A 144,179-nucleotide genomic window follows, 5' to 3' on the forward strand; every position below is an offset into this window, starting at 1 on the left:
GGTCGTTGGGAAGCCTAGTATTGTGTATCGCCCATTAATCTAACTATTTACGGACTTAATCTTATTGCATTCTCTTTTGGAAAATTATATCGACCATGAGTAATATAATAAGAAAAAGCTAAAATATAATTTACTAAAAATAAACTGACATAATAATAATTTATTAAACAACTTAGGAATAAATAGAGAAATTTATAGAGTACCCCTTTTGTAAATCTATATTAGTAGGCAATTAGGCAGGATGTAGTAGTCTAGTAGAACTACTTAATTACCACTTAAAAATAAATGCAAAAAGGTGAGCAATATTCAACTCTTATGGTGTGAATGTGATACTTGACAAACATCCATATTTGACGACAGAGGTCAGACCGTCAGATCTACACGATTACACACCAAACTTCAAACATTTTTTTAAAAAGTTTATTTTATTATCATTTATTTATATATTTCGGGGGGTTGAATAAATAAAGATGAGTATTGAATAATAAAAGGAGGTATGGAATATCCCGCAGACCATGGCATTAGCATCGGTAACGCAAGGATCTTCGCTAGCTTTTCAGTGAATCTTTGTTTTATTTTATTTTATAGTACTTTCATAATTTATTACTTGAACGCCAGACCATACATGTCAACAAACTTGGTAAAAGTTTTTTAACAGAACATAAAAATCTTGTCTATAACGGTCAAAACCTTCAAATTTTTCAAAAATCTTGGATAATAAACCTTCAATCAATCAATCAATCAATCAAAGCCTTAATCCCAAAAGTGGGGTCGGCTAACATGAACCAAATTTGATTATTCCGTGTAGTCATCAACATAAATCTTTCTCCTCCATCCCTTACGATCCAAAACTTCATCCTCACGTAAATCCATGCACTTCATATCCTTCCTCACTCCTTCCAACCAAGTCATCTTTGGTCTCCCTCTTCCTCGTTTAATCCCTCCATGGTCCCACTCTTCCACTCTTCGCACCGGTGCACCCTCGGGTCTCCGTCTTACATGTCCAAACCAACGCAGACGATTTTCCCTTAATTTATCTACAATGCCCGCCACACCTACTTTCTTGCGAATAACCTCATTTCTGATTCTATCTCTTAAAGTGTTTCCACACATCCACCTTAACATGCGCATTTCCGTAACCTCCATCTTTTTAATATGCTCTTTCTTAGAAGCCCAACATTCTGTACCATAGAGCAACACTGGTCTTATGGCAGTCCTGTAGAATTTTCCCTTCAACTTTAAGGGAATGTTGCGGTCGCATAACACTCCCGTGGCCGCTCTCCATTTAAGCCACCCTGACTTAATCCTGTGGGTCACGTCTTGATCAATGTCACCATTCTTCTGGATGATCGACCCTAGGTACTTAAAACATTCACTCATGGTCAAATCCTTTCCATCCAAACTCACCACTTCATTGCTTGTCCCCCTCTGAGTGCCAAAACGACATACCAAATATTCAGTCTTACTCCGACTTAGCTTAAACCCTCTAGATTCCAACCTTTGCCTCCATTGCTCCAACTTGACATTAACCCCATCCTTAGTCTCATCCACCAAAACGATATCATCTGCGAACAGCATACACCATGGAACCTCATCTTGAATTGGTCTAGTTAATTCATCTAGAACCGTTGCAAAAAGAAAAGGGCTTAATGCAGACCCTTGATGCAATCCGATTGTAATAGGGAAATCTTTTGTCAACCCTCCGCATGTCCTCACATTTGTTGACACATCCCGATACATATCCTTAACTAGGTCTACATACCTTCGTGGGATACCTTTCTTCAACATTGCCCACCAAAGTATCTCTCTTGGCACCTTGTCATATGCCTTCTCTAAATCAATAAAGACCATATGAAGATCTTTCTTCTTTACCCTATAAAACTCCATCATTTGTCTTATCAAATGGATTGCCTCCATAGTAGATCTCCCAGGCATAAAACCAAATTGGTTATCTGAAATGCTTGTGCATGCCCTCAACCTTTGTTCAATCACCCTTTCCCACAACTTCATAGTATGGCTCATAAGCTTAATTCCTCGATAGTTAGAACAATCTTGAGCGTCTCCTTTGTTTTTATAAACCGGGACCAAGGTGCTCTTCCTCCAATCTTGTGGGATCCTTGTAGCCGTCCATATCTTGTTGAAAAGGTTTGTTAACCAATCAATACCAATCTTACCCAAACACCTCCACACCTCTATCGGTACCCCATCAGGGCCAACCGCCTTCTTAGGTTTCATCTTCCTCAGTGCAATCTCCACCTCTACTCTCCTAATCCTTCGCACATACTCCATGTTGATTTCTTCATCACTCATAGAGGTATCTCCTATCACAACTCCATTACTTCCATTAAATAATTCATCGAAGTACCCCTTCCACCTGTCCTTGATGCCCTCCTCTTGCACTAGGACCATTTGGTTCTTATCTTTGACACACTTCACCATGCCAATATCCTTCCTTGCCTCTTGTCTTCTCTTTGCCATCTTATAAATGATCCTTTCTCCCTCCTTGGAATCAAGCTTTTCATAAACCTCCTGATATGCCTTTTCTTTTGCTTGGCGAACAGCTGCCTTTGCCTTACTCTTAGCCTCCTTATACGCTGCAAAGGTTTCATCACTCCTACATTTTCCTAAGGCTTGATAGCATTCCCTTTTTTGCTTAATTACTGCTTTCACCTCTTCATTCCACCACGAAGTATCTCTCTGTACCGAAGTTCTTCCCCTTACTTCCCCTAAGACCTCTTTGGCCACTCTTAGGAAACAGTTCTTCATTCGTAACCAGGTCATGTCCGGATCCACCTCTCCATCCCAATCCGCTTCTTCAATTACCTTTTCTGTAAAAACCTTAGCTTTTGCATCCCTTAGGGTCCACCATCTTATCCTTGGTTCTTCTTGTCTAACTTTTTTCTTCGCCTTCTCTTTCAGACGAATAGTCATTACCAATAGCCGGTGTTGGGTGACCACACTCTCCCCAGGGATAACCTTACAGTTTATGCAACTTTGTCTATCTATGCTCCTTGTGAGCAGGAAGTCTATTTGAGTTGCATTTGCTCCATTCCGAAAAGTTATCAAGTGTGAATCCCTCTTCTTAAACCAAGTATTAGCCAAAATTAAATCATATGATTGGGCAAAATCCATAATAGCTTCACCACCGGCGTCCCTCTGCCCATACCCAAAGCCTCCATGGACACTCTCATAGCCATCTCGGCTCGCCCCAACGTGCCCATTTAGATCCCCTCCAATATATAACTTCTCTGAGTGGTGGACACCCTGCACCACCTCGTCTAGGTCCTCCCAAAATTGTCGTTTCTCTTCTGCATCTAAACCCACTTGGGGAGCATAAGCACTGATAACATTCACAATCTCCTTGCCACATAGCAACTTCAGCCTTATCAACCTATCGTTCTTCCGATAGACCTCGATCACCTCTTTTGCCAACCTCTCATCGAGAACCACACCAACTCCGTTCCTAGCTCCACCATTCCTTGTTCTGTGGCTCGTTTCTTGCCCAACATAAACCTTCAATTTTGAAATTTTTTAATTTTTTTTCACCCGGAAAAAAAATGCCGAAATGTTAACCAGGTCCCTAATGTCCTCCAGGAGTCCATATGGCTGGGTGGAACCATCCAATTTGCCTTTAAACGACCAATTTACCGGTTTACAACTTGCACTGATTTCATTAACTCAAACTTACCACGAACATTTATGACAACATATAATGATCATATATGAATCCAAAAGGCATTATATGACCCCGAGATGTATCCCTTAAAATCTCAATGCTTTTCGATACTGGGCCACGAAACATTCGAAATTTCTCAAAAAACGTGGATATTAGCCTTCAATTTTGGAATTTTTTGATTTTTTTTCGCTCGTATTTAAAAATTGCCAAAATGTTTATCATGTTCCCAAATAACCTCCGGGAGTCCAATTGGCTGGGTGGAACCATCCAATTTGCCTTTAAACGACCAATTTACCGGTTTATAACTTGCACCAATTTCATTAACTTAAGTCTACCACGAACATTTATAACAACAAATAATGATCATATATATATGATTCCAAACGGCATTATATGACCTTAAAAAAAACCCTAGAATTTAACGACTTTTTGAAACAATGCCAAGAAACCTCTAAAATTTCTCAAAAAGTGTGGATATTAGCTTTCAATTTTGGAATTTTTTGACTTTTTTTTTTTACACGGAAATAAAAATTGCCTAAATATTTACCATGGTCCCTAATACCCCATGGGAGTCCAATTAGGTGGGTGGAACCATCCAATTTATCTTTAAACGACCAATTTACCAGTTTACAACTTGCATTGATTTCATTAACTCAAACCTACCACGAACATTTAAGACAACAAATAATGATCATATATGGTTCCAAACGACATTATATGACCCCGAGATGTATTCCCTAGAATTCCAAGACTTTTAGACACCAGGACCCGAAGACTCTAAATTTCTAAAAAATCGTGGATATTCGCCTTCAATTTTTGAATTTTTTTACTCTTTTTCGACTGTAAATAAAAATTGCCAAAATGTTTACCATGGTCCATAATACCCTCCCGGATTCCATTTGGGTAGGTGGAACCATCCAATTTGCCTCTGAGATGTATCCCCTAAAATCTTAGGACTTTTCGACAACGGGTCCCGAAACCTCCAAAATTTCTCAAAAAACGTGGATATTAGCCTTCAATTTTGGAAATTTTTTACTTTTTTTTTCGCCAGAAAATAAAAATTGAGGAAATATTAACCATAATCCCTAATACCCTCCGGGATTCCCATTGGGTGGGTGGAACAATCCAATTTGTCTTTAAACGACAATTTTACTGATTTACAACTTGCACTGATTTCATTAACTCAAACCTACCACGAACATTTATGACAACATACAATAATCATATATGGTTCCAAACGACATTATATGACACCAAGATGTATACCCTTGAATTTAAAGACTTTTCGATACCGAGTCCCGAAACCTTTAAAATTTCTCAATATGCGTGGATATTAGTATTAAATTTTAGAATTTTTTTGACTTTTTTCCCTCAAAAATAAAAGTTTCCAAAATGTTTACAATGGTCCATAATATCCTCCGGAAATCCAATTGGTTGGGAGGAACCATCCAATTTGCCTTTAAACGACCAATTTACCGGTTTACAACTTGCACCGATTTCATTAACTCAAGTCTACCACGAACATTTATGACAACATATATTGATCATATATGGTTCCAAACGACATCATATGACCCGAGATGTATCCCATAAAATCTCAAGGATTTTCGATACCAGGCATAGAAACCTCCAAAATTTCTCAAGAACGTGGATATTAGTCTTAAATTTTGGAATTTTTTTACTTTCTTCCCCTGTAAATAAAAATTGCCAAAATGTTTACCATGGTCCCTAATACTACAATCCGGGAGTCCAATTAGGAGAGTGGAACTATCCAATTTGCCTTTAAATGGCGAATTTACCGGTTTACAACTTGCACCAATTTCATTAACTCAAGCCTACCACGAACATTTATGATAACATATAATGATCATATATAGTTCCAAACGGAATTATATAACCCCGAGATGTATCCCCTAAAATCTTAGGAATTTTTGACAACGTGTCCCGAAAGCTCTAAATTTCTCATAATCGTAGATATTAGCCTTCAATTTTGGAAATTTTTTACTTTTTTTCGCCCGAAAAAAAATTTGACGAAACATTAACCATAGTCCCTATTACCCTCCGGGAGTCCCATTCGGTGGGTGGAACCATCCAATTTGTCTTTAAACGACAAATTTACAGATTTACAACTTGCACCGATTTCATTAACTCAAGCCTACCACTGCACAAACATTTATGGCAACAAATAATGATCTTAAATGGTTCCAAACGAAATTATATGACCCCGAGATATATTCCTTAAAATTTAAAGTCTTTTCGACACCGGTTCTCGAATCCTCCAAAAATTCTCAAAAAACGTGGATAATAGCCTTCCATTTTGGAATATTTTGACTTTTTTTCGCCCGTAAATAAAAATTGCCGAAATATTTACCATGGTCCCTAATACCCTTTGTGAGCGCAATTGGATGGGTAGAACCATCCAATTTGCATTTAAACGACCAATTTACCGGTTTACAACTTGCACCGATTTCATTAACTCAAGCCTACCACGAACATTTATGACAACATATAATGATCATATATGGTTCCAAACGGCATTATATGACCCCGAGATGTATCCCTTAAAATTTTAGGACTTTTCGACAACGTGTCCCGAAAGCTCTAAAATTTCTCATAATCGTGGATATTAGCCTTCAATTTTGGAAATTTTTTACTTTTTTTCGCCCGAAAAATAAAAATTGACGAAATATTAACCTTAGTCCCTAATACCCTCTGGGAGTCCCGTTGGGTGGGTGGAACCATCCAATTTGTCTTTAAACGACAAATTTACAGATTTACAACTTGCATCGATTTCATTAACTCAAGCCTACCACGAACATTTATGACAACAAATAATGATCTTAAATGGTTCCAAACGACATTATATGAACCCGAGATATATTCCTTAAAATCAAAAGTCTTTTCGACACCGGTTCTCGAATCCTCCAAAAATTTTCAAAAAAGTGGATAATAGCCTTCAATTTTGGAATATTTTGACTTTTTTTTCGCCCGTAAATAAAAATTGTCGAAATGTTTACCATGGTCCCTAATACTCTTTTTTGATTCCAATTGGATGGGTAGAACCATCCAATTTGCATTTAAACAGCCAATTTACTGGTTTACAACTTGCACCGATTTCAATAACTCAAGCCTACCACTAACATCTATGACAACATATAATGATCATATATGGTTCCAAACGGCATTATATGGACCCCATATGTATTCCCTAAATTCTCATGACTTTGCGACATCGAGCCCCGAAACTTCCAAAATTTCTCAAAAAGCGTAGACATTAGCATTAAATTATGGAATTTTTTGACTTTTTTTTCGCCAAAAAATAAAAAATGCCGAAATATTTACTATGGTCTTTAATACAATCCGGGAGTCCAATTAGGTGGGTGGAACTATCCAATTTGCCTTTAAATGGCGAATTTACTGGTTTACAACTTGCACCGATTTCATTAACTCAAGCCTACCACGAACATTTATGACAACATATAATGATCATATATGGTTCCAAACGGAATTATATGACCGCGAGATGTATCCCCTAAAATCTTAGGATTTTTCGACAACGTGTCCCGAAAGCTCTAAAATTTCTCATAATCGTGGATGTGAGCCTTCAATTTTGGAAATTTTTTACTTTTTTTCTCCCGAAAATAAAAATTGATAAAATATTAACCATAGTCCCTAATACCCTCCGGGAGTCCCGTTGGGTGGGTGGAACCATCCAATTTGTCTTTAAACGATAAATTTACAGATTTACAACTTGCACCGATTTCATTAACTCAAGCCTACCACGAACATTTATGACAACAAATAATGATCTTAAATGGTGCCAAACGACATTATGTGACCCCGAGAAATATTCCTTAAATTCTAAAATCTTTTCGACACCGATTCTCGAATCCTCCAAAAATTTTCAAAAAACGTGGATAATAGCCTTCAATTTTGGAATATTTTGAGTTTTTTTCGCCCGTTAATAAAAATTGCCGAAATGTTTACCATGGTCCCTAATACCCTTAGTGAGTCCAATTGGATGGGTAGAACCATCTAATTTGCTTTTAAACGGCCAATTTACCAGTTTACAACTTGCACCGATTTCATTAACTCAAGCCTACCACGAACATTTATGACAACATATAAAGATCATATATGGTTCCAAACGGCATTATATGACCCCGAGATGTATCCCCTAAAATCTTAGGACTTTTCGACAACGTGTCCCGAAAGCTCTAAAATTTCTCATAATCGTGGATATTAGGCTTCAATTTTGGAAATTTTTTACTTTTTTTCGCCCAAAAAAAAAATTGACGAAATATTAACCTTAGTCCCTAATACCCTCCGAAAGTCCCATTGGGTGGGTGGAACCATCCAATTTATCTTTAAACGACAAATTTACAGATTTCCAACTTGCACCGATTTCATTAACTCAAGCCGCATACCACAAACATTTATGACAACAAATAATGATCTTAAATGGTTCCAAACGACATTATATGACCCCGAGATATATTCATTAAAATCTAATGTCTTTTCGACACCGGTTCTCGAATCCTTCAAAAATTCTCAAAAAACGTGGATAATAGCCTTCAATTTTTGAATATTTTGACTTTTTTCACCCGTAAATAAAAATTGCCGAAAGGTTTACCATGGTCCCTAATACCTTTTGTGAGTCCAATTGGATGGGTAGAACCATCCAATTTGCATTTAAACGGCCAATTTACCGGTTTACAACTTGCACTTATTTCATTAACTCAAGCCTACCACAAACAATTATGACAACATATAATGATCATACATGTATGGTTCCAAACGGCATTATATGACCCCGAGATGTATCCCTTAAAATCTTAGGACTTTTCGACAACGTGTCCCGAAAGCTCTAAAATTTCTCATAATCGTGGATATTAGCCTTCAATTTTAGAAATTTTTTTTACTTTTTTTCGCCCGAAAAAGCTGAGATGTTTACTATGGTCCCTAATATCCTCTGGGAGTCCAATTGAGTGGGTGGAACCATCCAATTTGACTTAAAACAATCAATTTACCAATTCGCAACTTTCACCGATTTTGTGAAATCAAGCCTACCACGGACATTTAAGGCATCATATAATTGTCATATATGGTTCCAAACGGCATTATATGACCCTAAGAAGTATCCTCTAGGGTCTTAACACTTTTCGCCACCGTGCCCATTAACCTCAAATATTCCTCAAAAAGCGTGGATAATAGCCTTCAATTTTTGAATTTTCTTAATTTTTTTCGCCCGAAAAAAAATTGCTAAGATGTTTACCATAGACCCTAATACCCTTCGGATGTCCAATTAGGTGGGTGAAACCATCCAATTTGCCTTAAAACGATCAATTTACCAATCTGCTGCTTGCACCGGTTTTGTGAACTCAAGCCTACCACAGACATTTATAACATCATTTAATGGTCATATATGGTTCTAAAGGACATTATATGACCCTAAGAAGTATTCCCTAGAGTCTCAACACTTTTCGCCACCAGGCCCTGTAACCTCAAAAATTCCTTCAATTTTGGAATTTTTTGACCTTTTTTTGCCCGGAAATAAAAATTGTCGAGATGTTTACCATAGTCCCTAACACCCTCCGGGAGTCCAATTAGGTTAGTGTAACCATCCAATTTGCCTTAAAACGGTCAATTTACCAATTCGCAACTTGTACCGATTTTGTGAATTCAAGCCTACCACGGACATTTACGACATCATTTAATGGTCATATATGGTTCCAAACGGCATTATATGACCCTAAGATGTATTCCCTAGGGTCTCAACACTTTTCCCCACCGGCCTCAATAACCACAAAAATTCCTCAAAAGCTTAAATAATAGCCTTTAATTTTGGAATTTTTGGATCTTTTTTTGCCCGGATATAAAAATTACCGAGATGTTTACCATGATCTCTTATACCCTCCGGGAGTCCAATTAAGTGGGTGGTACCATCCAATTTTCCTTAAAACAGTCAATTTACCAATTCGCAACTTGTACCGATTTTGTGAACTCAAGCCTACCATGGACATTTACGACATCATTTAATGGTCATATATGGTTCCAAACGACATTATATGACCCTAAGATGTATTCCCTAGAGTCTCAACACTTTTCGCCACCGGGCCCCGTAACATCAAATATTCCTCAAAAAGCGTGGATAAAAGCCTTCAATTATGGAATTTTTTGACCTTTTTTGCCCAGAAATAAAAATTGCCGAGATGTTTACCATGGTCTCTTATACCCTCCGGGAGTCCAATTAGGTGGGTGGAACCATCCAATTTGCCTTCAAACGGTCAATTTACCAATTCGCAACTTGCACCGATTTTGTGAATTCAAGCCTACCACAGACATTTACGACATCATTTAATGGTCATATATGGTTCCAAACGACATTATATGACTGTAAACCATAAAAATTCAAACCTGCAATATGTAATTAAAGATGTATCCCCTAGGGTCTCAACACTTTTCGCTACCGGCCCCAATAATCTCAAAAATTCCTCAAAAGGCGTGGATAATAACCTTCAATTTTGGAATTTTTTGACCCTTTTTTGCCCGGAAATAAAAATTTCCGAGATGTTTACCATGGTCTCTTATACCCTCCGGGAGTCCAATTAGGTGGGTGGAACCATCCAACTTGCCTTAAATCGATCAATTAACCCATTCGCAACTTGCACCGATTTTGTGAACTCAAGCCTACCACGGACATTTACGACATCATTTAATGGTCACATATGGTTTCAAACGACATTATATGACCCTAAGATGTATTCCCTAGAGTCTCAACACTTTTCGCCACCAGGCCCCGTAACCTCAAAAATTCCTCAAAAAGCGCGGATAATAGCCTTCAAGTATGGAATTTTTTGACCCTTTTTTGCCCGGAAATAAAAATTACCGAGATGTTTACCATGGTATCTTATACCCTCCGGGAGTCCAATTAGGTGGGTGGAACTATCCAACTTGCCTTAAATCAGTCAATTAACCAATTCGCAACTTGCACCGATTTTGTGAACTCAAGCCTACCACGGACATTTACGACATCATTAAATAGTCATATATGGTTTCAAACGACATTATATGACCCTAAGATGTATTCCCTAGAGTCTCAACACTTTTCGCCACTAGGCCCCGTAACCTTAAAAATTCCTCAAAAAGCGTGGATAAATAGTCTTCAATTTTGGAATTTTTTGACTTTTTTTCACCTGGAAATAAAAATTACCGAGATGTTTACCATGGACCCTAATATTTTCTGGGAGTCCAATTAAGAGGGAGGAACCATCCAATTTGCCTTAAAACGATAAATTTATCAATCCGCAACTTGCACCGATATTGTGTACTCAAGCCTACCACAGACATTTATGACATCATTTAATGATAATATATTGTTCCAAACGGCATTATATGACCCTAAGATGTATCCCCTAGGGTCTTAACATTTTTCTCCACAAGGCCCTTTAACCTCAAAAATTCCTGAAAAATCGTTGATAATAGCCTTCAATTTTGGAATTTTTTTAATTTTATTCGTCCGGAAATAAAAATTGCCGAGATGTTTACCATGGTACCTAATATCTTCCGGGAGTCCAATTAGGTGGGTGGAACTATCTAATTTGCCTTAAAACGATCAATTTACCAATTTTGCAACTTGCACCGAATTTATGAGCTCAAACTTACCACAAACATTTATGACATCATTTAATGTTCATATATGGTTCCAAACGACATTATATGACCCTAAGATGTATTCCCCAGATTCTCAACACTTTTCGCCACTGGGCCCCGTAACCTCAAAAATTCCTCAAAAAGCGTGGTTAATAGCTTTCACTTTTGGAATTTTTTGACCTTTTTTGCCCGGAAATAAAAATTGCTGAGATGTTTACTAAGGTCCCTAATATCCTCCAGGAGTTCAATTAGGTGGGTGGAACCATCAAATTTGCCTTAAAACGGTCAAATTACCAATTCGCAACTTGCACCGATTTTGTGAACTCAAGCCTACCACGGACATTTACGACATTATTTAATGGTCATATATGGTTCCAAACGACATTTTATGACCCTAAGATGTATTACCTAGAGTCTCAACTCTTTTCGCCACCGGGCCCCGTAACCTCAAAAAATTCTTCAAAAATCGTGGATGTTTACCATGGTCCCTAATACCCTTTGGGAGTTCAATTAGGTGGGTGGAACCATCCAATTTTCCTTAAAACGATCAATTTACTAATCTGCAACTTGTACCGATTTTGTGAACTCAAGCCTATCTGAGAAATTTATGACATCATATAATGGTCATATATGGTCCCAACCGACACTATATGACCCTAAGATGTATTCCCTAGAGTCTCAACAATTTTCGCCACCGGTCCCCGTAATCTCAAAAATTTCTCAAAAAGGGTGGATAATAGCCTTCAAGTTTGGAATTTTTTGACCTTTTTTGCTTGGAAAAAAAAATGCCGAGATTTTTACCATGGTCTTTAATACCCTCCGGAACAATTAGATGGGTGGGACCATCCAATTTGCCTTAAAACGGTCAATTTACCAATTCTCAACTTGCTCCAATATTGTGAAATCAAGCCTACCACGGAAATTTATGACATCATTTAAAGGTCATATATGGTACCAAACGGCATTATATGACCTAAGATGTATCCCCTAGGGTCTCAACACTTTTTGCCACCGGCCCCAATAACCTAAAAAATTCCTCAAAAAGCGTGGCTAATAGCCTTCAATTTTGGAATTTTTTGATCTTTTTTCGCCCGAAAATGAAAGTTGCCGAGATGTTTACTATGGTCCTTAATATCCTCCGGGAGTCCAATTGAGTCGGTGGAACCATCTAATTTACCTTAAAACAATCAATTTACCAATTCGCAACTCTCACCGATTTTGTGAATTTAAGCCTACCACGGACATTTAAGACATCATATAATTGTCGTATATAGTTCCAAGCGGCATTTAATGACCCTAAGATGTATCCCCTAGGGTCTCAACACTTTTCGCCACCGGCCCCAATAACCTCAAAAATTCCTGAAAAAACATGGATAATACTATTCAATTTTGGAATTTTTTGACTTTTATTCGTTCGGAAATAAAAATTGCCGAGATGTTTACCATGGTCCCTAATACCCTCCGGGAGTCCAATTAGGTGGGTGGAACCATCCAATTTGCCTTAAAACGATCAATATACCAATCCGCAACTTGTACCGTTTTGTGAGCTCAAGCCTACCACAAACATTTATGACATCATTTAATGTTCATATATGGTTCCAAACGACATTATATGACCCTAATATGTATTCCCTAGAGTCTCAACACTTTTCGCCACCAGGCCTGGTAACCTCAAAAAATTCTTCAAAAAGTGTGGAAATTGCCTTCAGTTATGGAATTTTTTGACCTTTTTTTGCCCGGAAATAAAAATTGCCGAGATGTTTACCATGGTCTCTTATACCCTCCGGGAGTCCAATTAGGTGGGTGGAACCATCCAATTTGCCTTCAAACGGTCAATTTAACAATTCGCAACTTGCACCGATTTTGTGAATTCAAGCCTACCACAGACATTTACGACATCATTTAATGGTCATATATGGTTCCAAACGGCATTATATGACTGTAAACCATAAAAATTCAAACCTGCAATATGTAATTAAAGATGTATCCCCTAGGGTCTCAACACTTTTCGCTACCGGCCCCAATAATCTAAAAAATTCCTCAAAAAGCGTGGATAATAGCCTTCAATTTTGGTATTTTTTGACCCTTTTTTGCCCGGAAATAAAAATTGCCGAGATGTTTACCATGGTCTCTTATACCCTCCGGGAGTCCAATTAGGTGGGTGGAACCATCCAACTTGCCTTAAATCGGTCAATTAACCAATTCGCAACTTGCACCGATTTTGTGAACTCAAGCCTACCACGGACATTTACGACATCATTAAATGGTCATATATGGTTTCAAACGACATTATATGACCCTAAGATGTATTCCCTAGAGTCTCAACACTTTTCTCCACTGGGCCCCGTAACCTTAAAAATTTCTCAAAAAGCGTGGATAAATAGTCTTCAATTTTGGAATTTTTTGACTTTTTTTCACTTGGAAATAAAAATTACCGAGATGTTTACCATGGACCCTAATATCCTCTGGGAGTCCAATTAAGAGGGAGGAACCATCCAATTTGCCTTAAAACGATAAATTTATCAATCCGCAACTTGCACCGATATTGTGTACTCAAGCCTACCACAGACATTTATGACATCATTTAATGATAATATATTGTTCCAAACGGCATTATATGACCCTAAGATGTATCCCCTAGGGTCTTAACAGTTTTCGCCACAAGGCCCTTTAACCTCAAAAATTCCTGAAAAATCGTGGATAATAGCCTTCAATTTTGGAATTTTTTTAATTTTATTCGTCCGGAAATAAAAATTGCCGAGATGTTTACCATGGTCCCTAATACCTTCTGGGAGTCCAATTAAGTGGGTGGAACTATCTAATTTTCCTTAAAACGATCAATTTACCAATTTTGCAACTTGCACCGAATTTATGAGCTCAAACTTACCACAGACATTTATGACATCATTTAATGTTCATATATGGTTCCAAACGACATTATATGACCCTAAGATGTATTCCCCAGATTCTCAACACTTTTCGCCACTGGGCCCCGTAACCTCAAAAATTCCTCAAAAAGCGTGGTTACTAAGCTTTCACTTTTGGAATTTTTTGACATTTTTTGCCCGGAAATAAAAATTGCTGAGATGTTTACTAAGGTCCCTAATATCCTCCAGGAGTTCAATTAGGTGGGTGGAACCATCAAATTTGCCTTAAAACGGTCAATTTACCAATTCGCAACTTGCGTCGATTTTGTGAACTCAAGCCTACCACGGACATTTACGACATTATTTAATGGTCATATATGGTTCCAAACGACATTTTATGACCCTAAGATGTATTACCTAGAGTCTCAACACTTTTCGCCACCGGACCCCTTAACCTTAAAAAATTCCTCAAAAAGCGTGGATAAATAGCCTTCAATTTTGACCTTTTTGACCTTTTTTTGCCCGGAAATAAAAATTGTCGAGATGTTTACCATGGTCCCTAATACCCTCCGGGAGTCCAATTAGGTGGGTGGAACCATCCAATTTGCCATAAAACAGTCAATTTACCAATTCACAAGTTCCACCGATTTTGTGAATTCAAGCCTTCCACGGACATTTATGACATCATTTAATGGTCATATATGTATTAAAACGGCATTATATGACCCTTATATGTATCTCCAAGGGTCTCAACACATTTTTCGCCACCGACCCCAATAATCTCAAAATTTCCTCAAAAAACGTGGATAATAGCCTTTAATTTTGGATTTTTTTTAACTTTTTCGCCCGGTAATAAAAATTGCCGATATGTTTACTATAATCCCTAATATCCACGGGAGTCCAATTGAGTGGATGGAACCATCCAATTTGCCTTAAATCGAGCAATTTACCAATTCGCAACTCTCAACGATTTATTGAACTTAAGCTTACCACGGACATTTAAGACATCATATAATTGTCATATATGGTTCCAAACGGCATTATATGACCCTAAGATGTATTCCCTATGGTCTTAACACTTTTCGCAACCGGGCCCATTAGCCTAAAAAATTCCTCAAAAAGCGTGGATAATAGTCTTCAATTTTGGAATTTTTTGACTTTTTTTAGCCCGGAAATAAAATTTGCAGATATGTTTACCATGGTCCTTAATATACTCAAGGAGTCCAATTAGGTGGGTAGAACCATCCAATTTAACTTAAAACAATCAATTTACCAATCCGAAACTTGCACTGATATTGTGAACTCAAGCCTACCACGGACATTTATGACATCATTTAATGGTCATATATGGTTCCAAACGACATTATATGACCCTAAGATGTATTCCCTAGAGTCTCAACACTTTTCGCCACTAGGCCCCGTAACCTTAAAAATTCCTCAAAAAGCGTGGATAAATAGTCTTCAATTTTGGAATTTTTTGACTTTTTTTCACCTGGAAATAAAAATTACTGAGATGTTTACCATGGACCCTAATATTTTCTGGGAGTCCAATTAAGAGGGAGGAACCATCCAATTTGCCTTAAAACGATAAATTTATCAATCCGCAACTTGCACCGATATTGTGTACTCAAGCCTACCACAGACATTTATGACATCATTTAATGATAATATATTGTTCCAAACGGCATTATATGACCCTAAGATGTATCCCCTAGGGTCTTAACAGTTTTCTCCACAAGGCCCTTTAACCTCAAAAATTCCTGAAAAATCGTTGATAATAGCCTTCAATTTTGGAATTTTTTTAATTTTTTTCGTCCGGAAATAAAAATTGCCGAGATGTTTACCATGGTACCTAATACCTTCCGGGAGTCCAATTATGTGGGTGGAACTATCTAATTTTCCTTAAAACGATCAATTTACCAATTTTGCAACTTGCACCGAATTTATGAGCTCAAACTTACCACAGACATTTATGACATCATTTAATGTTCATATATGGTTCCAAACGACATTATATGACCCTAAGATGTATTCCCCAGATTCTCAACACTTTTCGCCACTGGGCCCCGTAACCTCAAAAATTTCTCAAAAAGCGTGGTTAATAGCTTTCACTTTTGGAATTTTTTGACCTTTTTTGCCCGAAAATAAAAATTGCTGAGATGTTTACTAAGGTCCCTAATATCCTCCAGGAGTTCAATTAGGTGGGTGGAACCATCAAATTTGCCTTAAAACGGTCAAATTACCAATTCGCAACTTGCACCGATTTTGTGAACTCAAGCCTACCACGGACATTTACGACATTATTTAATGGTCATATATGGTTCCAAACGACATTTTATGACCCTAAGATGTATTACCTAGAGTCTCAACACTTTTCGCCACCGGGCCCCGTAACCTCAAAAAATTCCTCAAAAATCGTGGATGTTTACCATGGTCCCTAATACCCTCCGGGAGTCCAATTAGGTGGATGGAACCATCCAATTTTCCATAAAACGGTCAATTTACCAATTCACAAGTTCCACCGATTTTGTGAATTCAAGCCTTCCACGGACATTTATGACATCATTTAATGGTCATATATGTATTAAAACGGCATTATATGACCCTTATATGTATCCCCAAGGGTCTCAACACATTTGTCGCCACCGGCCCCAATAATCTCAAAATTTCCTCAAAAAACGTGGATAATAGCCTTTAATTTTGGATTTTTTTTAACTTTTTTCGCCCAGTAATAAAAATTGCCGATATGTTTACTATGGTCCCTGATATCCACGGGAGTCCAATTGAGTGGATGGAACCATCCAATTTGCCTTAAATCGAGCAATTTACCAATTCGCAACTCTCAACGATTTATTGAACTTAAGCCTACCACGGACATTTAAGACATCATATAATTGTCATATATGGTTCCAAACGGCATTATATGACCCTAAGATGTATTCCCTATGGTCTTAACCCTTTTCGCAACCGGGCCCATTAGCCTAAAAAATTCCTCAAAAAGCGTGGATAATAGTCTTCAATTTTGGAATTTTTTGACTTTTTTTCGCCCGGAAATAAAAATTGCAGAGATGTTTACCATGGTCCTTAATATACTCAAGGAGTACAATTAGGTGGGTGGAACCATCCAATTTAACTTAAAACAGTCAATTTACCAATCCGCAACTTGCACCGATATTGTGAACTCAAGCCTACCACGGACATTTATGACATCATTTAATGGTCATATATGGTTCCAAACGACATTATATGACCCTAACATGTATTCCCTAGAGTCTCAACACTTTTCGCTACCGTGCCCCGTAACCTCAAAAATTCCTCAAAAAGCGTGGATAATAGCCTTCAATTTTGGAATTTTTTGACCTTTTTTTGCCTGGAAATAAAAATTGTCGAGATGTTTACCATGGTCCTTAATATCCTCCAGGAGTCCCGTTAGGTTGGTGGAACCATCCAATTTGCCTTAAAACGGTCAATTTACCAATTCGCAACTTGCACCGATTTTGTGAACTCAAACCTACAACGGACATATACGACATCATTTAATGTTCATATATGTTCCAAACGGCATTATATGACCCTAACCTGTATCCCCTAGGGTCTCAACACTTTTCGCCACCGGCCCCAATGACCTCAAAAATTTCTCAAAAAGCGTAGATAATAGCCTTCTATTTTAGAATTTTTTGATCTTTTTCCGCCAGGAAATAAAATTGCCGAGATGTTTACCATGGTCCTTAATATCCTCCGTGAGTCCAATTAGGTGGGTGGAACCATCCAATTTGCTTTAAACGGTCAATTTACCAATTCAATACTTGCACCGATTTTGTGAACTCAAGCTTACAAAGGACATTTACGACATCATTTAATGGTCATATATGGTTCCAAACGTCATTATATGACCCTAAGATGTATTCCCTAGAGTCTCAACACTTTTCGCCACCGGGCCCCGTAACCTCAAAAATTTCTCAAAAAGCGTGGATAATAACCTTCAATTTTGGATTTTTTTGACCTTTTTTTGTCCGGAATTTAAAATATTTGGGATGTTTACCATGGTCCCTAATACCCTCCGGGAGTCCAATTAGGTTGGTGGAACCATCCAATTTGCTTGAAAATGGTCAATTTACCAATTCGCAACTTGCACCGATTTTGTGAACTCAAGCCTACCACGGACATTTACGACATCATTTAATGGTCATATATGGTTCCAAACGACATTATATGACCCTAATATGTATCCCTTAGGGTTTCAACACTTTTCGCCACCGGCCCCAATAACCTCAAAAATTCCTAAAAAAGCGTGGATAATAGCCTTCAATTTTGGAATTTTTAACCCTTTTTTGCCGGAAACAAAAATTGCCTAGAAGTTTTCCATGGTCTCTAATACCCTTCGGGAGTCCAATTAGGTGGGTTGAACCATCCAATTTGCCTTAAAACGGTCAATTTACCAATTCGCAACTTGCACCGATTTTGTGAACTCAAGCCTACCACGGATATTTACGACAACATTTAATGATCATATATGGTTCTAATCGGCATTATATGACCCTAATACGTATCCCCTAGGGTTTCAACACTTTTCGCCATCGGGCCCATTAGCGTAAAAAATTTCTCAAAAAGCGTGGATAATAGCCTTCAATTTTGGAATTTTTTGACCTTTTTTTGCACGGAAATAAAAATTGTCGAGATGTTTACTATAGTCCCTTATATTCTCGGGGAGTTCAATTAGGTGGGTGGAACCATCCAATTTGCCATAATACGGTCAATTTACCAATTCGCAACTAGCACCGATTTTGTGAATTCAAGCCTTCCACGGAAATTTATGACATCATTTAATGGTCATATATGTATCCAAACGGCATTATATGACCCTAATATGTATCCCCTAGGGTCTCAACACTTTTCGCCACCGGCCCCAATAACCTCAAAATTTCCTCAAAAAACGTGTATAATACCTTCAATTTTGGAATATTTTGAACTTTTTTCGCCTGGAAATAAAAATTGCCGAGATGTTTACTATGGTCCCTAATATCCTCCGGGAGTCCAATTGAGTGGATGGAATCATCCAATTTGCCTTAAAACGATCAATATAAAATTCGCAACTCTCAACGATTTTGTGAACTTAAGCCTACCACAGACATTTAAGACATCATATAATTGTCATATATGATTCCAAACGGCATTATATGACCCTAAGATGTATCCCCTAGGGTCTTAACACTTTTTGCCATCGGGCCCATTAGCCTAAAAAATTCCTCAAAAAGCGTCGATAAAAGTCTTCAATTTTGGAATTTTTTGACTTTTTTTCGTTCGGAAATAAAAATTGCAGAGATGTTTACCATGGTCCCTAATATCCTACGGGAGTCCAATTAGGTGGGTGGAACCATCCAATTTGCTTTAAACGGTCAATTTACCAATTCAATACTTGCACCGATTTTGTGAACTCAAGCTTACAAAGGACATTTACGACATCATTTAATGGTCATATATGGTTCCAAACGTCATTATATGACCCTAAGATGTATTACCTAGAGTCTCAACACTTTTCGCCACCGGGCCCCGTAACCTCAAAAAATTCCTCAAAAATCGTGGATGTTTACCATGGTCCCTAATACCCTCCGGGAGTCCAATTAGGTGGATGGAACCATCCAATTTTCCATAAAACGGTCAATTTACCAATTCACAAGTTCCACCGATTTTGTGAATTCAAGCCTTCCACGGACATTTATGACATCATTTAATGGTCATATATGTATTAAAACGGCATTATATGACCCTTATATGTATCCCCAAGGGTCTCAACACATTTGTCGCCACCGGCCCCAATAATCTCAAAATTTCCAAAAAAAACGTGGATAATAGCCTTTAATTTTGGATTTTTTTTAACTTTTTTCGCCCGGTAATAAAAATTGCCGATATGTTTACTATGGTCCCTGATATCCACGGGAGTCCAATTGAGTGGATGAAACCATCCAATTTGCCTTAAATCGAGCAATTTACCAATTCGCAACTCTCAACGATTTATTGAACTTAAGCCTACCACGGACATTTAAGACATCATATAATTGTCATATATGGTTCCAAACGGCATTATATGACCCTAAGATGTATTCCCTATGGTCTTAACCCTTTTCGCAACCGGGCCCATTAGCCTAAAAAATTCCTCAAAAAGCGTGGATAATAGTCTTCAATTTTGGAATTTTTTGACTTTTTTTCGCCCGGAAATAAAAATTGCAGAGATGTTTACCATGGTCCTTAATATACTCAAGGAGTACAATTAGGTGGGTGGAACCATCCAATTTAACTTAAAACAGTCAATTTACCAATCCGCAACTTGCACCGATATTGTGAACTCAAGCCTACCACGGACATTTATGACATCATTTAATGGTCATATATGGTTCCAAACGACATTATATGACCCTAACATGTATTCCCTAGAGTCTCAACACTTTTCGCTACCGTGCCCCGTAACCTCAAAAATTCCTCAAAAAGCGTGGATAATAGCCTTCAATTTTGGAATTTTTTGACCTTTTTTTGCCTGGAAATAAAAATTGTCGAGATGTTTACAATGGTCCTTAATATCCTCCAGGAGTCCCGTTAGGTTGGTGGAACCATCCAATTTGCCTTAAAACGGTCAATTTACCAATTCGCAACTTGCACCGATTTTGTGAACTCAAACCTACAACGGACATATACGACATCATTTAATGTTCATATATGTTCCAAACGGCATTATATGACCCTAACCTGTATCCCCTAGGGTCTCAACACTTTTCGCCACCGGCCCCAATGACCTCAAAAATTTCTCAAAAAGCGTAGATAATAGCCTTCTATTTTAGAATTTTTTGATCTTTTTCCGCCAGGAAATAAAATTGCCGAGATGTTTACCATGGTCCTTAATATCCTCCGTGAGTCCAATTAGGTGGGTGGAACCATCCAATTTGCTTTAAACGGTCAATTTACCAATTCAATACTTGCACCGATTTTGTGAACTCAAGCTTACAAAGGACATTTACGACATCATTTAATGGTCATATATGGTTCCAAACGTCATTATATGACCCTAAGATGTATTCCCTAGAGTCTCAACACTTTTCGCCACCGGGCCCCGTAACCTCAAAAATTTCTCAAAAAGCGTGGATAATAACCTTCAATTTTGGATTTTTTTGACCTTTTTTTGTCCGGAATTTAAAATATTTGGGATGTTTACCATGGTCCCTAATACCCTCCGGGAGTCCAATTAGGTTGGTGGAACCATCCAATTTGCTTGAAAATGGTCAATTTACCAATTCGCAACTTGCACCGATTTTGTGAACTCAAGCCTACCACGGACATTTACGACATCATTTAATGGTCATATATGGTTCCAAACGACATTATATGACCCTAATATGTATCCCTTAGGGTTTCAACACTTTTCGCCACCGGCCCCAATAACCTCAAAAATTCCTAAAAAAGCGTGGATAATAGCCTTCAATTTTGGAATTTTTAACCCTTTTTTGCCGGAAACAAAAATTGCCTAGAAGTTTTCCATGGTCTCTAATACCCTTCGGGAGTCCAATTAGGTGGGTTGAACCATCCAATTTGCCTTAAAACGGTCAATTTACCAATTCGCAACTTGCACCGATTTTGTGAACTCAAGCCTACCACGGATATTTACGACAACATTTAATGATCATATATGGTTCTAATCGGCATTATATGACCCTAATACGTATCCCCTAGGGTTTCAACACTTTTCGCCATCGGGCCCATTAGCGTAAAAAATTTCTCAAAAAGCGTGGATAATAGCCTTCAATTTTGGAATTTTTTGACCTTTTTTTGCACGGAAATAAAAATTGTCGAGATGTTTACTATAGTCCCTTATATTCTCGGGGAGTTCAATTAGGTGGGTGGAACCATCCAATTTGCCATAATACGGTCAATTTACCAATTCGCAACTAGCACCGATTTTGTGAATTCAAGCCTTCCACGGAAATTTATGACATCATTTAATGGTCATATATGTATCCAAACGGCATTATATGACCCTAATATGTATCCCCTAGGGTCTCAACACTTTTCGCCACCGGCCCCAATAACCTCAAAATTTCCTCAAAAAACGTGTATAATACCTTCAATTTTGGAATATTTTGAACTTTTTTCGCCTGGAAATAAAAATTGCCGAGATGTTTACTATGGTCCCTAATATCCTCCGGGAGTCCAATTGAGTGGATGGAATCATCCAATTTGCCTTAAAACGATCAATATAAAATTCGCAACTCTCAACGATTTTGTGAACTTAAGCCTACCACAGACATTTAAGACATCATATAATTGTCATATATGATTCCAAACGGCATTATATGACCCTAAGATGTATCCCCTAGGGTCTTAACACTTTTTGCCATCGGGCCCATTAGCCTAAAAAATTCCTCAAAAAGCGTCGATAAAAGTCTTCAATTTTGGAATTTTTTGACTTTTTTTCGTTCGGAAATAAAAATTGCAGAGATGTTTACCATGGTCCCTAATATCCTACGGGAGTCCAATTAGGTGGGTGGAACCATCAAATTTGCCTTAAAACGGTCAATTTACCAATCCGCAACTTGCACCGATATTGTGAACTCAAGCCTACCACGGACATTTATGACATCATTTAATGGTCCTATATGGTTCCAAATGGCATTATATGACCCTAAAATGTATCCCTAGGGTCTTAACACTTTTCTCCACCGGGCCCATTTATCTCAAAAATTCCTCAAAAACCGTGGATAATAGCCTTCAATTTTGGAAATTTTTGACTTGTTTTTCGCCTGGTAATAAAAATTGCCGAGATGTTTACCATGGTCCCTAATACCCTCCGGGAGTCCAAGTATCATGTCTAGGGTAACTTTAATATCATGTATGATTAAAAGTATGATGCCTTTTATTTTCTTTCCTAATATTTATGATTGTTAGTATCGTGTTAGTGTTAAAGCTTTGATTTTTATTTTTTAGTGACATGCTAGGGTTTGTTATTAATCTTGTTAGTATCATGCCTAAGATCTTGCTATTATTATGCTTTAACATGATTATTTTTATAATTGTTATTTTTGATTATTATTATCATGTTTCTTGATTTTTATTGTTATTGCTTGATCACGCCTTTTATGCATGTTTAAAGGGAATTTGTATTTGTAATCACGCTTAATAAGATAATTAATAATCTTGTTTAGGGTTAATTTGATTATAATTCAAGTGATCACCAATAATAGATTTATTTGTGCATTAATATTCAACCAACATAAATAAACAGGTTTAGGGTAATCCTATTGATTGCATGTTAGTCAGAAAGCGCACATGAATACGATCAGAATAAAGTAGAGGCCTATTATTAGGTCAGATTCAATCTCTTTTAGGTTGGATTTGTACCTTCATCCCCGAACCCTATTTGGTTCAAGACCTTATGGAGTTGACGATCTCTTGGATCATTAAGGGGTGTAACCTTCACCTTGTAAACGGTTTACAAGTTCCTAAAAAACTTGTTGGCGACTCTTTTGCTCTAGCTTCTTTCCCTTTGGACGCTACCGTACTTTAGTGTATAATCACAATGGGGTTCAAGCTAGGGGATTAACGCTTGAAATATTCCCTACATCCCCGTAACCTCAAAAATTCCTCAAAAAGGGTGGATAATAGCCTTCAAGTTTGGAATTTTTTGACCTTTTTTGCCTGGAAAAAAAAAATTGCCGAGATGTTTACCATGGTCTTTAATACCCTCCGGAACAATTAGGTGGGTGGAACCATCCAATTTGCCTTAAAACGGTCAATTTACCAATTCTCAACTTGCACCAATATTGTGAATTCAAGCCTACCACGGAAATTTATGACATCATTTAATGGTCATATATGGTTCCAAACGACATTATATGACCTAAGATGTATTCCCTAGGGTCTCAACACTTTTTGCCACCGGCCCCAATAACGTAAAAAATTCCTCAAAAAGCGTGGATAATAGCCTTCAGTTTTGGAATTTTTTTATCTTTTTTCGCCCGGAAGTGAAAGTTGCCTAGATGTTTACTATGGTCCCTAATATTATCCGGAAGTCCAATTAGGAGGGTGGAACCATCCAATTTGCCTTAAAACGATCAATTTATCAATCCGCAACTTGCACCGATATTGTGTACTCAAGTCTATCACAGACATTTATGACATCATATAATTGTCATATATGGTTCCAAACGGCATTATATGACCCTAAGATGTATCCACTAGGGTCTTAACACTTTTCTCTACCGGGCCAATTAACCTCAAAAATTCCTTAAAAAGCGTGGATAATAGTCTTCAATTTTGGAATTTTTTTGACTTTTTTCGCCCGGAAATAAAAATTGCCGAGATGTTTACCATGGTCACTAATACCCTTAGGGAGTCCAATTAGGTGGGTGGAACTATACAATTTGCCTTAAAACGATCAATTTACCATTTTGCAACTTGCACCCATTTTGTGAGCTCAAGCTTACCACATACATTTATGACATCATTATATGGTCATACATGGTTCCAAACGACATTATATGACCCTAAGATGTATCCCCTAGGGTCTTAACACTTTTCGCCACCGGGCCCATTAACCTAAAAAATTCCTCAAAAACCGTGGATAATAGTCTTCAATTTTGGAATTTTTTTTCTTTTTTTCGCCCGAAAATAAAAAATGCTGATATGTTTACCATGGTCCCTAATACCCTCCGGGAGTCAAATTAGGTGGGTGGAACTATCCAATTTGCCTTAAAACGATCAATTTACCAATTCGCAATTTGCACCGATTTTTCAGCTCAAGCTTACCACAGACATTTATGACATCATTTAATGGTCATACATGGTTCCAAACGACATTATATGACCCTAAGATGTATCCCCTAGGGTCTTAACACTTTTCGCCCCGGGCCCATTAACCTAAATTTTTTTTCAAAAACCCTGGATAATATAGTCTTCAATTTTGGAATTTTTTTTTCTTTTTTTCGCCCGAAAATAAAAATTGCCGATATGTTTACCACGGTTTCTAATACCCTTCGGGAGTCCAATTAGGTGGGTGGAACCATCCAATTTGCCTTTAAACGGTCAATTTTCCAATTCGCAACTTGCACCGATTTTGTGAACTCAAGCCTACCACGTACGTTTACGACATCATTTAATGGTAATATATGGTTTCAAACGGCATTATATTACCCTAAGATGTATCCCCTAGGGCCTCAACACTTTTCGCCACCGGCCCCAATAACCTCAAAAATTCCCGAAAAGCGTGGATAATACTTTTCAATTTTGGAATGTTTTGAATTTTTTTCGCCCGAAAATAAAAATTGTCGAGATGTTTACCATGGTCCCTAATATCCTCCGGGAGTCCAATTGAGTGGGCGGAACCATCCAATTTGCCTTAAAACGATCAATTTACCAATTCACAACTCTCACCGATTTTGTGAACTCAAGCCTACCACGGACATTTAAGACATCATATAATGGTCATATGTGGTTTCAAACGGCATTATATGACCCTAAGATGTATCCCCTATGGTCTTAACACTTTTCGCCACCGGGCCCCTTAATCTCAAAAATACCTCAAAAGCGTGGATAATAGCCTTTAGTTTTGGTTCCAAACGACATCATATGACCTTAAGATGTATCCCCTGGGGTCTTAACACTTTTCGCCACCGGGCCCCGTAACCTCAAAAATTCCTCAAAAAGCGTGGATAGCCTTCAGTTTTGGAATTTTTTGACCTTTTTTGCCCAGAAATAAAAATTGTCGAAATGTTTACCATGGTCCCTAATATCCTCTAGGAGTCCAATTAGGTGGGTGGAACAATCCAACTTGCCTTAAAACGGTCAATTTACTAATTCGCAACTTGCACCGATTTTGTGAACTCAAGCCTACCACGGACATTAACGACATCATTTAATGGTCATATATGGTTCCAAACGACATTATATGACCCTAAGATGTATTCTCTAGAGTCTCAGCACTTTTCGCCACCGGCCCCGTAACCTCAAAAATTTCTCAAAAAGCGTGGATAATAGCCTTCAATTTTGGAATTTTTTGACCTTTTTTTTCCCGGAATTAAAAATTGTCGAGATGTTTACCATGGTTCCTAATATCCTCCGGGAGTCCAATTAGGTGGGTGGAACTATCCAATTTGCCTTTAAACGGTCAATTTACCAATTCGCAACTTGCACCGATTTTGTGAACTCAAGCCTACCACGGACATTTACGACATCATTTAATGGTCATATATGGTTCCAAATGACATTATATGACTCTAAGATGTATTCCCTAGAGTCTCAACACTTTTCTTCACCGGGCCCCGTAACCTCAAAAATTCCTCAAAAAGCGTGGATAATGTTCCAAACGGCATTATATGACCTCGAGATGTATTCCATAGAATTTCAAGACTTTTCGACGCCGGGCACCGAAACCTCAAAAATTTCTCAAAAAGCGTGGATATTAGCCTTCAATTATGGAATTTTTTGACTTTTTTTTCTCCCGCAAATAAAACTTGACGAAATGTTTACCATGGTCCGTAATACCCTCTGGGAGTCCAATTGGGTGTGTGGAACCATTCAATTTTCTTTTAAACGACCAATTTACCGGTTTACAACTTGCACCAATTTACTGGTTTACAACGACAAATTTAATTAACTTGCACCGAACCCGACTTGAACCAAAATTGACCAAAACCCATTTTAACCTGTCAAAACCCGAATTTAATTCGAGTTGTTATGAACCTGACCTGAATTCAACCCGACCCGTCCAAAACCCGACCCGAATTTAACCTAACCTGTTACAAACCCGACCCGAAATCAACCCGACTTGCTATTAACCTGGCCCAAATTCAACCCGACTTGTTATTGACCCGACCCAAATTTTACCATACCTATTACTTACCCAACCCAAAAATTCAACCCGATCTGTTACTAATCCGACTCGAAATTAACACGACTTGTTATTGACCCGACCTAAATTCAACCCAAATTGTTCCTGACCCGATTTCAAATTACCATAAATGCAATTTAGACCACTTTATTATTGTTGATCATAGCATTTTGTCTTGGGAGACCAAGTCGGTCTAGGCCAGCAAAAGAAAGGATCATCATCCTCAAATTTAAAAGTTAAATATAGTATATATTTGTTGTATGGTCAAAGGAGATAACTATCTTCCTAAATTATAGACTATAGTTCCCTAATATATTTCCATATATATTATAGTCAAAGGAAATAATTAGCTTGATAAAAATGATAAATATCTATTTATAGTTATGAACCCGAATATGACATGACTTGGAAATGACCCGACCTGATTGTAACATGCAAATTATTAACTTGAACATAACCCGACTTGAATCCGAGAATGACCCAACTTGAAAATGTCCTGACCTGATTATAATCCGCAAATTATTGACTTGAAACAAACCCGACTCAAACCCGAGAATGACCGTACCCGACCTGATTCTGCATGACCCGCAAATTATTGACTTGAATCGATCCGAGAATTACCCTAACCTATTTTAACTCGTGAAAACCCGAATTAAACCCGAACTATTGTTCACCCGACCCGAATGTAACCCGATCTAAACCCGATCTAAACCCGATAAGAAGTATGACCCGACGTGATCCGACTCAAGCATGACCTAACCCAAACCCGACCCGCACATGTTATGAAATTAATCTTAATTGACTCGACTCGAGTTAACCCGACCCACTCTTACCCGACCCGTTTACCCGAATTAACAGCTCTACTATAACATTGTCTTTACGACCGTCTTTATGCAAAAACTAGCTAAACTTAAACTCACTAGGCTAGACTATGCATGAATAATTACGTTACATACACCCTCAAACAAAAAAATAAAATAAAATAAAATGGTATTCTGATAAATTTGGCCATTATATAATGCTATATAGGTTGAATTAGCATTTATTTGCATGTGAAATATATTGAGTATGATGCTCTCTAGGCTCTAGCCATTCAATAACCAATAACACAACCAGGCAACGAAATTAACAAGGATTGCAAACACATGTGGAGTACCAGTGGCGGATCTTGGCCAAAAAGTTTGAGGGCCAAGGTTTGATCCTCCAACCTTTTGTTAAAAAATAACAATACTTAACCACTATGCCATAACTTTTTAATTATAATTATTAAACATACATTACTTTTAACCAATAACTTAGAAAAATTAAGGGGGGCCGGGCCCGACCCGCCTCAATGAAAATCCGCCCCTACATGTGGTTCTTCTCTTGACTCTTGATGAGTTGATTCTCTTACTTTCCATTTTAGTCTCCTTACTTCATCATTTCTACTTTAGACTAGCTTTACTAATCAATGGATATGGATCAATGTTTAATCCATCACTAAGCTAGAGAAGAACATCTCTAACAAGAACCTCAACACTCCCCTCCTTTCCTTTTTTTTTTTTTTTCAATTCCAACGACTTTTTTTGGTCTCCTATTGAAAAATTTCAAACCAAAAAATCTAAAAAATAATAGGCTTTATTTCCATGCACTAATGCGTTTCACTACTTAGCGTATTTTTTATAGTCAATGAAAATCCACATGTGAATGGTCACGCTTTGGATAATATTTAGGAAATGCTTAAACTGACTTTATAAGCATAATATAGGATTGGATTTACATATATCCTTAAGAGTTAATGTCAACTAAATTTGACATCGAACCTCATTTGTTATTAACGGGTGTATCTATCTCAAACCCATATATCCTTAAGGTTCAATATAATTCTATATTCCAGCTTCTTGCATATAAACCAGTTCCATTTGACAGACTGTACAATTTCTTGCATGCTTTTGTCTCTTTTGTTATTGGAGACAACATTTTAGATTTAATTATACAACTTAAATTGTTTGCATGATAAATGCTACTCCAAAGTCCAAATCAAACTATATATTTGTTTTGTTTTGCATGATCATGTGTATTCCAAATTACAGCGCTTAAACAACTTCACAAACGTCTTTGAACATTTGTTTTTGGGTGAATTAAAACTTTAGTTAAACTAATCCTAATGTGCCAAAACCTACATATATGAACCTTTTCTTTTTTAATATATAAGAAAGGAAGAAATACAATCAATTTTTCATTTTAACCATACATTTAATTAAGTCTTTTTTGTTTTTAATTATTTTAATCTTTTGTTTGAGTGAAGTATGTACTTGTATGTTTATAAGCTAGTTGCGAGTTTAGACAATACTTTGTTGTCAGAAACAGACCAAACCATTTCCCCTGGTCTCTTAGCCAGCCTATGTTACCACTTGTTTGCTACCTCGTCATCTTTTTTAATCAACTTCTCATTATTGCACATTTGCATTGGCGTGTTGCGGCATTGCAATATGCTACTAGTACTGAAAAATAATTGATTTCCTTCAACAATTTCTTACATTACATTTTCAATACATAGTAATATAGTACTCCGTATCAACTTAAATCACTTAACTATAGCTTTTATTGTTACCTTTTATAACTTGTTCCACTGCCCTAAGGGCATTCCCAACGCGTTAGGGAGTTTCGATTTTAAGATCCATTATATGTGTTTTTCATAAGGCCTTATCTGAGCAATTATATTGAGAAATAATAAATTTAACTTAAACAAAAATACAGACTTATTATGTTCAGTTTAATTTCAGTTCAGTTCAATTTAGTTATCACAATAGGCCCTATTCCTCCAATACGTAATATAATTAGAATTTCCAACATGAATCGTTTTAGCAAAACGGTTACAAGCAAATATATATATTGGAATCAAGATCCAAATTGGTATTCTAGATTAAAATTAAAGGGTCTTGTGATATGGACTTAACTTGGACAACCACATGCATATCCTAGAAGATTTCTAGGACCACCCTCTTTATATTAATATTATTATTGGGTGAAAAATTAAACTCCCCTTTGTCTTTTAGCATATTCCTTATCTGCTTGCTTTGCGTTGCCCTTGATTCTTGTGGATATCCATATTCTTTGCCCGTTTACACAATTTTGACCCGGAATGAAAGGGTTTTATAAGTGGATATATATACAGTGCACTTGGAACTAGTTGGAAGCTTAAGTTAAACCGACAAGATTAATTAGATGCCTAACACTTTAGTTATTGAAATCTTATTAAGTTAAAGCAAGATATTAATACACATAAAATAATCATAGTCAACAATAAATAGGAGAATGGTCCAACAGGAAGGTAAAAAGCATAGAATTAATTAAGGAACAAGTAAAAATTCAAAGTCTATAAATTTTAATGACATGTAAAAACTTAAAAACATTTTAGAATAATGCTATACGCAACCCTTAAAACTGCATACAAGTTTTTTTTTTTAATATCCTCGTAGGTCAGGTCACTATTAAACCCTTGTAATTAAGAGGAGCCTAACTCATTTGACGTAAGACATTGGAAATCCATCTGAAACAGATATTAATAAACAATACTAATGATAGATTTGGATGAGAGCACAAATGTCAATTTATGAGACTGCGTTATCATGGGATTACTCGAGAATTGCTGATGATGTGCGTATTAGCTTAGGTTTTGGTCCAAACGGTCATCAAATTAAATAATATTTATAATATTATTATGATTCATACGAATGAATGCTAATGCTTGACACATCAGCACTTTAGGAGTGATAATATTCATACTGTAGATATTCTTGTTGTACTCCGTATTATTTAAACAGGAAAAAGATAAAGATAAATGAAAAGGGTAGGAGAAGTTTCCCGGAGTTTCCTTCACCATAAGCAACCAAAGTATAAGAAACATTGATGTTATGCACAGAAAGTGGCTTATTAATAGAAACATACAGAGTAATTACTTAGCAACTACGTCTCTATTATTTTATGTCCTATAAGAATGTGCGTTCTGGTCCGATTCATCTATTTGCACATAGGGCCTGTTTTCATACGTTTATTTTCAGTTCAGTTCAATTCAGCTCATTTCAGTTTAGCTCCTAATTTTCTTATTTTATAAAATATTCAGTTCAATTCAGTTGAGTTCAGTCAATGAAAACAGACCTTTAGATAAGGATTTGTTATGTTCATCTTATTTTTATTTCATATTTTAGGTTTAATAAATTCAAATAAGTTAAGATAAATTCATATAAAAAATATATTAAATCGAACGTGTACGTCTGTTTTACATTCAATTTTAATCTCTTCACTTTTTTCTTAGAAGATTCAATTTAATGCTACCATAGAATAATACTATCAGTTTCTACTTTCCATTTGAAGCCACAGTGAAACACAAAATAAATGCATATTAAAATTATAAAAAAAGCAAAAAGGTTGTTGGAAAAAAAAAGTAAGAAGGGGAGCCTTCATCCAACCTGTTTTGATAAAGCAAAAATAAAGTTTGGTTCATTTATTTAATTTTAAAAATTTATACCCTTTACATATCCTTGTTTGTCAATAAAATTAAGCAAATTGAAATCATACATTCAAAATGTTGAACTTTTTGGCTAAAAGTCTTGACAAATCTACACCCATAGCATATGCATTTAGTGAATCTTCCTTCAACCAACTTTGGTCCTTTGGAAAGTAACTTAACTATGTCTCTTTCGATCTTCATGCTAGACCACGGATTTGTATATTCGAACCAGCATCTTACTATTTGAATTATTCAAACTAGCATACTTCACAGTTACTAAGATCTTTGACGAAAATGATAAGACTGAAGTTCAAACTCATTCATATAAGACTTGTGAAATTACTTGTTATAAAAAAGAATGAAATATTCTTTACTTCATTATACATTATAGAGTATATAACATAAAACTATATACTACAAAGCGTTGGGTGATATTTAACCTAACCAAATACATGAATAAGTAGTGGGTCGAATTGAAGAATTTAAATTAAATTTTAATCTAAAAACAAAGGGAAAGAATGTGTTATTTTCCACGAGTACTCGTAGTCACTACAATAGTGACTAGTGAGTAAAAGAGAAAATATTTTTACGCTGTACTTGTACTAAAGAACAATTGAAGATAACAGTGTGCAACTTCTTTCCTGATTGATGAACAAGAACAAGTAATTGTGACACACAAAAAATTCCAGCAAAGTTAAAAGCTCTCTTCTAATTTTGCTCCACCAAACAATTAAAATCACAACCCACTCATTTCATAATGACAAACACCAAATTCTCTCTCTTTGTCAATCAAACACATTGATATTTTGATACACCCCCACTTTCACCAAACGACACCTTAACCTCTTCTCTTCTTTCTCTCTCCTCTTCTTCTACTCTCATGTGTTCATGTTCCTTACTCTCAACTTTCTCTCTCCTCTGTTTCTTTCACTAAAACATTCATCTTTAAAATAGCTTGAACCATTCTACCAGGCCACCATGGCTAGGCTAGTGGTGGAGGTGCTAGATGCATCCGATCTCATGCCGAAAGACGGCCAAGGCTCCGCAAGTCCGTATGTAGAAGTTGAGTTTGAAGAGCAAAGACAAAAGACGCAAACCAAGTACAAAGACTTGAACCCTGTGTGGAACGAGAAGCTCGTTTTCGAGGTTTCCGACCCACAAAACCTCGCCGACAGAACCATTGAGGTTACTGTCTATAACGATAAGAAATCCGGACACGGCCATCATAAGAACTTCTTAGGCCGTGTCCGGATTTCTGGGGTTTCCGTTGCGACAACGGAAACCCAAGCCTCTGTTCAGAGGTATCCCCTTGATAAGAGAGGGATGTTCTCTCATATCAAAGGGGATATTGCTTTGAAGATGTTTTTGGTGAATGCCAATGACACATCTTTTCAATTTTTTCCACTTCCTAACAAGGAAGATAGGAGAGAGAATGAAGGTGAAGTTCCGCCATTGGAAGAAATCAATCCAAATAATGTTACCTCTAATTTTGGGATTAATTATGAACAAGTGGGGGAGAGAGATTTCGGAAATGAAAACCACCACCATCATGATCACCATTATCAAAAGCAGACTAAAAAGCAAGAAAAAGAGAAACCTGAAGTTAGAACTTTTTACTCAGTTCCAGCTAAATCTCACAACAACTCTTCACAACAACAACAACAAGGCCCGCCCCCTCAGTCTAACCACCAACCTCAGCAATCGTATCCGAAGACGGAAGTTCGGGCGGATTTCATGAAAGCCGCCCCACAGCCTGCTATGATGATGCAGGTTCCGGGAAAGAAGCCGGACTATGAGCTGGTGGAGACTCGGCCGCCCGTAGCGGCGCATATGGGATACAGAAAAGGGGATAATATCGGTAGCACTTACGATCTGGTTGAGCAAATGCATTACTTGTATGCAAGTGTTGTTAAGGCGAGAGATCTTCCTGTGATGGACATTACAGGGAGTTTAGACCCTTATGTTGAAGTCAAGCTTGGAAACTATAAAGGGGTTACTAAGCATCTTGAGAAGAATCAAAATCCTGTTTGGAATCAGATTTTTGCCTTTTCTAAGGAGAGATTGCAGTCCAATCTGCTGGAAGTTATTGTTAAGGATAAGGATTTTGGGAAGGATGATTTTGTAGGGAGGGTTATGTTTGATCTGACTGAAGTTCCTCTTCGAGTCCCGCCTGATTCGCCGTTGGCTCCTCAGTGGTATAAGCTGGAGGATAAGAAGGGTCAGAGAGGGCACAAAGGAGAGATTATGCTTGCAGTGTGGATGGGAACGCAGGCTGATGAGGCGTTCCCTGAAGCATGGCATTCTGATGCACATTCTATCAGTCATCATAATCTTGCACACACTAGATCAAAGGTGTACTTTTCGCCGAAATTGTATTACTTGCGCGTGCTTGTGATTGAAGCTCAGGATTTGGTGCCATCAGACAGAGGCCGTGCGCCTGTGACTCAGGTGAGAGTCCAGCTTGGGAACCAGATGAGGGCAACAAGGCCATCGCCGATGCAGACATTGAATCCGATTTGGAATGATGAGCTGATGTTTGTGGCTTCAGAGCCATTTGACGAATTTATGATATTGACAGTGGAGGATAAAGTTGGGCCAGGAAGGGACGAGATCCTAGGGAAGATGATCATCCCGGTTAGGGAGCTTCCGCATAGGTTGGAAACAGCTAAGCCTCCTGATCCGCGGTGGTTCAACCTCATGAGGCATTCACACGGCGATGAGGATGGGGAGAAGAAGGAGAAGATGAAGTTTGCTAGCAAAATTCACCTGCGGCTCTGCTTGGAGGCAGGGTACCATGTGTTGGATGAGTCCACCCACTTTAGCAGTGATCTACAGCCCTCGTCCAAGCATCTGAGGAAGGCTCCTATTGGAATTTTAGAGCTTGGGATACTGAGTGCTAAGAATCTCTTACCCATGAAAGGGAAAGAGGGGAGGCTTACTGATCCTTACTGTGTTGCCAAGTATGGTAACAAATGGATTCGAACACGAACCCTTCTTGATACTCTTGCTCCTAAGTGGAACGAGCAGTACACATGGGAGGTCTTTGATCCCTGCACTGTGATCACTGTCGGAGTATTTGACAATAATCATGTCAGTGGGAATGATGCAAAGGAGCAGAGGATAGGAAAGGTTAGAATCAGGCTATCAACACTAGAAACTGATCGGATATACTCACATTTTTACCCTTTACTAGTGCTTACTCCTGGAGGATTGAAGAAGCATGGTGAGCTTCAGTTAGCAGTCAGATTTACCTGCACAGCTTGGGTGAACATGGTTGCACAATATGGAAGACCACTTCTGCCCAAAATGCATTATGCACAGCCGATTCCTGTCAAACACATAGATTGGCTGAGGCACCAAGCTATGCAAATGGTGGCTGCCCGGTTAGCTCGAGCAGAACCACCCCTACGGCGAGAGGTTGTAGAATACATGCTTGATGTGGACATCCATATGTTCAGCCTGAGAAGAAGCAAGGCAAATTTCTTCAGAATCATGTCAGTATTATCAGGAATATCAGCTGTTTGCAGATGGTTTAACGACGTTTGCACTTGGAGAAACCCTATTACAACATGTCTTGTTCACATCCTGTTCTTGATATTGGTCTGTTACCCGGAACTCATACTGCCCACAATCTTCCTTTACCTGTTTGTGATAGGAGTATGGAACTACCGCTTTAGGCCCAGGACTCCACCCCATATGGATGCTCGGATTTCACATGCAGAGCATGTCCACCCTGATGAGCTTGATGAGGAGTTTGATACATTCCCAACATCCCGACCCAACGAAATAGTAAGGATGCGGTATGACCGTCTTCGGAGTGTGGCCGGTCGTGTTCAGGCTGTGGTTGGTGATCTAGCAACCCAAGGAGAGAGAGCTCAAGCATTGCTGAGCTGGAGGGATCCAAGGGCGACTGCAATATTCATCTTCTTGTCTCTGGTATGGGCAGTTTTTCTGTATGTGACTCCCTTCCAGGTGATTGCAGTGCTGGTGGGGCTATTCATGTTACGGCATCCGCGGTTCAGGTCCAAGATGCCTTCAGTGCCAGTCAACTTCTTCAAGAGATTACCTGCAAAATCTGACATGCTTCTATAACACAGCTCAGATTGGGTCAATAAGTTTTCCAAGGTTCAGTTCATGGAGAAAGAACTCACTTCTCCAAGAATCGCTTTGCTTATTTCCTTTTATATTCTTGTAATGTAAAGAACCTAGCGATTCTTTTCTTTCTGTTATTATTCTATATTTTGTACAATTTTAGTCATAAATTGATGAATAACGTCAAATTTTGGCAATCAATGAGTAAATTTGGCAAGATAATCAAAATGCAACTGGATATGTTAATAAGTAGTCAAGCAAGCCAAAAATGCCAATATCCAATCTGAGTGTGGTAAATTTTATAACATCAAATGCCAGAAAAATGATTAAATGAGTTCCCAATACAATGTAGCAAAATTCGGGTCACTATGTCCTGTGACAGCCACTCTAGTTTGCAAAATAAATAAAATGTGTTAACTAGACATCACCTTTCTTAACCAAAGTTGAGAAAGACAAGCTACAGCGATTAAAAAACATAGAAAAATACCGGCAACAAGAGATTTATCAACAATATTCCACTGCACCGTGCTCGCTCTTGCCTTGCTAGACTCTTCTTTTAGAGTAGGTTCCTGAAAAACTGTATTCTTGGAGCTCTCAAGTATAACGCTGTTTCGCTTCCTCAGTCCGTCAAAATTTTGATCACCTGATCCCTGCTTGCCATTGATGGGAACAGCAGCCGCTTCTGAAGTATCAACACACTGCACTGCACTACAGCATGAACCTGGATCTTTAGAGCACGCACAAGGTTCACCACCAACATCACATGAAGAAACTCTACTACAGCTCAATTCATCCTTATTTAAAGTTCTGTCTTGAGCATTGTAACTGAGAACCTCGATCACTTCACCGAAAACTGACCATCTTCCGACAGAAGTGATCCTTACGGTAGCTGAAGCACCCAGAAGGCTTTCTGGAGCATTGATCAATACTTGTATGTATCCTTTGGTGTGTCCCACCTAATAAAGGCAAGTCCCAAATCATGAAATGAAGCAACTATATGATCACCATGGTGAACATTAAGCAATTGCCAGATATAAAAGGGAAAATAAGCTAAATGCCTGATTTTCCTAGTGAGAAAGATACATGAATAAAGCTCTATATCAACAAAACCCAAACCTAATTTGGTAAAAAAAAAAAAAAAAAAAAAAAAATTAAATGGACAACTAGCAGCTATGATAGGTATCCCAGACTTTCTGTCAGCAAAGCAATGGAGGTATAGAACAAAAGAAAAGCAACAATCTTGTTGCTATATTACCAAGTGAGTTCCATCCGCAGCTACATCAGTTATCCATATTCTCTCAATCAGCCCTTCCATTCCGTTATATGGAGTGAAAGATTCAAATACAGCAGTTAATTCACGACTCCGCTTCTTTACTATAGCACTTGGAACTTTCTTCATCCTCGCAGCAGGAGTACCTAAATTAAGAATAATACATCAAAACCCCAAAATTTATGTGATATGAGTCCAGAACTTTGTTCAAATTTCACATAATAAGGAGAATCCTGAGTTAAAGGTTCCACAATTTCACATTATCACATATCTCAATTAAATTCTTAAAATAAATAATATGACTCTCCATATGATATTTTCTTTATTATTATGAATAAAATGAAATGATTTATGTCTACAAAAAACCCTACTCACTAGTCTCAGAACTGTTAACTACAAGGTATGTCCTATATGCATTGAGATGACAGCTTATGATCATTTGGAGACATGAAGTGGGAGAAATAAGTTGTGATCCAAATTCTTTGAAAACTTGATTAAGTGGATCCATAATGGTCTTGGTCAACACCACCACTCTCAATCTACTTAGAAAGAGATTATTTAGGACTTACCCACAAGTAACCTTAAAAATATAGCTTTTGATTTTTAAGTTCTGAGATCCCAACTCCCATCATCTGCAAACTTAGTATTGACCATTTTCAAGCCTGTATATTAGATTAGGAGTCTTATTTTTTTTGGCTTTTATATTAGCTTTTGATTTCGGTGTTCTGAGATCCCATCTACAATCTTAACCTTCTAAGGTTCATTGTTAAGTCAAGTGAAATATAACTAATTAATCTAAATCCCAGCTTAAATTTCCATGTGGATGAAGCTTATTTATTGCTGTGTTAGTGTGTAACTTTGATTACCACAACATTTTTTCAAAGAATCCAAAAGAATTGTGAGACTTGAACACCTACCCAGCATTAGATGCAATCTCTCATTTTGAGGTTGTAAGTGCATTCAAGCACTTCCCTACCTACACCCCAAAACACAAGTTCAAAGTATTCTCAGCATCATCCACCACTAATTCACCCAGATTAGACCCAAGTGTGCATCAAAGTAATTTTCAGCGTTGCTAATCCAAACTGCCCCCAAAGTATCCAGATTTGTATGGCCAGCCTTCTTTTAACCTCAGAGTTGATGAATTAGGACAACCTACCATACAGCATTAGCTTTACCCTAAGATTTTGAACATTTATGGACTAAGCCCTACTTTCTCATACTTAGCCAAATCATTACAATTCATGTATGAAGAGGCTTGAGTCTCATGGAAAACTCACATGCTTTAGTGGTCTTATTTAACACATGCACAATAGCACACTATATATTGACGGCAAGTTCTAAGACTTTAAGCTATAACTACACAGCAATAAAGATCAGCATACCAGGTCGAGGGTAGAATTGTGAAATATGAACTTGAGCAAGCTTATAGTCCTTGATAAGCTGAACAGTCTGAGCAAAGTCATCATCAGTTTCACCTGTAGAAAAAAAAGGACCGATTTTTAGGTAAAGAAAGTACCAATTGGTTAAAATGGCAATTAGCAAAAAAGACTCGTCCAAATTATAATCAAGAATTTCATCACACCAAGCTGTGAAATGGATGTATGCCAAAGTTCCAGATATACTGCATGCCATGAAAGCCTGAGATACCAAACGCTGTACTTCGTAATACACACGAGTATCACAAATAGTGTAGACTTTTCCTTCCCCTGACCTCCACCCCAAATGAAGTAAAAATGATTCATCTTCAGTCCCCATTACCACCCCCCCCCCCCCCCCTCTTGAAATAATAAGATTAAAAAAAAGATTAGCTTAGAAAAAATCCAATTGTTACCAGGAAAACCACATATAATATCAGTTGCAATCTGCATCCCAGGGACCAGTTTGGTCAATGTATCCACCACAGTTCTGAACTCTTCTACAGTGTATTCTCGATTCATAGCCTGAAACAATATCATGACGACATTTTAAACAAAAAAAAAAAAATTCCAGCATCAGCATAATAGAGCACACTAAACTCAAAGCATAAGACCTTTGCTATTATATTCTGTTATAGATAAATTTCCAAGAATAAAAAGGAAAATTTGACACAACTTAGAGAATAATAGCCTAACAAGAAATACGTTCACATACAGTTAAGACCGCATTGCTCCCAGATTGAACAGGAACGTGAAGAAAGGAGTACACAGAAGGATGACACAATACTTCAGCTATTTCTTTCAGGTGTTCAAGAATATAAGGTGGATTAGTCATCCCAACACGAAGCATTGTACTTCCAGTGGAGGGGAGCTCCGCAATCATCGCATTCAAAAGAATAGGAAGATTAACTCCAATGTCACGGCCTGAAAAGTTCCAATGTTATAATTTTAGCACAAAATCAAGTTGTAGAACCTTAGAGGCTTAGGAATTGAAAGCTGCACAGATACTTGAGCAATCTATTTCAAGACTTATGAGAGTAATTCAAGAAAAAGATATCAATATGTACCATATGCTCCAGTATCTTCACTGCTTAACCATATCTCCCTAACTCCCTCAGCTATGACAGTTTTTACACGCTGAACCTGAAGCATTGCAGAATGTTAGACCTCAGGACATTACCAACGTCAAACCAAGAAGCTATTACAAAAAGTCCAAGGTGCTTACAAGGCTGTCCACCGTATAGCTTCCTAAATGACCACGTGCATGCTTTGTCTTGCAATAAGTACAAGCACCTAAACAGCCGACATTAATAGGAAGAATCTCAACAAATTTGTTCTTCCTCACCTGTATAAAGCATTGTAGCAAACCATCTTCAGTTGTTAAAAGGGTAGTATTTCTCATCAACTTAACTTATGTTGTTTGGTATAAGCAATGACACAACTGTGAGAGCTGCAGAAAGCAATGACAAAATTACCTTTGGGAGATCAAGCGCAGGCAATGTTTTCCTATTTAAAAGCCGCACCTCATGGCCTTTCAAGGTCTCTTCAACAACTTCCACAACACGATCAATTTGTTGCACACCAACTATACTAACTCCTTCAAGCTCCTTTATGTTCCGGCTTCCTTGTGGCACACACCCTGCCACAACCAAAGGTTTTTTCGCACCTTTACCTTTTGAAATTATAGTATCCATGGCAGATTGACTAGGTGATTTAACAGTGCACCTGAAATTAATCCAAAATCACAATATGTAATCTGAATGATAAGTATAAACCATCAATATTCAAGTATCTCTGTTTTTTTAATCAACAAAAGGAGTCTGTAGTGATCCAAACTATATAAAAAAGAGTAAGGTATCCTCACGTATTAATCAGCCACAAGTCAGCTTCCTCAGGATTGTCGGTTAAGGTATACCCATAGGCTGACAGCTGACCCGCCATGTACTCACTGTCACTCTGATAAATCAAGATATGTCCATAAGCAATTGTAAGTTGTAGAAACTACATTAGCAAGTTCCAGTAGCTCAAGGTTATCAGTCTTTAAGCATGATGAAACCTGTACCCTGTTAAAAGTAAAAACAGTAACTCCATACTAAGAACACATACTCCTACTCATTCGATCAGGCGCAAAATTTCAAGTGCAAGACATCCTCACACATGAAGAAAAAAATGAAGGGGAGTTGTGAAAAATAAAAAATGTTCAGCTCTCCCTATACACCACTTTGTCATCTTTAACTGCAAAAAGGATGGCAGTTCATGTTGTCTAAAGATATATCTGTCATACATCCACTTTCACTAAAAATATTATAAGCAAAAGGTTCCCTTTCTTCTTGATAGAAGTTCTTTCCTAAAGTCATGAATGGCTACTCCAAAGTCCAAATAGTAACTTAAGCTGGAGAATGGCTGGAGTGTTGCGCAGATCTAAGATGGGAGACAGTTTAGGCAATGGACTTGTAGTCACCTGAATGTAATTTAATAAAGAATGACTGATACTTTCCATCATCACTCGTCGGATTAAGGCCTTAAACTTATAGCCAGGATGCCTTGGAGGCTACTAACTTACTATTCACAATAGTCCCAAAACATCCAATGTTGAGTATTGGCCCTTTTTTTAACTCAGTAGGATGCGTTAATTTCATTCTGGAAGGACTATAAGAAAATGAGGGATCTCTTGGATTAAAGGGCACCCTATGGATCAGAACTTCAATTACAGAAATCCTTGTGACAAGGAAGTAGAAGGATTTACCTAGAGATAATTCAGATACTCCTCCATTGTTAATGAGAGGATTGAGGGAGTATCTCTTTTTTTTTTTTTTTTACCTTAAAAATCTTTAATCTGAACTTGCCCAAAACTTACTTTGATTCTGTAATGAATTTGGTATCTTTGTTTGAAATAAATTTTCACAATACTTGTTTTGGGTAAGGAGAAGTGAACAAACCTGCAGACATAAACACCTCCAAATCATAAACCCTTAACTATTCAGAATTCTCCTACATTTACCACAAGGTTAAAGCCCTTACCTAGATTAAGGATTATAATAGATAATGATAGTTTCCATTTTAGGTAAGAAGGCATTATAAATTTCATATTCCCGTAGCAAGGGCAAGTCCATACGTGTTTCACTCCAAAACAATTGTTTGATATAGATAAAGAATTTTGGTTCACCTAGACACCATTATGAACAAACACTCAGGATTTGGTTTTGAGATATACATGAAGAAGATGTTGCCTAGAGCTGTCAAAAGTTGACCCGACCTGAAATACCAACTCAAACCCGATTATTAACCAACCCATCTGAACCCGAAAAAATGGTGACCCAAACCCGACCTGAAACCAACCCTAGACCCGAACCCAAACATGAACTGACCTGGAGATGACCCGACCCGAATGTAACCCATAAACTATTGACTTGAACCGAAATTGACCCAAACCCGTTTTAACCCGCCAAAACCCGAATTTAATCCGACTTGTTACTAACCTGACCCATTCCTATCCCAACCCGAATTTAACCTAACCTGTTACAAACCCGACCCGAAATTAACCCGACTTGTTATTGACCTGATCCAAATTCAACCCGACTTATTATTGACCCGACCCGACCCGAATTTCACCATACCTATTACTAACCCGACTAGAAAATCCAACCTGATCTATTACTAACCCGACTCGAAATCAACACGACTTGGAACTGACCTGACCTAAATTCAACCCAAATTGTTCCTCACCCGATTTCAAATCACCTTAAAAGCAATTTAGACAACCATATTATTGTTGATAAAAACATTTTGTCTAGGGAGACCAAGTCGGTCCACGCCAGCAAAAGAAAGAAGCATCATCCTCAAATTTAAGAGTTAAATATAGTATATATTTGTTGTATGGTCAAAGAAGATAATTATCTTCCTAAATTATAAACTATAGTTCCCTAGTATATTTCCATATACATTATAGTCAAAGGAAATAATTAGATTAATAAAAATGATAATTACCTATTTATAGTTAGTTGAACCCGAATATGACGTGACTTGGAAATGACCCGAACTGATTGTAACCTGCAAATTATTGACTTGAACATAACTCGACTTAACACCGAGAATGACCCGAGGAAATGATCCAACCTGATTATAACCCGCAACTTAATGACTTGAACCTAACCCCACCTGAACCCGAGAATGACCCGACCTGATTATAACCCGCAAATTATTGACTTGAACCGAACCCGACTCAAACCCGAGAATGACCCGACTTGATTCTAACCAAAAAATTATTGACTTGAACCGAACCCGACTCCAACCCGCAAATTACCCTAACCCGTTTAACCCGTGAAAAACCCGAATTGAACCCAACCTATTGTTCACCTGACCTAAACCCGACCCAAACCCGATAAGAAGTATGACACAACGTGACCCGACTCAAGCATGACCCAACCCAAACCCGACCCGCATAGGTTATGCAGTTAATCCGAATTGACCCGATCCACTCTTACCGACCCAAACCCGACACGTCTACTCGAATTGACAGCTCTACCCGAAACCTCCTAAATTTCTCAAAAAGCGTGGATATTAGCCTTCAATTTTGGAATTTTTTTGACTTTTTTTCACCCGAAAATAAAAATTGCCGAAATGTGTACCATGGTCCCCAATACCCTCCGGGAGTCCAATTGGATAGGTGGAACCATCTAAATTGCTTTTAAACGACCAAATTACCGGTTTACAACTTGCACCGATTTCATTAACTCAAGCTTACCACGAACATTTATAACAACATATAATGATCATATATGGATCCAAACGGCATTATATCACCCCGAGATGTATGCATTAAAATCTCAATGCTTTTCGACACCGGACCCTGAAACGCTCGAAATTTCTCAAAAAGCATGGATATTAGCCTTCAATTTTAGAATTTATTCACTTTTATTCTCCGGAAATAAAAATTGCCGAAATGTTTACCATGGTCCCTAATACAAACTGGGAGACCAATTGGGTAGGTGGAACCATCCTATTTGCCTTTAAACGACCAATTTACCAGTTTACAACTTGTACCGATTTAATTAACTCAAGCCTAGTACAAACATTTATGACAACATATAATGATCATATATGGTTCTAAACGACAATATATGACTTCGAGATGTATCTCTAAATTCCCAAAACTTTTCGATAACGTGCATCAAAACATCCCAATTTTTTCAAAAAGCGTGGATTTCAATTTTTTAATTTTTTAATTTTTTTCGCCCGGAAATAAAAAATTGCCGAAATGTTTACCATGCTCTCTAATACCCGCCGGGTGTCCAATTGGGTGGATGAAACCATCCAATTTGCCTTTAAACGACCAATTTACCGGTTTACAACTTGCACCAATTTCATTAACTCAAGCCTACCACGAACATTTATAACAACTAATAATGATCATATATGGTTCCAAACGGCATTATATGACCCCGAGCTATATCCCTTATAATTTCAAGACTATTCGACAGTGGGCCCCGAAACCTCCAAAATTTCTCAAAAAGTATGGATATTAGCCTTCAATTTTGGAAATTTTCGACTCTTTTTTGCCTGGAAATAAAAATTGTCGAAATATTAACCATGGTCCCTAATACCCTCTGAAAGTCCAATTGATTGGATGGAACCATCCAATTTGCCTTTAAACGGCTAATTTACCGAATTACAACTTGCACAGATTTCATTAATTCAAGCCTACTACGAACATTAATGACAACATATAATGATCATATATTGTTCCAAACGGCATTATAAGACACCGAGATGTATCTCCTAAAATCTCAAGCCTTTTTGACAGCTGGCCCCAATACCTCAAAAATTTCTCAAAATAAGTGGATATTAGACTTCAATTTTGGAAATTTTTTTGACTTTTTTCGCCCGGAAATAAAAATTGCCGAAATGTTTACCATGGTCCCTAAACCCTGTAAGAGTCCAATTGGGTGGGTGGAACCATCAAATTTGCCTTTAAACGGCCAATTTACGGTTCCAAACGGCATTATAAGACACGTGTCCCCTAAGATTTCATTTCTTTTCGACACCGGGCTCAAAACCTTAAAAATTTCTAAAAAAACATAGATATTAGCTTTCAATTTTATAATATTTTGACTTTTTTTTCGCACGGAAATTAAAATTGCCGAAATGTTTATTTTGGTCCCTAATACCCCGTGGGAGTCCAATTGGGTGAGTTGAACCATCCAATTTGCCTTTAAACGACCAATTTACCGGTTTACAACTTGTACCGATTTCATTGACTCAAGCCTACCAAGAACATTTGTGACAACAAATATTGATCATATATGATTCCAAACTGCATTACATGACCCCGAGATGTATCCCTAAAAATTTCAAGACTTTTAGACACCGGGCCCCAAAACCTCAAAAATTTCTCAAAAAGCGTGGATATTAGCCTTCAATTTCAGAAATTTTTTACTTTTTTTCGCACGGAAATAAAAATTGACGAAATATTTACCATGGTCCTTAATACCCTTTAGGAGTCCCATTGGTTGGGTGGCACCATTTAATTTGCCTCTAAACGGCCAATTTACCGGTTTAAAACTTGCACCGATTTCATTAACTCAAGCCTACCACGAACAATTATGACAACAAATAATGATCATAAATGGTTCCAAACGACATTATACGACCCCGAGATATATCCTCTAAAATCTCAATACTTTTAGACACCGGCCAGAAGACTCAAAATTTCTCAAAAAAATGTTAATATTTGAATTGTTTTGACTTTTTTGCCCTAAAATAAAAATTGCCGAAATGTTCACCATGGTCCATAATACCCTCCTGGAGTCCAATTGGGTAGGTGCAACCATCTAATTTGCCATTAAACGACCAATTTACCGATTTATAACTTGCACAAATTTCTAAAATCCAAGCTACCACGAACATTTATGACAACATATAATGATCATATATGGTTCCAAACGGCATTATATGATCCCGAGATGTATCCCCTAAAATCTTAAGGCTTTTCGACAACGGGCCCCGAAACCTCCAAAATTTCTCAAAAAGCGTAGATATTAGCCTTCAATTTTTGGAATTTTTTACTTTTTTTTGCTTAGAAATAAAAATTGACGACCATGGTCCCAAATAACCTCCGGGAGTCCAATTAGGTGGGTGGAACCATCCAATTTTCATTTAAACGACCAGTTTACTGATTTACAACTTGCCCTTATTTCATTAACTCAAGCCTACGACGAACATTTATGACAATAAATAATGATCATAAATGGTTCCAAACGACATTAGATGACCCCGAGATATATCCTCTAAAATCTCTTTTTTTTTTTTAAGACGCCTAGCCCCGAAACTTTCGAAATTTCTCAAAAAGCGTGGATATTAGCTCTCAAAATTAGGAATATTTTGACTTTTTTTTGCCCAAAATAAAAATTTGCCGAAATGTTTACCATAGTCCCTAATATCCTAAGGGAGTCCAATTATATGGGTGGAACTATCCAATTTTCCTTTAAACGACCTATTTACCGGTTTAAAACTTGCACCGATTTAATTAACTCAAGATTACCACGAACATTTATGACAAAACATCATGATCATATATGGTTCCAAACGGCATTATACGACCCCGAGATGTAATCCTAAAATTTCAAGTTTTTTCGACACCGTACCCAGCCTCAAATTTTTCTCAAAAAAACGTGGATATAAGCCTTCAAATTTGGAATTTTTTGACTTTTTTTCGCCCGAAAATAAAAATTGCCAAAATATTTACCATGGTCCCTAATATCCTCTGGGAGCCCAATTGGGGGAGTGTAACCATCCAATTTGCCTTTAAACGGCCAATTTACCGGTTTACAACTTGCACCGATTTCATTAAATTAAGCCTACCACGAATATTTATGACAACATATAATGATCATAAATGGTTCCAAACAGCATTATATGACCCCGGGATGTATCCCCTAAAATTTCAAGGCTTTTCGACACCAGGCCTCGAAACCTCCAAAATTCTCAAAAAGATTGGATCTTAGACTTCAATTTGTCCTTAAACCATCTAATTTGTCCTTAAACGGCCAATTTACCGATTTACAATTTTCACCAATTTCATTAACACAAGCCTTCCACTAACATCTATGACAACATATAATGATCATATATGGTTCCAAACGGTATTATATTACACCCCAGATATATTCCCTAAATTCTCAAGAATTTGCGACATCGGGCCCCTAAACTTCCAAAATTTCTCAAAAAGCGTGGACATTAGCCTACAATTTTGGATATTTTAGACTTTTTTTCGCCATAAAATAAAAATTGTCGAAATGTTTACCATCGTCCCTAATACCCTTCGGGAGTCCAATTGGTTTGGTGGGATCATTCAATTTGCCTTTAAACGGCCTATTTACCGGTTTATAACTTGCAGCGATTTCATTAATTCAAGCCTACCACGAACATTTATGACAACAAAAAATAATGATCATATATGATTTCAAACGGCATTAAATGACTCCCACATGTATCTCCCAGAATTTCAAGACTTTTCGACACCAATCCCCGAATCCTCTAAAATTTCTAAAAAAGCATGGATATAAGCCTTCAATTTTGAAATTTTTAACATTTTTTCTCCCGAAAATAAAAATTACCGAATTGTTTACCATGGTCCCTAATACCGTCCGGGAGTCCCATTACGTGGGTGGAACCATCCAATTTGCTTTTAAACGACCAATTTTTCGGTATAGAACTTGCATCGATTTCATTAATTCAAGTCTACCAGAAACATTTATGACAACAAATAATGATCATATATGGTTCCAAACAACATTATATGACCCTGACATGTATCCCCTAAAATTTCAAGATTTTTCGACACCGGGTCCCGAAACCTCTAAAATTTCTCAAAAAACGTGGATATTAGTCTTCAATTTTGGAATTTTTTGACTTTTTTTTGCCTGGAAATAAAAATTGCCGAAATGTTTACTATGGTCCTTAATACCCTCCGGGAGTCCAATTGGGTTGGTGGAACCATCCTATTTGCCTTTCAACGGCCAATTTAGTTACCGGTTTACAACTTGCATGAATTTCATTAACTCAAGCCTACTACGAACATTTATGACAACATAATGATCATATATGGTTCCAAATGGCATTATATGACCCTGAGATGTATCCCCTAAAATATTAATACTTTTCTATACCAGGCCCCAAAACCTCCAAAATTTCTCAAAAAACGTGAATATTAGTCTTCAATTTTGAAATTTTTGAAATTCTTTTCGCCCTAAAATAAAAATTGCCGAAATGTTTACCATGGTCTCTAATTCCCTCCGGTAGTCTAATTTGGTGGGTAGAACCATCCAATTTGCCTTCAAACTACCAATTTATCGGTTTATAACTTACACTGATTTCATTATTTCAAGCCTACCACGAATATTTATGACAACAAATAATGGTCAAATATGGTTCCAAACGGCATTATATTACCCCGAGATGTATCCCATAGAATTTCAATACTTTTCGACACCGGGCCCCGAAACCTCCTAAATTTTATCAAAAAGTGTGGATATAATCCTTCAATTTTGGAATTTTTTTACTTTTTTTCGCCTGAAATTAAAAAAATGACGAAATGTTTACCATGGTCCCTAATACCCTGTGAGAGTCCAATTAGGTGTGTGGAACCTTTCAATTTGCTTTTAACGGCCAATTTAACGGTTTACAACTTGTACCGATTTACCGATTTAGAGCGGCTATTTTAATTAACTTGCACCGAACCCGACTTGAACCGAAATTGACCCAAACCTGTTTTAACCCGTCAAAACCCGAATTTAACCCGACTTGTTACTAACTTGACTTGAATTCAACCTGACCCATTCCTAACCCGACTTGAATTTAACCCAACCTGTTACAAGCTCGACCCGAAATCAACCTGACTTGTTATTGACTTGACCCAAATTCAACCCGATTTGTTATTGACCCAACCCGAATTTTACCATACTTATTACTAACCCGACCAGAAAATTCAACCCGATCTGTTACTAACCCAACTCGAAATCAACACGCCTTGTTATTGACCTGACCTAAATTTAACCCAAATTGTTCCTGACCCGATTTCAAATCACCTTAAATGCAATTTAGAACACCTTATTATTGTTGATCAAAGCATTTTGTCTAGGGAGACCAAGTCGGTCCACGCCAGCAAAAGAAAGAAGCATCATCCTCAAATTTAAGAGTTAAAAATATAATATGTATTTGTTATATGGTCAAAGGAGATAATTATCTTCCTAAATTATAAACTATAGTTTCCTAGTATAATTCCATATATATTATAGTCAAAGGAAATAATTACTCCCTCCGTCCCCGAAAGAACGACCCATTTGGGTTGATTACACGGGTATTAAGAAAGTTAAATAAAAAAAAAAAAAGTAAAAGTATATTGAAAAGATAAATTTACATAGGGTTTGTAAAAAAATAGAGGGAGAAAGTAATAAAATTACATGGAAAATAAAATTTTTATATGGAGGAAGCTAATTTTGCACAAATATTGTTGCAAATTGGCGGGTGTTTTAATGCAAATGGGTCATTCTTTTTAGGACTAAAATTAGGCCAAATGGGTCGTTCTTTCGGGGACGGAGGTAGTAGCTTGATAAAAATAATAATTACCTATTTATAGTTAGTTGAACCCGAATATCACCTGACTTGGAAATGACCCGACCTGAAATTATTGACTTGAACATAACCCGACTTGACTCTAAGAATGACCCGACTTGAAAATGACTCAACCTGTTATAACCCGCAACTTAATGACTTGAACCAAACCCGACTTGAACCCGAGAATGACCCGACTTAAAAATGACCCGACCTGATTATAACCCGCAAATTATTGACTTGAACAAAACTCGACTCAAACCCGAGAATGACCCGACCTCAATCTAACCCACAAATTATTGACTTGAACCGAACCCGAACCTGCGAATTACCCTAAACCCGTGAAACCCCGAATTAAACCCGACCTATTGTTCACCCAACCTGAATGTAACCCGACCTGTTATAAACCCGTCACAAAACTAATAAAAAATATCACACGACGTGACACGACTCAAGCATGACTCGACCCGCATAGGTTATACAATTAATCTGAATTGACCTGGCCGAGTTGACGCGACCCACTCTTACCGACCCAAACCCGACCCGTCTACTCGAATTAACAGCTCTACCCGAAACCTCCAAAATTTCTCAAAAAGCGTGAATAATAGTCTTCAATTTTGGAATTTTTTGACTTTTTTTCACCCAAAAATAAAAATTGCCGAAATGTTTACCATGGTCCCTAATACCCTTCGGAAGTCCAATTGGCTAGGTAGAACCATCCAATTTGCCTTTAACGACCAAATTACCAGTTTACAACTTGCACTAATTTCATTAACTCAAGCTTACAACGAACATTATAACAACATATAATGATCATATATAGATCCAAACGACATTACAGGACCCCGAAATGTATCCATTAAAATCTCAATGCTTTTCGACACCAGGCTGAAATATTTGAAATTTCTCAAAAAGCATGGATATTAGCCTTCAATTTTGGAATTTTTTGACTTTTTTTCGCATAAAAATAAAAATTGCCGAAATATTTACCATGGTCTCTAATACCCACTGGAGACCAATTGGGTGGGTGGAACCATCCAATTTGCCTTTAAACGACCAATTTACCGGTGTACAACTTGCACCAATTTAATTAACTCAAGCCTACTACAAACATTTATGACTACATAAAATGATCATATATGGTTCCAAACGGCATTATATGACCCGAGATGTATCCCATGAAATCTAAAAACTTTTCGACAACGGGCCTCGAAACATTCCAAATTTTATAATAAGCGTGAATATCAATTTTGGAATTTTGTACTTTTTTTGCCCGGAAATAAAAATGCTGAAATGTTTACCATGGTCCCTAATAGCCGCCGGGAGTCCAATTGGGTGGGTGAAAACATCCAATTTGCCTTTAAACGACCAATTTACCGGTTTACAACTTGCACCGATTTCATTAAATCAAGCCTACCACAAACATTTATAACAACATATAATGATCATAAATGGTTCCAAACGACATTATATGACCCCGGAATGTATCCCCAAAAATTTCAAGGCTTTTCGACACCGGGCCTCGAAACCTCTAAAATTTCTCAAAAAGCGTGGATATTAGACTTCAATTTCAAAAAAAAATTACTTTTTTCTCCCGAAAATAAAAATTGACGAAATATTTACCATGGTCCCTAATACCCTCCGGGAGTCCAATTGGGTGGGTGGAACTATCGAATTTGTCTTTACACGGTCAATTTACCGGTTTACAACTTGCAACGATTTCATTAACTCAAGCCAACCACTAACATCTATGACAACATATATTGATCATATATGATTCCAAACAATATTATATGACCCCGAGATGTATTCCCTAAATTCTCAAGACTTTGCGATATACGGCCCCGAAACTTCCAAAATTTCTAAAAAAGCATGAACATTAGCCTACAATTTTGGAAATTTTCGACTTTTTTTTGCAAGAAAATAAAAATTGCCGAAATATTTACCATGGTCCCTAATACTCTTCGGGAGTCCAATTAGGTGGGTGGAACCGTCCAATTTGCCTTTAAACGGCCTATTTTATAACTTGCGCCAATTTCATTAACTCAAGCCTACCACGAACATTTATGACAACAAATAATGATCATATATGGTTTCAAAAGGCATTAAATGACCCCAAGATGTATCCCCAAGAATTTTAAGACTTTTCGACACCGGGCCTCAAATCCTCCAAAATTTCTTTAAAAAGTGGATATTAAGCCTTCAATTTTAAAATTTTTGACATTTTTTTTCTCCCGAAAAAAAAATTGTCGAAATATTTACCATGGTCCGTAATAATGTCCGGGAGTCCCATTGGGTGGGTGGAACCATCCAATTTGCCTTTAAACGACTAATTTACCGGTTTAGAACTTGCACCGATTTCATTAATTCAAGTCTACCACGAACATTTATGAAAACAAATAATGATCATATATGGTTCCAAACAGCATTATATGACCATGAAATATATCCCCTAAAATTTCAAGATTTTTCGACGGCAGGTACCGAAACCTCTAAAATTTCTCAAAAAGCGTGGATATTAGTCTTCAATTTTGGAATTTTTTGACTTTTTTTTGCCCGAATATAAAAATTGCCGAAATGTTTACTATGGTCCCTAATACCCTCCGGGAGTCCCATTAGGATGGTGGAACCATCCTATTTGCCTATAAACGGCCAATTTAGTTACCGGATTACAACTTGCACGGATTTCATTAACTCAAGCCTACTACGAACATTTATAATAACATATAATGTTCATATATGGTTCCAAACGGCATTATATGACCCCAAGATGTATCCCTTGAAATATTAATAATTTTCTATGCCGGGCCCGAAACCTCTAAAATTTCTCAAAAAGCGATGATTATTAGCCTTCAATTTTGAAATTTTTTTAATTTTTCACCTGGAAATAAAAATTGCCGAAATGTTTACCATGGTCCCTAATACCCTCCGGGAGTCCAATTGGGTGGGTGGAACCATCTAATTTTCCTTTAAACGACCAAATTACCGGTTTACAACTTGCACTGATTTCATTAATTCAAGCCTACCACGAACATTTATGACAACAAATAATGATCATATATGGTTCCAAACGGCATATTACCCCGAGATGTATCCCCTAGAATTTCAATATTTTTCGACACCGGGCTCCGAAATTTATAAATTTCTCAAAAAAGTGGATATTAGCCTTCAATTTTGGAATATTTTGACTTTTTTTCGCCCGGAATTTAAAAATGCCGAAATGTTTGCCATGGTCCCTAATACCCCGTGGGAGTCCAATTGAGCATGTTGAACCATTCAATTTGCTTTTAAACGGCCAATTTACCGGTTTACAACTTGTACCAATTTACCGGTTTACAACGGCCAATTTAATTAACTTGCACCGGACCCGACTTGAACCGAAATTGACCCAAACCCGTTTTAACCCGTCAAAACCCGAATTTAACCCGACTTGTTACTAACCTGACCTGAATTCAACCTGACCCGTTCCTAACCCGACCCTAATTTAACCCAACCTGTTACAAACCTGACCTGAAATCAACCTGACTTGTTATTGACCTGGCCCAAATTCAACCTGACTTGTTATTGACCCGACCCGAATTTTACCATACCTATGACCTACTCAACCCAAAAATTCAACCCGATCTGTTACTAACTCGACTCGAAATTAAAACGACTGGTTATTGACCTGACCTAAATTCAACCCAAATTGTTCCTGTCCCGATTTCAAATTACCTTAAATGCAATTTAGACTACCTTATTATTATTGAACAAAGCATTTTGTCTTGGAAGACCAAGTCGGTGCAGGCAACAAAAGAAAGAAGCATCATCCTCAAATTTAAGAGTTAAATATAGTATATATTTGTTGTATGGTTAAAGGAGATAATTATCTTCCTAAATTATAAACTATAGTTCCCTAGTATATTGCCATACACATTATAGTCAAACGAAATAATTAGCTTGATATAAAAATGATAATTATCTATTTATAGTTAGTTGAACCCGAATATGACCTGACTTGCAAATGACCCGACCTAATTGTAACCTCCAAATTATAAACTGGAACATAACCCGACTTGAATCCGAGAATGACCTGACTTGGAAATGACCCAACCTAATTATAACCCGCAAATTATTAACTTGAACCGAACTCGACTTGAACCCGTGACCCGACTTGATTATAATTCGCAAATTATTGACTTGAACCGAACTCAACTTGGACCCGTGACCCGACCTGATTATAATTCGCAAATTATTGACTTAAACCGAACCCGACTCAAACCCGAGAATGACCCAACCTGATTCTAACCCCTAAATTATTGGCTTGAACCGAACTCGACTCGAACCCGAGAATTACACTAACCCGTGAAAACCCCAATTAAACCCGACCTATTGTTCACCCGACCCGAATATAACCCGACCTGTTATTAACTCGACCTAAACTCGACCCAAACCCGATAAGAAGTATGACCCGACTCAAGCATGACCCAACCCAAACCTGACCCACATAGGTTATGGAATTAATTTGAATTGACCCAACCCGAGTTGACGCGACCCACTCTTACCCGATCCGTTTACCCGAATTGTCAGCTCTAATGTTGCCCCTATGCTGTTATAACAAATTTTTTTTTGTCATTTATTGTGAAATATGTGTCTATACATGTATATTTCTAAGCATGCATAAAAAGGGCTTTTGGGAGAATTTGATAACTCCTACATACAGATATATCAGATATGGTCATTTTTACATCCATAATCATAAATCACTGTACTAGTTTAATTCTTCTCTTATATGAAAAACCACTTTGGAAACCTGAAAGCACTGAAAACTTATGAGAAAGAAATTTCTCTTATTAATATCTCAATCTCCTTCATATCCAATTAGAAACACTTCCACATTCCCACAAGCATAGGACTTCAACTCACAAACAAATCAACTAAACCATAGTATATATTTGTTGTATGGTTAAAGGAGATAATTATCTTCCTAAATTATAAACTATAGTTCCCTAGTATATTGCCATACACATTATAGTCAAACGAAATAATTAGCTTGATATAAAAATGATAATTATCTATTTATAGTTAGTTGAACCCGAATATGACCTGACTTGCAAATGACCCGACCTAATTGTAACCTCCAAATTATAAACTGGAACATAACCCGACTTGAATCCGAGAATGACCTGACTTGGAAATGACCCAACCTAATTATAACCCGCAAATTATTAACTTGAACCGAACTCGACTTGAACCCGTGACCCGACTTGATTATAATTCGCAAATTATTGACTTGAACCGAACTCAACTTGGACCCGTGACCCGACCTGATTATAATTCGCAAATTATTGACTTAAACCGAACCCGACTCAAACCCGAGAATGACCCAACCTGATTCTAACCCCTAAATTATTGGCTTGAACCGAACTCGACTCGAACCCGAGAATTACACTAACCCGTGAAAACCCCAATTAAACCCGACCTATTGTTCACCCGACCCGAATATAACCCGACCTGTTATTAACTCGACCTAAACTCGACCCAAACCCGATAAGAAGTATGACCCGACTCAAGCATGACCCAACCCAAACCTGACCCACATAGGTTATGGAATTAATTTGAATTGACCCAACCCGAGTTGACGCGACCCACTCTTACCCGATCCGTTTACCCGAATTGTCAGCTCTAATGTTGCCCCTATGCTGTTATAACAAATTTTTTTTTGTCATTTATTGTGAAATATGTGTCTATACATGTATATTTCTAAGCATGCATAAAAAGGGCTTTTGGGAGAATTTGATAACTCCTACATACAGATATATCAGATATGGTCATTTTTACATCCATAATCATAAATCACTGTACTAGTTTAATTCTTCTCTTATATGAAAAACCACTTTGGAAACCTGAAAGCACTGAAAACTTATGAGAAAGAAATTTCTCTTATTAATATCTCAATCTCCTTCATATCCAATTAGAAACACTTCCACATTCCCACAAGCATAGGACTTCAACTCACAAACAAATCAACTAAACCATATATGCCACAAGTCCACTCCCCCCCCCCCCCCCAGAACAAAGATAAGGACTAATCAAACTATGCAACACTTCCTAGTAATGGCCACCCCCAAATCCAAAGACATGAAAGGTTATATTCAAGAAAGTTGATTACAACCCATTCATCTAAACCCTCAACATTATCGAAACAAAGCAGATTGAACACACATACGAGCTCTGGAAGTAATACACACATACTCTAAGCACCTATATACAGCATAAACAAGGTTCAATAACAACAAAGCTGAAATTAAGAGCAGACTAAACCATACTAGCAAGCAACAATACTTTCAACAGCAACAGGTTTCTAACAATCAAAGAAACAATCAAATCACCATGACATAGAAACAAAGCAGAAATTGAGAATTTCAATATTATTACTGACCTGATTATGAGAACACCCAAAAGTTTTGATGTAAATTATCTGCAAAAAAGACATGGAATTTACATTAATGAATGTAAACAAAAACAAAGACAATGATAGAAATTACAACAAAAAAACAAAGTGGGAGTGAAAAAAAAGACCTGGGTTCCAGGAATTTTAATGGATTGAAGAGGGTCTTGAAGAAAAGATGATTTAGATTTGATGGGTTTTTTCTTAGGGTTTAACCCAACTGAAGAAAGGGGCAATCGAAACCCAGGAGCAACGCCTCCATCTCCGACCAATAAATCTTCGATGTCTTCCATTATTCAATGCAACGGAGGCAAGTCGAGAAGAGAGAAAGAGAGCAGATGTTTTGATGCTTCAATGGAGGTTTTGTTGTTGAGCTCTGTTTGGTTTTACTGGACCAAACTTAACTAATTGCAGGATTCCACTTCCACTTTTGCTTATTCTTTCACCATTATTTTATTTTTTCAAATAAAAAAAAAAATAACTTTTTAATATTACTCCATCCATTTTTATTTAAGGAGTAAATGCTCTATTTTGATTTTAACACTACAAGTATTAACTATTATTTCCGTATTTTAAGTTGACACGTTTTAATTTTAAAATGTTAATTTTTTGTAATTTTTTTATTAACGTGACTAAAGAAACAGAGGAATTGTAAGACAAATCATAATTAATGGTGAGTATAATATTATGATTTATCTTTCTCTTTAGAACTTTTTTTGTTCTTGTGTGTGTGTTTAGAGAGCTACAAGGACGAGTGGATGAGAATTAATCCCAAGATCTCTTGAAATCGAAATGGGAGCTCGAACTACTTGAGTTATCCCTCACTCCCTTTTCTCTAGATTATCAACATGGCATGTCATATTCTTATTGGTGTGACGGTGTACATTGAGAAAATGTAAAAATAGACCGTATTTGTGAAATTGGAACATATTCTAGCAGTATTGTGGGAAAAGTGCTCTCAATTATACATGGTATACTACTAGCATTTGGGCCATTTTCATATTGTATTGATTAATGAGTACCAAGTCGGTCCATTATTAATATTGCTCGATGAAAGATTTCGTGGACCAGCAGAACCGTAAGCTAATACAACTCTAGTCTTCTCATTTGTTGATAGCTCTTACTCGATGGCTCGATGCAACTTCATTTGTGTTGGACAACTATTGAATAATTTGATGATCACTAACTTTTCTATGATAGAATTCATTCAAACAAAATTTGCAATGAAACATTAGATATATATTATTCAAGTACTCCGTGGAAACGAAATTTCATATTATGCTTTAAATAAGAAAGTTGAAATAAATGACAACCCTCGTTCAATCACTACCAACTTAATAGCTCGATGTTACATATATAGTGTGCCATATATTATGAGGCAAGGAGAATGGATGGTACATACATATAGTGTGCCATATATAGTGTTACATACATCATATATTCATATGCATTGAAATACTCCATATATATAGTACTAGTTATATGCCATTGGTCGAGTTTTGTCTCTAGATGGTCAGATATGCTCAAGGAGTAGTAATACCTGCAATAAATATAAGAGCAACTTTGTTAAATTAATTGATATTGACATTATCTAATTCACTCATTCAAACAAAGATAGTTTAACGAATTAAGAAAAATGAAAAGAGAGGAGAGAAAAAAATTTACTTCCACATTTGAAATGACGAGGGACGGGACGACCACACCTTTGTACAACCCTAATAGCATAATTGACATCAATAAGAGGTGCAATTTTGGGAGTAATCTCTCTACACACACACTCAACATGAGTAACCCTTAACCTTTGGCAACAAAAAGCACTTGGTGGAACCCTAAACACCACTGGCTTACATGCCTTTATCAAAATATTCTTTTCTAGAGAGCATTGTGCAGGGGTTACGGCCCCTACTTGCTTAACACTATAATCACTAATTAACACAACTACTAATCCTATTATTAACAAAATTTAGTTTCTTTTTGTGGAATCTTTTCTCTTGATCATCCCCATCTTAAAGAAATTATATATATGGTTTTTCTTTTTGGTTTGATATAATGAAAGAAACTCTTGTTGATCTTGTTTGTGCTTTGAGGATGTATTATTTATAGAATTATAGAGGTTGCCTTCAAAAAAAAAAAAGTTTATATAGAGGTTGATGAAATAGTTTCTTGGTACGGTCTAGTCATTTTCAATTTGAAATTTAATTGAGCATAATTGTAGTGCGTTTTGGATTGTAACCAACTACGGAGTGTACTATTTTTATCCCTTAAATTTTCCTTTTAAAAAAAAAATCGTCGCTAAAAAATTGTCCTATACTTGTCCACGATCAGTAACACTCTGATAAAAACGTTAATTGTAAAACATAAGATAATGTAAAAAATACTCGTAGTTTGGTTGTAAGTTACCAAACAATTGAGAGCGGAGGGAGTATTTTCTTTGTCAACAAACTATGCACGATTGCACGCCTTGTTTATGAATGTACATTTTAGCTAGTTTGAGAGCTGGTAATAAAATAAACATACTATATAGAGGCTTGGATAATATTGTGTAGATAGATTAGAACAGATGTGCAATTGTGGAAATAGAAAGAGAAAAAACAATAATAAAAGAGGTATGAGGCAAACTCAAAAAAGGTTAAATGGGACAAGGTCATACCATTCACGAGAAGATAGTCCATTTTATAAGTTCAAGTACGTTTCATCTTAAAACCATGTATTAATAAGGGGAGTAACACAATTAGCCTTTTAAATACACAACTTTCCATTGTCTTTAATGTATGATACACGTCTCGATATTCTCCTTTACTTCTAAATTTGTGGAATAACATTTTCCATTCATATGGGACCGAGTTGATACGACTGGTACCCAATAGTCCATGCCTAATACAGTAATACTCTAAAGTCTAAAGTAATACAGTACTAGATTACTAGTAGTGCTAAGGCTTGATTTCCAACTTTGACCACATGCACCCCTTGTGACACAGGGGCCGATTTTATCATAATGATCCAAGTTCGTCGTCCAAAATCATCATGCTATGCATGTATGTAACCCTTTTATATGTTCACATTGGCACTCGAACAAATTTGTATTGGGTTTTCAGTCAACCAAGTAAACGATTACTTTATTTCACCGAAAATTTAAAGATACTAATAATCAAAATTGTAAAAATTCTACATAAATGAAATTGATGAAGGTTTGTATACAAGTGGTGTATGTTGAAGGATGAAGTGAGGTAAAAAAATAGAGATCAAAATATGCCTTTTGATTACAATTACAAATTTTGATTACAATTACCGTACCCTAAGTGTTGATTCCATACGACATTTTATTAACACTAGGTGGAGGAAAAGAGGCTACATTGATGTGTTTAGAATGAATGACCTCTATGTTTTCAAGTGCTCGAATGATGAGGATCAGAGGGAAATTCTGGAAATGACAAAGGCATGCTTCGATGGTGCCTTAATGGTCTTCTCACATTGGTGGCCAAATCAGGTTCCACAGACGGTGAGGTTTATGCGAGCAAAGTTTTGGGTAAGAATCTGTGGCTTACCGTGTGAGTACCTTAACTCACACATGGCGGAAACGGTGGGGGAATTGCTGGGCTTACCCTTTGAAATAGATTTAGAGCCAAACTTTGTTCCTCGAAATGATTATTTAAGGATTAATGTGATGATGAATTTGGGGGAACCTCTAATACCAGGATTCTTCCTGAAATTGGATGATGACGCAATCATTTGGATCCAATTGAGATACGAAAATCTGTTTAAATACTGCACACGTTGTGGTAGAATCGGGCATATATACACTCGCTGCACAAGACACGAAGATCTAATCAAGATAGATGTTGATCACAAGATGATGGAGTACCTCTCGAGGGGTATTCCAACTATGGAGACTGAAGAAGGTTTCTCGATGTTCACGCTTGATATGAGGGCCACCCCTGCATCGGAAAGAACAATCACCACAAGAGCGAGACTGGTGGCGGAGCCTGATAGACCCCCATCACCAAACTTCAGAGCTTCTGATATTTTAGTGGATTTTGATTTGGGAGTCCAAAATGGTGGACGAACAGTGCAGCCTGGTCAACGTTTCAATATAAGAGGGGCACCCTTTAGGGGGCCAGTGGTGGGTAACCCAGTACCTTATAACCCGGTTGCGCCGTCAGAACAGCAACCGCAGGAAAACCCCCTGCTGAAGTCGCGGCTATGGAAGTCGAATTGGGAGGTGGTCCAAACCCTATTTTTTACCTGTTGTAGCAGAAGCATCAGAAGCCTTAGCGAACACTAGCACCCAGGGCAACCATGTGAATGGAGACCCGTACCATTTCGCGGCGGAGGGGGGGCAGGAACCAGAGAGGGGAGTGCAGCAAGGATCTGATATCAATCCAATTGAATCAACACCCCAATATGGGCCGGAGATTGAACGGATCAGGTTTGATGTTCTGATGAGCTCTGCGATACAATCGAGGGTTGAACCCAATGATGAAATTGCAGGAAGAAGATTGGACAACTCCGGCTACAATCAGCGCTTCTTCGCGGAATTTGACTCGCAGAGCAACCCCCGAGCGGTGGAGATCAGGGAACCCGAATCACCGGCGTCACTGGTGTATGAGCCGATGGATTTCCAAGGCGAGGGTGAAGAGGACGCTTTTGAAGCAGGAAATATTCCAGAAAACCCCCTTGCACCTTGGCTAGGGGAATATGAGGTTGATGTTGAAGAGGAGCACCAGTTGGATCATAATAGTGTCGACACTCAAACAGAACTGCAACAACAGCAAAATCAGCCTCAAATCGAGCGACTCGAGGTGGAAATTTCTGGGCACAGGGGATTTGATTCCGCATCCCCAAATGAGATCATGTCAGACGGTGCGGTGATCTTCTCTAGGTGGGGGGAGAAAGATCGACGAGGAAGAAGGGTGAAGAGTAGTTGCTTCAAAAAAAGGGAAAAGCAAGAGAAGATTCAGAAGAGAGCACTGCCCGTTGAAGAGGAAAGCAATCTCAGACCTAGATCTTGTGTCTATCCAATTTATAGACGAGACTGAAGACGATGCAGACTCCTTGGTGGCTAGAAAAAGGAAGAAAGGGAAAGGCCTTGTTTGTGGCGGAGCTCAAGATGTTAGACCTTCAAGTTCAAAACATGGGCCTGGTCCAGGTCCAATTTTTACTTTTGACTCTTGCATTACTTTAGCTTATACAGGTAATGGGCTTACGGTGGTTGACCCATCTCAACCACCTCTTGCACAGTGATCGGGTTATTTTGGAATTGTCGGGGAATCAAAAACCCAACAACCCCGATAATTCCTAGGCTTAGAAGACTTGTTGGGTCTTTTGGACCGGATTTTATTTTTCTAGCGGAAACAAAAAGTAATCCGGACTTGGTTTTTAATCGTCTTAGGAGTTTAGGTTTTTCTTCCTTTAAAGGTGTCAATCCTAAAGGGCTTAGCGGGGGGCTTTGGTTTGGCTGGAAAAACAAGCCACTTTTTGATGTAGTCTTCATGTGTGTCAACTTCCTTGTAGTAAGTGTAAACGATGTTATGAATGGGAATTGGAGACTTATTTTGTTGTATGGGGAGCCTAGCTCTTCTCACCGTGGAGAGGTTTGGGAGTGTCTTAACCAATGGACATGCCCTTCCCTTAACATGCCAATAGTTATCTTTGGGGATTTCAATCAAGTAGATTCTCATTTCGATAAAACAGGTTCTAATGCAACTAGTATTAGGGGAGGTAACTTGTTTAATGAGTGGAAAAATCGTAATAATCTCCATGATCTAATTTATCAAGGGCCTAAATTCACTTGGTCAAACGGGGGAGAGGGTGATGATCTAGTCCTCGAAAGACTTGATAAAGGGTATGCAAATACTCAATGGCTAACTTTGTTCCCTTATTCTATTATATCTCACCAACCGATCCAAATATCGGATCATGCCCCTATTGTGCTGCAAACACAGGCCATGGTCACTAAGAAAAAAAGGGGCTTTAAGCTAGACAATTGGAGTCTAAATTATCCTGAGTGTGTGGCAGTAGCACGTGAGAGATGGAATAAAGAACAACGAGGCTCCCCAATGTTCAGCCTTGCCAGAAAAATCAATGAGTCAAAACTAGGGATTAAACACTGGACGCTAAATAAAAAAAGTGAATGGAATGGTAATTGGGACAAGTTTGAGGACGATTTACTTGAAGCGCAATTGCTTCTAGAAAACGAAGGAAGGTCTGAAGATTTTATACGTATTAGCAATCAATTAAAAGAGTACTCTGAAAATATGGCGTGTTTCTGGAGACAAAGGGCAAAGGTTAATTGGGAGTACGCGGGGGATACCTGCTCCAGATACTTCTTCAATTTCGTTAAGGGAAGGAAGGCGAGGAACACACTTGAAGCAATTAAAGATGACAACGGGAATTGGGTTACAGAGGAGGGGCAAATAACGGAGATGGCGACTGCTTATTTCAAAAAATTGTACTGTTCTAATGGGCTCGCGACGCCTGCTGGCCAATTTGACATCAACTATAGACAAAGTGAGGTTCAACAAGGAACTATGGGTATTTCCAAGTCGCTCTCGGAGGATCAAAGGGACCTGCTTTCCAGGCCTTATACTAGCAGGGAGATTAGGAACGCGCTTTTTGCCATGAAGCCTTGGAAGGCGCCAGGGCCTGACAGGGTTCCGGCTGGTTTCTACCAGAGGAACTGGTCATGGGTACAGGATGATGTCATTAAAGCAGTCAAATCAGCCTTAGCTTCAGGTAATATTTTGCGCGAATTTAATTTCACAAACATCGCCCTAATCCCAAAATGTGACAATCCAGATTCAATGGATAGGATGAGACCCATTGGCCTTTGTAATGTTATATACAAGATTATCTCTAAGTGCATCACTAATAGGCTTAGAAAAGTTATTAACGACTTGGTTGGTCCTTTCCAAAATGCCTTTGTTCCGGGGAGGGTTATTTCGGATAATATATTGCTAGCACATGAGATTTTGGAAAATATAAGGAAAACTAAGAAAGGTGTGAAAGGCAAAATTGTTATCAAAACAGACATGAGTAAAGCGTACGATAGAATTAAATGGGATTTCCTTGAAAAAGTCTTGTGTAATTTTGGTCTCCCTGCTTTGATGGTCAAGACAATCCTGAATTGTGTTTCCTCTGTTTCCTTTTCGGTTATTGTTAATGGTAGCGCTCAAACACCCTTTAGGCCATGTTGTGGCCTTAGACAAGGTGATCCCCTTTCACCCTATCTCTTTATCTTGTGCATGGAGGCCTTATCTGGGTTAATTAGGGCCGAGGAAAGACTAGGTAATATTAGTGGTTTGAAAGTTTCTCAAAGAGCACCAAAAATTAGCCACTTGTTTTTTGCCGATGATTCAGTGTTTTTCCTCCAAGGCCAGGATAGGGATGTTGTTGCTCTTAAAAACGTCCTAGACAAGTACTGTAAGGCCTCGGGGCAAATTATCAATGACACTAAATCCATTCTTTTGGCTAGCCCAAGCTCAAGAGAGGAGGATGTCAACAGGTTTAGTAACATCTTAGGCATTAACAAAAGCAGAAATTTTGGTATTTACCTTGGTATTCCGGCTGATTTTGGCTCAACTAAGAAGGAGATTTTCAGCTTTATGATTGACAGGGTGAGACAACGGCTAAACGCGTGGAACTCCCTTTTCCTTTCTTCAGCAGGGAGATTGACTCTAATTAAATCTGTTATTTCTAGTCTAGGTACTTATGTGCTTTCGGTGTTTAAATGTCCCATGAGTATTCTCAAACGAATTAATAGCATGGTTGCCAAATTTTGGTGGCTGGGAAATAAGGATTGTAAAGGGGTATATTGGAAGAATTGGAAGCACTTGACAGCCACTAAAAGTGAAGGGGGTCTCGGGATCCTTGATGCAAGGTATTTCAATCAAGCTCTTCTTGCAAAGCAAGGCTGGAAGATCATTATGAGGACTGATTCGTTACTAAGCAAGGTATTCAAAGCCAAATATGGAATTGAGAAAGGAAATGTTTTCGACAACAACTGGTGCAACAACAAACTAGGCTCGTGGGGGTGGAATGGGATAAGATGGGGTTTACAACTCCTTAAACAAGGTTGCTCATGGTCCATAGGGGATGGGTGCTCTGCAAAAATTCACCATCCTTGGGTTCATGGGAGTGTGCCTGGTTGGAATGGTGAGTTTGTTACCACAAATGCTTGCGTGGCCTCTCTTATTAATGAGGATGGGGGCTGGAAAATGGACGATTGCAATCTGATTTTTGATCAGCAAACAGTTGAGAAGATAACAAAAATTCCAATAATGAGTAGAGGTTATGATGACCTACTCATATGGAATGGAGAGAGTAGGGGTGAGTATACTGTCAGGAGTGGTTACAAGCACCTTTTCCGGCTCAATCAAAATCCTGTCGATCAGCAAAAACCCACAAGGATAGTTAATTGGAAGAGATTTTGGAAATACCCGGGTAGCCCAAGACAAAAGATCTTGTTATGGAAAATTTTCAAGAGTGCTCTACCAGTTGGAAGTGAAAGAAAGAGAAGGGGAATTGGTAATGACCATTTTTGTCAGCTTTGTTTTGATGGGGATAACATGGAGAACAATCACCTGGAAACATTGGATCATTTGTTTAGAGATTGCACTTTTGCAAGCCACGTGTGGAAAGGGTGTACCTTAGGCATAAATGTCAATCACCAACAGCACATACCCATCTCCAGCTGGGTTCAAAATTGGCATAATATTCTTTGTGCTAAGGGGAGGGGTTTGGAAGAGAGCTTCCACATGCTCCTAGCTGGAATTGAAGGTATTTAGGAAGCAAGAAACAAACTGATATTTTCAAACATTACCCAGAATGCCTGGGCTACGATAAAGAAGATGGAAACAAAGATTTTATGCAGAAGCTTCAACAACTATGAGCATGCTACAGGTGAGTTAGAGTTTGCTAGGGACGGTCCCCCTGGATTCGACACAAGAAGCAGCAGAAGGTGAGTAGGTCAGTGACTTTGATTCAGGGCAACAGTGAATGCACAAGAGCCAGCTTAGAGATAAAATACATCAGGAGCAGGAACAGGGTAAACTGGTTCTGGGAAATTGAACGCCAAGATGGTTACTGCTTTCAGAATCAAGGCACTAGACAAACAGGTGATAAAGTGCAGGATTTTGTTTCTACTCTGCAGGAAGGGATCAATGAAGCGCTCTACAGAAAAATGTGGCATTTACAGGTCACAGTCAAGGACACCAGGCTAGCTGGCTGGCTGGAAGAGGATTTCAATGGAGCTTTTCATGTGAGGGACATAATATGCAATATCAGAAGTAAATTGTGTGAATTTCATTGCTTTAGGGTCGTTTCGACTGGTATAAAATGTATTAGCTTTGGGGATTGAATCCCTTTTTCTCAGCTGTCAAAAAAAAAAAAAAAAAAACAAATTATTAACTCAGTAACTACAATGACAGAACTATACAGCATAATTACTTCCCAAAAAAAACAAAATTAATTACCTACACTTTCCAATTTTCCTTCCGTGACTGACTGAAGTCACTTGAGATGCAAAAAATAAAATAAAATACAATATTGATATTTACAAGGGGAAGAAAAATGGAACAAAATCCCGTCATCTTCAAAAAATAACTGACGCCTCTTCAATCTTCAGATTCTGTACAATTTTTCTTCTCCAATTATCCATCTTGTTAATTGGCTAGGGTCTCCAGCTAGAGATCTACACATAGCGGAAATGCCAAGATCAGCAGCAACTTGGTCATACTCCCTTAAGGCTGCCTCCATTTCAGCTTCGATCGCAGCAACATCAACATTCTCAATCATGCTTCCATGTAAGACATCAGCATAATGCTGCTCCATCTCCAAATCATTTTCAAAGGGTTCCATGCCAGGACCCTGCAGACACCAGAGAGTTGTCATTGACAGACGTCCAAATAATTTGAACTCTAGTAAGGAACATTTCACTATATAACCATATAGGTAAATAAAAATCATTGGGCATATACACTCCACCCACATGCGAAGTTATAGTGCTCGAAATTTAAAGACTTGTAATTTAACCTCCTGTATGAAACATTTGGCTAGAAGTAACTAGTTTTATGTTTTAAAGTATGTCCAGATTAATAAATCAGCTAATGCCAAGCTGCATGAAAAGGAAGCCGAAGTCATTCTTATACATCCTTGTCCTATCATGCAATCTTGTCAAACATAATTACTGTGCAAGGAACAAATAATATTTTCTGATGAAAATTTAACAACAGCTTATCCAGATAGATATTACTGAGTCAACAAAGGAGAAGTTAAAGACTGATGGTGTTTCAGCATGAGAAAAATCTGTAAATCATAGTTATATGGTACCTCACAGAGCTGGGCATAGTGCTTGTATATATCGCTGTTTTCATCAAGATCACCAAGCAAAGTACCACCATACCAGCCATTGTTTTCATCCATAGATGACATCGCAAGATACCTAAGCCAAGAGAAAGGTAAAAAGTCTTGTTAGCAAGACTGCAAGATATTAACAATCAGCTGCAAAGGCCATACTTTTTCCAACAGTAACAAAGTACTACTTGCTTTCATCTAAGGCCATATTATGTTATCCAGATCAACAAGTGTCTATAGCCAATGATGCTCATAGTTCATGAATAAAAAATCCAGCGTGTGCATGTCAAATGTCAAAAAAATGTGTAGATTTGACAGTCAACTAATAATACCTATTTGTCAATCCTATTTCAAAATTTAAATCAGCACACAAAAACATTACAAACCTTTGGAAGATACTCTCTTCATTGCAATCATCAACTTGAGAAAGCATATTGAGATCACAGATACCATTAGACATGCTATCATTTTCTGAGACACCATTTGTGTTTGTGCTTGAGGCTACCTTTGGAGTAGAACCATTTTGTTCGTCTTTCCTTAACCCAAATATCCAGTTTGGGCTCTTGAGTTGTATCTCTCTGCACAAAAGGTATAAATTCAATTCGGAAATCAGACATGCATTGGGTCAACGAAGCAGCTAGTGCAATAATTGCATAAGATCAACTTTTGTTCTCCGAAAAAGAGTAATTAACAAATTAAACATGCACCATCATCTGAGGACACAGAATGAGTGGGGAAGTTTGAAATTAAGAAGATTTATCTTTTCAACCAGAAGGCAAAGCATAACATCTTCAGCAACTTGCTTTCTCACAATAAAGAACAAAAAATGTAGAAAGCTTACATTGCATCAGGTGCCACTCCAGAAGTTCCTGCAATGCCAGCAGGCTTTTGACCTGGTTCACAGCAGAGCCTCACATCTTTTATCAAACTGCATGTCCTCTCAATGAGCTTATCAAAAGAGGTCAGTTTGATCCTTGAGAAGTCTTCTCTACAAGCAGGCACAGGTTCCAAAGAAGCCTTTTGTCCTAAGGGAATGGCATCAGTTGGAGAACTGCTGAAGCTGCAAAAAGCACATCAAGATCATACTGGATAAAGGCATTTCTCAATCAGAGAAATACAATACAGCAGTAATCCAATTATAATAAAAAATATTTATAGCCGAAAGCAAGCATACACAAGTTAATAAGCATAACTACTTCAATATTCTGCAGCCGATTCAATAGATTAATTTCAGGGAAAGGAGGAATGGATGAAAAGGTGACATGTTACCGCTTGTCTGAGATGATATCATCTCCAACACCTACAACATGAAGATAATAATCAGAATCCAGCTCCCAAAGAGCAGGCTTTCCTTCTTTTGGTCTGAAGTAACCCAAGAACCTGATGGTCAAAATGTAAAAGAAATAACAAGTTAGAATTTAACTACTTAGCTAACTGTCTAGGAAAGGCAGAGTGATATAATTTAGCTACAACACTCCCGCATACAAAGAAATAGAAAAGGAAAAAAAAAAAGAATTAAGAGCTATCAATTCCTCAACCAACTAAAAATCATAAGCAGATAATTTAGTGTACCAAAAACCAAGGCCTTGTTCTTATTAACTTATGAAAATATGTTTCAAGCCTTATAAGGAAGGATTGGGCTAAGTTCTAATAAGAGCTAGTAAACTCAATTCGCAGCTAAAGATAACTTCAAATAAAATCAAATTTGTTGTAGATGATAAAGTCCAGTTATTCAGGTGAAATTTACAGGCCGTAAGGCATCAAATTTCCAGACTGCAACAGAGGATAATGAGGAGGAAAGAGAAATAGAGTACAGATATACCAACAAATCAAGGCAATTCATGATTTTTTCTTTCTGCCAGTCATGTTCATCCTCTTCCTCGCACATTGAAGTTCATGACAGTGTTTCAAAATGCGTGCCTACGCGCAAAGCGTTAGGGGTCATGCACTTTTTGTGGTCTAGGCGAGGAAATTTGATGAGGCACACCAAGGTGCAGCTTAAGGTGCATTGAGGCACACAACAGTTTTTTCAAATAATTTATAATTATATAAGCCTCATTGAGGCACGTCTAAGGCACAGGGAACTCTGAAACGCCTCGGTGTACCTTGAGCCTTTTATACATTGGTTCATAACAAGAATGTGATGAAAATATAGAGAGGATATGAATCGAAAAACAGAAAAGTTATGAACTCTCAATCTATCAGGGTGGGCGGCTTAGGACTAGCCAAAGGAAGTATCGAAACAATTCATGTAGCAATCAAGGGTAATGTTACTCGAATCTTCAGTTCACCTCAAGTACCCAAAATTATGTACACTTTGATACACAACAGTCCAACATGAGTTTGAACATGATGTCACTTTCATATTGGACTAAATTATCCAAAATTTTCACAAAATAGCTAAGTCAGACACTTAGACACATACCAGTGCCCAACACGAGTACCCGACTTATAAAAAGGATGAAATCAGCAAACCTTCAGCAACCAGTCCCAAATCCCAAGCCACCAACTCTGATAGACTATCACGCATGGCAGTAAAAGTATCCCCACAATTGTGTAAATAAAAAAAAAATGAAGAGTCAAGAGAGTTTACAGATTTATTGCATCCTGCTTTTCTCCATCAGTATAAGCATTGCTGTAATATCTCTTGATAGACTTCAGAAACTCCCGCGATTGAGTTGTAGCTTTCCATTTCCCCTGCTTATCTGGAAACACCTAACATCATAGAATTTCGTATTAACCATGAGAGGGAAAAGGATCTATGATTATAAGAAGACCAATGAACAAAGTTCAAAAGATGCATACTGTATTGTGAGCAGCAGAACCACCATATTGCTGTGCAAGAGCATCACCCATACTCCAGTACATGTCCATGAGCGCTGTAGCAATGCTACTATCTGGATCCACTTTTGACTCAACTGACATTTGCATCGCCTGGAGCTGACGACCCAATGCTTCTAAACCATAAGCATATTGGGCTACATTTGTGCGGTCTAAACAATCAATGCAGTTAGTTCGAAGGACTCCACTCTGATAACGTGGTTCAATGCCATTATAATAATCTTTCTTGACAGGCTTGCCAGCATCAGAATCTCGCTCTCTATTTGAAGAAGTAATCAATTCATTGGTGCTTGCAGTCCTTGCAAGGGATCCTGAATTGGCTCTAAGATCATTTAAAGAAGCATCCCTAGAGCTGATAACAAATGATGCCACATGAGGTCAATTCCAAATTACTAGACAGGATGTGCAAGGATTTTATAACAGAGGCTTAGTGATATTAGTAACTGTATGTTGTGTTAGAAAAATAAACTGCATTCCAACGACATCATTTTGTTTTTCAGGGAGAAGAGGGGGAGGGGATACAGTCCCTCTTCTCAAAACAAAGACAAGAAGATACATTTAACAAGAATCCTGAACAGGAAACATAAATCCAAACATCAGGTTCATTTACACTCAAAAGCTTTAAAAATTAAAACAATTATCCACATTTTATAACATGGAAACCTGTCTGACCTATCAACCTACCATGGATCTTGATTCACCACTCAATAACCTTTAATCTTGATGCTCCGTATTTAATTGGCAGTTTGGCACAAATCATTACAGCCCCCATGTTCTAATTATGCGAAAGCATTAATTTAAAACCAAAATCCTGTCTTAGAATATGATCAGTTCAATTAATTTAAGTAAATATTTGCTTATGTCATAATTGATCAGATGAGACCATACCAAATCAGACCATATCTCTTTGTTTGTATGCACTTGTCACTAGATATCTTTAATTCCATGATCAAAGAAAAAAATATGAAAAGCATGCTGTGAAAGAATACAAATCTAATGACATCTCAATAGAGAATATAATTTGTTTATTAATGATCAATGTAGAGAAAAGGTTAATGTTTAGTCAAATCGGAAAATTAGGATCACATCATAGCCTAAATACAACACTAAAGACTTTTATAACCAAACCCTTTAACTAACTAGGAAGTGTTTGTAATTAAATAATACTGAATCCATGCTACACAATCATTAACGTATTTTCGTAGATATAGTTAGACCAAATTCTACATAAGCAACAATAAACGGTAATTGCACAAAGGTAAGAGCAAAACAATCAAATCCTCACACCCACAGAATGCTTTCATAGATGCTGAACAGATACAGTATGTACCTGAGAGTACCAGTTCTGCTTAATGGAGTAGCTCTTTTTTTCACAACAGGTGCTTTTCCACTGAAGTAAAATCCAGTCCTATCAAGTGTTTGACTAGCTACACTAGCTAAAACTCCCAAAACATTAGCAGTCTTCCTGTTTGGCACCATAAAAAAGATAGAACAGTGAGCCATCAGCAGGACTGATTTTCTTTAACTTTTCTTTCTTTTTACACAAACATGTCATTCTTACGTCTTTGCAAATTTATGGAAGTCCCAGTGAATAAAAGTAAGATACTTTTCTTCAGAAAATATCTCATTTAGATATGTAACTGCATTTGCAAACTCACGTCGAAGCATCATTTCTCTGGGTCTTTTCTCAACAGTCTGCAACGAAAACTTATGTGAGCTTCAAGAAAGAAAGAAATTCTCAGTTGAGCAGCAATATGGCAAAATCTACAGAAAAGGCAGGAGGGAAAATTCTAGAGGATGGAAGACTTGTTTGTCATAAATATACAAGCAGGAAAAATGAAAATTTAGAAAGCGAACCAGCTAACTGTAAGCCCTAAAATACAGTACACATAACAAAAGGATGTGTTCTATAAAATCATCAGAAAAGCAATAAGGACAAAGGGAGGGAAATTAGTGTGAGATGATGCGGAAGGTGTAGCATAGTGGTGAGGTAATAAAAGAATGATTCAAGGGTAAATGCCACTGTTATGATCAGGAAATTTATGCTTTTCCAAGCACTCCCTATTTGCTCTGGCTAGTTACCCAAGTTGGTTTTTACTCCTAAATTTAACTATTCAGAGCTGGCATCTGTGAGGTACATAGCTGAAAACATGACAGTTCCCCCCTTAGCACTTGCCTATGAAAAATTGATAATCTTGTCGTTTGAAATGCTCTAGAAAGGACGGGAAGGGAAGATTACAAAAAGGATGAGAAACTACATTAAACAGTAATTCTTTAGTGATTACAGTAAATCGTCTGCAGCTTGTGCAGCCACTACACCCTTACAACCTCACTCTAACTCTTTCTTAACCCTCACAATATAATTGCATAGAGGTCCAAAAAGAAAAAGTCCATCAGACAATCACTAAGGATACTTGTTGAAGAATGAAGAGAAGAAATTTATATTGACACTATAAGAAACCTTAATTAGGTTAAGCACGATTATAGGATTTCCATATCTCTCAACAAGGTCTTCAAAATGCAATCTGGTCGCCTCATAAGTAGGATCATATCTCTGCACTGAGATCAAAGAGAGATGAGCTAGGCATTGTTATGCAAACAAAAAAAACACCAATAAGTTATATAACAAGCACGACAAAGGCTTTACAAATTATATCTGGCTTTGGACTGAATCTTGAAGCCTCTTGAGACCAGAAAAGAGGAATAGAACCCCGCATCTGCACAACAGAACTCATTTTCCCCTTACATGAACCAGCATCTTCATCAAGCACAATTTGTTCTGTTTCAACATCATTTGCTACCCTTCCCCTATCATTTACTCCCCTTTTTAAGTACCTAAAAAATATATACACATATATATATGTATCAGGATAGCTCACATAAATCTCATAATTTTCTAGATCTTAATGAGAAACAGAATTTCAGATAAAAGTGGAAACACTTAGGTAGTTAAGAACTCCCACATAGACACACATATAAAAAGTTCTTTTGTTTTCTTCCATAATATCTTTCTATTATACTGAAGGAGAAAATGCAATAGATAATCACAAATGCATGAGACCTGTGACGAAGTAGCAGCAACTTGTAATAGACATGCTCACATTTGCACATTCATTACCCTCCCCACGCAGCCCTGCCCAAGCAAAAACACATGCAAGCAAACACTGTCTCAGCCACCTTCTTGCACACATTTCCCACAGGAAAAACAAAGCATATAGCTTATGCAGATCAAATTTCAGCTTTTACTGAAACAGGATAAAGTTCACATGGATGTACACACAGCAGCAAATGCAAACAAAAAAAAAAAAATGGAACCAGACAGCATAACACTACCGAAAAGATGGATTTTTGGTTTATCTCAATAAACAGATCAATTCAAACTGATTATAATTGGAGAAAGAAAAGAATCAGGTAGTGTATAACATCATAAAGTTAAGCAAAATGCAATTAAAGTATACCTAGTCCCTGCAAAATGACGAGACCGTCTAGACACCAAAGCAATACTGAAATCACGTCCAAAAATTGACAGCCTCATCTGCCAAGAAAGTTTTTTATAAAGATCAGGTGTATATAACATGACGAGATGTTATCTTGCAGGTAGGCAATAGAGATGATAACTAAACTATCAGAAATCTAACAACCACTCAACTAAATTACTACATTCAACAAATGACTACTATAAATATAGTTCTGCAAGATAGAGTATATTCATAACAGCATTTACACTATAGAGGGAGAAAAATAGAAGCAACCAAAACCAATTTCCTTATTCAAATGAAAACCACAACTTTAAATACACAATAGATCTTAGGAAAAATGGAAATTAAAAATCCAACCTTTGCGCGGTCTGACAATAAAAATCCAACCTTCGTTTAATCTCAGAAAAATCCAACCTTTATACCCCACCTTCATTTAAAGATCCATTACCTGTTGATGACCGGTTTTTGTAAGTTACATGCCACGTGTCAGCTACTAATAGGTTAATTGTTTTTTTAATTATTAAAAAAAATTAAAACAAAAAAAAAAATCAAATCCCCTTTTCCACCACCACCACCACCTTCCCCTGCCACCACTACCACCTTCCCCTGCCACCACTCCTTCTCCCCCTCCCTCCCCGGCGTGCAACTCCCCTTCCCCTACGCACGCAACGCTAGCCACCCATCTCCGGCGACCCTAAACCGACCCTAATCCCTACCCTGTCCCGACCCTAAACCGACCACCACCTGAAATCGGTTCCCCTATTTCGCCTAAAAAACATTAACCCATCCAATCCCCTTTTGCTGAAACCCGTAACACCACCTGAAATCGGTTCCCCTAATTATCCATTTACATGGTTTTAATCCAATCCAATTTTAAAAAAAAAAAAAAAAAAAAAAAAACTTTACATAAATTAATTCAAGGGAGAGGGGGTGGTCGAATTTTGCAAGGGACGGGGAGGGATGGTCGGATTTTGTAGGGGAGGGAGTTAGGGTGGTCGATTTGGGGATTAGGGTGGTCGGTTTTTCATTGGAGAGGGGGTTGGGGTGGTCGGTTTTCATGGGGGAGGGGTTAGGGTGGCTCGAATTTTGGGGGGAGGGGTTAGGGTGGCTCGAATTTTGGGGGGGAGGGGTTAGGGTGGCTCGAATTTTTGGGGGGAGGGGTTAGGGTGTGGGTTCTAGGTGGTCGTGGTTGGGTGGTCGTGACTTGGGTGGTCGTGGTTGGGTGGTTATGGTCGGTGACCGGAAATTATGGAGGAGAAGGAAAGAAAAGGAAGGATGAAGGAGGAAGGAGAAAGAAAAAAAGGGGGAAAAAAAAAAAAATTAACCTGTTTAACAGGTTCAAGGTCAAACGGATCTGTGAAAGAAGGTGTGGTATAAAGGTTAGATTTTTCTGAGATTAAACGAAGGTTGGATTTTTATTGTGAGACCGCGCAAAGGTTGGATTTTTAATTTCCATTTTTCCGAGATCTTAAGCCTCTTTGTTAATAATAAGTCTCTTTGCCAAAAAATAAATTGACATGAAACCAAACCTTGCTTAAGAACAAAATATGCCATAATTCCCTCACCGGTAATAATGTCATTTCCTAGACTACTGAATAACTAAGGGCACGTTTAGTATGACTGTATGAGCTTTGGAAGGGCGGTAAACGGATTCAATAAAGCAATCCCACCATATATCATTTGGTTTATGGGATGAAGTAACAGTTAACATTCCTTGGGAGTAACCTTTTGTACGATTGTACCCATACTAAACCCATTCCAACCCTTCTGTAAGCCATTAATACATAGTTACCCTCCTCCATTCTTTATTCCAAATATCATGGCTCTTCAATTGCAATCTCCCTCCTCCTTCCCCTTTCCTTTCCTCTTCAATATCTCATTCAAATAAATCGATAAAGTGAATCAATTTGTTCCTTGATCTCAGATGTAAAAAACTCTTCAAACAAATGGAAAATTTCCGGGTTCACTTTTAACAAGCTCCCGTGAGAGATAATAAAAATGAAAAAGTTCTGTATAGAACACAACCTCAATTGTAAAAAAACTAATTTGTATTAAAGATTTATTGTTCTTTAATTTGAAGTTCGACCCCAAAAACTACACGTACTAGAACAATATTTCCAATATGAAGCTTTGTTGATCCCTCTGACCTTACATTCATACTTTTGGGATTGAACTTCAACTTTCTTCTCATTCAATAATTTTTTTCTGGTAATACAGATGTTTGCTGTACTCTCAAGATTGGTGACTTTTGGGTAAAATTTTGTATCGATAAAGTTTCAGCACATTTTGGAGTTAATTTAGATAATCCATCAAATTTGTAAAGAAAATTACAGTCACAGTATTTGATTTATTTACATAGTAATGATAGTTTCCAGATCTTCCTATAAACACAACAATATGTGATTTCAATCCAAATATATTTGAAAAAATTGAGACAATATATCTTGCATAATAATTATCTCAAAGTAGAAATTGCTTATGGAAAAGAAAACAATTAAAACCAAATATAAATAAATAACAGAGTAAATAAAATTAAAACAAGTACTTCGTACTCTATAAGTAATTCTACCCCATTAGCAGAACCAAACGTCCATAGAAGCAATAGTTATTGACAGCTTTTCCCCTCTTATCTAATTCGATTTCAGTCTATTTCTATATTATTGAACCAACACAGCCTAACTGCTAGTGCTTGAGATATTCCAAGGTGTTTGCTAATATATCAGGCACACATCCTATAATACTGTAGTACATGTAAATTATTTCCAGAAAGCCCTTAAGAAAGAATTAATGGTCTAAGACCATTCCTAAAAGTATATTCCATGCTATAATCGCAATTACTAATGTCAACAAGTCGTATATACCGAGAAGCGATTTCAAAGAGGACACATTAAGAAGAGACCCTTTTCAAATATCTTAGCTTGAAAATTTAATCACAACTCATCACTAGCCTTGGTGTATTATAAGATACCAACATCCAATGACACACAAATGACTTTTTCTAAAATAATGTAGAGACCCACAAGAAAGTAAGAGTTACATACTTGCTTAAAGTGCCCATGAACCAATGCAACAGTCCAAATATTATTTTTGCATCTTGTACGAACAGCTTCAGTCAAGTATGAATTCCACACAAATCTGCTGTCATAATGAATTCCAACCGAATCCTTGAACTGCACATTTCTTTGCAAGCTTTGCATAATTGGGTATGTATAGCTGTAAAAGAAATCCTTTGTCAAGTCAACACTTGACAGAAGCTTCTTGTACCTGCAATCAAACAGTCACAGAATTGAAAACCCAACAAAATTTCAAAGATGTAGCATGAGAATTCTAACTCTCTAAGGCATTGAATTTACCTCAACTCTGTCTTAGAATATGCAACATCAGTCTGAACAGACGCATGAGGAATTGTAATCATCTGACTTTCATCAATAGCATAAACAGCATGCCCACATATACATCCAATTTGCCGGCGCTTGGTGACCAAAATCAAATAATAAGACTCCATAAATTTTATACAACCAGCAACACCATAGACCTTTGCAACAAAAGTCAAGCCTCCAGTAGCCCGATTACCCTCTGCAATCCTCTGCAACAAGTTCTTCACCTCCTGTGGTGAATAAACCACTGGATCTTCACTGATGTTCAATTCTGATGGCTCGCAACGATCAATCTTCAATACTCGGAAGAATCTCTTGTTACGATCACTCCCAATAAGATAAAACCTCTGCACGAAACAAATTCAAAAACCTGAATCAACTAAAGATCAGGGCTTAAGTGAATTAAAATAATCAGATGTGACAATTTCAGTACCGCTCGAGTTTCATAAAGTTTGAATTTCTCAAGCAAGTCAGAGTTTGGATCAACTTCAGAGTCAACAGATGCATGAACTTGACCCCAAGATTGAGAGGAAAGTGTAGGATTGGGAATCGAATTGTTTTCCGGCTTAGTAGCCATTTGTGAAGCCCTGAAATAGAATCCAAAATCAGCCAAACAGAAAAGGAGAGCATAAAAGGAATGTTTGAATACATCAAAAATAAGGGTATGTTCTTGAATTAATACTGTTACTATACATCAAAAATAATACTGTAGTAATAGATAAATTCTTATATCTAATAATGTTCGTAAGGAAACAAATTCTCTAGATACTAACAATTACAAAAATAAAGTGCATGATAATCTCCCCCTCCCTTCTAACTCTCATCATTGTTATAGTGACATTAGGAGTGTAACCTCAAACCAGGCTCGATATCAAGCTCCGCTCCACCGATACCAAAATCTCAAAATATTGTGAAATCTCTAAGCTTAAGCTAGCCCCAATAGCCACAGTGCCACACCAATAATTGACTTACGAATTGAGATAAAACAGAAGCAATCCCACAAAAAATAAATTTCACATTCCAATTGAACAATCTTCGAACCTAGCAGAATAAAAGTAGCATGTGCATTAACATAATAAAACCCGGAATAACAACGGTTATCTATGTTTTCATCAAATTGCTGACAAATCTATAGCAAAGAGCTGAATTTTAATCCCCAAATTGTATAACCGTCATGTCGAGGAAAACCTAATTTTCGAATTACTCCATAAACAATGCAACATTAAAACCCTAATCCTACAAAAGTCACTCATCTTAGCCCAAATTGACCAACAATTCTCATCAATTAACCCAATAATTCCCAGAAATCAACAACAACTGAATTATAAAATTAAAGTAACAGGTACATTAAACAAAATGATCAAAAAATTAAAACATAAAATTGCAATTGCACCATAAATTTTGATTTCAGAATTATAAACAAACTGACCTTGTACAATGACGGAGAGATCGTCTGGCGGAAGAGAAATTCGATGATCAAATCAGAAACAACAGATTGAAGCAAATGAAGAGAGAGAAAATCAGCAATCAAATAGAATTGAGCAATGATGAATTAGTAGGAACTGGGTTCACTATTGTTGGTAGAATCATCAAGCTTGCCATTAATCAACCAGGATTTCATTTCATTTCATTTTTCTTTAAGTTTTATTTGTTTTTCAAAACGGTAAGTTCTTTACTTTTTTTGTGTTTATTATAAATTTGTAATGGTAGGTTTTTTTAGTTGGGTGTAAAAGGGGAAATATCTAACCCAATTAATTCTCCATCCAAAATTAAAGTGTATATCCATCAATCCAAAATTATGGATAGTCGAATTGATTGAATATGCAAACAATATACTACATACTAGTAAATAAATCTTTCGTATATTGAAAAAATAAATGGATCAGTTTTTACTATGTATGATAGTACATAGTTGAGTTATATAATTGCACATTATATATAATCTTGATGTATTTTGCAGGTTAATCTCATACATTTTATATCAAATTATACATTTCTAGTAGAAATTGTGTCATTGACATGTCTTCGAACGTGACAAAGAAGGAAAAAATTAACTCAGAGCGAGCAAGTGAGTCATTATTGTACTAAATTTAGTTATAATACAACAGAGACTTAACCCATATATTTCATATTCTGTAATGATATGCATATTTGTCCAATAAATGAAATTACAAGGTAATGTGATTGATGGATGATATGAACTGCAGTAATTTGTAAGATCGAATAGTCAATAATAGTCTTAATGACATTGACACGACAAATTAAATAAGTGTAAACTGTAAACTATTCTCCTATGTATAATTTAGAGCTCCATATTGAACAAGTACATGCCATATTGAACAAATACATGAAATATATTTTGTATGAATTTTATGACATCCAATGCTCCTAGACTCCTAGTCACCAACATACAAAGTTACAACATAAATTGATCAAAGCTACAATCAACTTAAATATGCATGAGAAAAAAAATCAATTAATCAACAATTTCATCATTAATCTTATTTGATTAACAATTTTATAATTTTATTTACAAAGGTCTATCATCCTTTTTTTTTCTCTTAAATAATTTGGGTCCACGTGTAGTGATACCAAGATTTGGATATCCATTTAACAAGTGGTGGTGGTAGTGCACAAGAAACATATGAGATGATAATGTTGTTGCCACACTTTTCTTGCTCTCTCACAAGCTTGCCTTCTCAACACAATCATCATAATGAACTATTCCATCATATCAAACCAGTCTTCAAAGAATCATATGTAGTTGGTCCGATTATACAACCTAGCAGATTCACACCTTGTGCTGCTAAATCCGGTGCTTTCTCTTCGGTAAGTATTTGCATACTATACTACTATACTCACTCCGAGAAACATCATTTAGAGACAGAGGGAATATTATTGTATATGATAAGGGATGATTATTGATCGATTAGCTATATGCAGATATTTAAGAAGTGTGAGGCATGTCGAGGCCAAGGTGCCATAGAGTGTCCTGGATGCAAGGTATACTTATCTATTTAGCTTTATTAGACACTGTAACTATTATTCTTTATTAGTTGTATTTGTACAATCAATGCCTTTATTTTGCTAGTGAGTAAGTCCTTAACAAGGTGAAATCACTTCACACCAAATCAATATAATTTTCACCACAGATTATTGTGAGACATAATAAGTTAATTTCTTAATTTCAGAATTAATTAACAAATTCAATTCGAAATGACTTTTTGATTCATTTTAAGCATATACAGAATTATACTCTATATATACTGTTCTAAAAATCAAAATTGATGCCAAATAATCAATCATGATGAAGTGACTTTGAATGTATATACACAAGGCAATCACTGCACATATAAAGTACAGAGTATATTTTTGTGACACTGCCAAAGTATAGAGTTTTACATAATACAATAATCAAACAAATGAAGAACTAATTAATTAATTAATAATAGGGGAATTAGAATCCCTTACACAACCACTTCGTCTAGGGGCATTGGAAGCCTTCACACTTAAGCTATTACAATTTACAACTTTACAAGTGAGAACATAATAATTCAAAATAGTAGGAATTTGGAAGACATTAGTTTAGTACGTAGTTATTTTATAATATAAAGATTCCTCTTGTTATAATTAATTAGTTATAATTATTATATGTTGATCTTGTTTATTACTCAGGGGACCGGAAGGAACAAAAAGAACGGCAACATTTTTGAGCGATGGAAGTGAGTTAATCATTAATCTCATTTTTAATTAATGTCGGTGATTATATTACTAGTATTACTGTGGGCGGATTACTCCCACTAATTAGTAATTACTATTAGTTGGATTGTATTAATTAATTAATTAGGGTTCGTTTGGCATTATTGTGGTTTTCTGTTTTTTGGTTTTTTGTTGTATAAAAATATATGATATATGTCACATAATGAATAAAAAATTATTTAAAATGATTAAAATCATAATAATTATGAAAACTGACTACAAAAAAGTGGAAACACCTTTTTCTTGTTTTCTGTTTTTGGTTTTTAGTTTAAAAAAAAAAAAGAAACTAAAAACCAAAAATGATGTCAAACAAGGTTAACAAGCCCTTAGTTTTTTGTTTTTGCATTTTGTAGGTGTTTTGAATGTCAGGGATTTGGATTAAAGAGCTGCCCTCAGTGTGGTAAAGGAGGTCTTACGCCAGAACAAAGAGGGGAGAGATAGCTTATTCCATCTTTATAATAACCTTTATCTTGCTTCTAAGCATGTACATAAACTCGAGTGAATACACAAGCACTCATGTACTAAACTAAATGCTCAAATGATCATATTATATCATTTTCTTTCATGTTATCTAATTACTTGACCAACTTCTCTGTATTCATATTAGCAAAAGTGGCTATATATAAATACTGATTCGCTTGATCTTACTTATATCATCATAAACTGATTCAATGTAATCTAAAATTAAGTTTTGAATACCTATGCTACAATTAATTAACAACTCATTAGAATGGTCTTATGATTGGTTTAGGGTCTGTTCTCTTCAAAATATTTTCAGTTCAGTTCAGCTCTAATAAGTTCAGTTCAGTTCAGTCTAGTTCTTAATTTCCCTTTTTCATAAAATATCCAGTTCAATTCAATTTAGTTCAGCTCCAATAAGTTTAGTTCAGTTCTTAATTTCCTTCTCCCAGTTCAGTTCAGCTCCAATAAGTTCTATTCAGTTTAATTTAGCTCAGCTCAGTTCAGTTCGGTCAATCAGAATAGACCCTTAGTAAGTATCTATTTACTAATATTTTGAGAAAGAGAAACAAAAGAATAAAAAATGATTGAAAAATAAGGTGAACAAATATTTAAGTAGGGCCAAAAAGGCTAAAAGTGATAATACACTAATTTCTTATCCATAAATCAGTGCAAATAATATCTTGCATAAAATGATTCAAGAATCCTTAATAAATTCACATAATTGAAGCTTTGAAGGTTAGTAGTTTGCAAGGCAATTCACCTAAACATTATTATTTTGAATTATTTAGTCAATTTTCTAATATTAGATTCCTTAAAGTCGTGTATTTGATTAGTTATAGTGTCTATTTCATATTGTCCCCTTCTTGACCTTAAATCAAAATGGCCTATTCAAAGAATTGAACCTATCCTCTTCCCCACCAACTAGCACCTTATAATCACATATAAATATCAACTTTAAATATCCTACTCGAATTAATCCTATTTTTATTAACTAAAATAATTGAAATACAATGTTTTGGTTTTGGACAATCTAAAACAAATGATGAAGACGAAATTCGATATAAGATTTTAAGTAACACCCTCAATACTAGTAAATTGTAATTAAACCATACATAAAATATCCAAACGAGTATATACTCCGTAATTCCGTATGGCAGTATGTCTTACATTGATTGATGGGAAATTTTTGTAGTTTGTACAAAAGGATTCTTTTTCTTTTGTCAAATTGTAAAAGAAGGGATATTAATCATACATTCTTTTGGGGCATCTCATACATCTACCCTTTTTGAATGCAAAAATAAAAACAAGAGGTCATTCTTTTGCCAAGAAGAAGCGGCCCACTTTGAAATCCTTATCCTCTCCCCACTAAATTACAATAAGATAGCCCATTCTATTTATCCAATTCACCCATTTTCGGAAAGCATATGTTATAAATAATCTACACTTTCCAAATCAAAACCAAGACATAACACACAAAAAAAATACAACACCAAGAAAAAAAAAACTATAGTTTCCTAGACCTTAAGGATGATGAGACATGGTAATGGAGGATTGAAGGGAATACAAAGAGTAGGCTTCTTGTCGTCGTCGTCGCCACCATCTTCTCGTCGTATGATCAATTTTCCGGTGAAGTGTTTATCGGACTTTAATGATTATGCTGTTTTGGGTTTATCTCCTTTTGCTTCCAAGACTGATGTTAAGTTTGCTTACAAAAGATTGGCTTTAAAGGTTTGATTTTTAAGAATCCCCTGTTTTTCCTCTGTTTTTTTATGTTTCATTTTGTTGGTTTTTTCTTTGAAAATGGTGGTGATTGTTTTTGTTGTTTTTGCAGTATCATCCAGATGTAGTCAAAGGAGATCATATTGCTGAAAAGAATAAAATGTTTCGAGACATTAAATCTGCATATGAGGTATTAGTTTATTAATATTATTACGATTTATACATCTTCTGTTTTTTTTTTTCCTCAATAATTTTCTTAGTTGATTGATTATATTTGTAATTATTCATTTGGGTAAACTTGAATGAATATGATTGTGGATAAAAAGATTGTGTTTGCTAAAAAAATGATAAATTGAATGGTGTTGTGTTTGTATATCAATTAATTTGTTTTAGGTACAAATTTATTATAGCCATTAATTAATAAATAAATAAAATAAAAAAGCAAAGGTTACCATTGCTTTTGATGGAAAAAGGTCCATTATAATTTATTACAAGAAGGTCACCTTTAATTTCAGAATGGCCAATCAATCAATCATTGTTTAGTACACGGTAACGTATAGTGGACTTTTTTTTTTTTTTTTTTTTGAGTGTAGGGTACCAATTTAGTTTGTTTGCTCTGGTTAAAAAAAATAATAATAAAAATTTATAAAAAAAAAAAAGTTCGTTTGCACATTTGACTATTTGTATTTTTGGGTGGGTTTCAACATAGCAAAGTGAATTAATATGTTAAATGTACATTTCCTCAAAAAAAAAAAAAAATAAATAAATAAAGTTAAATGTACACATGGTGCAACGTTACATTGACCACCACGAGGTCCACGAGGCATAGAAATACATTATAAAATCTGTAATTGTTTTATTGTAATATTTTGATAGAGATTGGATAGAAAATATTACGTAGTAAATTGAAATTAAACCAATATTGTAAAATTGGAGTATGGGAAATATGTTGATGAGATATTTATTAAATTGAGAGTACTCATAGTAGGTTGATATCGAAGTACACCTAACACCGTTTCTCTTTAATCAATTACTTCATTTCTAATATGGTAAATAATCAATGAAACTAATTTATAGCATGTTCAAAGCATATTCTATATCATAGATTCATAACATTCATAAGGTAAGTGAATAAGTGATAATATTTCTAAGGGGAAAAAAAAAAAAAAAAAAAAAAAAAAGAAGCACTTGTATTGAAGAATAAAGTGGCTATTTTAAAATAAAAAAAAATAAAAAAAAAATAAATTAAAAATTGAAATAGGAGGGGTGACTTCATTAAATAATAATAGTCATTCGGTAGAAGAAAGGGTCTAGATGTGGGGGTCAAGTGTGTGGTTTTAACATTGACGTATATTTATAGATACCTAAAAGGCTAAAAAGAACAATTAAGTGTCCCACTTCTTTCTATTCAGGTAATTGATGCTTATTAGTTATCACATTTGTGTGGATGCCATTTTTGAGAGTAGTAATGACTTTCGTATACTTATTTGATTATTTCTCTTCCATTTATATTAGAAAAGCAACAATAATGTCGTACTCACATTAATTTTTATGCTCCCTCCAGAAATCAAAATAAAACTAAACTATTTTGACAAGTATTGTTGTTTCGTTGCTTGCATTTTAACTTATTTTGTTACAATTAGGCCTTTTATATTAATTGAAAATTCCAAACTGTATTAATGAGATGTTTGATCAAATTAAGTGAAACAAGTCAATTAATCCGACGAAACATTTGTTTTAAAATAAAAAAAAAAAAATCCGACGAAACATTAATGCATTTCATGAATATACTGAAATAAAATTTAATTATACACATGTCATCTTATCTATAACCACTTATCACATTGAATTATCCGTTGATAATTTAAACTATACTACGTATTAATTTGTATAAATTATAAACTATTTTGTATAATAACATAATCATTTTTATTATATCTCTCTATTACTTTGTTGTTTAAGTATAAAGCACCAGAGAATGTATTATATATTTAATTTGAATTGTGATATATTGAATAATTTAATTAATGAAAACTATACATGATTTATGATCATAAAGATAATAAATTTATGCAAAAAATTGTGCTATTTGTATACGAAAAGTGACATCTAAAAGACTAAACTATCACATAAAAAAAAGGTAGTATGAGGTATGACCTTATCTTATGAGATTTTGATAAGTAAACGCCAACTTGAATGATTATACCTTCTACATCTCTATCAACTTTAATGGGCCCCATTTTTGGCCCCATTCATCTTCTGATTAAACTTTTATTGGTCCAAAACCCGAATTGTATTGTGATTTCTTCTTTTGTTTTACTTTTTGGATGTTTTTCTTCTTTTGTTGCTTTGTATTTTTTATTTATAGAGTGAATATATATAGACCTGATCTCTTGATTTTATATACTATCTCCGTTAACTATTATGTGCAACAAAAGAATAATTTATATCTTATAAATAATACTCTTTTGTTGCACATAATAATTGACGGAGGTGCTAGTATTTTTTTTCCATATTAATTTTATTATTGTCATTCTAACGAGTGTCTACAAACACTTGTATGTTAATCTTCGAACTCAATCTATTTGAATGTAGCGCTATTGTCTTAATTAGTTAGCTAGCTTAATTACACTAAATATAATTGTCCAATGAGATAAGCATTTAATTTAAATAAAGCCATTTTCGCTTATAAATCTTTTCTTAATAATACAGACATTGATGAGAAAGTTTGAAGAGGAAGAACAGATGCAGACAATGCAAGACTGTGGTGATTATGATGAGTGGGATGAGTGGATGGGATTCGAAGGGGGGATGCCTGCTACTTATCATTCTTGCTAATTAAATTTCTTGCATAATGCTAAATATTTCTCTTTGTTTCAATTGCTACTACTAATTACTGTATCAATGTATATAGTTGTACATTACTTTCATTTCCTAATCAATAACAAACAATAAAGCTCAAAACATGAGAAGAAAAAAAAAGGCATGATAAAAGTTGTATGGATTGTTTATTTGATGTCGCTTCTTGTGAATGGTAAACTATTGAAATATGATAAACATACATAATCATATGATTTTGTTTAATTCATCTCAATAACGACTTTAAAAGTATTAAAGTGTTAAATTTTTTTGGATAGTGCGACTAATTGAAGTAATACATAGGAGGCTTAACCCACGTAAACGATGTGAACTTCCCAAAATTGGTTAAAAACCCACTGTGAAAATCAGTCTCAAACACCCTCTTTGTTAAATTATAAACACAATGATCTATGCCATGAGGTCCAACTCCCCTGCTCTCAATTCCTCCCCAATTATTGATATAGTATATGCAATTAGGCTTAAATCCATATTGAATCCCCTGACATATAACCAACAATTGGCCAAGTGATTCTGCCAAGTAATAATAATACTTGCCCCCCTCTGCCGCGTGATAAAGTAAGTGATAAAGTAACTTATGCGTCACTTGAAAAGAGAATTATTACCTAGTAAAAATCAATATCTATTAATAAAAATTGAAAAGACTTCTACAAAAGATATTCAAATTTAAAAATGAGAATTTCATAAATACATACCTTTATAATATGTTACATTAATAGCCGGAACACGATGTTTAGACACAAGCTCGGAAGTTAGTTTTTATGAAATATCATCACACAATCAAGAAAAACTAAAAAAAATTAAAAGCAACATAATATAATGTTCCCGTCACTTAATTCCACGTATCTTATTTGAGTTATTAGCCTTGAACACATAGTATACAATTTTCTTTGTTCATTTAAGTATGTTCTAAACTTCTACTCCATTCTTTTTGAAATATGTTTGATAAAGGTAAAAACTGGAGTAGTGATAGCAAGGAAGTTCAATCGAGTTGTACCAAACATGAATTACTATTGAGTCTTAGTTTGAGGAATTTCAGAGTTTGCTAAATGTTACTATGTTACAACATGCATGACTTCGATTATGCTTTATTATGCTGTAAAAGATGACATTCAACTCCGAATTCATTGTTGTTTGGAAATTATGATATTTCAATTTATGTACTCTGTTCCCAAAATCTCGACCCTTATGGATAATAATCTGCAAGGGGTATTAAGAGAATTAAATAAGTGCTCGTAGTAAAATTATATTGAAAAAGGTAATGGCAAAATTTTGCAACACATACCAACCAGATTTTGACTCAATAAAAAAAAATCGCTCTAAATTCTTCACGCTTATATTTGTGTCAAATTCAAGCAACGAAATTCCTCGTTATAATCTTTATTTGTTGAGTAATTATACTCAATAGTTCAATTATTCACATTGGGGAACCCTATATTGACTATACTGATTACTGAAAATTAAAATTGAAAAATAGTACTCCACTCCGTACAAGATTATGATTTTGATATTCGACGATTTATTATAAAAATAAAAAATTACCTGGGAAAGTGGTTCAATGGAGGAGAAAAAGCTCAGAAGCCACTTTAATGGAAAACTCGGAGTACGATTCATGGAATAGAATAAAACGGACTCGTTATAAGATATTAGTCATATTACTGTTCCCAAATATTTTATTAAGAGTACTTTTGAGATATACGAAGTATTAGTAATTAGTTATCAATTTATCATTGCTTAACATGCCTAAACTATACTCCATACTCGTATTATTTAAAGGCTAGTCTCCTACTTGTTCTTCTTAGGATTCAAAATCTAGAACAGTTAGAATTATACTAGTAGTATTTTTCAAATAATAACTTATTCATTAATGGTACAAGCCGTACAACAATACGGTTAGCATACGAGCATTACGATGTAATAAGGAAACAAGTACAATGCATGAACGAACGTACATAACTTCGATCATTTTAGCTATGATCATTATTATAATTATAATTATTACAAAATAATAAAAGCAATTAAGACTTGATAATCCATATGATTATTTCATTATTCAAGGCCAAGCTGAGCTTAATTAGCAAACAATGGGTGCATCTCCATTGTTAAAGTAAAGGACGCAACCATCAGTTGGTGCCAAGCAACAATTACAAGAAGGAGTAAGCTTTTGATCTCCTGTTGAAGGGCAAGTCATATAATCCAAATTATCATAGCAAAACTGAGGACATATTTTGTCATCATCATCACTTTGAGCATCCACCTTTTTCATGTTTCCGACTCCTAGCATCAATATTAGCCCTGCAAATAAGAAAACGATGGAACATTAGGAGACCCTAATCACGAGTCATGAGAAATACTCCTAGCTATTAAAATTACATACGTCGTACATACTATACTAGCTAAATACCAGAAATATTAAGGAACACCACATGGTATGAGGCGGGCGCTTAGTTAATTATGTTAATATTAAGCAAGAATATTTATAACAATGAACTTACCAAAAACCAATAGAAGAGCAGAAACTTTAGTATTCTTAGTCTCCATTGTTGTATTTGTCGATAATATAGTGTATAAATAATTTAAATGTTTATATATGTTGTGATGTAAAAGGAGAGGGATGGTTGTATGTATTTATAGGTAGCAATTTCGTAATTTTAATAGGTAGCAATTACGTGCAAGTTCTAATATTATTACGTAGCAATATGCGCAAGTCATGGCGGCCATTCTAGGCTTTGCCAATTTTCAACGATTGAATTTTGACACTTCATACGAGTATTATAGAAATAAAATAATAGATAAACTTCTTAAACTTCAAATTACACAACAATAATTTGTAAGAATATGATGAATATCAAAACATAAGCAAAGTGAACTTATGATAATTTAACACATAATTTACACCAAAGAGTTAATATTAATCATCAATATATAAGTCTCCAATTAATTTGGTAGAATTCCTTCTTGTTATTTGTAGGACATATAGACATTTTTATCATTAGACTAAATCTTACTTGATATTTTTATTATGTTATTTATTGATTGTATACGTAGTACTTGTATTATATTAGTATGATGATAAAAACTTTCTAATACGTGGAATTATATATTAACCACTACTTTGACATTTGAGTCATTATTTCTCATTTTCTTATATCAAGGCCGTTTTAATTATGCAATCAGTTCACCTAATGAGAGTATAATAAAGTATATATAATACGAGTACACAAAATGTAAGTAGTGTGAAAATGTCTATGTGTATTTTTGAAGTCAATGATGGTAATCTTCTTCATATGGTGGCTTTGACTTTAAAGAAGATAACGTTTTAACGTGGATAATCGGATATTATCCTATTTTAAAGAGAAGATGATTAGGATCTTACAATGCCTAAAATGAGATGGTCTAATTTCAACATTTATTTATTTATTATTTTTTTTTTTCCAAGGTGAAGAGGCCTAGCACTTAATTAAGTAGACGTGTGTTTGGGTGGCCAAAGGGTATCTTACTTTGGGCCCAACTGAAAAAGGCTAAATGGAGACCCAATAAACTACTTCTATTAGTCTATTAGCACAATTTATCAAAAGGAAATTAACCCATATTGCCCAATAGTGAGTTTGTGACAATGTTTCTATTTGTGTATAGCGTGTGCACAACACATGACTCGGTTGTAATGTGTGCACATAAAGTCGGGAGAGGCATTGCTAAATGGATACTTTTGTCATTAACGACCTTTCCAAACACATATTTGATTACAGACAAATAGACAAGTGAAGAAGACTGATGTAAAATACAGCATGCAGCATGCTCTACATGAACTACAAATCTGTCCCTGCCTTATTTAGGTAATAAGAATGTTTAATTATACCAAGCATATGATAATCAAAAGAAGATAAACACACACAAATTCAAACCATCTTTTTAAGATCCCTCATTCAACTCAGTGAAGCTACGATGTCAATGCTAAAAGGGGAAAACATTGAATCATGATTGAGAATTTGAGATAATTTCAATCATCTAACATTACATATAATCTCCGCAAAACAGAAATCTTTTTTTAAAAAAAACACTGCCTTTTGCTCCTACTTAATAGTTTAATGGAGTACTACTTTAATATCTAATCCATAATTATTCTTCCACTAAAAAATCATACTCCGCACCAGATAAAACCGTGTTTGCATTACAACATCAACACATGCACCATACTCGTCGGTAAGTATATGATGTCCATGTATCGATCTCACAAACCCGGGGTACACCAGTTCAAGCATCTTCTTTAGATTTCTTTCCCCTACAAGAAACTATAAACTCTACAAAATTATCCATTGCCTTAACAGAAGACCCTTTGTAATCTCCCTCAATTTTCCAAGCATCCTTCAACTTCTCCCCAATTTCAACAGCTTTTTTCTTCATTTCCCACCCACAACTCCCCTCCTTTCTATCCAACACCATTTCCACCACACTCTTCACCCACTCTTTCTTCACCTCCCCTTCCAACCCCCTCGTCAACTCCACCGCAACCCCCATTTCCTCCACCATCATCTTCGAATTATACGCTTGCTCGGCCGCCAACGGCCACCCGAGTATTGGCACTCCTTCTCTCAAACCTTCCAAAACTGAATTCCAACCACAATGACTCAAAAATCCACCAGTAGCCTCATGCCTCAAAATATCCAACTGAGGCACCCAATCTCTCACCAACATCCCCTGTTTTTTCTCCATCATTCTTTCCTCAAACTTCTCAGGCAGCCATTCGGGTTTAAACTCCCCATTGAAATCGAACCCGAATGGCGGCCGAATCACCCACAAGAACGGGATCTTACTCTCCTCCAAACCTTTCGCTAACTCCATCATCTGAATCGGAGTCACTGTATTCTGTGACCCGAAACAAATGTACAAAACTGAGTCATTTTCAAATTGATTCAACCACCTCAAACAAGCCTCTTCCTTCTCATCATCATCTTTTTTCGAAGATGTCATAATCAAAGGACCAATTCCCCAAATAGGAGATTTCGTGAAATTCCTAAAAACTTGAAACCCTAACGGTTCAATCTCCTCGATGGAATTACACAACCACCCAGAACAATTCAAGGATGATTTAATCTGAGGTTGGAAAAACCTCGACCATTCATCGGACCCATCAGCAAACCTTAAAAACCGATGAAGCTGATTACGTCGGAGTTTCCGATCTTCCGGGAAACCAGCCAATGAAAACTCCTCATCATCGCCGACATTCCGGTGAGGTAGATTGCTCCAGATTGAAACATACGCGCCGACACCGTAGGCCCCACCAGTGTTGAAGCAGATTCCGGTGGACCCAACTGATCGGGCCACGTTATCGGCCCAGCCCAAGAACACGTCGAAGATGATGCACACGGGTGGGTCGTGCAGGTGGTGGCGCGTGAGGTAGTCACGTACATGAGGTTCGAGTGAAGTGGATGCATGGAAGAGTTTGATGATGGAGGTTAATGAGAGTTTATCGGTATTATCGGTGTTGGGTGGGAGACCGTGGTCGGTGCTAGTGAAGGGGAGTTCGATGATGTTAAGGTTGATGTTGAGGTTGTCGGATTGACGGCGGAGATTAGCGGCGTTTAAAGGGGTAGTGAGGAGAGAGAGAGTGAAGGGTGTTAGAGAGAGAAGGCGGTGAGCGAGGTGGAGGAATGGTCGGAGATGGCCTTGTGCTAAAAATGGGAGGAGGATTATGTGTTGTTGTTCTTGTTCTTTTGTTGATGACTCCATTTTTGGGTTGATTTTTTTTGTAATTTTAATGAATGAATGATTTGGTAAAGAATTTTGGTGTTTTGGAGTTTAATTTGGTGTGGGGATGGTTCGATATATAAGGGGAGTGATGAGTGGTTGAGAGATAATTTATCAAAGTGATGAATTAAGAACGTGCATTTTGTTACTTACCCATTACATATTATTTGCAACGATTTGACATAAAGTAGATAGGAAAAATGTCTAATCGTTGCAATTTTGTTACTTACCCATTACATATTATTTGCAACGATTTGACATAAAGTAGATAGGAAAAATGTCTAATCGTTGCAAATAATATGTAACAGAGGTAATATTAGTTTAAAAATTTTAATAAATTAAGCTAGTTGGATCGCGAATATTTACAATTAAATGTAGAGGATGCGAGAGTAAATAAAACGGCATAAGTGGTCCTTTGGATCAATGTTGAAATCTTCAATAATTTGTGTTGGGAGTATAGTAGGGGAGTGAATGAGTGAGTGATCACTCTGGACAGTAGTGGATGTATGGATGTGAATTTGTAGAATTTATTAATGGGTCAATGGAATGGTTGTTCTTTTGCTAACCACTACTTTCTTAAGCGTTTTGATTTTTAATTTCTAAGGAAAGTTTTTTAATAAAAAATTTGTAATGAAATTGATTAATTTATATTTTTATGAGACTTTGTTATTAATAGTCGTAGTCTTTTCATTAATCAATTTCATTACTGATGCTAAAAAATTGATTAATGTATGCACTAAACATATGTAACAAACTGACTGAGAATGATAGAGGTCATGTACCTAACAAAATAATAGTACCTAATTAAGCTCAAATGACAGAGAATGAGATAAATCATGTACTCGTAATGTGCATATTTTGCTGTTGTTTGCTTCATGGGGTGCAATGTATGACCTTAAAACTCTGGTTGGCCAGACATGCAGCCTGCACCTACCGGATGGATTCACAATATAAAGGATAAAGATTATTATATCATCATTATCATTATTAGTTATTGTTTAGAATATGTAAATCTCTTGATTTACTCTTTAATTTTGATAGTCAAAGTATATCCCTTATAATTAGCTAACGTACCTAGTCACATATTGTATCTAGTGATAGTTTGGTTAGTTCAATGTTCTAATCTTGTACTATATATACTCGTGCAGTGTGTGGTTCCTATAAACGTGGGTACCTATGGTACAGGCGTTTCGCAGAAAGAACATAATATATACTTCCTCCGTTTTCTTTTAGATGCAACACACTCTTTAGCGCGGTAATTAAGAAAGGTGAGGTTTACATGATATTATAAATTTTAAAATAGGATGAATGGTTGTTAGAAGTGTAATTTAGTGGGTCATGTGCTTTAAATAAGGGATATAGTATAGTTTTTCCTTAAAGTAACTTTCCTTTTATAGTGTGTTGCAAATATTGTGACATTTCCTTTTTAGGGTAGTGTTGCAAGTAAAAGAAAACGGAGGAAGTACGTGTTAAGAACATACAGTTATGGTGAAAAGAACATACTTTTAAAATATAATGAACATATACCTAAATTAAAAAGAACATATTTGTACCATAAAAAAGTGAAAAGAACATGCGTCTATGTTCTTTAATTGTCAGTGTAATGTATTTTTATTTGTGATATAATGTTCATTGCTTATTGTAAAATGTTCTTTGAATTTTGTGATGGGTATATATAAGTAATGTTCATTACATAGTATATATTATCATTTTTTTTTTTATTAATGTTATAGATGTAAAAGAAAAACAAAAAATTGAATGTTTTTTAAAAAAACTGATATGTTCTTTACAAAATAATTGTATTTCTTTACAAGACACATAAATCTTTTCGCATTTTTTTGTCTATACCAAGCAAGGTATAGGCTGCTGTACCTTAAAATTTTCAATACTCGTGTATATTCATCAATATAATCAAGCTTTCTAACCTTCTCTTTCTCAATTGACATCTGAAAAGGTTTCAGAGGATATATGATAAGCTTGTTAAGTATGATGCTTTGTTGCTTGATCATTTTCTCGATATTTTACAATCTTCACATGGTCAAGAAATCTAAGAAACGGTTCAAGAGCTGTATGAGTATGCTGCTGAATATAAAAGGATTCGTGACACTAATAAATTAGAGTAATTAGGAAACATGATAACCTGTTTGGATGCTGGAGATTTTATTGTGGTTACAAAATCTTTTTCACACATGCTTAATCTGGCCAATTTATCCGAGGAAGTCCAGATTGCTTATCGTAGAAGAATAAAAAAAAATTGAAAAAAGGGGATTTGGCAGATGAAAGTTGTGTAATTACTGAATCATATATTGAAGAAGCGCTGAGGAGGTTGGTGGTGGATATGAAGAAATCCCCTGAAGAAGTTTTTGATACATTGAAAGACCATACAGTTGATTTGGCGTTTACGGCTCATCCTACTCAATCCGTCCGTAGATCTTTGCTTCAAAAACATGGAAAGATAAGGGATCGATTTATATATTCTAAACAATAACTAATAATGATAATGATGATATAATCATCTTTATCCTTTATACACGGGCTCTCAAGGGTTCATGATGCGTAGAGGATTCATGATGCGTAGAATGCCCCCAATGTTTCCACCCCTCAAAGGTATATTTTAATATTTTGATGTTGACATAGATTAAAGTTATAATTGATATAAATAAATTGCAACATGTGTTATCAAACTGTTTTGCCTTCCTAGAACCCTTCCAGTACTTCGATTGGAAGCGGTTTTTTTTAATATATATATAAATAATACATTGAATGTATATGAATCACAAAAGTACACCAAAGATAAAGGCAAGATAAGTAGTAGAGAATTGGACTGGGAAAATTTATATAATAAAAAAAAACCCACGAATGACGAGAAAGGGTGAGTATTACAAGAAAATTCTCACTATAAGAACTCACAGAAGAGTATTACAAAGTAGGAATAGTGGATTAGGGAGATTGTGTATATGTAAAAACTCCGATCATAATAGATATCTTAGAGAGCTGTATTTATAGGTAAATTCTCTGTAAGAATGGAGGGAACGAAATTCATAGAGTGTAATGAGGGTATCGGAGTATTGGAGGATGATGAAGGTGGATACATACTCCAAATGATGCCCAACACCTTATATTTATAGGTGATGTATGGGGGTGGAGGAAGTGTGTGACATTTTCTACACACAAGCTCTTCAAATTGTCCACATAAATGTAGAACCTTCACGAGCATTCACTAATTCTATATTCTTCCACCATTTTGACATATAATGAGTTGGGCTTTGGAATTTGGACCACACTGACCCAACATAACATATTTGTAAATCTTGAAGCACCGGGTATGTTTGATTTTAGGCTTTCATTCTTCTCAATTCTCTATAGTTGCTGCTTTGTTATTATTGTATCACCTGATAAATAGGACCCTTTTGATTTCCCAGGTCGGGTATTTCTTATGAGCTGGTTCCAGCAAGTTCTTTGGGTATCATTACCCATAACCTTCAACGCATGCATTATATGTCACGTTCTCTAATTGAGGTCATAGAAGGTAATGGGAACGAGATAACCAAGTTTGTTAGGCTCATAGGAATGGAAAATGAGAGAACGGTTGCTGAGAAAATCATATTCGAATTTGTCAATGGTGCAAGGAAAACTAACAGCAACGAATATCATCCAGAGGCTTAATCAGGAAAGGTGTAGAAGATTGATAAAAAGCATTGAAGTTGTTTAGTTGCTGAAAGGGGATAAATGAGTGAATGTTAGAATCATTGCCAAACGGTGTAGGGTACAGATTGCATATTTGATGGGTAGAATACTTGGAGTTTCAGAATGAGTCCGGAGTTCGGCTATTTAAATTAATAGACAAAAGATCCCACTTAACTTTAAGGTGCCGTGACAACAATATCATAGTAGTAAAGGGTTTCTAACTTTGGTGCGCGGAGCAAAGAACAGTCTTGAATACAAGAAATACTTTGCATTTCCCTTGTAATAATAAACTCAATACTCCATATCAACTTTCAAGTCAAGCAATAACGTTCCTTCCAAATCATGATATTGTTATTAATTAATTGCATAAGATGCACGCCTATATAATTAGCTCATTACTATTAATATCTTTAATTTGATTTTGGACTCGTTCCCACGAATTATGAATAATTACTTATGCTAAAAACATTTAAATTACTTAAATAACTTTCAATTTTTTGTCATATAAAACTTTGTCTAACTTAGATTTTTTTTTTTTAAAGAATATTTGATACAAAACATTATATTGTCTAAGTTTGAACTACAAAAGTACTCAATGGATCGTATAAATTATAGTGATCTGGATTGAAGAAAAAAAAAATGTTAAAAAAATCATTATAGCTTGTGCGTGCATGACAGGGTAAAGTCGTATCCCCTAATCAAAAATAATTACCTAATTCACTAACTAAAGTAGATAGGGAAGTAGGGTCGATCTCCACAGGGAAACAAGTCTTTTTACTCCTAATTAAATATTATAATCTAAATTATTTAAGTAACCAATATTAAAAGTTGAATATGAAACTAAACTAAAAAGAGTAGGAAAAGGGAGAAAATAATATATAAAAGGATCTAGGGCATAGGTTCACCAATAAATAATATTCCGGGGTAAAATAGGGTAATCAATTATTGACATTGCATAAATAACATGATTAACAGGCTCTCGCAATTTATTAACCAACATAGACCTAACAGGCTCTCGCAATTTACTAGATCTAAGTTCTTATTGAAAATAGCCTTTAATATCAAATTAACATCTGCTCGATTCATCAATTTAATATTGCTATACTTTTACAAGCTGCAATTGTAAAACATTAAAACAATCCAATAAGAAATCATCATGCAATACCAACAATCAATAATAGTCAATCATCAATGCATCAATTAATCAGATTGTAAAGGGCTCTCGCTACTTATTACAATCACACAATTAATTTACCGGTATTAAATCTCATCTCTCGAATCTTGACTTAACCATTTATAAATTAACTTGCCTATTGAAACTAGACCTAAACATCAATTCTCATCTCTCGACTCTTGAATCAATATTGTCAAACTTATGCATAAAAGATAGGCCTAATCTAGTCACAGAGCATTAAATCAATCAATAGGAAATTAATCTAGCATTGATAATCAACAACAATAATTTACCCCTTCATATTATTTATTAGATCCCCATAAACCCTAGAAATTAAACTACTCACACATAATTAAATATAAACTAAGCAAAGCAATAAAATAAATCATGATAAAAGGAATAAAATAAATAACTAAGATTAAGGGAAGAGAAATCGTCACCAAAATAAATCTGGAATTAATCAAAGAAATAAGGACAAAGGTTTAGAGAGAGATTAAGAGAGAGAAAACTAAGTAGAGAGAGAAAGTCTAAGAGAAAGGATTAAGAGAAGAAGAAGTGGTCCTAAAATCGTATTACGGAGGAGTATTTATACTCCGTACAAAAATCCTAAACTAAAACAAATTAAAACGACTCTAATTGTCTCCTAAATAAACACGCGCCCGATCGGGCGAGGCACCGCCCGATCGGGCGCGCCTTTTTTTTCACCTCTAACAACAATCTCGCGCCCGGCCGGGCGCGTCACCGGGCGCTCCTCCCGCCCGGCCGGGCGCGCCTCCGGGCGCCAGCCTTTTTGGCCGGGCGGATCATTTGGGCCAATATTTGGACTTCGATTGGGCTCCAATTCTTCGGGCCAATCTGGGTTTCCTCTTTGGGTCTTGAATACTCGGTCCAAACGCCCCGGTATCACCTCTACCGAGCCCTTAATCACCGGTTCGATGGCTCCAACCGGCCCTGGGCTATAAAAACTGGTCGTGCTTCTCCAGTGCTCGTGATTGCTCCAAAATATCTCGGGAAAATACTCCAAAAGCATAAATCCCTGCAAAAGTCAACCAAATCTACGAAAACACTAGAAAACACCAATTAGTAATAAAAGTGGCTCTAAAGAGCCAAAAACACTACTAATTATGACCAAGGGACGGGGGTAAAATACTATATAAAATGAATACATCAAACTCCCCCAAGCCAAACCTTTGCTTGTCCCTAAGCAAAGATCTCATCAATGAATCAATAAATATGCTTCACCCCTAAAGGTAAAAAAAATCAAGCACAAACGATCCAAGGTAAATCAAATAAACACGCTTCAGAGTCAACCAATCAAATCCATCCAATTACCTTTCTTCCCTAACAATTGTCAAACAGAGCAAACCACAAGAGCATATAGAATTCAAGACTAGTGCTCACACACTCGACTCTCATTTATGTGGCGAGTAAAAGATGTACTCGATCGCTCTCCAACCACCCCTTTAATGTGAACAATGCCCTCCCAACTCACACTCTCGTGTGTATAAAAACAATGAACGCTCAATCCTACTAGTCGACTCGAAATATGCCAAATCATAACTTGCATTGATAAGCAACACTTTCACATTCATACAATTCTATGCACAAAGGTCGGAAGGTCTTTAAAGCTTGTAATGTAAGGCTAGGGTAAAGGGTAGGATAAATTTGGAAATACGTGAGAGAAAAGCTATGCTTAAGGGAGCAATATCCTAATAAAACTCATGATCAAAATAAATAATGATCAACATCTCCTACATAACCAACTCTAACATCAACCAAATATACTCCAATCATAATAAATAAACCCAACTCTTACAATTTCACTCATAAGATATAATAATGGAGTAATAGAGTGAATAAACAAACTTTATTTTCCAAACTTGAAATTTTTCCATTGAGGTATCAAAATTATTCTTTACAAACCTCCAACTAGAACATTTGAACATTTTTTTTTCTTTTGAAGTTCGCTTATTTTTTCACATTTTTTTTTTCTTTGAACTTCTCTTTTTTTTTTCATAATATCATGCTTTATTTTTTCAAGAAAATATAACTCTCAAACTCATCAAAAATAAACATGAACAATCAACAAAACTACTTCTCAAAATCCCACCCAAATTGTGCAAATAAATAGCACACTACAAACTCCCTCACCTCACTCACTAATAGCTCCCCCAAGCCAAGCTTGGGACTAGTAAACAATGGGGTAAAATAGGCTTGTAATATGGCTAATAAACAATAAAAAGTCAAGGCAACAACATGGGTAGCAAGGAGGGAACAAATGTATCTACAATATCTGGAGGCTACCTAAAAGAACAAATGCCTTCGTCCTCCACAATGTGCATAATAATGAATCATATAAATATTACTTATAGTTGCAAACCAATACTCAAATTCATTGACATACCAGGAAAAATGAAACTATCACACATTTCCTAACCAAATCAACTAGTCAAGCACTATATTCACAAGTAGTTGGACAAAATTGACGCATGTAAAGGTTTCAAGACAATCAAACATCATATCATGATCAACTAATCCACAATGCTTATCATCAAATACCAGGGATCAAAACAAATTTGTAAAGTAAGGGGCACAGGGAAGCATGATTTATAATTCATTGGAACGTATTTTTGGATTTTTTAATTTTTCAATTTTTTTTGCATTTTTATATATAAATAAAGCAATAAAGCTAACCTAGAAAGCGAAAAATCTAACCTAAGAAAACACACCAAAAATAAAGGAAAAGAGAAAAAGAAAAATACCAAACCAAAATCTCCCCCAAGCCAGAATCAGACAATGTCCTCATTGGCTCGGAAACTAGCCCAGCATAGCTAGTCCTCATCATCCTCGTCCATCGAGCCGAAGCCCGCACCTCCACTGCCACCTGCACCACATGCACCAGAAGAGCTACCACCAAAATAGTCAGCGTGAAAACTCCCCCCCGCCGGTCCCCCGAAAGGAATGTCCTGCCCGTACCCGAAAAAGGAAGAATAGTCAGAGTAAATACCACGGGCAGTGGGATCCCTACCGTACCCCTGGGGTGGAGGCTGAAACCAGTCAGGGTGGATAGCGTCGTCGGGAATGTTGCCCCGACGAGCATAATCATCGTACATAGGGTAGAGAGCTCTACCCTGGTTCCTCTCTAGGTACCCTAACCTGTGGTCAATAGAGCCTACCATCCTCCTAAGGTTAGTCTGTGCATGCTCAATACGTCCTAGGGCCTGACCTATACTCTGAAAATCCCAAACTGGGTCAGAGTCAACATGAGGGACGGAATGAGACATACGAGGTGGAGAGAAAACCACCTCGGGCTGGGGCTGAGGTGGTGGAACTGGTGGTGGTGGTGCCTGTCCCCTAGCGTTGGCAACTAAAGCATCATAGGTATAGGAAAGTTGCCCTGGGGGAAAGGCGGTCAAGTCTGGACTGGGAAGGGGAAAAATAGGCAAAGGTTGCTCGTTCCCAGTCCTAATACACCAAAAGGGTGTCTGCTCGCTATCCGGCCTAACCCACCCCACATCCTCTAAATACCTAGCAGTCATGTAGGTATCTGGTCCACAGTTGGTCAGCTGGTGGGGTCCGTCTACTACAAAACCGGCCTTTTTCACCGCTAATCGAGTGATAAGGCCACCTAAACGGATAGGGGACTTGGAAGTGGTGCTGGCTGTGGCATGCCGACTCAGGTGATGAACTATGAACCTGCCGATGTTCAATTTCCCGAACCCATATACATAGTGTCCTATTATAGCTAGTTCGTTGGTTTGAGCGTTATGAGGCTCGGCCCTACCCAAGAAACACAATCCCGCAAACCTTTGCCAGATTTTCGGGACAGGGTGGTGAATGGGTTTGGTACTAGCATGTTGGGGGTCGGGGGCAGGTAAACCAGTCAAAGCAAAATATAAATCACCCATTTTATAATCTTCATGCCACTGGTGAGATAATTCAGAATTTAATTCAAAAATTTTACAAAATTCAACAAAAGTTAAACTAATATTTCTATTGTTTAACCTGAAAAATAAATTAGGTCCATTTCTACTGCTAACAACATGAAAAGTGGACAAAAATTCACATGTAAGTTCTCGGTATGTAGGATAATGCATGTCAACGAATTTTCTCATGCCAATATCGTTCAAAAATCGTTTAACATAATCAAACAAACCATATGATTCTAAAGTAGGGCGGTGTAACCACCGAGAAGGGATTACCTCACGACCGACCAAATGCTCCAATCGTTCCTTCTGTTCCCGGCTCACGATCCGGATCGTCGGCCAATACGGGAGCTGTAAGTCTGGGTCGTACTCCTCCCTCGAGCTGGAGTTCCTACCAAAAATTGATCTTGCCCTCTTTGAAGCCATGTAGAGAAATGGGTCGAAAATTTTTTGGAATTAAAACTGAAAAATTTTTGTATGAGAGTGAAGAGGATGAAGAGAGGATTACAAATACATAAAAAGTTTTGAATTTGGATTGGTAATGGAGGAGAAATCTTAGAGAGGAGTCAGAGAAAATTTGAGTTTTAGAGAGAGAAAGTAATGGAGGAAAGAAGAAATGAAGAAAGAAAGAAGAAAGAAAGAAGAAGGGACGCGTAAGTGGACTCGCGCCCGGTCGGGCGGTGGTTCGCCCGATCGGGCGATCTGGAGAATGTTGGGCTTTTTCTCGCGCCCGGTCGGGCGATAAAATTTGTCACGTGTTCGCGCCCGATCGGGCGCTTCTCGCCCGGTCGGGCGATCTGGCCAAAATTTTCCATCTTGTTCTCGCGCCCGATCGGGCGCCATTCGCCCGATCGGGCGAAATTTTGCCCAGAAATTCTTCACTTCTCGCGCCCGGTCGGGCGAGGCTTTCCCGATAGGGCGGACAATTTAGTCCGTATACGTCAAAATTCGCGCCCGATCGGGCGCCTCTCGCCCGGTCGGACGAAATTTCCTATTTAGAAACATTGCTCTCGCGCCCGATCGGGCGAGCTTCGCCCGGTCGGGCCCGAGACTAATTCGGTGATAGCTAATTTCCTTCTGTTCTCAAAAAGTTGTCTAACTATTTTCCTTCAAACCTGTACACATACTCAAAAAAAAAAAAGACTCATTAAATTCCCTCATCTCTCCTCACTTAAGAAAACGAAAAGAAAAACTGGTCCAAAAAACATTAAAAATACGGGTTGCCTCCCGCAAAGCGCTGGTTTACCTAGGTCCCGCACGACCTTCTTACCAAGTACAATTCCTAAGACCCTTGGCCTAACGCTTGATCGGGTGGTTTCTCACCCGGTCTAGCGATGTTTAGGCCGCGATGCGGCTTCCTGACATGTCCTGTGGGACGCCAAGTCGCCTTATCTGGTGGATCCTCCATGACTTGGATTGGGGGATCGTCAATGCTACGCACTAAAAACCCTTCTTCGATCGAATGTTGCTTCAAATTGTCATTGTGTTCAACACTTGCAACTCGATCTGGCGGAACACTTACCGTAGGCTCGATTCGCACAACTTGCTCTATCGGTTCCACTTGTTCATCCTCGAAACCAAGACCAACATTGTAGAATGCTCTTTCTATTGCATCGACTTCCTTCTGCCATTTGTCTATCTCATCTGAAAGGGATGCAGCACAAGATACCGCCTCCAAGGGATCTTTTTCAAGAGCTTGGGGCTTATTAGAATAATTTACAACCACATTAACACTGAAACATTTCTCCTCAGTCATGGAGCTTTTGAGGGTATTATTCAGATTAAAAACCACTTTATCATCCCCTACAGATAGTGTTAGCTTACCACTTCTAACATCTATGACTGCTCCTGCAGTGTTAAGGAATGGTCTACCCAAAATAATTGGGGTTTGCATATCCTCAGCCATATCAAGAACAACAAAGTCTACAGGTATATAGAATTTACCTACTCTAACGGGGACGTCCTCTAAAACACCTAGGGGGTATTTGAAAGAACGGTCGGCCATTTGCAGAGTTATATTGGTAGCTTTTAATTTACCCATATTTAACTTAGAACACACAGATAATGGCATAACGCTAACACTAGCACCCAAATCACATAATGCATTATCAATCAGAAGATTACCAATATGACAAGGGATAGAAAAACTACCCGGATCTTTCAATTTAGGTGGAGACTTATTTTGAAGTACGGCACTACACTCTGTAGTGAAAGCTACTGTCTCTACCTCACTAATAGACCTTTTTCTCGTCAAAATTTCTTTCATAAATTTTGCATATGAGGGGATTTGTGTGATCAATTCAGTAAAGGGAACTGTTACCTTCAAATCCTTAACCACCTCCAAAAACTTACCAAACTGCTTATCCAAGTTTGTCTTCAATTGACGATTGGGGAAAGGAAGTTTGATAATTGGCTTTTGAGCATTCTTCTCTTTGTCTGGAGTAGCCACCTTCTCCGGAGTTTTACCCTGCAATGTAGGATTAGATGTGTTAGTATTATCTTCTAGCCCTGCAGGGCTAGCAACTACATTGTTTGGTTTAATGGAATCAAGATTAGCATTATTTAATAAAATAGGTTCATCAACTCTGGGCATAGAGGGCCCTTCATAATTTGAACCACTTCTTAGAGTAATTGCAAATGCTTGATCCGTAGGCCTAGTCGGCTGTGCCGGCAGGGCTCCTTGTTGGCGTGCTTGTAGAGTAGCGGAGAGTTGCGCAATTTGATTATCTACAATTTTGTTGTGCGCTAGAATTTGATCAATTGTCGCATCTCTGCTCTCCATGTGCTTTTGCATATTGACCAACATTGCTCTAATTTCCCCCAAAGAAGGGTCTGAAGATGAGGGGGGTTGTTGTGGTTGATTCTTCTGGCTAGCATTGGGATGATAGTATTTCTGCTGCTGTTGCTGTGGCACCTGTGGTTCTTGTGGTGGTGGATTTTGAACATTAGTGCTCCGGTAGGAAAGGTATGGATGATTCCGATACCCAGGATTGTAAGTGTTGGAGTATGGGTTATTCTGCCTATAAGCTTGGAAGGCATTAACTTGCTCCACGGAACTCCTGCAATCCTGCTCCCAATGACCTACAATACCACAATTTTCACAGAAAGCCTCATTAGAATTGTTATTAATCGCAGAAACATTGGCTACGTTAGCAGTGCTCAGATTATCTAATTTTTGACAAATAGAGGTCAGTTGAGCTTGCAAAAAGGATACAGAGTCGACGCTATGTTTCCCCTTGTTAGCAAATCCTCTCGGATTCCCATATTGGGAATTGTGTATCGCCATGTCTTCAATAACCTGACCTGCGTCATCAACATTAAGATTCATAAATCTCCCACTAGCTGCAGAGTCTAAAATTATTCTAGAAGAATTTCCAATGCCATTATAAAAGGCTTGGATTAACTGCCATTGTGCTAAATTGTGGTGAGGGCATTCTCTTTGTAAGTCCTTGAACCTCTCCCAAGCCTCATATAAAGACTCATCGGCTTCTTGGGCGAAGTTCTGAATCGCACTCCGTAGTACTGTTGTTCTCTCTGCAGGATAATATTTGTTATAAAAATTCAAAACAAGAGTTTCCCAGTCAGTTATACCAAGCGTAGTTTTATTTAAACCATTAAACCACAATTTAGCTTTTCCAGTTAAAGAAAAGGGAAAGAGAATCTCCCTGATTTGGTCTTGAGTGACCCCGGCTTGCCTTATGGTGTTGCAATATTGACAATAGTCGGCAATGTGAAGATTCGGGTCTTCACCCTTGGCTCCACTGAATTGCTTCCTCTCTATCATCGTTATAAATTGGGGTTTGATTTCGAATTGAACCCCATCAAGAGCCGGAGTAGGGGTGAGATGTGGAAAATCCGTAAGCTTTGGTTGTGAATAATCACTAAGTTTCTTTGGAACCGCCATCTCTGATTCTGTGTCTGATGATGCCTCTGAATTGCTAGAACCAGTTGGGGAATCTCGGTGATTATTGTTATTATCACCAAAATCCGCCAGGATTTGTTTGTAGAAGTTTTTCTGTCTATGGAAGGAACGTTCGATCTCAGGATCGAATGGGATGTAACCTAATCTGGAACACCTGGGCATAAACAAAAACTAGAAGCAAATATGAGATTTGTCTCAGAGAACTAACGCTCTCTGAGACAAAAAGGGAAATAATCTAGACTACAAAAATAATCAGAAATAAAATTAAAACCGTTTCCCCGGCAACGGCGCCAAATTTTGACAGGGTAAAGTCGTATCCCCTAATCAAAAATAATTACCTAATTCACTAACTAAAGTAGATAGGGAAGTAGGGTCGATCTCCACAGGGAAACAAGTCTTTTTACTCCTAATTAAATATTATAATCTAAATTATTTAAGTAACCAATATTAAAAGTTGAATATGAAACTAAACTAAAAAGAGTAGGAAAAGGGAGAAAATAATATATAAAAGGATCTAGGGCATAGGTTCACCAATAAATAATATTCCGGGGTAAAATAGGGTAATCAATTATTGACATTGCATAAATAACATGATTAACAGGCTCTCGCAATTTATTAACCAACATAGACCTAACAGGCTCTCGCAATTTACTAGATCTAAGTTCTTATTGAAAATAGCCTTTAATATCAAATTAACATCTGCTCGATTCATCAATTTAATATTGCTATACTTTTACAAGCTGCAATTGTAAAACATTAAAACAATCCAATAAGAAATCATCATGCAATACCAACAATCAATAATAGTCAATCATCAATGCATCAATTAATCAGATTGTAAAGGGCTCTCGCTACTTATTACAATCACACAATTAATTTACCGGTATTAAATCTCATCTCTCGAATCTTGACTTAACCATTTATAAATTAACTTGCCTATTGAAACTAGACCTAAACATCAATTCTCATCTCTCGACTCTTGAATCAATATTGTCAAACTCATGCATAAAAGATAGGCCTAATCTAGTCACAGAGCATTAAATCAATCAATAGGAAATTAATCTAGCATTGATAATCAACAACAATAATTTACCCCTTCATATTATTTATTAGATCCCCATAAACCCTAGAAATTAAACTACTCACACATAATTAAATATAAACTAAGCAAAGCAATAAAATAAATCATGATAAAAGGAATAAAATAAATAACTAAGATTAAGGGAAGAGAAATCGTCACCAAAATAAATCTGGAATTAATCAAAGAAATAAGGACAAAGGTTTAGAGAGAGATTAAGAGAGAGAAAACTAAGTAGAGAGAGAAAGTCTAAGAGAAAGGATTAAGAGAAGAAGAAGTGGTCCTAAAATCGTATTACGGAGGAGTATTTATACTCCGTACAAAAATCCTAAACTAAAACAAATTAAAACGACTCTAATTGTCTCCTAAATAAACACGCGCCCGATCGGGCGAGGCACCGCCCGATCGGGCGCGCCTTTTTTTTCACCTCTAACAACAATCTCGCGCCCGGCCGGGCGCGTCACCGGGCGCTCCTCCCGCCCGGCCGGGCGCGCCTCCGGGCGCCAGCCTTTTTGGCCGGGCGGATCATTTGGGCCAATATTTGGACTTCGATTGGGCTCCAATTCTTCGGGCCAATTTGGGTTTCCTCTTTGGGTCTTGAATACTCGGTCCAAACGCCCCGGTATCACCTCTACCGAGCCCTTAATCACCGGTTCGATGGCTCCAACCGGCCCTGGGCTATAAAAACTGATCGTGCTTCTCCAGTGCTCGTGATTGCTCCAAAATATCTCGGGAAAATACTCCAAAAGCATAAATCCCTGCAAAAGTCAACCAAATCTACGAAAACACTAGAAAACACCAATTAGTAATAAAAGTGGCTCTAAAGAGCCAAAAACACTACTAATTATGACCAAGGGACGGGGGTAAAATACTATATAAAATGAATACATCAGTGCATTTGTTGTATATGTATTGGTGATCTCTTGTTATTGTTATATTTTTGCATAATGTCTTAAAAATAATTAGCAAAGTACCAATTGTAAAATTAAATTCTATAATTGCATAATAATTAAAGAATACTCCGTATCAAATAATTGCATTTGTTGTATATGTATTGGTGATCTGTATCAAATAATTGCATTTGTTGTATATGTATTGGTGATTTCTTGTTATTAAATAATTGAAAACCAAACCGTTATTATAGTTTTACAAACTATAGTTTTACAAACACACATCGATGTATGAAGTGAAAGGAATTGTAACGAAATTTAAAAAGAGAAGAGCATGTGGTGGATTGATTTGTATTTTCATAAACATAGATAGAATATATATTTGAAAAGCTATCTAATGGTGTTTTAATTTGTTTTTTTTAGGTCGAAACTATATAATTCCCAAGCCATGCTCGTTTTAAAATTAATGGTAATAGAGATTCTATTATAGGCATTAAGAGATTAGAAAAAATTATACCACATATTATGTAAAAAAACTGTGTGTTCTTTTTCGATGAGATTTATAGAGTATGAGTATGAGTATGAGTATGAGTTGAGTTTATTATTGGTAGAGTATCATAATTTTGGTTAGTTGTTGAAAAATCATGGTGTCACAAAAGGTTTCAGTTCTTCGAATGCAAGCAGATTAAGTAGATGAAAATTATCCTCTTATCTACTCCGTATAATATATCGTTTGATCGTATTTTCCAAGAAAGTCTGTGTATAAGATAGGGGGTCTAATTTTTCTATAAGAAATAAATAAATAAGGGTTCCATAAGTGCACTCACAAAATCTATTCAACAATGACAGATTGAAAGTTACAATGAAGCGCAAATTCTATGCTACTCCTGAAGTACCGTGTGCATAGTACTCAAAATTTACAAAGTTTTTTTATTATTTTAATATGAACTTCTTGTTATTTCAATTTATATATGTGTTATTTTTAAATAAGTATATGTTATTTTATATTTGCATGTTTTTTTTTCAACATTGATCATCATTTCGCTGTACTCCAGGTTTATAAAATTTATGTTATTTTGATGTTAATGTCTTATTATTTCAATTTTTATATATGTTACTTTTTAAATAAGTATATGTTTTTGATAAATGTATTTTTTTTTTACGCATGATGTTGAAGTAAATAAATGAATAACATATTATTTTAGCAAAATAACACAAGATTTTAAGCAAAATAACATAAGACATAAAATAACTCAAGTACATTGAGTATGGAGTACCTATATACATACTAAGGGCCTGTTCTCATTTGACTGAACTCAGCTGAACTGAACTGAACTGAAATGAAATGAATATTTTATAAGAGAAGGAAATTAGGAGCTGAATTGAACTGAATTTCAACATATAAGAACAGACCCTAACTCGTGAGTGTGTGACGATTTGTTAATGAATTGATTTTTACTTTCGTAAAATAAATCTTTTTTTTTTTTTGAAAGAAGGAAAAAAAAAAGAAAAAAAAAACTTTTAATTCGCTTAAAAAAATCAAGTGAAAAGTCTAAATTGTCCCCAAATGTTAAAAAAAAAAAATCAGCGAACCCACCGGCCACCTCTTCTCTTTCTCCCTCCTCAACTTCCACACCATTCCCAACTTCTCGATCGATCAACCTAGGGTTTTTTTCTTTGATCAATTCCCAATTTCCAGCTTCAAATTCCAATCAAATGAACTAGGGTTTCTAGAATTGACACAAAATGGTGGCAAATCAGCAAGAACAAATCAGCAATTACTTCCTCGAGCAAGCGAAACTGAGCGCATCTTCAAGCGAAGAACTCGACAATGAAAACGGAGCAATTCCGACGGAATTGAACACCATTAACAGCTCCGGCGGATTCTTGGTGGTTTCGACTGATAAACTGTCGGTTGAATATACAGGTGTTAATTTGCACGGCCACGATGTCGGTGTTATTCAAGCGAATCACCCTGCTCCGGTGAAACGACTCATGTATTACTTCGAAATGAAGGTGATTAACGCTGGTGCTAAAGGTCAGATTGCTATTGGTTTCACTACTGATAGCTTCAAGATGCGCCGACAACCTGGGTTTGTTTTTTGGATTCTTTTCTTTAATTTTCAATTGCGGTGGTGTTTTTATGAATTAGTATTTGGTAATTGATTGAGATTCAAGATCATTGTTGATATTTGATAATTGTATAATTAGTCGGAAATGTTGTCGAAAATGATAATTGCATTGGAGTTTTTAAGAATTGATATTTGATCATTGTTGTTTATTGTTTGTTGTTATATTAGCGGTATACATAGAGGATATGTTCAGTTGCATTGGGACTCAGAATGTGCACTTTTTTGTGTATGATGTATTGTCTCTTGATATGTAATATGGGTGGTGGTAAACTGGTAATTATTGTATGATTTGGGGTAGTATCGTAAGTAATTGTTGTGTTTGAAGTGTACAAAGTTTAGAGGAATCCATCATGTTCATTCTTTGCTCGTTAGGATTCTATTGTTGATTGTGGTAGACAAGTTTTTGATACAATAATGGAACTAATTTTAGGATTGGGAACTGAAATTGATTTGCATATGTATCAGTGACGAGCAGCTGTGTTAAGCGTGATAGGCTATGGACTCAATGGTCCATTTATCGTGTATGATGTATCACACCTTGATATGTGAGATGATCATGGTTGTATTCTGGATGAGTGTGGTGTTTGTAATGTGCAAAGCTTGGGAGGAACATATCATGATTTTTAAAGTTTTGCTTGCTGGGAATCTATTGTAGCCTTTGTAGGGGTGTGGAAGATTGGTTCTTGGTACATTAGGGAAGCTATTTGTAGGGTTGGGAAGTGATATTGATTAGTCTATGTTTTATTGTGCTGTGCAATTTATTACTATAAAGTAGAATTTGTTTGCTATACGTGATGGAGACGAGCCAGTGGTACTGTATTAGGATCTTTTCAACTTGTTAGTGGTACTGTAATTTGTAATGGACTGCTAGCAGCAACCCAAAACAGACTAATAAGACTAGAAAACAGAACAAAATAAAGAGAAAGGTTGAAGCTTTTGATGACTGTCCAAGAATTTATACAGTAGCAATGGAGGGACACTATAGAACTATGAGATAGAGAAGAAAGATTGATGTTTAATTAACAGAACACAAATTACACAAAAGATAGGTTTAGCTTATCGAGCTCCAAGTGTGTTTAGCTCACAACTCCCTATCAATGGCTTTAGGCCACAACTCTCTCATGGGTTCACCAAAATTCTGCCCACCTTTTTCTTCCCCCTCTCCCTCTCTATGTATACTAAGGAGTAAGTATTATTAACCTAGTAAACTAATATTACTAGAATTCCCATACTACCTCTCCTTAGTTAGTCTATTACATGTAATTAGGATTTCCTTACCTGTTAGTGCTACTGTTATCAGGATCTTCGTAACTTGTTTTGTTTTTTGTGGGAAACTGTCAATAATTAACATTGTCTTTGGATTTAAAGATTTGGAGAGAAGGGAACGGAAGGGAAGGGAATGTGATGGATACATTTTCCCTTTTTTCGATAGATAGGACTCACAGGAGAGATTTGGAAGAAAAGTGGGAGGTCACTTTTACCCTCCCTCCCTCACTTTTCCTTCTTTTTTTCCTTCCTTTCCCATCTTTTCAATGTTGCTATCCAAACTCAGCGCAAGAGACTTCAACAAGCTTTCATTTTTTCTTTTCTGAAGAGAAACTTGTGTAATGTGTGAATTTCTTTTTTGATCCTCTGATGTTTTTATAGCATTTCCTGAATTTTTAATTTTTATTTTCATCATACAGTAATCAGATTAGTATGATTAGAAGATAATTTTTTTTGTCCTGCTATTCCATCAAATCATCAATTTCTCAAAATGAATAATTTCGTATTCTTTTACCAAAAAATTCTTCATTGTGTATGAAAGTGATCAAATTTGTTTTTGCTGATAAGGATTCTTAGAATATACAAACTATAAGTTTTACATACTTCGAATTATTTTAGATCTGATAATTGGTGAAAATTAAGGATTTACATGCTTCTAGCTAGTAGCATTTTGTAGTTCAACTTTTTTTTTTGAAGTCACATGTGTAGCTGAACCTTATTTCTAAACTAAATGAAAACATTGTGAGCTTCCTAAGTGCTCACTTGCACATCTATGTATGCTCATTACCTTTTGAAACATACCTTCACAACACCACTTCACTTCAAAACCTCACTGAATGAACATGATGTTTTCTTGATGTTATTTATTTTTTTTTTTTTTTTTTTTTTTGAAAGAGATAGTGGAATAATGGTAAATGTGAAGTTACTTGCATTTGGATTTTGTTTTTGTTTTTGCTTACTGAGTTTGTCTGCAAGGCTTTACTTTGTATCCCCCCCTCTCTGTCCTTTATCCCCTACTTGGTCATTAAAGAGTTGGTTTAGCAGTATCTTATTTATTGTTTTCCTTACTTCTATTGACAGGTGGGAAGCAAGCAGCTATGGTTATCACGGAGATGATGGATTGCTGTATCGTGGTCATGGAAAAGGAGAGACGTTTGGCCCTAGCTTCACTACTGGTGATACAGTTGGTGGAGGAATCAATTATGCTTCTCAAGAAGTCTTTTTTACGTAAGACAGCTACTACTTTGTACAGCATTAGAATGAAAGTAGAAGTTCCATCTCAATGAAGTTTGCAAGTAGTTTTATTAATTGGAGTTGTAAGCAATTGTTTTCTGCCTGTTTGTAAATGTATCTTTGGTTTTAGTTCCTTACTTGCCATTGGTTTCAGCTTTTTAAGTACCTGGTGCTAACGGATATTTACTATGTTGAATTTCCAGCAAAAATGGGATTGTTGTGGGAACGGTGTACAAAGATGTGAAGAGTCAACTGTTTCCTACGGTAGCTGTTCACAGCCAGCGTGAAGAGTATGTTTGCATTTCAACCATTCACCTTCATTTATGAGCTTGGTATTAAATGATATAAGAATAGTAGATCTAGTTACAATTCGATTTTGTCTTTATTTTAATATTTGTTTTTATGTTTGGAGGGAGGGGGGGGGGGGGGTGGGGTGGGAAATGGGGCTTGGGACCTCTACCCTGGTGATTTAAAATTTGCTCCTCAATACAGAAACACAAAAATTGTTACTTTAAGTCCACAATTGGCCATTGACTTCAGTGCCTGGTGACCTGAAATCTTGCTCTACCATAATATGTTGAAGTTGTAGTTTTGTTTGTCTGTTGTGACTGATCATATGCTGATATAGTGACAGTGAGCTATAGCTCTCTTCTATCATCACTTTTGTGCTATTACAAAGCAGATATTCAATGCCTGACCTCTGTTGCCAAAGCATAGATATTCTATGCCTGACCTCTGTTGTCAAAGCATAGATATTCATTCATGTGACCTCTGTCGTTTTCTATTCCTTTTGTCCTATCCTGCCTTTCTATTTTTTTTTTTTTTTTCATGCAACCATGCCTGTTCTGTTCTCTTAGGACTAGCAAGTTAGTAGTTCATGCAAATTTTAAACTAGTGTATGACTGTATATATATGGATATTAAGTTACTTCTATATATTATGATATAACTATTTTTTGTGTGGGGGTGAGTTTGGACGGAGTTAGAAAATTTAACTGTGGAAGTTCTCAAGTTCTGTGTTCTGATAATGGAGTGCATGACGATATTATTTTTTTCAAACTGTGCAGGGTTATTGTGAACTTTGGGAAAGAACCTTTTCTCTTTGATATCAAGGCAAGTCTTCTCTGATGCTATTGTTTATAAACTGTATTCAGTTATTGTGCACATGCTTATTAGTTTCCTTGTAAATTTTTAATGTAAAGAATGTCTAGAATGGGGCAGAGATGGTTACTCAGTAATTTAGCTTTCTCACTTAACCTTTTCTAAAACCTTTATTTTGTTAGTCAAAATAGATTGATTACTTTTTTATCCTTATTTGTATAATATAATTGATTACTATTTTTTTAATATAATAATATAAAATAGATTGATGCTTAGGACTTCTTGTTAGTGTTTGTACTTATGATGCTCCTCATATGAACACATAAAAACCTTAATCTGTATGTCTGTTCTTTGTAGCCTTTCTGTGCATTATAATTTTTTCACTCATTTGTATTCCATTCATTAGGCTTATGAAGCGCAGGAAAGGTTGAAGCAGCAAAGCATGATTGAAAAGATGTCTCTGCCGCAGAATGTTAGTTATGGGTAATGACTTTATTCAAGGAACTGTCATGAACAGAATCTTTGTTAAGCATGTTGTGTTTGGCTTTGACTAGCTATAGCCTTTTTAAAATAGAAAATACATAGTAAGTGCTTGTATGGTGTGTGGCTTACTGCTTATATATGGTTACTGTCTTTTGTGTCATATTGTATGGCTTCTGCGAAGCTTTAGTGAGATAGATCATTCCTGCCTTCAGACCTGTCTTGTAGTCTTGTAGATTTTCTTGTTATAGATTTGACAGTTATCAACTTAAATCTTCTGCTTCTCTCATTATGTTTCCCATGGCATTATATGAATATTATGTCTTGTGTATCATGATATATGTGTTCAATGTTAGATTTTTGTCTAATGCGTGGTTATGGAATACCAGAATTGTCCGCTCATACTTGCTACACTATGGCTATGAAGACACACTTAATGTGTTTGACATGGCCACTAGTACTTCAATTCCACCCATCAGTTTATCTCAACAAAATGGATTTATTGAGCAAGACAACATGTATGCACTCAACCAGAGGAAGACTCTTCGCCAGGTATTATTTCAACAAATCTGTCTATTTTGATTACCAATTCTGAGCACATTCTAAATTATTTGCTCAGTTCAACCTTTCATATATCTAGACAAAATGCCTTTGTAGAGTTTGCATCCATTAATTCCTTGTACTATTAGTAATAATGTGACTCCTGGTTTTACTGTGCTCTATACTTGATTAGATAGTATACTTGCTATACCTCGAATCTAGAATGCTTTAGCTTTGACAGAATCCACATTTATACAACTATATTACAGAGTACTATATTCAAAAACAAAAATGCTGTGCATTTCATCTTTTCTTGCTTAATCTGTTTAAAAGTGGGATTTCTTTACTAGAAGAATTACATTGTTTGGTTGTTTTATAATTTGTCATTCTTTCTTAGCGTCTAATTTGTTGTCAGATGCTCTTTGAGTCTTGGTATTGACATGTTCATCTTGGTTATGAAGTTGATCAGAACAGGGAAGATTGATGCTGCATTTGATAAACTTCGTGACTGGTATCCTCAGACTATCCTGGTGAGTTGTTTGAGCTTCATAGTTTAGCATTAAAATCCTGTTGTGGTTTTATTCCTTATTGTAGTCTTGTAAGTTTACACTTCTCTACTCCCCTCCTTCCAGAATATAATATACCCATTACCCATAATTAGGGTAAGGAAATGAATAAAATATGTGGGTCACATCACATGTCATAAATTGGAAAAAGGCAATGTTTAACCATTATTTTGAAACAGCCAAATTAGGAAAGTGTAACCATGATTTCGAAACGGTAGTACTTGGCTGTTTGCAAATCCTTTGCATGCACAGAACTTCCTGTTGCTCTGTTTGAATACATATCAGATTCTAATTGGTTTCTGGTCAATATTTTCCTATTGCAGGATGACAACTCTCCCATTTGTTTTCTGCTTCATTCTCAAAAGTTCATAGAATTGGTTCGGGTATGTCTTTTCTTCTGTTTATGTATCATTACGCTCGTAGCTGTTTGCATGAAATCATCTTGCATTATTTAACCCCCCCCCCCCTACTGGCCTGTCCTGAATAGTTAAAAATACTTTCTTTTAATGCATTCTTATGTGATGTCCAACTTTGCAATGTAGGTTGGGAAGCTGGAAGATGCTGTCAAATACGGAAGGGTAGAGCTGGCCAAATTTTTTGGTCAAGAAGAATATAAGGAACTTGTTCGGGTAACTCTCTGTTTTGAAATTTGATACTTATTTTATCCCTGTGGAATTAACCTTTGATATGCCTAGCCTTTTGGAATACGGAATATAATGGAGTCATGTAGTAATTGCATGCTTATTACTTTCCTGCATTATTAAATTTTCACTTACCTACCTCATGAGACTGAGAATCCATTGGTCATTTTGGACAAATCTGTTGTATAAGATTCAGAAGAGTCTTTCTTCAGCTATTATACTTCTGTTGTTTTGATTTCTGAATTTCTGAGATTCTTAGATTTTCAATTTTCTGTAGGAATGTGTTGCCTTGTTGGCCTACGAAGAACCCTTGAATTCTCCAGTTGGACATCTTCTCAAAGAATCACAACGAGAAGTTGTTGCTGACGCAGTGAATGCCATGATCTTGTCAACTAATCCTGGCCTGAAAGATTCATTGAGTTGCTTGCATTCACAGCTTGAAAAGTTGCTAAGGCAGCTATCTGCTTGCTGCTTGGAAAGACGATCTTTAAACGGAGATCAAGGTGAAGCTTTCCATCTGCACCGAGTGTTAACCAGCAGTAAAATGGAGAAGCATTAGATTTAAGAATAAAGATCATTGTTTATAGTCTCAAAATCCCGATGCTGGTTTACTGATGGGTGCTACGAGTGGGAATTTGGAATTGGCATTAGGGAGAGCAGTGGACTTGTGATAGTCTTAGCCTTGGGCTAGGAAAACAATCCTACACTTGTTCCACTTCGCTGCTACTTTGTAAAGTTGTTACCATAATATTGATCTGATTTTTTTCATTGGTTATCAATATACATCGTGTTGAATTTCACAATCAAATGTAGAAGGCAAATGTGCAATGAATGAATATTTTCTTTTGATAATACGACTCCTTGGAATTTTTATGTTATCATTCGATTTCTGTAAATCATCCAAATTTGATCTCCAGAATTATTTCATAGTGATTTCTGTAAACCATCCAAATTTCATCTTTAAGTACAAAATTAAAACAAAAAGTATGATAAAAGAATATTAATCAAATCATTAACGTGTATGGTGTATCATTACTCCCCCATTGTATCTATATATTAATTTTTTTTTTTTTTTTTTTTTGGGTGTTCCACCCGGTTTACCCCACCCCTTTGGGCTAATCCGGATTCGCGGATCAATTCTGGGTGGTTAAGTTCCAGTCCCCTCCCGATTGTTGTTGCGAGGGATCGAGCACGAGTCCTCCCTACCAAGTGTAGTCCCAATCACCACTACACCAACAATCAATTGGTTATATCTATATATTAATGACATTAATGTGAAAAAGATTTAAACCAATTATGCTAATAGACATCCACTTATTCCATAAGATTGTTAAACCAAATTGCATTTTAAGATTCATTTATGTATTTTTGCTCATAGAGAGTTACACGGAGCAATGTTGTAAACAACATTTGATTTTTACAACCTTGATAATATCCTCCCATTTTTACGGTTTTACCAATTAAGTTAGTTAACAACCGTCATTGAAGGTAAAGACAATAGGCAATGGCTATTGTGTAGCTTAATTATACACCTCAAATCTATCTAAACCTTAGAATGCACTCAACAAAATATGAGGGAAATCTATAAAACGAAAATGGTGGATCACATTAACAGCTTTTAGCTTTCATTGCGGGAAAAGCGCCTCTTTCTTGCTTTCTCATTAACCAAAATTCTTCAGCTTTTCATTTTCTTATAATTTTGCTTATGGCAATATAGGGAAGTCACAGCGACGTGCAAGAAGAGATCATCTGCTGCCCGAACCACCGTGACATCCCACCTTTCTGCTTTCTGGTACACCTCTTTGTTAAACAATGTGCTTTCCTGTCCTTAAAGTTCTTCTCATTTACAATTTACGCGGTCTTTAATCATGTTTTATTTTTTAGACGTGTACTTGTATTATTTAAGTGTTGGATTTCAATATCTCAAGCTTAACTACAAAGAGACCTCTTCCTCTTTTGTAATATAATGACATCTTGTATGATCTCGAATTTCTTTCAAATACATTAATAGATTAAACATGCATGAATAATGTAATAAGCAATGTAAAATTATTACAATATAAGTTGATGCAACAGATGAACAGAAGATGATGCCTAAAGGCCAAGAATGTACGCGAACCCAATACAAGGGGAAAATTTTCATTTAGAAAGTCATCAGAATTTTGGAAATTATTAGCTAAGATAGAAGTTTTGCTGCAGATTTCTGAATATGGAAAAATTTCCATATAATTAGGACTTTAGTTTGCAACAGCCAACAGGCATTCCGGGTAGTTTTCCTTTTAATAAAATGCCGTATTTGGTTGTGTACTGATTTTTGTGTTCATGACATCACTGTTTTAGATATATTCTGTTGTAGTGACAAAACAATACTCTTTGAATTGTCTAAATGCGCGTTGCATGTTATGGACTTGACTTATGAAACAGATTCAACGCTATGTTTGAGTGACAAAGTACTGAAAGGAAAAGGAGCTTTCATCTGTTAAAACTTTTTGCTTTGATGAAATATTTGCTTCATTTATTGCAGTTACTAGCCAAGACATGACTATAGTGAAGATAGATACGTAGGGTGCTCTCGAGGTAGGCAAGCATCCATAGTTGATACTTGATAGTTCCTTACATCTATATCAGTCTTTTAAGATTCTTCAGAATTCAGATTCCTCTGAGAACCTGTAAAAGGTAATATCATTATTCAAAATTTCATTTTAGATGAATATGTTTGAATGTGCATATTAAATTTAGTGAAGTTTGGATTTGCTTGTTTGGAATTATCATTTATAAGTTACATGATCCCTTCACAGGAGAAAAAATGCTTGCTGAATGTATGGCAAACACCCCAGAAGGGTTCTCAGACATCCAAAGCGGCCCGTGCAGGGGTCCAATGTCTCTTCCTCCGAAAGGCCCTTCTCAAGCTCAATACTGTGGTCTAATTCCTACTGACAAACAGGTCAATGTGCCAAACTCTTGTCCCACAGATGTTTTATCTGAGGAACCACCACCTTGGCTTGAGGATCTCCTAAATGAGCCAGAGAGTCCGATTAATAGAACACATCGACGTTCTGCAAGTGACTCTTCTGCATACTTTGCTGTAGATACTAGTGCGGATGAGTTGTGGTTGAGGAACGTTATTGGGGCACTTTCTTATAGTAACCAAATGCCCCACAATTTCAATAGGATCCCTCAAGTTTCATTTAACACCGAGAAGTCAAATGCTGCAACTGCAAGTAATAAGCAACAGCAAGATAAGTTGGGGAAATCACCCTCAACTTCTACTCATCCATCATTATTACCAAATGGCCTCATAAATGCCAAGGAAGATGCTGATTGGCAGGCCTTAGGTATGTCTTGTTCACCAGAATCAGATGTAATAAAATCTGTAGGGAATAAACCTGAAACGGAAAATTCTACTGGTGGAGGAGGCGACTGCTCTCACTTGAAACCACCTGCTGCATTGAATTCTGATGCAAAACGTAAACAGTAAGAATTAGTTCCTTCATCATATCAGTAGTAATGATTTCTCTACTGAAGGATCGCCTAAGTATAAACATGCACACTTCAATAAAACACTTTAATAAGATGAAATAAAATAAACAATTGAGTGCCTAAATTCACGCTATACTTTCAAAAGATGTGTATGAGTTGCTTGGAAAACATTCGATCAAGTTCTCAGATTTGCAAAAATGATGTAGGCATAATGCTCGAAGGTCACGTGTCAGGAAGCTTCAATATATTGCAGAGCTGGAGAGAAATGCCCAAGTTTTGCAGGTAATCTTTTCTTTTCCCTGCACATTTCCCCTGTCTGACAACTAATTAAGTACAGTAATGAGTACCAAAGTCTTGAGTAACATAGTATTACAATAAAGCATTGTGTAAGATTTCATAATCTCCTCATACATAGTATACATCTACTAATGCAGGCAGCAGGAGCTGAAGTATCAGCACAGCTAGAATTCCTCGACCAGCAAAATCTTATACTTGGTATGGAGAATAGAGCATTAAAACAACGGTTAGAGAGTTTATCGCAGGAGCATTACATAAAATCAAGTGAGTAATATGTCAATAATTTATATAACCAGATCAATTTCATCTGCTTGGTTCTATTTTCTGCATCAATGGTCAATGGAATAACAATATGCCTAAACATACAAAATCATGTTTCAGTGGAACAGGAAATCTTAGATAAAGAACTTGCTAGGCTTCAGTACCTGTACCAGCTCCAAAAAAATTTGAGCCATAATCAGCCACGGCCACGACAGAAGCAGAATCCTGCAGTTCATCGTCGTGGCAAGAGTTATAATGACGTTGATTCTCAGCTTTCCAAGCTCAGTTTACACCCTCCAAAACCTATTGCTCCCAGCAACGCGGCCCTTGAGTAAATGCTCTAGACCCTGATCTTTTCTATATGTATAGCTCTTGTGGTTCTACAAACTTAAGTTAATTAGTTTTAGGTGTATAGCCCGTGATCATTTGCCTGTATAAATCATTGAAGATCTCCCACAGAACTAATTTACAGTAATTCGGATCCTAAGGGAAGGAGATCATATTCGAGTTAAGTGTTATTATATATTTACTTGTGTAATTATTCTCCTAGTACATTGTATTATTTGAAGAGATAATTTATTATGTAACTATTGTATAAAGTATCTTTGTTGTGTGTTTGGCTTCATTTTTAAACTGAGAATAATGTCTAGACACAATAAATTTCATTTCAACAGCTTGCAGCGAAAACTTGCATTCAAATGTGCTATAAGCTCAAAACTTCTCTCTAATCTCATTAATCAGACTAGGAAATTGATCTCTTGCACATAAATTTTTGGCACCAAATGAGATGTTGCATCCTACAACCCTAACTCGCAAATTAATTTTTACATATTTGACATAATTATAGTAATTAGTAACACCACAAAATTTTACTTCGTAATAAACAATTTGATTTAAGAGAGTCTAGAATGACTTTGACATATACCGCCTGTAAATTTAGTGGTATAAGCAGTCCTCCACATCTTCTACATTCCATTTCACTAGAATGCTAATGGAATTTTGGCCTTCAAATCGAAAGCCAAAATAGGAGAAGAAAAATATGTTCATCACCACGACACCACATATATCAAGGAAAGATTAATCATAGGACATTAAATAATCTAGGTCACAGAACTTCCAAATGCCGAAAATAAGAGTAGTTAATAAGGTATAATTAAATGTTCTAAATTTCTAATAACACTATCATACAGTCCTTACCAATCATCTTCCTACTTGCAGCAAAGTTCAGCAGTTACGTTAAACCCATAACAGTGAGTTGATTCAAGAGTTCACTCGCATGGTTTTCCTCTCACAGTAGTTCCCCTAATTATCTAGAGAGTCCAGAGATATCCCATTGTGAGTCCAATATCCAATCACTTTGAGTCTCTATCGCCGTTGTTAGTGTTAGTAAACTGAAGCAAGAGCAGGCATCTATCAGAAACATTTTCTGTGAACAACAGCAGGTCCATGTTCATCATAGTCTGCCTTGGTTACATGTTGATTCTGAGGGAAGACAACTTTGGCAAGTATTGCGCCGCCTACCCATGCTGAGTACTGGGCCAAATTCTCTGGCATGTATTCTGGAGGCTGTATTTGGATGAAGAATTCAAAACAATAAGCAAAGTTAAATGAAGGTCCCCATTGGAGAAATATTGTCAATAATACAAGACATACGATATATGTCAAGTACACAGATTCAAAATGAAAAAGGAATGGATTACCTTCACCACCGAAGGATGAATAGCTGATGTGCTCATATTAGCTTCTTTCTGGAACCTACTCTCAAAACCTGCAGTAACAGGGAAGGTAAGTCAGATCAGCAGAAGTAATAACAAACCCTGGACATTTCTATTAGCTTTCATAGGACATCTAAACTCCATTATCAGGGCCACCGGATAGAATTTTATAAGACGTGACATACCAAGTGCCTAGTTCTAGCAGTATATGCAGATCCATTTTTTGGAAGGAATTTTAACACTAACATGATACAGTTCTCAATAATCACAACAGACAATATTTTGTACGAGTGGTTTATAAAAGATCTACTTCCTGTGTCCCAAAATTGTTACTATAGATAAATTTCTTGGGCATCCCAAATTTTAATAGACAGGAAAACAGAAATATAGAATTAAGGAAGAAGAAGAGAATTTTGGGGGGGGGGGGGGGGGGGGAGGCCCGGGAAATTGATGTGGGTGTATTATCAAAGCAATTAAATCACCACTGAATAGAATTACAACACCAGATCTCCCACCTTTACTAGCAAAGTACAAGATAGAACAGAGGCAAAATAAAGTTCTCAGTTCACTGGTTATCTATTCTATCCTTATGCTCCTTTATTAATAGTTGCTACAAGCGTTCTTTGGCAAGATTTTGTACTTTTAATTGAAGGTGTACAAATCTACAGACATACTCAAATTTAAATCATACACAGCAACAAATACTAAATTTCTTAACTAAAACACAACAATGAGGCCTTGCAACAATTTTTGATAAGAAATGGCAAAAGTTGCTGCATTAGCTTGCTTTTAGGCTTTAGCAAAGCAAAAATATATATGAAGATCTAAGGCAAGTGGTAATTTACCAGTCATAGAGGATGCGGCACCACATAGTACAGTGCTCTCCAGCAACTGCCGATGATTCTCTGATGATACAGTAGATATACAACGAACAAGTTGCTCAACGATGCCATGTGCCTCTAAACCCAATATAGAAGGCTGGAAGAGAGCTTCTCCCACAGCATATCTTTCTTTTCCAATTTTGATTACCTATAACATATTCAATCGATTTACACAATCAATCCCAGAGCAGAAGTATTTCAAATGCAAGTTGAAATTCATTCCGGCCATATTCTAGGATATCTTAATTTCAAGTCATATCATCATAACTTCAGAAAGGGACACCACAGTTTTAAAAAAGTTGTCCAACAAATTGAAATGTGAAATTTGAAGAAATAGTATCAAACAATCCATTGGAAATGAGCTTACTCCCTATGAAAAACCAATGTAAATCTAAACCAAGTAAAGCATAGCAGGGTACACCGAACAGCACTTTTTTAAATGTAGCATCAAGCATTAAAAAGAATCTAGTAGTCCAAAAGGATCACACACAAAATGAACAGATACAAACCTGACCATCAGGCAGAATATGCTGTTCATTGGGGCATGATTGCTGGATTTTTTCATAGGCAAGTTCATCTTCAGCACAGCTTGCATATTGCTCTTTAAGTTTCTCCACATCTTGAACCCGGAGATTCACCAGTGGATTAGACTTCCCAAGTTCCTCGGCAAGTAGCTTGGTTAAATCAGCACCCCCAATCTCAAATCTTCTTGAGGCAATATGATGGACCGCTCCTTCAATAACAGGAGCAATATCTGCAAATCATGCAGAACCAAAGCTTCTATCAGCTAAGTCTAGTTCTTTATGAATCTGGAATCATCCAATGCATCAGGCTACTGCATACAACGATATTTTACCCATGCTTAAAGCCACGTATGCATATACATGTACACACACCCGCGAACATATATGGATGCAAACACGAGCCCATACATCCATATCAGGAAATTGTAAACATAAAGACACACATACATGCACAATATTGTCAGTGTGAATCAGCAAAGAGCCTACAGTCTAATTATTTATGAGCAGCATATTAAAGTACCCCACAACTAAAGATCGATGAATGGAATAGGAGTTAAAGTAAAGAGCTTTGCTACTATTAAAAAGGCACACTTGAGCACACCTATCTTGCCATGACCAATATCAACAGTGCAACCAGAAATACGCCCAGCTGCATAGAGTGACAATACAGCTTGCTCAGTAGCATAAAATCCTGACACGTTGAATTTTTCAAACATCAGTTGGACCAATCGTTCTCTTACAGCCTGAAATCAACAAACATTAGCTGTGGGAAGTAAGAATACATAAAAACACAGGCAATAATAATATTGAATGAGCACTTTTTGAGTTAGGCTACAAAAATAAGCAAAAAATTGGTTAGAAAGGTTAAGAGTTAAGACAAGGGGTTTATCTATCAATTAGCCATGCACACTAAGGGAACTCACTGACTCAATACGATCCCAATTAGCCATGAACACAAAGCAAAAACATTCACCTTCTCTTCCAGCAAGTTCAGAGAATTAACATATGGGAAATAACAGCTTAGTCAAAGAATTATATGCAGTAGCAGATACATAGGCTAGTACAGTTTGGTCTCGCTCTTTCAAACAGTTTGAAACGAGTGAGATTTCATAAATTTCGAAAATGACACGTGGTAAGGAGGAAGAGAGTTCAAATTCCACCTATAAGAAATGTTAGACATAAATATTGTACAAACAGATTTGCAATAACCTTGGGAGTTAACAGCGGGTCAGCAAATAAAATATGGCCTTCATTGCCAATTTCCCATCCAAGGCTTGAATATACAAGATGGTGCAATAAATCTTCCATGGCATCCCAATCACTCACAAAACCACGAACAATAGGATCAACAGTGATGTCCTCAGCCACAGCCAAACCATTTAATGATTCCTCTTCAGGCACACACTTCATTTGTGTAGGAATGATCTGAATCACAATATAGAAATTAGAATGAATCCCACTGAGATACACAATGGTGAAACATTAATGGCACCTATGTTTAGATGAATTGAGATTACATACTCCAGATTTTCGGAAACATGTTGTTTGCTTCTTATTCACTAACTATAATTCTCATAATGTGAATGCCGACTAGGTTAGTTGATTAAAGTCGTGGGGTGGTACTTACGAGTTATAAGTACCGAATAATGTATACATCAATGTCATTAGTGACACCCTAATACCATATAATTCCATTAAAGTTCTCAATCCGATAATTCAAAGAAGCACTCAAATTTTTTTAAAAAGGTACAATTTTTTACACATTCCAAAACCCTTCTTCAGAACCCAGATGGAAAAGCTTCTTCTTCACAAATACTATAGTACCCAGCTCGAATTAACAGTTAATGAGGTAATTCCAAAAGCTAAACTGGGATTTTGGTCCTTCAGATTAAATAAAGAACACAAATTTCAATTCAATCCCAAATCTTGAATAAAAAAAAGTGGGCCTCTCCCAAAAAATGACATGAATTTAAGCCGATGTAAAAGAGAATTGTGATGGCCCACAGTGATTAATCAGAAATATGTCAGTATCCCATAAAAATAGCTTAAATTTGTGTAATTAAGGTTCAACCCCATAAAAATAGTTTAAATTTGTGTAATTTAGAAAATGGAGAGTGAAAAGAAAAGGGGGGAAAGATGAAAAACATACAACAGGAGGAGGTTGATCGGGAATGGCGAAGCCAGCTTTGAGGAGCTTGGATCCAGCGTCAACCACCACTGCTTCCATTCTTTCTCACTCACTTTCCGCTTCTCTCTCCGGCAGCCCTCTGAATCGTATCACCCAATAATATTATACTTACGGAGTATTTACTCAAACTCTAAAGACCCGTGTGAAGTTTTGTGTTTTTTTTTTTACTCCGAACTAGACCTGTCTATTCCCAACCCAACCCGACTCAAATAAAGTAGTTCATTGGCATATGCACCAAACAAAGCTATGTGTTGATTTAAAATGAAGGAAAATTAGGGATTTAAAGTGACACAAGTAGTACTATTTTTACTTAATACGTAGTACTTGTTTAGTTGACAAGATAAAATAGAGGAAATGAAAACTATGGGAATTGGTGAATAGTTGGTTGGATGACAAAATGAAGGAAGTTGGAATTTGCAAACATACTCTGAGGTGAAATCATCGCTGTAATACACGAAATTGAAGCAATTTTAGAGGTTTTGGGATCCGGTGTCAAAAAATCTTACTCCGTAAGATACTAGGTGATACATCCTATAATCATATAATGACATTTGAACCATATATGGTCATATATATTGGCCAAAATGTTTGTGGTTGCCTTGAGTTAAGAAATTGACGAAAGTCGTAAGCGGGTAAATTGACAGTTTAAAGGCAAAGTGGATGGTTCCACCCACCTAAATGGTCTCCCGGGGTGTGTTTGGGTGTATGGGAAGTGTCTCGTCATTTTTTTCCTGAGTTCAAAAAAGTCAAAATTGTTAAAAATTGAAGGCTGTAATCCATATTTTTTGGCCAATTTCGGAAAATTTTCCCCAAAAATGAACTAAATGCATGGGGTGATCCCGGGGTCATATATAGGATCTTATAGGTGTATAAAACAAAAATGTTTATCACAAGGTTTGAACTCAAGACCAATGACAAAATGTAGTAATGTTCTTAGTTTCTTACCACCTTTACTATCTTTTAATTATGTTTCATATTCAATTATAATACACTAAATACTTTAATTTGTACGAAATATCAATTTGAGAGCGTTTATTCAGTTTCATTAGTTATTATTGTCCATTTAATTTTTTTGCAGTTATATATATTATGATTTTATACCTTAAATAACATGTATTGCTATTCAAAGCAAAGCTCGGTGCATCGCCCGAGGCCACACACTAGTTATAATACTAAACGGAGTATAATATTACATGCATATTAGGGGTAAAATATTAGTATTCTAACAATTTTTATTTATTTTTTCGTGTCAACCAAACAATCAATTTCCATCGTTTGTGACGAATGAACGCCCATTCCCCCTCAACATTCTGCATCCCGGGGCACAACTAGAGACTGTACACCTGACCAACAACGCTTGGTTTTCGCCGTTGAGGTTGGAGGACAGGCGGAAACAACAGATTTATAGGGTCATCAATACTATCATTAGGAATTAAACACAGAAAACCATATCTCGCCCAAGGCTTACCGCACTTGGAGCAAACGCTTTTATTGTCAAGTCACATAACTTCAATAAACTTTTATGACATTATTATATTCATATGACATCATTATTGTCAAGTCACATCACTTCAATATACTTTTATGACATCATTGTATTCATATGACATCATTATTGTCAAGTCACATCACGTTAATATACTTTTGTGGCATCATTATATTCCAAAATTTCAAATTAGAAACATAACTCATTATTGATACTTTATAGTCATCTTTACAGGAGTGTTATGGTTTCAAACCACATTATACGACCTCAAGAGTCACCTCACGTATTCAGTTTAATTTTTGAAAAAATATGTCAAAAACTGACCCGAAATTGTGTATTATAACCTTCAATTTTGGACAATTTTTCACCTTTTTAGATCCGGAAACAAAAATTGCCAAGATGCTTCTCATGGACCCTAATGCAAAAACTGACCCGGAAACAATATGTCAGAAACTGACCCGAAATTGTGTATTATAACCTTCAATTTTGGACAATTTTTCACCTTTTTAGATCCGGAAACAAAAATTGTCAAGATGCTTCTCATGGACCCTAATGCACCCTGGGAGTCCATTTGAGCGGGTAAACCATCCAATATGCCTTCAAACTGTTAATTTACCCGTTTACAACTTGTACCAATTTCATAAACTCGAGGGTACCAGGGACATTTATGGCAACATATAATGATCATATATGGTTCCAAACGACATTATATGACCCTGAGATGTATCTCCTGGTATCTCGAGACTTTTTGACATCGGGTCCCGAAACCTCCAAAATTGGCCAAAAAGCGTGTATTATAGCCTTCAATTTTGCCAATTTTTGATTTTTTTCGACCCGGAAACAAAATTTGCCGAGAAGCTACCTATAGATCTTAATACTCTCCGGGGGTCCAATTGGGTGGGTGGAACCATCCAATTTGCCTTTAAGCATCCAGTTAAAGTACACGCTTCTTGTATTGCCTATAAGCTTCGATGGGGCCATTATGTAGCCGACTTATGGTCGTATATGGGTCCAAACAACATCATATGACCTCGGGATGCACCCTTTACAATTTCGTGAATTTCCGTACAATTGCTCCGACTTCGTGTATTATAGCCTTCAAATTGGGGGATGTTAAATATCGCCATCTTAAATGATCAAAACCGCCAACATTTTGTGTAAATGGACAACCATGACTTTAGTACTTCACCACTATCTTCCCTCTTGCCACCAATCACTAACACCTCGACACCACCACCTCACTAACCGACAACGACGACAACCACCACCACCATGACCGGCGATGACCACCACCCTAACCAGCGACCCACCACATTCCCCTCAAAGACGACCCACCACCTTCTCTCTTTGGCGGGAAAGTGGTGGTTTTTTTTTCCAGCAATCGTACCAACCGGAGCCTAAAATCTGGGCACGGTAAACGATTTTGGGCTCCGGTTACCATGGAATCGATTAAGGTGCATGGTAATCGGAGCTGAAAACCGGTTACCATGCACGGTAACTGGAGCCCAAAACCGGTTACCATGCATGGTAACCAGAGCCCAAAACCGGTTACCATGCACGGTAATCGATTTTGGGCTCCGGTCATCACGCGCGGTAACCGGTTCTGGACTTCGGTTATTGCGGTTGCCAAAAAAACCACCATCATCCCGCCGGCATGGGAAAGTGGTGGGTCGTCATAGAGGGATGGTGGTGGGTCAATGGTTAGGGTGGTGGTGGTCATTGCTGGTCGAAAGGGTTATGGGTCGTCGGGAGGATAAATGGGTGGTGAAGTAGTAAGTGTAAGATTGTCCATCCATCATTTTTTTCACCCCACAAGATTATGCATCCAAGTAATGGGGTTCCCTTTACTCCTTTAGTACGATAATCAAATCATCAAACACGCTAATAATTTACTTTTGAAATCCAAAAATAGTTGCCCGCCATTTTAATTATTTCCTCCCACTCTCACTCACTCAAACACCTCCCCAAAATTATTCAGCAAGCTTTTTCGTTTTCCACCCCTTAATTTCTTCCTCCGATTCAATTTTTCCGATCTTCTGCAAACAACAATGGCTTCTTCTTCTGTTCAATTAATCATCGACGACGATGAAGAGGTACTTTCTCTATCTTCCTTCCCCATTTTTCAATTTCATTCAATTTATCCCCAAATCAATTTTTTTTCCAACAATTTTGCAGGATTTCGATTGGGAAGCAGCAGTTCGAGAAATCGATGTTGCATGTCAGAGCACCGCCGCTAAAACCCTAGAAACGCCGCCACCTCCTCCTCAACCTTCCAATGTTACTTTTGGCGGCAATAATTTATGGAAGAATCATCAATTGAACAAAGTCCAGAATAATTCCCGTCAATTAACGCTTGATAGATTTATTAGTAATGGGTCTTCGAAAACGGGTGTCGAGAATGAAATTGAATGTCGAGGTGATGATGAGCAAATTAGGGTTCATGACAGGGCGTGTTATGTAGATATTGATCTTGAGGCTGCTAAAACTTGGATTTATCCAGGTAGGTTTTCGAAAAATCTTGATTGTTGAAATGTTAGGGTTAGAGAATTGGGGCAAAAATTACAATTGGATAATCTGGCTAGCACATTATTTTGTATATTTTGAATTCACTTTTCAATTGTGTGATTTGATTACTGTAAAATGGAGAATGCCATAACTCCACTGTAGCTTTATTATACATCTACCTACTATAAGAGTATAAGTCTATAAAAACCCATGTATTATGATTCAGCTGAGTATGGAACTTGGATTTTTGAAATATTTATATAAGCCATTCTTCTTTTAATTATAAATGTTTTGGTTGAAATTGAAGTATTTAAGTGTTTATCTCTATGCTTGGTTGTTGATTTTTTTTACTGTGGTACATGTACTATCGTAGCGTGTATGTACTTGGCGAATGGTTCCTCTGATTATTCTTACTTCGGGACAGGGAAAGTTCCTGTTTGTGTTATCTTTATGTGTAATGATATAGATACTACGTAATGTTTGTGATATGAGACCATCAAGTTGTAGATAGCTTGGCTCATGAAATCCCATCTCCTATCTGTTTTACAGATAATGTTCCTCGTCGTGAGTATCAACTTGAGATAGCCAGGACAGCTTTATTTTCAAACACATTAGTGGCACTACCTACAGGCCTGGGAAAAACTCTCATTGCTGCTGTTGTTATGCATAACTACTTTAGATGGTTCCCTGAAGGTAATGCTCATTGGGTTCAGCACTTTCGCCGCGTGGACTTATTGAGAGAATGAAACCATGAACCTTTTGGAAGTTATATACTCTTTTTTTTTTTTTTTTTTTTTTTTCTTTCTAAAATCATCATGTGCTTTTTATGACATTGATACCTTGACTCCCTCTTCAACGCAGGTAAGATAGTTTTTGCTGCTCCTTCGAGGCCCTTGGTTATGCAACAAATAGAAGCCTGCCATAATATTGTCGGTATACCACAAGTAAGTTGGTGGCTTTCTTTTGCACTTATACCGAGAATTTTGCTGAAAGTTCACATTGCTTCATATATAGACATGTTTTGAGAAGAATTAAATATAAGTGATTGCAGGAATGGACAATTGATATGACAGGTCTTATAAGTCCCCCCAAAAGAGTATCCTTGTGGAAAGCTAAACGTGTATTCTTTGTCACACCCCAAGTGCTTGAAAAAGATATTCAGTCAGGTGATGTACCTCTGGTGTATTGCTTGTGAAAATGTGATCTAAATTTATGGTAACAATTGGTTTAATATTGTGTGCTTTTTTACCATCCTTGTTTTTAGGTGGTGCTGGGGGTGGGATTGGGTGTGTGTTACAAAAAAATCTTTTATTTTTTTTTGCAAGCTCTAGTTTGTGTGCTCTAGGAACAGGTGCTGTCTTTTCGAGTATTTCATGAGATTTATTTTCCATTTGCATTCTTTTGCAATCCATACTTGTCTAGAAAGTGATGCTAAAGCTAGACAGTTGTTAATTGGGGATTTTTATGTCAGTCTTGTTGCTTTCCGATTCAATCTCTCTCTCTCTTTTTTTTTTTAAATTTTTTTTTCTGTTTTCACAAAATCCTTTCCTCAATGTGCTATTGTTTTAGACAATTTTGTCAAAATGCAGTTTCATCGTATAATTTTGCGCCAACTCTTGCTCCTTTTTACTTTTTATTTTTTTATATATATTTTTTTTATAGTGTGCTGTATGCTTGTTTATCTTTCTCAAGGTCATTATTGTTAGTTACAATATTTTGTTATAAATATCAGGGGCTTGTCTTGTGAAGTCGCTGGTGTGCCTAGTGATTGACGAGGCTCATCGTGCAATGGGGAACTACTCTTACTGCGTGTCTGTTCGTGAGGTTGCTTAAAGTTTCCTGTATATTTATGATTTATGTCCAGTACGTTTGCACATCAATATTAACATTGACTTGACGCTTAGGTGCAACTTCTTTGTTCTGTTCACAGCTGATGGCAGTTCCTATTGAGATGAGAATATTAGCTTTGACTGCTACCCCTGGCTGTAAGTTTGCCATCCATTTTTCTCCTATAAGTTTTGTTGGTCTTCCGTAATGTTAACATATATATTTGGTTTCAGCAAAGAAGGAAACTATTCAGCAGGTAATTGATAACCTGCAAATATCTACGCTTGAATATCGCAATGAAAGTGATGCTGATGTATGCCCTTACGTACACAATAGGAAGCTTGAACTAATCGAGGTATGAGAAAGCACAAGGTAATACGGTATGCTACTGATTTTGTGTGGTTAAAATTCCCATTCACAGTTGGACCCTCCCTATGTAGGTTCCAATGGGGAAGGATGCTGATGAGATACATAATCTTCTCGTGGAGGTTATACGGCCACTTGCTGCCAGGCTTTGTGCAATGGGAGTGCTACCAGGCAGGGACTTCCAAACAGTATGTCCCCCCCACCCTCCCTCTTTCCTTACTCCATAAGTCCATATATGTAATGAGAAAATTAAGTTAAAGTGCTGAGATGATATAGAATACCTATTGTAAGTATGAAACCCATTGGGCTATTTGAGATTTTTTTTTTTAAAAAAATGCCTCTAATGCTAATACTTAGTGTGAAATTGATGAAATATATTATCTAGTACTCCCTCTGTTTCCAAAAGAGTATCCATTTTATGTTTTTTGAGGTGTATTATCTGATATACCCATTTCTACATAATTCTACTCTCATACCCCCTCACCCCACAATATTTACACCTTTCCACTCTCTCTCACTTTATTCCCCCTTTTCTTATACTCACCCACCCTTTTAACCTCTCTCTCTTTCTTAAGCTACCTTTTTATTACACCCACTCAACTCAATTCTGCAAAACAAGAGTCAACAAAAAATAGATACCTCAAAAGAAAAAGGAGGGAGTATGTTTCTTTGTGCGGTAATCTCATCCAATTCAACACGATTGTTTTCCATCAAACCGAAAAACCATTCACTAGCATATCTCCGATTAACTTTGATCATTGAGCTTGGTGAGCACTGATAAGATGATTATCACCTAGACAAATTAAGCCCACCAGTGCATAAATCAAGCATTTTGAAACCTTTGTGGGCTTAATATCAAATATAAGAAGAGCACTTTTTTTTAAGTAGAAACACATTCAAATCCCATGGTTATGTGGTGTTTTACATTCATTATATTCGGAAATTCCTCTTTTTAGGTATTTTAATCTGTTTGATTTGACACCCTTGTTTTCTGCCTTTCTCCTTGGGCACTGAGCTACTAATTTAATATTTTCCCTTCAACAGTTGAGCCCTTGCGATTTGCTGAATTCAAGGGATAAATTTCGACAAGCACCACCGCCAGAACTTCCGCAAGTGAAGTATAGTGAAGTAGAAGGTTACTTTGGTGTTCTTATTACACTCTACCACATACGCAAGCTACTCTCTAGCCATGGAATAAGACCAGCACATGAGATGCTTGAAGAAAAGCTGCGACAAGGGTATAACTCTCTTACTACCTTTGATGTCCACACAGTAGATAGTTGTATGGTAGTTAATGTCTTTTTATATTGGAGACTGGACTTCATATCTGAAACTGTAGTTTTGAGAGAAACCAAGCAATGTTATATGGAAAATATAAGCCACATATTCTTATTAGGCTACAAATTTTCTTTGCCAGTTGCCATTACTGGCTTTAACTAAGCATTATTTTTTATTGACACACTGGTCTAATGTACTGTTTAGTGATTTGATAAATTTTGCTCGAAATTTTAACTTAGATCAAAATTGTTACTTCTTTTTAAACACGTTTTTTTAATGGTGGCAGAAGCTTTGTTTTCTGAAGATGCTGTTGTTTGATTGACTTGTGGCAGGTATTTTGCAAGACTTATGAGTAGAAATGAAGCCATTCAGAGTGCAAAGATTTTAATGCAGAAGAGTCTGTCGCATGGTGCCCCCAGCCCAAAATTGTCGAAAATGATAGAAATTTTAGAAAGTCACTTCAGTATGTATCTCTGCTTTGTTTCATTATTTGACATACAATTTCTATTCTAGCATCACTATGTGTTGGCATTAGTGTGTAGAATGGACCGAGCTAACTGTAAAAATGCTTATGGATCACACCTTGTGGCATCCATCCTTTGGTAAAGTAGGGAAGCTGCGTTCTTTAAATAAAGACATGTTCTGTAAATTCTTGCAGAATAGAGATCATTAGTCAATTGATTGCATAATATAAGGTGCTTTGGTTAGCAAGAAGCACTTTCCACAATTGCTTTTACGCAGGTCTTCTCTGTGTCTGTTTAGAATATAGCTCTTTTTCTTGAGATGTTCTACAAATTTATTTGACAGCTGATTCTTCTTAGGTATAAAGCATTTAAAACACTGCTTTCAATTTTATTTGGTACCAACTGAAATCAATAGACAAACAGCGAAACTGCAAACCAGGAAGTTAGAGAGGGATTAAAATACAGCAACAATGAGTATTATATGCAAGAATGAAATGTTGAGAGAACTTTTCAAGCTCTTCATTCCAGACTTGAACGCTTAGAAAGCAACTCCAGAGTCCAGAGAAGCTTATCTCATTCAAATTTGCCTACATGCATGTATCAAATTTCTCTGAAAAGAGAAGGTAGAGAAAAGGGTTAACAGGTTAAGTGGTAGTTCTAGGAATGAGATCCTATCCTATCAAATGTTAGATGAATCACTTTTTTTTTTTTTAGTGTGTGTGTAGCTCTTATCTATTCATGATAATAAATAAAGTAAGAGGCATGGGTGCTTTAAACTAAGTGCCTCATCTTTACTTATGTACTAGAACATACTGGTGCTAATGCATGGATTCAACAAATTTTGAGTATTAAAGGTTTGGAGGCTTGTGGTGTAAAGTTAGAAAATTAACTCCTGAATTATTATAGGAGATTTATTATTAATATATTTGTAACATTTTTTAGGGGAGGGTTTGGGGGAAGATTTCCATTTGGCATGAAAAGCAATTTTATTGCTTAAGCGCACTCCTCGACTGCTCATGATTGTTATCTTGTTTCTTTTTCAAAATTATATCAAAATATGGGGGATATGATATGAAATTTTTTGCTTTTTTTTTTTTTTGCAGCAACAAATGATCCAGCAAAATCAAGGGTAATCATTTTTTCAAATTTTAGGGGGAGTGTCAGGTGAACAAAACTATATTTAATAAGAATTTTGAAATTTTCTTTTGATTTTGGTTGTCTACGTTTGCTTTCTCTATTGAACTTGATATCTTATAGGTAACTGACTTCTCCATTGTCACATTGATTTTAACAGGGACATATTAGATTCATTAGCCCATGTTGGTTCAGTCAAAGCAACTCAATTTATTGGTCAAAGTTCAGGTTTGTACAAATAAGTCTGGAAATTCCTTGCTTTATTTTGATTGGATGTAGGATAAGCTTTAAAGCTTTTAATTATGATTTATTCAAAGGCTGAAAGAAGTATGTTGATTAATGAAGCCTTAAAAGTGCATATGTGCCACAGTGATAGATGCTTTTTAAGTGAGTATTCTTTGGTGTGAGTAAATTGTAATTGTGTTTGTAATGTCTACTAGGGAGGCCTTGGGCTTCTTTTGTACATAAATAAGGATTTCATGACTTTGCTTCTTGACATTAATATCATTGCAATTGGTTTCAAAATTCTGAGAGTTGTTCCAGTTTGAACAATTTCACTTGAAGCTATATGTAACCATAAAGTGACTTTAATTGCTGCTTGCCTTACTCTCTCTGGAGTTGTGTGTGGTGGGAAGTTTCAGATGAGTAAAATATCAGATGGAATTGAATCTGTCAGAGTATATAAATATTCTGCATGTAGTTTTTCAAAGCACTCTAGGTGCTATGAAGACCTATATGAAATTCGTTGTCTTCTATCTCTTATCCAAGTAGTATAAGGCTCTTAGCCTACCGTGCAGAAGTTGAGGTTCACTGAGATTGCGTCTTTGCCATATTTTACTTCTCTGATTGAGGCTGATGAATGGTTTTATAGAGCTTTATCTCGATTTACTGGTACAGAATTTTACAGTTTTCTAATTTCTGATAATGCCACTGGTTTTGTTTTCGTTTCTGTATGTCTTGTTTTGTTGTGAAATCAAAATTTATGATTTCTTTCCTGAAGGGGGTCTTTTATACTATGCTATTTTCCAGGAAAAACATTGAAAGGCCAGTCACAAAAGGTTCAACAGGCAGTTCTTGAGGTAACAATCAGTATGCGACATAAAATCCAGAGTTTCTGCTCTCAATCTTATAATTGCTCTGCCTTTTGGGACAGAAATTCCGTTTGGGTGGATACAATGTTATTGTTGCCACATCAATTGGTGAAGAAGGGCTTGATATTATGGAAGTTGATCTTGTGATATGTTTTGATGCTAATATATCTCCTTTGAGGATGATTCAGCGGATGGGAAGAACAGGAAGGAAACATGATGGTCGAGTTGATATCCTTGACTAGATTCCCTTTCTCTCTATGGTTTCTTTTGTGCTTGTTGCCTATGAGTTTTGTTTATGCTTGTGAATGTTTGTGATCCTTGACCTGCATTACTTGTATTAGCTTGTGAGGGTACTGAGCTAAAAGGTTATAAACGGAAACTAGCAACTGGTAAGACTGTTGGGAAACACATGCGAAATGGGGGCATGAATAGTTTCACTTTTCATTGCAGCCCAAGGATGGTAAGTTTAACCACAGGCATTCCTGTAGATTACATGTTTCAGCTGTTGATCTGATGTCTGTACTTTTTTATTTTCTGCGTGATCTGCTGCAGCTTCCTCATCATCTGAAACCAGAACTGCAATTTGTAGAACTATCAATTGAAAAATTTATTCGTCCAGTGAAAAAGGTTAAAGTTGATTCCCCCCAACAACCAAAGTTCAGGGAAAGGCTCACTGAAGCTGAATCTGCATTGTTAGAAAAATACTTTTTGTCTAATGAGGCAATAAAACCATCTCTAGTTGCCTTTCCTTTTTTCCAGACGTGTCCCTCCAGGGTGCACAGAATAATGCATTCATCTCGATCTGGATGGCTCATTGATGCAATGCAGCTTCTTCGAGGGTTGCCATCCAATACTGGCGAAAATTGTGGGCTTGATGTATGTCAACAGACTACATCTATGGTCACTTTTTTATTTATCCTTTAATCAGCCATGACCTTACACTTTAGCTTTCATTTTTATATTGCAGTTTCCGAGGAGTACTCGGTGCTTGATAACTGGGAGTGTTGAAAAACATACTGAAAATGGAAGAGGTAATACACTTTTGTTAATTTATAAACATATACAGATATACTCCCTCTGTCCCTAAATATATGCCCCATTTTCCGTTTTAGCTCGTCCCATGGTGAACCATCTTGTCAATATGCTTTATGAATTTAGATCTTGGCAGAGTTAAGCATAAAGATTGTCCTCTACTTTTTTACTTCCTGTCTGAATCATTTGTCATACATGGTCTACAATTGTTTATCGCCCCTGTCTGGCTGATGACTTAAACGCTGAAAATGAGATTGAGACAGTAGCATTTTTGTCAACGATGGGTGGTTGGTGGTGCTTTTTATTATGTGGTTTTATCCTTCATCCGTATGGGCTATAACACTTGACAAATACCTAATATCAGATGCATGTATTTACTTTATTACTTACTACCTCCATTTCTAAAAGTCCTTTACACTTGATGTTTTCCTTCATTTCAGAAAGAACTTGGCTTCTAGAAATTTTGTTTTTTCATAGGGCTTTACAAAGTGTAATTTTTACTGTTTAATGTATGTGCTTCAAGAAAACATTGACAATTGATGAAAACAAATTCTTGTGCAGATATACTTGATCCTTTAGATTATTCTACAGCACCGAAAGAAAAATCCTACTCTGAGGTCTCTTCATTTGGCCCTTCAGTGGCTGAGGAGAAGCACATGCTCAATTCTCCTGATAGATTACTCGAAATTCCAGTTCATCTTCCAGCTATTTTGCCGTCTAACAAAGTTACAATGCTGGATTCTTCCGCTCAAGATGTATGCGAAGCTCATTCAAGAGTCAGGTCTCACTTACCAGCTGGTGACAAGAATTGTGACGCAGCTGAAGTGGATTCAATAATTGTCCTTACCTCACCTGATGACCAGATTTGTGCAGATGAAAGTATTGGATGTGAGACTGCTGATGCAACAGAACCCAAATCCCCAGCTACACCAGCTGCAGAATGTGACTTAGATAACGCATACTCTGATTTCAGTCCTCGTCTAACCAGCTTTATTGAAAGTGGTGTTGTTCCAGAGTCTCCTCTGAGTGATGCTGGTAGGTGAAATGAAAAGTCAAGTTTTCATCTCTTCAGCTTATTTGAAATCATGAATTTCATGTTTTCCTCTACTCACTATCTGCAGGAGAAGGTATTATAGTATCTAAGAAAGAGGACAATGTTGTAGACTGGAACAGTGGTGAAGAGAAAGATAAAAGTCATGTCCAAGAGCCCGTATTATCTCCCAATTGTGGAAATTTGTTAACTATTGCTAGTAAAGAGATTACTGTTACCTCATCTCCTCAGACTATAGAGGTCAGGCCTGGTGGAAGTGAAATGTCATTGGGACTACCTGATGGTCTCTTGAAATTGGGAGACACCTTTCAACCCCCATCTTCCCCAGAATTTCAAACTCCTTCGCGAAATAAAACAAAGAGCAGCTGTGCCGAAGATTGGTGTATGAGTTCTGGAAAACAGTCAGGATCCAATGAACGTCCTCTTAGATTAAAAAGATTGCGCAGGATTGGGGATTTTGCCAAAGAGAAACAACAAATTAGTGTAAAAGAAAAGCCAACTCACTCCTCTGTAGAAGTTTCATTTGAATTCACTGATGATCATCATAAGACTGTCAGGCATAACAAAGGTATCCTATATATTACTATTTGTTGGCTTTACTACCCTACTTATCATATTGTGAAATTTGAAAAAGTTTTTTGGTATCATGTACTTCATGACTTCATGTATACCTCTACTCACTATCTGCAGGTGAAGGTATTGTACTATCTAAGAAAGAGGATGATGTTGTAGATTGGCACAGTAGTGAAGACAAAGATGAAAATCGTGTCCCAGAACCAGAATTATCTCCCAAAGCTTGTGGAAATTTGTCGACTATTGCTAGTAAAGAGATTACTGTTGGCTCTTCCCCTCAGACAAGAGAGGTCAGACCTCTTGTTGAGAATGAAATGTCATTGGGACTACCTGATGGTCTCTTGAAATTGGGAGGGACCTTTCAGCCCCCATCATCCCCAGAATTTCGAAGTCCTTTGCAAAATATAACAAATAGCAGTTGTGACGAAGATTGGAATATGAGTTCTGGAAAACAGTCTGGGTCCAGTGAACGTCCTTTTAGATTGAAAAGGTTGCGCAGGATTGGGGATTTTGTCAAAGAAAAGCAACAAATTAGTGTAAAAGAAAAGTCAATTCACTCCTCTATAGAAGTTGCATTTAAAGTCACTGATAAGACCAGGCATAACAAAGGTATTTTATAAATTACTATTTGTTGGCTTTATTACCCTCATCATATTGTGAATGTGAATAGATTGTCTCAGCCTAAGTTTTTGCAGGGAAGCATCTCCTCTGATGCTTGCATAGTTGCATGTATGCATTAAATTCTCTCTGACATACTAACAAGTCCTCTTCCATTGATTACTACTGCTGCAGTGAAAAAACCATCTGAAGATGCCAGAGACTTCATTGATGAAGAAGCTGAGTAAGTGAATAGTTGAAATTTCTGTGCCACACTGCCACCCCTTTGTCCTCCCCCCTTACATTTTATTTCTTTTTTTTTTTAATGAAAAGAGTGAATAATTCCAATTCCAACGCTTTTCTATATTCCAGTTGTCCTAAAATGCAGCTTATATTCCTTTTAAAAAAAAATTTAAAAAAAATTTAAGCTTTAATGGATCTGTGGACTATTACGGAGTGTAATTTATCCTGTGAGGAGATCTAAAATTTAGTAGTAATGCAAGTGTTACTGGAAACCAATTGACTTAATTTAATCGTTGATTCTCAGGGTGTCCTCGGAAGATGTGGTACCAGATTCAGAAGATGAGGTTAATAATGAAGATAGTGATGCTTATGAAGAGAGTTTTATAGATGACCAATCTGATCCGGCAGTTGGTAGTGGTCAAACAGAAGATAGTAAAATGGATATGATGGCAATTTACAGGTTCTTCCTATAAACTTAAGACTGTCTGCACGTGTGTGTGTGTGTGTGTGTGTGTGTGTGTGTGTGTGTGTGGTACTTGGTAGTTCTATATCACCCATGCAATTATTTGGTGTATTATAAAACTACCATAAACCGTTCAGTGCTACTTGGTAGTTCTATATCACCCATGCAATTATTTGGTGTATTATAAAACTACCATAAACCGTTCAGTGCCTTTTGCTCAATAGGTTTGTGCTTTATGCCAAAATCTGCTCAAAGTGGGTCTAAATGCTCTTAATGCTAGAAATTCATAGTGTAAGTCATATCATTTAACATTTATAATCCCCATTTGAAACAGGCGTTCCCTACTCACTCAATCACCATTTCAAGAACAGCAGAAACATTCTAGTGTAGCAACTCCAGAGTCTCTGCCTTCTGTTACCACAATGACAGAAGGTGGAGAATCCATTGGGAAGACTTGCACTCTACAAACTCCTCAAGGCTCTTTGAAATCTCGTAATATATCTACAAGGAACTCAGTAGGTTCTTGTTTGAATTCGATAGCATGTGAAGGTATAAAAAGCGGCAGTAGCAATTCTTTGGTAAATGTGGCTAATACTGAGAGTTCAAAAAGAAAAATGATTTCAAACAGAGCTTTTACTCTTCCTGCAAAGAACCTGGAGAAGGAGTTCTGCTCTGATTCAGCACTTCCAAGCAAAGAAGCACCGTTACCATATCAATGCAATGGTATTGATGCAGAATGTGCTTCTTTCTTGGATGATCAATTTTATGAAGGCCTTGATCTTGATGAATTGGAGGCCCAGGCTGCTAAACTTCTAAGTCAAAGAACAGGGTCATCTGTGCAAAGAAGAAAAATATCCGAGCCCTTGCCACAGGACTCTGCTCTTGTAAATCCTCCATCATTTGATCTTGGAATCTCATGATTATATACAAAGTTCCATTGTGTTACTGGTTTGTGATTGGTTCAGTGCTGCTAGAAGCTTCCTTTCTAAACAGAGAAGTTACAGAAATAAGAAGTGTCATATTACCCTCCTTAACTCGGCTCCAACATGATGAGATTCTTTAGCTTCAACAGACCATCTTTAGTTGCTAATGGTATTACATTTGTATGATATAGCTGCATTAACATGAGTTAATGACTGTCTAGAAGCCCAATGGCCTTCTATTAAGTTATGAAAATGTAACTCTACGTTTATGTGAGAAAGTTTTGTGTATATCCTACCTGTACAGTCGGTGAAGATAGTACTATAATTTTTTTGTACTAGTATTGAAATTTTGAGGTGTATAATTTGAAATGTGTTCTGGAATAAAATGCTTGTCTTTCTCTAAAAATATATTTGACTATTGTTGAACATCATGACGATCATTGATTAATGAATACATGATACGCCTTGTTTGTAATCATTAAAAAAACAAATTTATGGCGGAAAATATTCATTTACCTAATTTGCGCAGTTTATGCTTTTTTCTAAATTCTAATACTAGTATTATTTAGTGAAATGTGCTCTGGAGAAAAAATGTCTAAATTTTCACCAAAAATGTTTAATGTTTGGTGAAATGTATTTTCACCAAAAATACATGATCGTCTGAAATCTTCAGAAAACTATAAATACAAAGTTTCATATGTGGCTGGCCACACGGTGTGGCCGGCCACAATTTTTTTTTTTAAAAAAAAGTAAAATTCTTTCTCTCTCCTCTTTTCTTCTTCTTCAAGCCAGAACATTCATCTCATTTTCTCAGAGAACGTAACACAAATTTCGCAATCGTCATCAATAGTCGTCTTCATGGTTCGTTCGTCGGTGATTCGTTCGTCGGAAGTAGTGGTTTCACTGGGAGGGTAGTGGTGGTTTGGTGACTCCGTCGTCGGAAAACAAGTTCAAAGTTTTTAAGGCCAAATTCGGCCATGAAAACTCTAGATCTATAATTTTCATGGTCGAATTTGGCCTTTTTAGCCATATTTGAAGTGATATTCGAAACCATTGTTAACATTTTAAGGTATTTGTTTGATTTGATTTTTTTTTTTAATGGTTTGGTTGGATTGGGGTTTGTTTGTGGGTTAGGGGATAGTGGCAAGGCGTTTAGGTTGGTAGTGGTTCGTTGGTGGTAGTTTTTTGTTGGTGGTGGGTAAGGGGTTACTAGATCCGGGGTTACTAGGTGATCTGGTTAGGGGTTACTAGGTCGTCAGTCAGGGGTTACTTGGGGTTACTAGGTCGGGGGTTACTAGGTCGGTTAGGGGTTACTTCGGGTTACTAGGTCGGTTAGAGGTTACTTCGGGTTACTAGTAATTATCATTAGAGCTGTAAAAAGTTGACCCGACCAGAAATACCGACTCAAACCGGATTATTAACAGACCCATCTGAACCCGAAAAAATTGTGGCCCAAATCCGACCTAACCCGACCTGAAACCAACCCTAAACCCGAGTTGACCTTAGTATGTGAGACCCGAACCCGAACATGAAAAGACCTGGAGATGACCCGACCTGAATGTAACCCGTAAATTATTAACCTGAACCGAAACCGACTTAAACCGAAATTGACCCAAACCCTTTTTAACCCGTCAAAACCCGAATTTAACCCGACTTGTTACTAAACTTACATGAATTCAACCCGACCCGTCCTAGCCTGACCCGAATTAAACCCAACCTGTTACAAACTCGACTCGAAATCAACCCGACTTGTTATTGACCTGACCCAAATTAAACCCGACTTTTTATTGACCCGACTCGATTTTAACCAGACCTATTACTAACCCGACCAGAAAAATCAAACCGATCTGTTACTAACCCGACTCGAAATCAACACGACTTGTTATTGACCCGACCTAAATTCAACCCAAATTGTTTATGACCCGATTTCAAATCACCTTAAATGCAATTTAGACCACCTTATTATTGTTGATCAAAACATTTTGTCTAGGGAGACCAAGTCGGTCCAGGCCAGCAAAAGAAAGGAGCATCATCCTCAAATTTAAGAGTTAAATATAGTATATATTTGTTGTATGGTCAAAGGAGATAATTATATTCCTAAATTATAAACTATATTTCCTATTATATTGCCATATATATTATAGTCAAAGGATATAAATAGCTTGATAAAAATGATAATTATCTATTTATAGTTAGTTGAACCCGAATATGACCTGACTTGAAAATGACCAGACCTTATTGTAACCTGCAAATTATTGACTTGAACATAACCCAACTTGACTCCGAGAATGAACATACTTGGAAATGACCCAACCTGATTATAACCAGCAAATTACATTTAAACGACCGATTTACAAGTTTACAACTTGCACCGATTTCATTAACTCAAGCCTACCACAAACATTTATGACAACATATAATGATCATATATATGATTCCAAAAGTCATTACATGACCCCGAGATGTATCCCCTAAAATTTCAATTATTTTTGATATCGGGACTCGAAACCTCCAAAATTTTTTAGAATGCGTGGATATAGCCTTAAATTTTGGAATTTCTCAAAACTTTTTTTCTCCTGAAAATAAAAATTACCGAAATGTTTACCATGGTCCTCAATATCCTCCGGTATTCCAATTGAGTGGGTGTAACCACCAATTTGCCTCTAAACGGCCAATTTATCGGTTCACAACTTACATTGATTTCATTAACTAAAGCCTACCACGAACATTATGACAACAAATAATGATCATAAATGTTTCCAATCTACATTAAATGACCCTGAGATGTATCCCCTAAAATCTAAAGGCTTTTCAACACCGGTCCCCGAAACCTTGATTTTTTTTCAAAAAAACATGGATATTAGCCTTTAATTTTGAATTTTTTTGCCTTTTTTTTGCCCGTAAATAAAAATTGCCGAAAATTTAGCCATGGTCCTTAACATCCTCCGGGAGTCCAATTGAATGGGTGGAACCATCCAATTTGCCTTTAAACGACCAAATTACTGGTTTATAACTTGCCCCGATTTCGTTAACTCAAGCCTACCACGAACATTTATTACAACATATAATGATCATATATGGTTCCAAACGGCATTATATGACCCCGAGATGTGTCCCCTAAAATTTCAAGACTTTTCGACGCCGGGCCCTGAAAGTCTGAAACCTCCAAAATTTCTCAAAAAGCGTAGATATTAGTCTTCAATTTTGGAATTTTTTTACTTATTCCCCCTAGAAATAAAAATTGCCGAAATGTTTACTATGGTCCCTAATAGCCTCCGTGAGTCCAATGGGGTTGGTGGAACCATCCTATTTGCCTTTAAACGACCAATTTAATTATCGGTTTACAACTTGCAAGGATTTTATTAACTCAAGCCTACTACGAACATTTATGACAACATATAATGATCATATAAGGTTCCAAACTGCATTATATGACCCCGAAATGTATCTCCTAAAATATTAATACTTTTCGACACCGAGCCCCGAAACCTCCAAAATTTCTCAAAATGCGTAGATATTAGTCTTCAATTTATAAATTTTTGGATGTTTTTTTCGCCCGGAAATAAAAATTTCCGAAATGTTTACCATAGTCTCAAATACCCTCCGGGAGTCCAATTGGGCGGATGGAACCATCCAATTTACCTTTAATTGACTAATTTACAGGTTTACAACTTGCACCGATTTCACTAACTCAAGCCTACCAAGAACATTTATGACAACAAATATGATCTTATACGGTTCCAGACGACATTAAATGACCCCGAGATGTATCCCCTAGAATTTCAAAACTTTTCGACACCAGGTCACGAATCCTCCAAAATTACTCAAAAAGCGTGGATATTAGCCTTCAATTTAAAATTTTTGACTTTTTTCCGCCCGGAAATAATAATTGCCGAAATGTTTTCCATGGTCCCTATTACCGTCCTGGAGTCCCATTGGGTGTGTGGAACCATCCAATTTGCCTTTAAAAGACCAATTTACCGATTTACAACTTGCACCGATTTTTTAACTCAAGCCTTCCACGAACATTTATGACAACAAATAATGATCATACATGGTTCCAAACAGCATTATATGACCCCGAGATTTATCCCCTAAAATTACAAGACTTTTCGACACCAAGCCCCGAAATCTCTAAAATTTCTGAAAAAGCGTGGATATTAGTCTTCAATTTTTGAATTTTATAACTTTTTTTCGCCCGAAAATAAAAATCGCCGAAATATTTTTCATGGTCCCTAATACCCTCCAGGAGTCCAATTGGGTTGGTGGAACCATCCAATTTGCCTTTAAACGGAAAATTAAATTACCGGTTTACAATTTGCATGGATTTCATCAACTCAAGCCTACTACGAACATTTATGAAAACATATAATGACTATATATGGTTCTAAACAACATTATATGATCCCGAGATGTATCCCCTAAAATATTAATAATTTTCTATACTGGGCCCCGAAACCTCTAAAATTTCTCAAAAATAGATGATTATTAGCCTTCAATTTTGAAATTTTTTGATTTTTTTCGCTCGGAAATAAAAATTGTCGAAATGTTTACCATGGTCCCTAATACCCTCCGGGACTCCAATAGGGTGGGTTGGACCATCCAATTTTCCTTTAAACGACCAAATTACCGGTTTATAACTTGCAGCGATTTCATTATTCAAGCCTACCACGAACATTTATGGCAACAAATAATGATCATATATGGTTCCAAACGTCATTATATTACCCCTAGATGTATCCCATAGAATATCAAGACTTTCGACACCGGGACTCGAAACCTCCAAAATTTCTCAAAAATCAATTTTGGAATTTTTTGACTTTTTTTCGCCCGTAAATAAAAATTGCCGAAATTTTTATTATGGATTCTAATACCCTCCGGAGGTCCAATTGGGTGTGTGGAACCATTCAATTTGCTTTTAAATTGCCAATTTACCGGTTTACAATTTGCACCGATTTCATTAACGCAACTCAAGCCTACCACGAACATTTATGAAACAAATAATGATCATATATGGTTCCAAACGGCATTATATGACCCCGAGATGTGTCCCCAAAAATTTCAAGACTTTTCGACGCCGGGCCCTGAAACCTCTAAAATTTCTCAAAAAGTGTGGATATTAGTCTTCAATTTTGGAATTTTTTGACTTTTTTTTGGCCGCAAATAAAAATTGCCGAAATGTTTACTATGGCCCCTAATAGCCTCCGGGAGTCCAATGGGCTTGGTGGAACCATCTAATTTGCCTTTAAACGACCAATTTAATTATCGGTTTACAACTTAATTGCACGGATTTTATTAACTCAAGCATACTATAAACATTAATGACAACATATAATGATCATATAAGGTTCCAAATAGCATTATATATTACCCCGAAATGTATCTCATAAAATATTAATACTTTTATACACCGGTCCCCGAAACCTCCAAAATTTCTCAAAAAACGTGGATATTAGTCTTCAATTTTTAAATTTTTGGATTTTTTTCGCCCGGAAATAAAAATTGCTGAATTGTTTACCATTATCCCAAATACCCTCCGGGAGTCCAATTGGGCGGGAGGAACCATCCAATTTGCATTTAATTGACTAATTTACCGTTTTACAACTTGCACCGATTTCATTAACTCAAGGCTGCCACGAACATTTATCACAACAAATCATGATCTTATATGGTTCAAAACGGCATTAAATGACCCCGAGATGTATCCCATAGAATTTCAAGACTTTTCGACGCCAGGTCCTGAATCCTCCAAAATTACTCAAAAACCGTGGATATTAGTCTTCAATTTTAAAATTTTGACTTTTTTCACCCCGAAAATAATAATTTCCGAAATGTTTACCATGGTCCCTAATACCCTGCCTCCGAGAGTCGAATTGGGTGGGTGAAACCATCCAATTTTCCTTTAAACGACCAAATTATCGATTTATAACTTGCACCGATTTCATTTATTCAAGCCTACCACGAACATCGATGACAACAAATAATGATCATATATGGTTCCAAACGGCATTATATGATCCCGAGATGTATTCCATAGAATTTCAAGACTTTCAACACCAGGCCTCGAAACCTCCAAAATTTCTCAAAAATTGTGGATATTAGACTTCAATTTTGGAATTTTTTGACTTTTTTTTCGCCCAAAAATAAAAATTTCCGAAATGTTTATTATGGTTTCTAATACCCTTCGACACCAGGCCTCGAAACCATTCAATTTGCTTTAAAATTGCCAATTTACCGGTTTACAATTTGCACCGATTTCATTAACTCAAGCCTACCACGCACATTTATGATAACAAATAATGATCATATATGGTTCCAAATAGCATTATATGACCCCGAGATGTGTCCTCTAAAATTTCAAGACTTTTCGACGTCGTGCCCTGAAACCTCCAAAATTTCTCAAAAACCGTGGATATTAGTGTTCAATTTTGGAATTTTTGAACTTTTTTCGCCCGGAAATAAAAATTGCCGAAATGTTTAGTATGGTCCCTAATAGCCTCTGGGAGTCCAACGGGGTTAGTGGAACCATCTAATTTGCCTTTAAACAACCAATTTAATTATCGTTTTACAACTTGCACGGATTTTATTAACACAGGCCTACTGCAAACATTTATGACAACATATAATGATCATATAAGGTTACAAACGGCATTATATGACCCAAAAATATATCCCCTAAAATATTAATACTTTTCGACACCAGATCCCGAATCCTCCAAAATTACTCAAAAAACGTGGATATTAGCCTTGAATTTTAAATTTTTTACTTTTTTCCGCCCGAAAATAATAATTGTCGAAATTTTTCCCATTGTCCCTATTACTGTCTAGGAGTCCCATTGGGTGTGTGGAACCATCTAATTTACCATTAAACGACCAATTTACCGGTTTACAAACTTACACTGATTTCATTAACTCAAGCCTACCACGAACATTAATGACAATAAATAATGATCATATATGGTTCCAAACATCATTATATGACCCCCTAGATATATCCCCTAAAATTACAAGACTTTTCGACACTAGGCCCCGAAATCTCTAAAATCTCTGAAAAAACGTGGATATTCGTCTTCAATTTTTGAATTATTTTACTTTTTTTTCGCCTAGAAAAAAAATCGCCGAAATGTTTTTCATGTTCCCTAATACCCTCCGAGAGTCCAATTGGGTTGGTGG

General features: G+C 36.6%; 9 protein-coding genes, 2 long non-coding RNA genes, 1 other non-coding gene and 1 pseudogene across 12 annotated transcripts; 7 read left to right on the forward strand and 6 right to left on the reverse strand.

The window, feature by feature from the left end:
* The first annotated feature begins 32,227 nt into the window (after positions 1-32,227).
* Positions 32,228-35,852, forward strand: LOC145639747 (multiple C2 domain and transmembrane region protein 6-like). Its single transcript, XM_081691070.1, has one exon. The coding sequence runs from the start codon at positions 32,538-32,540 to the stop codon at positions 35,649-35,651; it is 3,114 nt and encodes a 1,037-aa protein (XP_081547196.1). The 5' UTR covers positions 32,228-32,537; the 3' UTR covers positions 35,652-35,852.
* Positions 35,853-35,920: 68 nt separating this feature from the next.
* LOC145639748 (uncharacterized) lies at positions 35,921-55,800 on the reverse strand. The gene is made up of 11 exons (XM_081691071.1): positions 55,512-55,800; positions 55,372-55,410; positions 40,204-40,295; positions 39,815-40,064; positions 39,565-39,684; positions 39,407-39,482; positions 39,055-39,263; positions 38,756-38,864; positions 38,307-38,399; positions 36,907-37,067; positions 35,921-36,607 (listed from the first exon to the last, which is right to left on the reverse strand). Exons 1-11 carry the CDS (start codon positions 55,671-55,673, stop codon positions 36,065-36,067), a joined length of 1,854 nt encoding a protein of 617 aa, XP_081547197.1. The 5' UTR covers positions 55,674-55,800; the 3' UTR covers positions 35,921-36,064.
* An 876-nt stretch (positions 55,801-56,676) lies between these two features.
* Positions 56,677-57,462, reverse strand: LOC145638672 (uncharacterized). Its single transcript, XR_014114684.1, has 2 exons — positions 57,046-57,462; positions 56,677-56,920 (listed from the first exon to the last, which is right to left on the reverse strand). It is a non-coding gene; the product is annotated as an uncharacterized LOC145638672 (long non-coding RNA).
* A 7,332-nt stretch (positions 57,463-64,794) lies between these two features.
* Positions 64,795-77,133, reverse strand: LOC145638673 (phosphatidylinositol-3-phosphatase SAC1-like). Its single transcript, XM_081689663.1, has 16 exons — positions 76,857-77,133; positions 75,861-76,014; positions 75,404-75,774; positions 75,092-75,314; positions 72,030-72,106; positions 71,219-71,406; positions 71,033-71,130; positions 70,133-70,266; positions 69,902-70,036; positions 68,536-68,923; positions 68,324-68,445; positions 67,000-67,110; positions 66,572-66,790; positions 66,117-66,308; positions 65,707-65,818; positions 64,795-65,244 (listed from the first exon to the last, which is right to left on the reverse strand). Exons 2-16 carry the CDS (start codon positions 76,002-76,004, stop codon positions 64,999-65,001), a joined length of 2,760 nt encoding a protein of 919 aa, XP_081545789.1. The 5' UTR covers positions 76,005-76,014; positions 76,857-77,133; the 3' UTR covers positions 64,795-64,998.
* A 904-nt stretch (positions 77,134-78,037) lies between these two features.
* Positions 78,038-79,761, forward strand: LOC145638674 (uncharacterized). Its single transcript, XM_081689664.1, has 4 exons — positions 78,038-78,256; positions 78,371-78,430; positions 79,103-79,149; positions 79,540-79,761. Exons 1-4 carry the CDS (start codon positions 78,077-78,079, stop codon positions 79,625-79,627), a joined length of 375 nt encoding a protein of 124 aa, XP_081545790.1. The 5' UTR covers positions 78,038-78,076; the 3' UTR covers positions 79,628-79,761.
* A 1,186-nt stretch (positions 79,762-80,947) lies between these two features.
* Positions 80,948-84,383, forward strand: LOC145639755 (chaperone protein dnaJ 20, chloroplastic-like). Its single transcript, XM_081691079.1, has 3 exons — positions 80,948-81,376; positions 81,480-81,557; positions 84,080-84,383. Exons 1-3 carry the CDS (start codon positions 81,176-81,178, stop codon positions 84,203-84,205), a joined length of 405 nt encoding a protein of 134 aa, XP_081547205.1. The 5' UTR covers positions 80,948-81,175; the 3' UTR covers positions 84,206-84,383.
* A 1,702-nt stretch (positions 84,384-86,085) lies between these two features.
* LOC145638675 (uncharacterized) lies at positions 86,086-86,876 on the reverse strand. The gene is made up of 2 exons (XR_014114685.1): positions 86,740-86,876; positions 86,086-86,539 (listed from the first exon to the last, which is right to left on the reverse strand). It is a non-coding gene; the product is annotated as an uncharacterized LOC145638675 (long non-coding RNA).
* A 1,421-nt stretch (positions 86,877-88,297) lies between these two features.
* LOC145638676 (UDP-glycosyltransferase 92A1 pseudogene) lies at positions 88,298-90,114 on the reverse strand (annotated as a pseudogene).
* Positions 90,115-102,195: 12,081 nt separating this feature from the next.
* Positions 102,196-102,302, forward strand: LOC145641231 (small nucleolar RNA R71). The gene has a single exon (XR_014115290.1). It is a non-coding gene; the product is annotated as a small nucleolar RNA R71 (small nucleolar RNA).
* Positions 102,303-106,247: 3,945 nt separating this feature from the next.
* LOC145639749 (ran-binding protein M homolog) lies at positions 106,248-113,477 on the forward strand. The gene is made up of 10 exons (XM_081691073.1): positions 106,248-106,762; positions 109,148-109,294; positions 109,504-109,590; positions 110,367-110,412; positions 110,807-110,883; positions 111,270-111,432; positions 111,882-111,950; positions 112,310-112,369; positions 112,529-112,615; positions 112,905-113,477. The coding sequence occupies exons 1-10, from the start codon at positions 106,416-106,418 to the stop codon at positions 113,184-113,186; spliced, it is 1,365 nt and encodes a 454-aa protein (XP_081547199.1). The 5' UTR covers positions 106,248-106,415; the 3' UTR covers positions 113,187-113,477.
* Positions 113,478-115,365: 1,888 nt separating this feature from the next.
* LOC145638677 (basic leucine zipper 34-like) lies at positions 115,366-117,252 on the forward strand. Its single transcript, XM_081689665.1, has 4 exons — positions 115,366-116,101; positions 116,314-116,389; positions 116,542-116,668; positions 116,786-117,252. The coding sequence occupies exons 1-4, from the start codon at positions 115,434-115,436 to the stop codon at positions 116,998-117,000; spliced, it is 1,086 nt and encodes a 361-aa protein (XP_081545791.1). The 5' UTR covers positions 115,366-115,433; the 3' UTR covers positions 117,001-117,252.
* A 516-nt stretch (positions 117,253-117,768) lies between these two features.
* Positions 117,769-122,129, reverse strand: LOC145638678 (actin-related protein 7-like). Its single transcript, XM_081689666.1, has 7 exons — positions 121,935-122,129; positions 120,995-121,210; positions 120,387-120,528; positions 119,771-120,015; positions 119,226-119,409; positions 118,366-118,433; positions 117,769-118,231 (listed from the first exon to the last, which is right to left on the reverse strand). The coding sequence occupies exons 1-7, from the start codon at positions 122,010-122,012 to the stop codon at positions 118,079-118,081; spliced, it is 1,086 nt and encodes a 361-aa protein (XP_081545792.1). The 5' UTR covers positions 122,013-122,129; the 3' UTR covers positions 117,769-118,078.
* Positions 122,130-125,372: 3,243 nt separating this feature from the next.
* On the forward strand, positions 125,373-137,351 carry LOC145639750 (DEAD-box ATP-dependent RNA helicase FANCM-like). The gene is made up of 24 exons (XM_081691074.1): positions 125,373-125,552; positions 125,635-125,959; positions 126,514-126,657; positions 126,826-126,908; positions 127,016-127,130; positions 127,697-127,788; positions 127,895-127,949; positions 128,025-128,146; positions 128,232-128,345; positions 129,202-129,395; positions 129,768-129,898; positions 131,003-131,063; positions 131,194-131,261; positions 132,063-132,112; positions 132,187-132,352; positions 132,457-132,584; positions 132,677-133,000; positions 133,092-133,155; positions 133,718-134,191; positions 134,278-134,775; positions 134,898-135,389; positions 135,573-135,621; positions 135,925-136,080; positions 136,418-137,351. Exons 1-24 carry the CDS (start codon positions 125,508-125,510, stop codon positions 137,001-137,003), a joined length of 4,536 nt encoding a protein of 1,511 aa, XP_081547200.1. The 5' UTR covers positions 125,373-125,507; the 3' UTR covers positions 137,004-137,351.
* Positions 137,352-144,179: the final 6,828 nt, after the last annotated feature.

This window comes from Chenopodium album, chromosome 7 (genome assembly GCF_948465745.1).
Source record: "Chenopodium album chromosome 7, dcCheAlbu1.1, whole genome shotgun sequence".
NCBI lineage: Eukaryota > Viridiplantae > Streptophyta > Magnoliopsida > Caryophyllales > Amaranthaceae > Chenopodium > Chenopodium album.

Coding starts and splice junctions, on each gene's coding strand:
- LOC145638673 (XM_081689663.1), bottom strand. CDS start 76,004: ATGGCTACTAAGCCGGAAAACAATTCGATTCCCAATCCTACACTTTCC. Junction 75,315..75,403: donor TATTCTAAGACAGAGTTGAG/GTAAATTCAATG, acceptor GTTTGATTGCAG/GTACAAGAAGCTTCTGTCAA. Junction 65,819..66,116: donor GAAGAGAGTATCTTCCAAAG/GTTTGTAATGTT, acceptor CTCTTGGCTTAG/GTATCTTGCGATGTCATCTA.
- LOC145639749 (XM_081691073.1), top strand. CDS start 106,416: ATGGTGGCAAATCAGCAAGAACAAATCAGCAATTACTTCCTCGAGCAA. Junction 111,951..112,309: donor GGTATCCTCAGACTATCCTG/GTGAGTTGTTTG, acceptor TTCCTATTGCAG/GATGACAACTCTCCCATTTG. Junction 112,370..112,528: donor AGTTCATAGAATTGGTTCGG/GTATGTCTTTTC, acceptor TTTGCAATGTAG/GTTGGGAAGCTGGAAGATGC.
- LOC145639748 (XM_081691071.1), bottom strand. CDS start 55,673: ATGGAAGACATCGAAGATTTATTGGTCGGAGATGGAGGCGTTGCTCCT. Junction 40,296..55,371: donor TTGGGTGTTCTCATAATCAG/GTCAGTAATAAT, acceptor TTGATTTATCAG/AGTGACAGTGAGTACATGGC. Junction 40,065..40,203: donor GACTTGTGGCTGATTAATAC/GTGAGGATACCT, acceptor GATTAATTTCAG/GTGCACTGTTAAATCACCTA.
- LOC145639750 (XM_081691074.1), top strand. CDS start 125,508: ATGGCTTCTTCTTCTGTTCAATTAATCATCGACGACGATGAAGAG. Junction 134,776..134,897: donor GACTGTCAGGCATAACAAAG/GTATCCTATATA, acceptor CACTATCTGCAG/GTGAAGGTATTGTACTATCT. Junction 135,390..135,572: donor TAAGACCAGGCATAACAAAG/GTATTTTATAAA, acceptor CTACTGCTGCAG/TGAAAAAACCATCTGAAGAT.
- LOC145638678 (XM_081689666.1), bottom strand. CDS start 122,012: ATGGAAGCAGTGGTGGTTGACGCTGGATCCAAGCTCCTCAAAGCTGGC. Junction 121,211..121,934: donor CCGATCAACCTCCTCCTGTT/GTATGTTTTTCA, acceptor ATTGTGATTCAG/ATCATTCCTACACAAATGAA. Junction 120,016..120,386: donor TATTGGTCATGGCAAGATAG/GTGTGCTCAAGT, acceptor CATGATTTGCAG/ATATTGCTCCTGTTATTGAA.
- LOC145638674 (XM_081689664.1), top strand. CDS start 78,077: ATGATAATGTTGTTGCCACACTTTTCTTGCTCTCTCACAAGCTTGCCT. Junction 78,257..78,370: donor AATCCGGTGCTTTCTCTTCG/GTAAGTATTTGC, acceptor AGCTATATGCAG/ATATTTAAGAAGTGTGAGGC. Junction 78,431..79,102: donor TAGAGTGTCCTGGATGCAAG/GTATACTTATCT, acceptor TTTATTACTCAG/GGGACCGGAAGGAACAAAAA.
- LOC145639755 (XM_081691079.1), top strand. CDS start 81,176: ATGATGAGACATGGTAATGGAGGATTGAAGGGAATACAAAGAGTAGGC. Junction 81,377..81,479: donor ACAAAAGATTGGCTTTAAAG/GTTTGATTTTTA, acceptor TTGTTTTTGCAG/TATCATCCAGATGTAGTCAA. Junction 81,558..84,079: donor ACATTAAATCTGCATATGAG/GTATTAGTTTAT, acceptor TTAATAATACAG/ACATTGATGAGAAAGTTTGA.
- LOC145638677 (XM_081689665.1), top strand. CDS start 115,434: ATGCTTGCTGAATGTATGGCAAACACCCCAGAAGGGTTCTCAGACATC. Junction 116,102..116,313: donor TCTGATGCAAAACGTAAACA/GTAAGAATTAGT, acceptor AAAATGATGTAG/GCATAATGCTCGAAGGTCAC. Junction 116,390..116,541: donor GAAATGCCCAAGTTTTGCAG/GTAATCTTTTCT, acceptor CTACTAATGCAG/GCAGCAGGAGCTGAAGTATC.
- LOC145639747 (XM_081691070.1), top strand. CDS start 32,538: ATGGCTAGGCTAGTGGTGGAGGTGCTAGATGCATCCGATCTCATGCCG.